The 144,179-nt window shown below is 38.7% G+C and overlaps 2 protein-coding genes across 11 annotated transcripts; one reads left to right on the top strand and one right to left on the bottom strand.

Annotated features, from left to right (window-relative positions):
• Nucleotides 1-24,354: 24,354 nt before the first annotated feature.
• WAC (WW domain containing adaptor with coiled-coil) lies at nucleotides 24,355-131,503 on the bottom strand. 8 transcript variants are annotated; one of them, XR_010321962.1, is made up of 14 exons: nucleotides 130,809-130,916; nucleotides 130,416-130,452; nucleotides 128,717-128,912; nucleotides 69,552-69,658; nucleotides 62,417-62,532; nucleotides 61,735-61,847; nucleotides 56,776-57,084; nucleotides 42,636-42,881; nucleotides 40,986-41,108; nucleotides 39,882-40,030; nucleotides 37,115-37,248; nucleotides 35,394-35,621; nucleotides 33,779-33,906; nucleotides 24,362-32,067 (listed from the first exon to the last, which is right to left on the bottom strand). XR_010321962.1 is itself a non-coding variant. In XM_010590647.3 (14 exons), exons 1-14 carry the CDS (start codon nucleotides 130,847-130,849, stop codon nucleotides 31,998-32,000), a joined length of 1,953 nt encoding a protein of 650 aa, XP_010588949.1. In that variant the 5' UTR covers nucleotides 130,850-130,916; the 3' UTR covers nucleotides 24,363-31,997. The 8 variants fall into 8 exon arrangements, 7 of the variants coding, with proteins under 7 accessions (XP_064141034.1, XP_010588952.1, XP_003410577.1 ...); XM_010590647.3 differs by having other exon boundaries at nucleotides 24,363-32,067; nucleotides 35,435-35,618; XM_010590648.3 differs by lacking the exon at nucleotides 130,809-130,916 and adding an exon at nucleotides 131,390-131,497 and having other exon boundaries at nucleotides 24,368-32,067; nucleotides 35,435-35,621.
• LOC135231277 (uncharacterized) lies at nucleotides 130,398-142,421 on the top strand. 3 transcript variants are annotated; one of them, XM_064284967.1, is made up of 3 exons: nucleotides 130,398-131,961; nucleotides 134,391-134,539; nucleotides 134,806-142,421. In XM_064284967.1, the coding sequence occupies exon 1, from the start codon at nucleotides 130,706-130,708 to the stop codon at nucleotides 131,744-131,746; it is 1,041 nt and encodes a 346-aa protein (XP_064141037.1). In that variant the 5' UTR covers nucleotides 130,398-130,705; the 3' UTR covers nucleotides 131,747-131,961; nucleotides 134,391-134,539; nucleotides 134,806-142,421. The 3 variants fall into 3 exon arrangements, with proteins under 3 accessions (XP_064141037.1, XP_064141036.1, XP_064141035.1); XM_064284966.1 differs by lacking the exon at nucleotides 134,391-134,539; XM_064284965.1 differs by having other exon boundaries at nucleotides 130,398-134,539.
• The last annotated feature ends 1,758 nt before the right edge of the window (nucleotides 142,422-144,179 follow it).

Genomic DNA, 144,179 nt, shown 5'->3' with positions numbered 1-144,179 from the left:
TTACATTAAGTCAGGGCTGTGACCTGAGTAAGGATGTTACATCCCACCCTAATCGTCTTTAACATGTTCTAATCTTGCCTCATTAACCGCAGGCAGAGATTAGGATTTACAACACATAGGATAATCACATCAGATCACAAAATAGTGGATAACCACATGATACTGGAAATCGTGGCTTTGCCAAGCTGATACATATTTTGGGGGGACACAATTCAATCCATAACACCTGGTAAGGGTAAAACTTTGGAATGTGAGGTTCTTGACCAGGACCTATCTGTTATCCAGGTTATATGATCTGAGAAATTGTGTCAAAGTGTTTTCCCTACCCATCGTGGTGATGGTTGCAGAACAAGACGAATGTAATCAACGTCACTAAATTGTACATGTAAAAAATGTGTTGAATGGGCAAATGCTTTGTCATATATGTTTTTACCACAATAAAACAATTTTTAAAAGATAGAAACAATTTTTTTTCCCTACCCAAATGTATTCTCCACCCTCTTAGTTTTCTTATCTGTCAAGGAGACATGATGATAACTCCTACCTCCCAGGAATGTTGTGATAATTCAATAAAATATCACATGAGAACTGTTGTTACAAGCTGTAAAGATTAGTATTAGTATTCTGAGGGACTGATACCTGAGGAGGGACTAAGGACACAAGAATGAGTACAAAGGAAGAAAAACTAGGAAGGCGCTGAGTATGGACTTTTATTTCTTGTGCTCAGAGGCTACCACAGCTGTCTTTGGGAAGTCTACCCAAGTCTAGCTCCACTAAATACAGAGATATAGTTCTGGCGCTTGGTTTGTTCTACAGGCAAAGTTTTAATATTACTTCCTCTTCTTGTGGTGTGTGTTTGGCAAATTATATATAAGAAAATATTTGCCATTTTAACCATTTTTATGTGTACCATTCAGTGACATTAATTCCATTCACCATGCTGTGCAACCATCACCACTATCTATTTTCAAATGCTTTTCCTCACCCCAAACACAAACTCAATACCCCTTAAGTGATAACTTCCTTTTTCTCCCTCCCCCCCCAGCCCCTGGTAACCACTAATAAACTTTTGTCTTTAATAATACTCTCATAAGGACTGATTAAGTAAATGTATGTAAAAGCGTTTGGAACAGTCATATTGTTAGTTGCCGTCAGATGGATTACAACTCATGGCGACCCTGTGTGTGCAGAGTAGAACTGCTCCATAGAGTTTTCAGGGCTATGGCCTCTTGGAAGCAGATCGCTAGTCCTATTTTCTGAGGTGCCTCTGGGTGAGTTCGAACTGCCAACCTTTCGGACTGTGGTCAAGTGCCTAACCATTTGAATAACTAGGGACTCCTCTATTACTTACACTTTAATTTGAGATGTTGTAGACTCACTGCTCATGTTCCCTGGCTTGCTGAAAAACAGTATGCAGCTAATGATAAATGCTATCAGCATCTAGATGCAAGGTCACCAGGCTACAAGGCCCCCACCCCTGCTAGAGGACAGTCCATTCCACCCTTAGCCCATCAGCCCTGGAGAGATGGGAAGGGGTAATGATCCTCCCTAAGGCACTTCTGTTCCAGGGGACGAGGCCTCACCATCTGGCAAAATATATATGGGCATTTGCTATCCTATCCAGAACTGACCCTTACTCACACAACAAAATGAATCAACTCAAAGGAATTAGGTTATCACAAGGTTCATTTTCATTTAAAGTGACAAAAGTCACAACCTGTGTGTTGAAGTCTGATACCTTTTCCATTTCTTCCTCCTGCTGGGTAGAATGTCAACTTCAACCAACTCTAACTCATTTTAAGCATACCGTTTTTATTTAATTGAGTGTTCCAATTTACTATGCACTTCCTGAGGCCCTTGGGTTAAAACAACATGATCTAATGCAATGAAAACCAGCAAAAAAAAAAAAAAAAAAATTCTTTACTTTCAGTGGCACAAGGCCAATTGAATCTACCCAAAGCGTACTTACACAGTGTTGGTCAGCCTGACTATTAAATGGTTTTGTCCTCTTATTTCTGTCTACACACTCAACTGAGAAGCCCCTCAGTCTTCCAACGGTGAACAAATGTCCACAATTTCAGGAATAACCAAGTGTGTCTGAGAGTTAAAGATAGTGTTAACAGTAAGTGCCTATGGATAGTTAAGGCTGGAAAGCCCAAGGAGGAAAGAAATTTCATCTTCAATAATTAATTCTAATTCTATAACTCCTGTCAGGGGTGTGGGATATAAGAACTTTACAATATTACTGAAGACATAAAAACCAGGAAAGTGTGCAGGTACTTGACTTGGCCTTAAAGGAAGGACAGGATTTAGTGGCTAAGAAGGAGAAAAGAGGACAGGTAGGCAAATGGAGCCATGTGAGTGAAGGAGGGTATAGGGAACCAGTATAGCACTCATGCACTCATCAAACATGAAGAGAGCATTTACTGTGTGCCAGAAACTGGGCTAGATGCAGGGGCTATATCAGTGAACACAAATATCTCCTAGAACTTATATTCTCATAGAGAGAGAAAGACAATAAAGAAATAGATGTGTGCACACCAGATGCACACAGTAATAACTGCTATGTCTGCACTAAAAATAAAGGAGCCCTGGTGGTGCAACGGGCTCGGCTGCTAACCAAAAGGTGGTTGGAACCCACCCAGGAGCTCCACAGGAGAAAGAACTGGCCATCTACTTCTGTAAAGATCACAACCAGGAAAACCTTATGGGGCAGGTCTATTCTGTCACATGGGGTTGTGATGAGTCAAAAATCGACTCTACAGCACACAGCAGTAATCTTTTAATTTAGAATCTAGATACCCAGCATAGCTCACCCTACTGTATACTCTATTCAAGTATTCCCAATCTCAACAAGGCTGAAGAGCTTACTGAATGAATGAAGCCCCACAAACTTACTGCAGATCCCTACACCAAACTCTGAGGAGCCAAAGTTTCTCAAGGCAAAGTTAGAACCTTGGGCTACAACAGAACACAGAGCGAAAGGCAACCCTATGACACAAAAGATGCAGACTTGATTTGATACAGATTTCTGACAGGTTGGCAAATAAAGACTATGAAATAAATTAGGCGGAACCAGACATACATGTATGAGTGTCTGCAGAGTCCAAGAGCCTTAAACATCACCATCCTAAATAAACCCTAAATGAGGAAACACTGTAAAAAGGTTCAGAAAATAGGAAGGCTTTTTCCCCCAGCTATGGTCTTGTTATGGTCTAGATACGTCACAATTTTTTGGTTTTAGATCCAACCCAGGTTCAGTTTTCTAGATAAATAAATCATCCCAAGACCTGATCCGCGGCTTTCCCTGGGCTAACCTCCTCGTGACGTCAATGGAGGGTATGGACTTCACAACCGAGCACTGAGCTAGTGTTTGGTCAGGTGTCTCCAAGCCTCTGTGATGAGGTCGTGCTTCTGAAAGACAAACGGTGCCTCAACAGCGGTTCTGCTCAAGGGTCACTGGTAAAAACCATTTCCAAGGCACAAATCATTTCTAGTAAGAGTATCATTTCAAAAATAGTATTTTTCACTTCTCCCTGGAGTGACAGAAGGTGCCAAGAGTTGAAACTCATTTTTTTAAATACATATTTTATTGTGGTGAAACTATATATAACAAAGCCTATGCCGTCTCAACAGTTTCTACCTGTACAACTCAGTGACATTGATGACATTCTTCAAGTTGCGCTGAAACTCGCTTTGCTGCCTCCCACACCTTTCACATCTCTCAGCTGCCTGCTGGGCTCCGCATGCTCTGCTTTCCCTGAGCCCCTTTCTCTGTTAATTCAGAGCATAGGCTCCCCGAGCTAGAGGGAGGCCCCTTCACTCAACAGGCCACATTCAAACAAGCCTGACCCGTGGGGCCGCCCCAAGGAGGCCCCACTTCCCTCTGTGTCCGCTCTTGGACTTAATGACCTTCAAGCCCTAAAAAGTCTTCCTTTTGTCTAACGCACCCATTTTACAGGCTTTTAAAATTTCACTGCCCCTTGGGTAACCCTTAGTTGAGGTGAAGAACAGTTGACTACCATCCCTTAATGTATTTGAAAACCACTGTAAGACATGGCCTGGCCCCCTTTTCATTTCATTCTTCATTCCAGGTCTTTCACACTTGTAGCTGTCCTGTGATCTCTCCTCCAGCTCTGAGTTTCTCTCCCAGAGGTTTTGTACCTCTCAGAAATGATAGACCTGGAACCTCATCTGGGCCTCTGGACCAGCCTGCCTCATCAGGGCACCAGAGAGTGTGTCTTTATCTGCTCCATCACCTGGGGAGCAGGCGAGATGGTGTGAAGATGCACCAGGTCTAATCCTGCAGCCACGCCTGCTTGCAGTGGGTGGAAGAAGGCACCTGTCCACACAAGTGCTCTAGGTTTTTCTGAGTGGTTAGAAGAGGGTATGGGATCCCTGGGTGGTGCAAACAGTTAACACACTCGGCTGTTACCCAAAAAATTGGAGGTTCAAGTCCACCCAGAGGCACCTCAGAAGAAAGGTCTGATGACCTACATCCAAAAATTAGCCATTAAAAGCGCTGTGTAGCACCGTTCTCCTCTGACACGCATGGGGTACCTGCTGGAAGAAGGTGCACAGAGTCCTGCAGCAGCCCAGCACATCCTCTCTGCAGGCTCCATACTGCTCAAAAAGCCATTTACCTTGTTTTAATTGACTATGTCCCAAGCACTGCCCGAGACTGCGCCCACCACACACCTCTGCAGGTACCATGTGCGGAGGCCCATCAGATAGGGACCTCTTTTTCCAGCTCTGGCACACTATGATTTAAACATTGGATGGCAACCTGCAGGCAAAGGAATAGCCAACAGTCACCAAGGAACAGCTATGCACAAGGCAGGCACCTCAAAAGATAAGAATTTGAGAGTGGTCATGGACACTCTTTACCATATAGGACTCGAAACAGGACAGCCACTATCAGTTCAGCTAGAACAATCAGGGAGGCTCAGATAAAGAAATGAGGGAGTGGGCCTGCCTGGGAGTATGACTGCTTCCAGTCTGAGAGTAGAGAGACTTACTCAATCAACAATATTTACTGAGCACTTACTAGGTTTTTTTTTTGTTTTTGGTTTTACTATGTGCCAAAGGAGCCCTGGTAGTTCAGAGGTTAAGCACTTGCCTGCTAGCCAAATGATCAGCAGTTCCAACCCATCGGCCTCTCCAAGGGAGAAAGACATGGCAGTCTGCTTCCGTACAGATCACAGCCTTAGAGACCCTATGGGGCAGTTCTACTCTGTTCTATGGTGACTCTCTCCTATAGGGTCGCCATGAGTCAGAATCGATTCGATGGTAGTGGGCTTGAGTTTTTTGGTACTGTGTGCCACGTCCCGTTCTAGTTGCTGGGGATATAAAAAAAAAAAAAAAAGCCCAGACCCATTGCCATCGAGTCAATTCTGACTCATAGCGACCCTATAGGACAGAGTAGAGCTGCCCCATAGAGTTTCCAAGGAGCCCCAGGTGGATTTGAACTGCCAACCTTTTGGATCGCAGCCGTAGCACTTAACCACTAAGCCACCAGGGTTTCCACTAGGGATGTAGCAGTAAACAAACAAGACAGGTACAGTCCGTCCCCTTGTGGAGCCTATAACTCAAGGAGTGGGGGGCATGGGGGCACTGGTAGTTCGGTGGTAGAATTCTCACTTTCCATGAGGGAGATCTGGGTTCGATTCCTGACCAATGAACCTCATGGCAACCACCACCCAACTGTCAGCGGAGGCTTGGGTGTTGCTATGATGCTGAACAGGTTTCAGCGGAGCTTCCAGACTGAAACAGACTAGAAAGAAAGGCCTGGCTATCCACTTCTGAAAATCAGTCAGTGAAAACACTATGGATCACAATCGTCTGATCTGCCATCGATCTTGCGGGTGGCACAGGCCCAGGCAGCATTTTGTTCCATTGTGCATGGTTTTGCCATAAGTCAGCAGCCGACTCGACGGCAGCTAGCAATAATAACAACAGTGAGAGAGGAAACCATAAATACATTTAAGAGAATAAAATTACCTTATGTAATGCTCTAAGATAAATGCACATTTAGAGTGATAAATGACATGAAGAGAGTGTCTAGAATGATAAGATAATGAGTGGCACGGAAGGAGACAGCATGAGCCAGGATGGCCTTGGAAGGACTCCCCAGGAAGGGACCATTTAAGCTGAGACCTGGATGGTGAAAAGAACCAGCCATATGAGAACCTGGGGTAAGAGAATTCCAGGCAGAGGGACCAGTCAGAGAGAGCAGAGTAGAAGCGGGGGGGGGGGGGGGGGGGGAGGGTGTTGGTATAGCTATTGAAGGCCTGAGGAGAAAAGGGTGTTCCCAGTAGAAAGCCTGAGGGTAAGTGGTGAGGTCTGGCAGCTGGATCATGTCTCCGGTGACCAGCAGGTAGAGTAAATTGACTGGGCTGAGGTGGGCAGTAGTGAAAGCTGTCAGGGAGGGCTTTGGGAGGGCTTGCGGGCTGGATAAGCCCCCTTGTGACACTCCAGTCCTCTCCATTCCACAGCTCAGAAGGAGGTTGACACTACCCGGAGGCAATGTGGCTGGTGAGGATGCTCAGGAGAACGCTTGGAGAAGCAAGTAGAGGTCTTGAATGTTTCCAGCCACTGTTAATTCTTGGGTGCCTTTTGTGCCAATATTTTCTGAACCAAAAATCAGGACCCCTCACCCATCAAATATAAGCACACTTATACACCAGGACAGACGTCCTGAGACCTGCGTTGAGGTGGGAGCCTCAGGATTTACAGCTTATAAATTCAGCCTCCTCTTGAACTCATGGGGGCGTCCACTGACCTTGCTTTGCCAAAGAATTCACTGTCCACCCGACACACAGGCAGCTCCGGAAAACAGGGTGGCTAGAGCAGAGACAGAAGAGGTTTTCAAGAGGATAAAGCCCACAGAGAGAAATGAATACTCCTAACAAGAGCCAACATTTGGTGTGCCCCGGTTGTGGCAGAGACTATGGCACTGCCTCAGGTGTCCCTCTCAGCAGTCCTACTTATGATAAAACTAAAGGAAGTCTTCTCAGGGTTAAGTAGATTGTGTGTGGAAAGACAAGTGTGAGTTGAGTAGGTCACACTGCTGAAACAGTGTTCTATATATCCCCAAGAAGTTTGTTCATTAAAATAAGATCTCTGTCACGTTCCTCCCTTCCTGTCTCTTCAGAGGTGTGCTCATAGCTCTGGCATTTACTCCAAAAGCTTAACCCTCCTCTGGCCCGGTCTCTAGCGCCTCAAGTCTCTTGGGGCCTTCTCGTCTGTCTGAATCAGGTGGCTGAATGTAGCTCAACACTGCCCCCTTGCGTCAGCAGGGGGAATGATTCAGGCTGGTGAACAGCCAGGTGTCTGCGTGCAATGCTGAGACCCAGGGGTCCTGCGGCAGCTTCAAAAACATTGTGTATCTTTTCTGACTGCAAAAGAACATGCTCCCTGTGAAACTTTCTAGGATGTCTGTAAAGAGAGATTTTAAAAGTCCAGTTATACAGCGGAAATCCAAATCATCCCTGCTTTGGCCTCTGTGTTGATTAGTCTCTAATTTTTCTTACCCCCAATTTCATAAAATGTTACCTGTTCTTGTGATAGCAGTATTGTGGCTATGTTGGGCAATGTCATTATTCTTAAGAGAATCATGCTGATGTATGTATGTATGTAAAAGGCCATGGCCTCTGCAACTTGCTTTCAGGTGGTTCAGAAAAAAGAGCACGGAGAGAGAACAAGAGAATGCACACAGATGGCAGAACGTTCATTGTTGGATCTGTTTGTAGTTGCTGTCAAGTCAGCTCTGACTCATGATGACCCCAGGAACAGAAGGAAACATTGCCCAGTCCTGGACCATCTTCACAAGCATTAGTATGCTTGAGTCCATTGTTGCAGCCACTGTGTATTTTCAGTGCCTTCCGACATAGCAGGCTTATCTTCCAGCACTATGTCAGACAGTTATTTTGTTGTGATTCACAGGGCTTTCATTGGCTGATTTTCAGAAGTAGATCTCTAGACCTTTCTTCCCAGTCTTTCATAGTCTGGAAGCTCTGCCGAAACCTGTCCATCTTGGGTGACCCTACTGGTATTTGAAATACTGGTGGCATAGCTTCCAGAATCATAACATGCAAATCGCCACAGCACACAACAAACCGACAAACCACCGGTGGCTGTTGAGTTTAGAAGGATGGTACACTGGTGTTCATTGTATAATTCTTGCAACTTTGTATATGCTTGATATTTTTCAAAATAAAAAGGAACATCACTGAGATATGCAAGGAGAGAAGAGATATCCTAGTTACCTAGTGAGTAGCCTCCACAAACACAACTTATTCTTTCACAGTTTAGAAGGCTGAAAGTCCAAATTCAGAGCACTGGCTCTAGGGGTAGGCTTTCTCTCTCTGTCCACTTTGAGGGAAGGTCCTTCTCTCCTTTCAGCTTCTGAGCCTCAGTTCCTTGGCAATCTTCATGGGGCATGACATCTTTCTCCATCTGTGCCTGCTTGCTTCTTTGCCTAATTTTCTCCTTTTGTATCTTAAAAATGATTAGCTGGAACAATGCTAGGAGTCCTAATACATGGCATAAACAGTATACAAAACATTACTAGAACTGCACAAACAGCAAAAGAGAAATTAGATAACTGGGAGCTCCGAAAAGTCAAACACTTATGCTCATCCAAAGACTTCACCAAAAGAGTAAAAAGATTACCTACAGACTGGAAAAGTTTTTAGCTATGACATTTCCGATCAGCAGCTCATCTCTAAAATCTACATGATACTGCAAAAACTCAACTACAAAAAGACAAATAACCCTATTAAAAAATGGGCCAAGGGTATGAACAGGCACTTCACTAAAGAAGACATTCGGGTGACTAACAGATAACGTGAAGAAATGTTCATGATCATTAGCCATTAGAGGAATGCAAATCAAAACTACAATGAGATTCCATCTCACTCCAACAAGGCTGGCATTAACCCAAAAAACACAAAACAATCAATCTTGGAGAGGTTGTGGAGAGACTGGAACACTTACACACTGCTGGTGGGAATGTAAAATGGTACAACCACTTTGGAAATAGATACAGCACTTCCTTAAAAAGCTAGAAATAGAACTACCACATGATCCAGCAATTCCACTCCTTGGGATATATCCTACAGAAGTAAAAGCTGTCACAGAACAGATATATGCATACCCATGTTCATTGCAGCACGGTTTACAATAGCAAAAAGATGGAAGTAACCAAGGTGCCCATCAATGGATGAATGGATAAATTATGGTATATTCACACAATGGAATACTATGCATCGATAAAGAACAACGATGAATCTGTGAAACATTTCATAACATGTAGAAATCTGGAAGGCATTATGCTGAGTGAAATTAGTCAGTTGAAAAAGGACAAATATTGTATGAGGCCACTATTGTAAGAACTGGAGAAATAGTCTAAACAGAGAAGAAAATATTCTTTGAAGGTTACGAGAGGGGCAAGGGAGGGAAGGAGGGAGAGGCGGATTCACTTAGATAGTAGAAAAGAACTAATTTAGGTGAAGGGAGGGACAACACACAATATAGGAGAGGTCAGCACAACTGGGCTAAACCAGATGCAAAGAAGTTTCCTGAATAATCTGAACATTTTGAAGGCCAGTGTAGCAGGGGCGAGGGTTTGGGGACCATGGTTTCAGGGGACATCTAGGTCAACTGGCATAATAAAAACTATTAAGAAACCATTCTGCATCCCATTTTGGAGAGTGGTGTCTGGGGTCTTAAATGTTAGCAAGCAGCCAACTAAGATGCAACAATTGGTCTCATCCCACCTGGGGCAAAGGAGAATGAAGAAAACCAAAGACACAAGGTAATTATGAGCCCAAGAGTCAGAACGGGCCACATAAAGCAGAGACTACATCAGCCTGAGACCAGAAGAACTAGATGGTGCCCGGCTACAACCGAAGACTGCCATGACAGGGAGCACAACAGAGAATCCCTGAAGAAGCAGGAGAGCAGTGGGATGCAGACTCCAAATTCTTGTAAAAAGACCAGACTTAATGGTCTGACTGAGACTAGAGGGACCCCGGAGGTCATGGTCCCCAGGCCCAAGAGAGGAACCCATTCCCGAAGCCAACTCTTCAGACAGGGATTGGACTGGACTATGGGATAGAAAATGATACTACTGAGGAGTGAGCTTCTTGGCTCAACTAGACACATGAGACTATGTGGGTAGCTCCTGTCTGGAGGGGAGATATGAAGGCTGAGGGGGACAGAAGCTGGCTGAACGGACACGGAAACACGTGGTGGAGAGAAGGAATGTGCTGTCTCATTAGGGGGAGAGCAACTAGGAGTATACAGCAAGGTGTGCATAAGGTTTTATGAGACTGACTTGACTTGTAAACTTTCACTTAAAGCATAATAAAAATACAAAGAGAAAAAAATGCTAATGTTTCAAAAGAGAATCTACTAATAGTGATGGTTGAACAGCATGATGGATGTAATTAATGTTGCTGAATTGTACGTGTAAAAAAGTGTTGAAATGGCAAATGTTTTGTTGTATGTGCCCTTACCATAATAATAATAAAAAAAAGTGATTAAACAGCTTAGGTCAAAATACTAGTAAAGTAAGTCTGCCTTGAGAACTGTGCTCTTTCAAAGGTTTATCTATGTGAGATCAAGTTGACAACAGCACCTAGAAAGGTTAGATAAAAAGCTTAGTGAGTTTATGTTAATGGTGGTGGATGAATTTGGAAAATGATAGTGAGAACGGTTACATAACATGAAGAATGTAAACACTGTCACTGAATTGTACATGTAAAATTTGTTGAAACGGCATATACTTTGCTGTGTATATTTTCACACCAAAAAAAATTAAATTAAAATTTTAAAAAGTGATTGTCTTAAGACACACCCTACATCGAAATGGCCTCATAAATATAATAAAGAAAATTCTATACCCATATGGGATTCCATCCATATGTAGGGGCTAGGATTTACAACATATATTTTTTGGGGGGGGTGCACAATTCATTCCATACCAGCAGGGATGGACAGAATCCAAAAGCCAAATATCCAAACTCAGGAATCTAGACAGTATGTGCCTTTCCATGTGAGTAGGACTTCTAGGAGCTGTATATAACTAGAAGGCAATTTAAATGAGGTGGGACTGGATTCAAGCCAACAACCTTGAGGGTAGCATTAAACTTTCTTAGAGATAACAAAACTTTTTCCCTGCCTGATAAACTCAGTGGCTCTAAACAAATTATAATAAATTTTCAAAAAACAAACAAACTAATTAAAAACCAGTTGTCATTTGCTGAACTCCAACTCAAGGTGACCCCATGTGTGTCAGAATAGGACTGTGCTCCATACAGTTTTCAATGGCTGATTTTTTTGGAAGTAGATTGCCATCCTTTCTCCTGAGGTACCTCTTGGTAGACTCTAACCTCCAACCTTTTAATTAGCAGTTGAGCACCTTAACTGTCTGTACCACCCAGGAACCCCATAGTAAACATTACCACTGCTGCTGAGTCCATTCTGACTCACAGATACCCTATAGGACAGAGTAGAACTGCCCATAGGATTTCCAAAGTTGTAAATCTTTACGGAAGCAGACTTTCACATCTTTCTCCTGAGGGGCGGCTGGTGGGTTTGAACTGCCAGACCTTCAGTCAGCAGCCGAGTGCTTAACCACTGTGCCACCAGGGCTGCTTATAGTAAACTTTGCATAGCATTAAACTTCCTGATGAAGGAGAACAGGGATGGAGGAAATCATAGAAGACTGTGAATATGGGGCCTCTCCTCAGATGTACCCCTTTTCACCTGGCATGGCAACTGCCTGTTTTCTGGTTTTTCTTTACAGGCATTGTAAGCAACTAGAAGATAAAGACTGGTTCACATTTACGTTGTAATCTTAAACTAAAAAAAAGGCAAACCCATTGCCGTGTAGTCAATTCTGACTCATAACAACCGCATAGGACAGAGTAGAACTGCCTCATAGGGTTTGCAAGGCTATAATCTTTACTGAATAATAGTTACACAGAGTCACTGTACTAAAAAGAATTGGTCAGTGTTCAACCATTTCAGGAGGTAGCATATGATCAAGAAATGATGGTATTGAAAGAGGAAGTCCAAGCTGCTCTGAAGGCATTGGCAAAAAACAAGGCTCCAGGAATTGACCGAACACGAACTGAGATGTTTCCACAAAGAGATGCAATGCTGGAGGTGCTCACTCATCTGTGCCATGAAATTTGGAAGACAGCTACCTGGCCAACCAACTGGAAGAGATCCATATCTGTGTCCATTCCAAAGAAAGGTGATCCAACAGGATACAGAAATTATCAAACAATATTATTAGTACCCATGCAAGTAAAATTTTGCTGAAGATAATTAAAAAATGGTTGCAGCAGTATATCAACAGGGAACTGCCAGAAATTCAAGCTGGCTTCAGAGAGGACTTGGAACAAGGTATATCATTGCTGATGTCAGCTGAATCTTGGCTTAAAGCCGAGAATACCAGGAAGATGTTTGTTGTTGGTGTTGTTGTTGTTGTTAGGTGCCCTCGAGTTGGTTCCGACTCATAGTGACCCTATGCACAACGGAACAAAACACTGCCCGGTCCTGCGCCATCCTTACAATTGTTGTTATGCTTGGGCTCATTGTTGCAGCCACTGTGTCAATCCACCTTGTTGAGGGTCTTCCTCTTTCCCGCTGACTCTGTACTCTGCCAAGCATGATGTCCTTCTCCAGGGACTGATCCCTCCTGACAACATGTCCAAAGTATGTAAGACGCAGTCTTGCCATCCTTGCCTCTAAGGAGCATTCTGGCCCCACTTCTTCCAAGACAGATTTGTTCATTCTTTTGGCAGTCCATGGTATAGTCAATATTCTTCGCCAACACCACAATTCAAAGGCGTCAACTCTTCTTCGGTCTTCCTTATTCGTTGTCCAGCTTTCACATGCATATGATGTGATTGAAAATACCATGGCTTGGGTCAGGTGCACCTTTGTCTTCAGGGTGACATCCTGCTCTTCAACACTTTGAAGAGGCCCTTTGCAGCCGATTTACCCAGTGCAATGTGTCTTTTGATTTCTTGACTGCTGCTTCCATGGCTGTGGATTGTGGATCCAAGTAAAATGAAATCCTTGACAACTTCAATCTTTTCTCTGTTTATCATGATGTTGCTCATTGGTGCAGTTGTGAGGATTTTTGTTTTCTTTATGTTGAGGTGTAATCCATACTGAAGGCTGTGGTCTTTGATCTTCATTAGTAAGTGCTTCAAGTCCTCTTCACTTTGAGCAAACAACGTTGTGTCATCTGCATAACGCAGGTTGTTAATGAGTCTTCCTCCAATCCTGATGCCACGTTCTTCTTCATATAGTCCAGCTTCTTGTATTATTTGTTCAGCATACAGGTTAAATATAGATATGGTGAAAGAATACAACCTTGATGCACACCTTTCCTGACTTTAAACCAATCAGTATCCCCTTGTTCTGTCCGAACAACTGCCTTTTTATCTATGTAAAGGTTCCTCATGAGCGTAATTAAGTGTTGTGGAATTCCCATTCTTCGCAGTGTTATCCATAGTTTGTTATGATCTACGCAGTCGAATGCCCTTGCATAGTCAATAAAACACAGGTAAACATCCTTCTGGTATTCTCTACTTTCATCTAGGATCCGTCTGACATCAGCAATGATATCCCTGGTTCCACATCCTCTTCTGAGACCAGCCTGAATTTCTGGCAGTTCCCTGTTGATATACTGCTGCAGCTGTTTTTGAATGATCTTCAGCAAAATTTTGCTTGCATGTAATATTAATGATATTGTTCTATAATTTCCACATTTGGTTGGATCACCTTTCTTGGGAATAGGCATAAATATGCATCTCTTCCAGTCAGTTGGCCAGGCAGCTGTCTTCCATATTTCTTGGCATAGACGAGCGAGCACCTCCAGCGCTGCATCTGTTTGTTGAAACATCTCAATTGATATTCCATCAATCCATGGAGCCTTGTTTTTCGCCAATGCCTTCAGAGCAGCTCGGACTTCTTCCTTCAGTACCATCGGTTCCTGATCATATGCCACCTCTTGAAATGGTTGAATATAGACTAATTCTTTTTGGTATAATGACTCTGTGTATTCCTTCCATTTTCTTTTGATGCTTCCTGCGTCGTTTAATATTTTCCCCATGGAATCCTTCACTATTGCAACTGGAGGCTTGTATTTTTTCTTCAGTTCTTTCAGCTTGAGAAATGCCGAGCGTGTTCTTCTCTTTCGGTCTCCGTCTCCAGCTCTTTGCACATGTCATTATAATACTTTGTCTTCTCGAGCTGCCCTTTGAAATCTTCTGTTCACTTCTTTTACCTCATCAATTCTTCCTTTTGCTTTAGCTGCTCGACGCTCAAGAGCAAGTTTCAGAGTCTCCTCTGACATCCATCTTGGTCTTTTCTTTCTTTCTTGTCTTTTCAATGACCTTTTGCTTGCTTTATGGATGACGTCCTTGATGTCATTCTGCAACTCGTCTGGTCTTCGGTCACTAGTGTTCAGTGTGTCAAACCTATTCTTCAGATGGTCTCTAAATTCAGGTGGGATATACTCAAGGTCATATTTTGGCTCTCATGGACTTGCTCTGATTTTCTTCAGTTACAGCTTGAACTTGCATATGAGCAATTGATGGTCTGTTCCACAGTCGGCCCCTGGCCTTGTTCTGACTGATGATATTGAGCTTTTCCATGGTCTCTGTCCACAGATGTAGTCAATTTGATTTCTGTGTGTTCCATCTGGTGAGGTCCATGTGTATAGTCGCCGTTTATGTTGGTGAAAGAAGGTATTTGCAATGAAGAAGTCGTTGTTCTTGCAAAATTCTATCATTCAATCTCCGGCATTGTTTCTATCACCAAGGCCATATTTTACAACCACTGATCCTTCTCTGGAAACCCTGGTGGCATAGTGGTTAAGTCCTACGGTTGCTAACCAAAGAGTCAGCAGTTTGAATCTGCCAGGCGCTCCTTGGAAACTCTGTGGGGCAGTTCTACTCTGTCCTATAGGGTCGCTATGAGTTGGAATCGACTCAACGGCACTGGGTTTGGTTTGTTTGGTGGATCCTCCTTCTTTGTTTCCAACTTTCGCATTATGATCACCAGTAATTATCAATGCATCTTGATTGCATGTTCAATCAATTTCAGACTGCAGCAGCTGATAAAAATTTTCTATTTCTTAATCTTTGGCCCTAGTAGTTGGTGCATAAATTTGAATAATAGTCGTATTAACTGGTCTTCCTTGTAGGCATATGGATATTATTCTATCACTGACAGCATTGTACTTCAGGGTAGATCTTGAAACATTCTTTTTGATGATGAATGCAACACCATTCCTCTTTAAGTTGTCATTCGCAGCATAGTAGACTATACGATTGTCTGATTCAAAATGGCCAATACCAGTCCATTTCAGCTCACTAATGCCTAGGATATCGATGTTTATGCATTCCATTTCATTTTTGAGGATTTCCAGTTTTCCTAGATTCATGCTTTGTACATTCCAAGTTCTGATTATTAATGGATGTTTGCCACTGTTTCTTCTCATTTTGAGTCGTGCCACATCAGCAAATGAAGGTCCCGAAAGCTTTACTCCATCCACGTCATTAAGGTTGACTCTACTTTGAGGAGGCAGCTCTTCCCCAGTCATCTTTTGGGTTCCTTCCAACCTGGGGGGCTCATCTTCCAGCACTGTATCAGACAATGCTCCACTGCTATTCATAAGGTTTTCACTGGCTAATGCTTTTCAGAAGTACACTGTTGGGCCCTTCTTTCTAGCCTGTCTTAGTCTAGAAGCTCAGCTGAAACCTGTCCTCCATGGGTGACACACACGTCTGTCAGTTTGTCGTACTGTGGGGGCTTGTGTATTGCTGTGATGATGGAAGCTATGCCACTGGTATTCACATACCAGCACAGTCACTCATCGAAGATGTTTACCTATGTTTTATTGATTATTCAAAGGCATTCTACTGTGCGGATCATAACAAATTATGGATAACATTGCAAAGAATGGGGATTCCAGAACACTTAATTGTGCTCATGGGGATCCTGTACGTAGACCAAGAGATAATGGTTCAAACAGAAGAAAAGGATACTGTGTGGTTTAAGATCAAGAAAGGTGTGCGTCAGGGTTGTATCCTTTGACCATACGTATTCAATCTGCATGGTGAACAAATAATCCTAGAAACTGGACTATATGAAGAAGAACATGGCATCAGGATGGGAGGAAGACTTATTGACAACCTGCAATATGCAGATGGCACCACATTGCTTGCTGAAAGGGAAGAGGACTTGAAACACTTACTGATGAAGATCAAAGACCACAGCCTTCAGTATGGGTTGCGCCTCAACATAAAGCAAACATCCTCACAACTAGACCAATAAGCAATGTCATGATAAACGGAGAAAAGATTGAAGTTGTCAAGGATTTCATTTTAGTCGGATCCACAATCAACACCCATGGAAGCAGCAGTCAAGAAAACAATGTATTGCATTGGGTCAATTTGCATCAAAAGACCTCTTCAAAGTGTTAACAAACAAAGATGTGATTTTGAGGACTAAGGTGTGCCTGACCCAAGCCATGGTATTTTCAATCATTTCATATGTGAAAGCTGGACAATGAATAAGGAAGAACAAAGAAGAATTGGGGCCTTTGAATTATGGTGTTGGCAAAGAATACTGGACTGCCAGAAGAATGAATAAATCTGTCTTGGAAGAAGTATAGCCAGAATGCTCCTTAGAAGCGAGGATGGCGAGACTTCATCTCATGTACTTTGGACATGTAGTCAGGAGGGACCAGTCCCTGGAGAAGGACATCATGCTTGGTAAAGTAAAGGGTCAGTGAAAGAGAAGAAGACCCTCAACGAGATGGATTGACACAGTGACTGCAAAGATCGGCTCAAGCATAGCTACAATTGTGAGGATGGCACAGTTCTGTTGTTCATGGGGTCACTATGGAACTGACTCAACGGCACCTAACAACAACAAACAACGATCTTTACTGGAACAGACTGCCATGTCTTTCTCCTGTGGAGCAGCTAGTGGGTTCAAACTACCGACCTTTTGGTTGGCAGCCAATCACTTCAGTGCTATGCCACCAGGGCTCTCAGGTTGTATCCCTGGCACTTGGCAAAGATGTGATGCTCCGTAATAATTGGTTGAATGAATGAATCTTCTATGGTGAGTTAACATCACTGTGACACCTGGCACCTTAGGAGGGATGGAAAAGTTGGCATTAGGAATGGTAATAAAAGAATTCACAGAAGTGATTTGCAGCGAGAGTGTCATACTATGACCAACAGAAGCAATTCTTTGGAATTAGAGAAGATTGCAGGGAAAGGAGTCCTCATGATGAGTGGCTGCCCAAGACATCACCACTGGCCTTCAGCAAAGGGTTGGAGTTTCAGTCGGCCTTGTCTATTGAGCACTGAGTTTCTCTCTTTTCTAGCTCCATTATACAGGAGCTCCTCTAAATGCGGGACACATTTCTCTTTATAAGCTCTCACTTTTCATTCCTCAGTACAAAACCTGTTGCCATCAAGTCAATTCAGACTCATAACGACCCTACAGGACAGAGTAGAACTCCCCTATAGGGTTTCCAAGGAGTGGCTGGTGGATTTGAACTGCCAACTTTCTGGTTAGCAGCCGTAGCTCACCATGGCTCTCAACTGCTGTGCCACCAGGGCTCCAAAAGCAGCTTATATTACTTTTCTATTCATGCTAAGAGCCCTGTTGGCGCAGTGGCTAAGCACTTGGCTGCTAACCCAAAGGTTAGTGGTTCAAACCCACCAGTGGCTGTGCAGGACAAAAATGTGGCAGCCCTGGAAACCCTATGGGGCAGGTCTACTCTGTCCACAGGGTTACTATGAGTTGGAATTGACTTGACAGCAATGGGTTTTTATTTATGCAAAGCAGGAAATGCTATCTCCTAGCAAGGAAATAAAAAACAAAATGAAAACATCAGTGTGTTAAGAAACACCAGAGTGTAAGTTGCTAGCCTTTCCTTTGGGGTTGAGGTTGAAGGGGAATGTGTATGTGTGGAAACGGTAGAACGAAAAGAGCCTGACCAATCTGACAGGACTATGCCAACCAGAAATTGGCACCATTTCTGAAGTTAATCACTCCAGTCACCTCAAGACATCTTACTGTGGACATCTATTTAACATCTATTTAAAGCAATGTTTTTTTAAAAAAAAAAAAAACCACAATTTCTCCACATGATTGGGAACACCGTAGAGGGACACAAAGGCAGGAGTAGGATGTTTTCTAATTAAGCCTCTCCCTGCCCTGTTTCCACCACTGTCAGTTTGTTGTGCCATAGTGGCTTGCTTGTGTGTTCCCATGATGCTAGAAGCTATGCTATCCGTATTTCAGATACTCACAGGGTCATCCATGGTGGACAGGTTTCAGTGGCGCTTTCAGACTACGACAGGCTGAGAAGACAGGCTTGGTGATCTCCTTAGGAAAAACAGCCAGTGAAAACCCTATAGATCATAACAGAATACTGTCTGATATAATGCTGGAAGGTGGGCCCCCTGTGTTGGAAGGCACTGAAAATACAAAGAGGCGGCAACAATGGACTTGAGTATACAAACGATTGTGAAGATGGCACAGGACCAGGCAATGTTGTGCTTTTTTGTACAAAGGGTGACCATGAGTCGGAGACAACTTAATGGCAACTAACCAACAGTTCCCCTGTTCCACACCCTTTTTACCCAGGCCTGCCTGCAGTGCTTCCTGTGAAATTTCTCTAAAAGGTCATTCACGTTGTGTTCAAACCTGGATAAGTTTTTACATTTTACAAGAGGCCCCCAGGAAGGGTATTTGGGAGCTATACAAGAGTCCATAGTCTTCTGGAATCATATTTTGCAGAGCACAGGCTCTTCACCTCCTCCTGAGGTTGGTCTTGGTTGAAAAAAGCTCTGGCAGAGCTTGCTTACCTGGCTCCCTTCCAGGAGTTATGTTCACTGCGATGCAATGGATCACTTTCGTGTGGGCTTTCTTGCCGTGGTCTTCTAACTCCCACCCAAGTGATGGGCAGGACTGTGCAAATAGGGTAGTTGTGGCCTACCAAAGGGATTGGTCAGTTTTGCCATCCTGCTGGGCTTGAAATGAACCACTCCAGATGTAGGAAATAGAGGATCCCAGCACCCCCCAAGAAAGAACAGCCAGGAGAGGAGAGCACATTCCTTGGACCCAGGATCCCTGTGCTGAGAAGCTCCTGGGCCCAGGAGACAGGCATCAAGCTGTAACCCTGAAGAAGGCAAAAAGTGGCGGCAGGGAAGTGGTGGCAGAGAAGCGGTGGCAGGAGAGACTGGCAGGAGAGACCTTGAATGGGCTTCCTGGCCCATGGAGTGAGAAAGCTGAGTGCCTTTGGGCAGAGGCAGAGGGCCAGGGAGAGGAATGCATGCAAGCACGGATGGGAACAAGGTGTCCTGATGGAAGAACTATATTCTGAGCATTCCTGAACCTGAGTTATAACCTGTTACCTCCCTAATAAACCCCATGATCGTGAGTATCATCTGTGAGTTGTGTGGCCATTGCAATAAATTATTGAACCCAACAGAGAAGGAGAGAGTGCCATGGGATGGACAGTTGGTGTCAGAATTGGTAAAGATGTCAGAGAAAGGAGGCGTGGTCTGACCTGCACCTCATGGGAATCAGCCTTAGGCTGTTGATCTTGATTCTCCTTCCCCCTCGTGAAGTCACAGGAGGTCAAACACCACCCCCCACCTCGCCGCTTTTACATCCACCTTCGGTATGGCGTAGGGCAGGTTGTGGCCTGAGTATTTGCCCATGTTTTATTAATTTATTATTCTATTGTGATAAATGTTGGTGGGTTGGATATTGTGATAATACTAGCAGTATATGCAGTGGTGTGCTGATAAATATTTAACAACAGGTTCTGGGGAATGAAGCCCTGGTTTGAGTGAGGGTTAGCCCATTTCCGTGGTGTAATATTCCCACCATGGCCAGTTTCAATCTACCACCATGAGGTGAGCAAACACAAAGTTGGGAATAAATGTGCAGCTGGCTCTAACACACCACTGAAGGCATACAGTAGAAAATGCAGACCAGACAGAATCATATCAAATGAAAAAGACCACCCGCATTATAAAACAACCTGCGCATTATACATTTTTGCTAACTGCACAACACCCTCGTGCATTACTTTCCTAGGCACCCTATGTATGTTATATGTGTGGGTGCGTTACTTGTGGAAAAATATGCTAAGTCTCTCTTCCTTCACCATTAGTCATTCTCCTCGAAGTAGCCACCGGTTCCTTGTGTATAAATTCAAAAGATAATTTACGCCTTTATATATGTGTGTATATCTCTGTATGTCTGCTCTTAAAATAACTGCCTACAAGAAATCATACTCTACTTACTGTTTTGCATCTTTCACTTAATAAAAAGCTAGGAGATCTTTCTTTATTAGCACACACAGATCTACAATATTTCATCTAAGGTCTGCATAGGATTGCATTGTAAATTTGTAACAAAGTTAATTTAGATAGTCCCTTGTTAATGGGCATATTCTCATAGATTTCATTAGCTACTTGTATTTTTTCTTCTGGGGACTGGCTATTCATAGCCTGTCACATGTGTCTATTCATTTGTTCATATTCCTTTTTCAGATTTGTAGGTATTCTTTTTGAAGACTTCTCCCATTTTTCATGCATTCCTACCACTTCATTTTTGGCATGTTGAATTTAAGATTTTTAAATTTTTGTTGTTTTTGATGGAGAAGTTTTTAGTTCCTATTAAGTAAAAATAATTTATCTTTACTTGATGGAGTCCAGGGTTTGTATCTGGCTTAGAAATGTATTCCCCACCCAAAATTATAAATAAGTTCACCCATGATTTTATTCTACTATTTTTATATCTAAATTTTTAACATTTAAATGTTGGATCTATCTAGAACTTACTATAACAAGGAAGATCAAGATCCAATTTTATAACTTTCAAAATTGCTGGCCAGTTGTCCGGATTTTGAATATTTACTTTTGCTCTACCAATTTGAAATGTTACCTTGATCACATCCTAAATTCATATTTACATTTTGAGTGTTTTCTCAACTGTTTTGTTCTGATACATTGTCTATTAATGATACATTTCGTAGATTTGATATAGTATCAGAGTATACAGTCCTTGTAACATGTTTTAATTTATGTTTATGATATCCCCATTACCTTCTTAAAGAGAATTTTCCTAACAAACTGCACATTGACTTTTCTAGATGAACATTACCATCAATTTTCCAAATCAATTCCCCAAGAACGGCTTGTTATTTTACTGGAATTACACTGAATACATTAATTTGAGAATTTTGATACTTTTAAAATTATCAAATCTTCCTACCAAGAATATGTATTTTCTAAATTTATTTTGTTGTTCTTGAGAATATACACAGGAAAACATAAAGCAGTTCAACAGTTTCTACATAGACCATTTCCGGACATTGATTACATTCTTCAAGTTGTGCAACCAGTCACACCCTCCTTTTTTGAGCTGTTCCTTCCTCATTAACATAAACTCACTGCCCCCTAATATTCCTATCTAATCTTCTCAGTTGCTGTTGTCACTTTCGTCCCACATAGATAGTTCTTAAAGAGTATAATGCTAAAGGTAGAACATTTTTGCTTGTTAAGTTGAACTATTGTTTGGTTTTAAGATGACTTCAGGGGATATTTTTGGTTTAAGTTTTAAAGATTATCTCAGGGCAATAGTTTCAGGGGTTCATCTAGCCTCAATGGCTCCAGAAAGTCTAGAGTCCATGAGAATTTGAAATTCTGTTCTACAGCTTCTCCCTTTTGATCAGGATTCTTTTATGGAATCTTAGATAAAAATGTTCAATAATGATAGCTAGGCACCATCCAGTTCTTCTGGTCTTATGGCAAAGGAGGCAGTTGTTCATGGAGGCAATTAGCCACGCGTTCCAAATCCTTTCCTTCTTCATCTGTTGCTCCAGATGAATACAGATCAATTGTTGTGCCTTCAATGGCCACTTGCAAGCTTTTAAGACTCCAGGGACTATGCAACAAACTAGGAGGTAGAACAGAAGCACTAAATATGTTATTAGGCCAATTAATTGGGATGTCCCATGAAACAATGACCCTGAGCCTCTAAACCAAGGAACCAAATCCCATGAGGGGTTTGGTTTTACATAAGCAGCCTCAGTAATTACTCTTTTTGTTGTTGTTGTAAATATATCACACAACTTTTGCCAATTCAACTTTTTACATTTGTACAACTTATTGACAGCAATTACAATTATCGGCTGTGCAACCCTACCCTTAATCAATGCAAATTTCTCATCACCTTTAACGCTCCCTTTTCCCCGTCGTTCCTGACCCTGGTAACCACTAATAAACTTTGGTATCTGTACATTTGTCTTTTCTTGTCTTTTCATATAAGTGAGGTCATACAACATTTGTCCTTTTGTGATTGCCTTATTTCACTCAGCATAATGTATTCAAGCTCCATCCATACTGAAGCATGTATCAAAACTTCATTTCTTCTGCTGCCTGAGTAGTATTCCATTCCATGTATGTACCACATTTTGTTTATCTGTTCATCTGTTGATGAGCAGTTAGGTTGTTTCCACCCTTTGACAACTGTGAATAGTGCTGCAATGAACATTGGTGTACAAGTCTGTGCTTGAGTCCCTGCTGTCAAGTCTTTTGGGTATATACCTAGGACTGGACTTGCTGGGTCATATAGTAGTCCACAGTGGTTAAGAGTTTGGCTGCTAACCAAAATGTCAGTAGTTCAAATCCACCAGCCATTCCTTGGAATCTTATGGGGTAGTTCTACTCTGTCCTATAGGGCTGTTATGAGTCAGAATCGACTTGACAGCAATGGGTTTGGTTTTTTGGTTTATGGTAGTTCTATTTTTAGTTTTTCGAGGAAACGCCACACTGTTTTCTACAACAGCTGTACCATTTTGCATTCCCACTAGCAATGGATAAGAGCTCCAATTTCCCCACATTCTCACCAACATTTGTTATTTTCAGTTTTTTTTTTTTTAAATCTTAGCCATCCTAGTGGGAGTGAAATGGTATCTCATTGTGGTTTTGATTTGTATGCCTCTAATGGCAAACGACATTGAGCATCTTTTCCTGTGTTTGGCGCCCATTTGAATGTCCTCTTTGATGAAATGTCTATTCAAGTCCTTTGCTCATTTTATAATTGGATTATTTGTCTTTTTGTTGTTGTCAAAGTTTATATATATTTTATTAGATCCTTGTTGGATATATGGTTTTTAAAGATATTCTTCCAGCGGTAGCCTGTCTTTTCACTTTTTTTGTAAAGTCTTTAATGAACAAAAGTTTTTAATTTTTATGAGGTCCCATTTGTCTTTCACTTCTTTAAAAAAAATTGTTATATTAGATAATCCATTGTTGAAAGCTAGCCCTGACAATGTCACCCCTGCTTGTTCTTCTAAGAGTTTTTTTGGTTTTAGTTTGCACATTTAGGTCTTTAATCTATTTGAATTTGTTTTTGTGTATGGTGTGAGGCATGGAGCCTGTTTCATTTTTCTGCATGTGGAAATTCAACTTTCCCAGCACCATTTATTGAAGAGATTCTTCTTTCCCCATTGAATGGACTTAGCACCCTTGTCAAAATCAGTTGCCCACAGAGGTGTGGGTTTATTTCTGGACTCTCAATTCTATTCCGTTGGTCTATGTGTCTATTGTTATACCAGTACCAGGCTGTTTTGCTTACGTTTTAAAATCAGGAAATGTAAGTCCTCCTACTTTGTTCTTCTCTTTCAATATTGCGTTACCTACTAGGGGCCTCTTGCCATTCCATATAAAGATTGGTTTTCCTATTTCTGTAAAGAAGCTTACTGGAATTCTGATCAGGATTGTGTTAATCCATAGATTGTTTTGGGTAGTATTGACATCTTAACAATATTAGGCCTTCCAATCCATGAACATGGAACACCTTTCCATTTATTTGTCTTCTTTAATCTCTTTTAACAGTGTTTTATAGTTTTCATTTTGTAAGTTCTTCATGTCCCTGGTTAGATTTATTCCTAGGTATTTTATTCTCTTAGATGCTATTGCAAATGGAATTGTTTCCCTAATTTCCTTTTCAGATTTCTCATTGCTACTGTATAGAAACTCAACTGATTTTGTTTTTTGGCCTTGTACCCTGCAACTTTGCTAAATTCCTCTATTAGCTCTAGAAGTTTTCTTGTGGACCCTTTGGGATTTTCTATATATAGGCTCACATGATCTGCAAATAGGGATTTTACTTCTCCACTCTGGATACAGAATGTGTATTTTTTAAAATTTAGGCCATATTTATATCCCACAGAAGAGTTTTAAGGTTTTTTTCCACATAGACCCTATGTATGTCTCATTAACTTCATTGCAGCTATATAAATTAAATCTTTACTTCTGTTGCATTTTCAATATAACAAAACTATTGATTTTTGCATATTAAACTTGTAATTAGGCCTCTTACTGAATTTACTGTAATAGCTTTCTATTTTTCAGATACACACATCACTGAAAATAATTTTTCCTCCTCCTTTCCAATATATATAGAAATAAATAGCCCTTCTTTTTCCCATATAATTGCATTGGTTTAGTATTTCCCAAGCAGTATTGAAAATAATAATGGTGATAGTAACTCTTTTATGTCCTTGAATTTTATGGGACTGCTTGTAATGTTTTGTCGTTAACTTTTGCATGGCTGTTTTGTTCTCATTTTTCAAGTATCACGTCCAAAGTCATGTCTTCAGAGATGCTTTCCCTGACTATGTGATCTAAAATTCCTCAACCTTGCCCTCTTAACAGTCTCAATTTTTCTTCACAGCAATTACTCATTATTTATTGTGCACATTATGTACTGATGTCTAATTTTGTGCATTTACTTTTAAAAATCATTTACTGTCTTTTTGCCTTCTCTTGACCGTAAGCTCCATTAGAGCAAGAACCTGTTCTGCTAGTAAAGAGTGCATTTCTATTCCTCGATTTATGAACATTAGACCTCCCTAGTAAGAAAAAAAAAATTGAACATCCTCATATTTTCTCCCAACTTCTCACTGCCTCCCATTTTATTTCAACATTTCCACATTTTACTACAATCCTGTATCATGTTCCCCACAGCTCTTCAGTATTAAAAACAAAACAAACTCATTGCCGTTGAGTGGATTCCGACTCATAGCGACCCTATAGGACAGAGTAGAACTGCTGCATAGAGCTTCCAAGGAGCGCCTGGTGGATTTGAACTGCTGGCCTTTTGGTTAGCAGCCATAGCTCTTAACTACTGAGCCACCAGGGTTTCCTCTTTAGTATTTGTTGTCTAAATCGCTTCCATAACACCAACAGTGCTTTTACACTATTCTCCGTTCATCTCTGGGTTAGATTTTGTTAGCAATTGTTTTCTCTAAGGTCTCCTGAGTACAATAATAGTCTCTTGCCCTTTCCTGTTTGGGAGTTTCTGTTGTCTATTTGAACATCTTACTAAGTATGATTTTGGGGTTCAATAGATTTTTTTAGACATTTCTTAGAATTTCGTAGACATTACTCCACTATCCTTTGTCAGGAAATGTTGCTCAAATTGGTATACTTTTTCTTCCTCTTATTAAGCTAGTGGTGGTCAGTGGTTGTGCTGGTTATTTGCCTGTTTCTTCGAAGATTCATTATTTTCCTTTCTCCTCCCTTCTCAGTATTGTAGGGGATTTCCCAGGTTCTGTGTCCTCTTGCTCCTGGGTAAATTCTGCCAATACGTGCACTCTCAGGAGGCTAGAGGGAGAAAGCCTGTGTTTTTCCCTCTCTACTTCAGCTGAAGGAGCCCTGGTGGCACAATGATTAAGCACTATAGTTCAAACCCACTCAGCAGCTCCACGGGGGTGGAGACCTGGTCATCTGCTCCTGTAAATACTAGTCTAGGAGACCCTGTGGGGCAGTTATACCGTCACATGGGGTCACTATGAGCCAGAATTGATTCAATGGCACCTAACAACTGCTCCAGGTGGTATCTTGCTTAGTAGCTGTCTTTTCCTTGGATCCAGACCCCTCCCCCCTGCCCATAGTCCCAGCTCTCTTTTTTGTCATTTCCTCCAGGTACACCTGCCTTGGTTTCATCCTTCAACCCCCCTCCTTTTGAGATACCTAGGGTGAGCTACCTTCTGACTGGACCCTGACAAATCCAGGGGTAATTAGATGTGCTAAACTAAGCCAAAAGTTTCTCTTTTCCTTTCTCTTTGGCGATCACTTTCCAAAGATTACAGAACAGGGTTGTGCTCCTTTCATTGTTTTACTGTCTGTAGAGGAATATTTGGGCTCTTTTAAAACCTTTGTTAGGCATTAGGGAGTATGTTACCTACTATCCTTTACTGAAATTCCATTATCAGTATTTTAAACAGTATCTTTGGAACTTTTGTGCTTGTGAAACAGCTAGAGAGATGCAGCCTGCAACTTTGTACTGGCATTTTAAATACCAGAGCTATCACCAACCATGGTCAACATCTTCTGTCCTTCGCCTTAACAGTTACAGCTCACAAAGATAAAATGTCAGGGTATCAAAGTGCTTTAATTTAAGCAATGGACTTGATTTTACATTTCGGATAGTGACTCTCTGCTCAAGTCCTTCTCCTTAATCATGATTAAAAAAAACATTGACTTAAATTTATTAAATAGCAAAGCTGAACATTCTTAGAGAGCAAACATTTAAAATGAGTATTTCACTCACTTGCTCATGCAGAAGTATTTACTGAAGGTCTAGGCAACGGAGATCCACACACAACGCACGGGACAAAAACCCTCGGCTTCACATTCTGCCTTTTCCGCCCAAGAAGACAGCACCAGGACTATCAAAAATGAGTAAGAAATCACTTATTCAGATCCTCACACACTCATCTACAATTGAAAATCTGTTGCTGTCAATTCTGACTCATAGTGACCCTATAGGATAGGGCAGAACTGCCCCCCGTAGGATTTTCAAGACTGCTTTTACGGAAATAGGCTACCACATCTTCCTCCCAAGAAGCGGCTGGTGGGTTTGTCCTGCTGACCTTTGAGCTAGCAGCTGAGTACTTTAACCACTGCACCCCCAGGGCTCCTACACACCCATATATGTTTAATCAGGCAGTCAACAAAAGGCACTTAAAAAAAAGATGCCTGTTTATAATGGCATCGGGTGTCCATTCCATCTTAATCTTCCCACCCATCCCAGAAGCAGAGAATTCTTATACCCCAGCCATTTTCTACAGGATGAGTATGTCCTAGGGCAGATGTTCTATTAATGACACATCTTAGAACATGACTTGAATACCAGATTGCCACCTACATCCGTGCCCTAGAAAGCCAGAATATCAGTGTGGTTGGGTGTCCAACATCTGAACTGAGGGATGGCCTATCACAGTAGTCCTGCCTTGCAAAACCAGGACTGTCTTCAACCCCCACGCCTCACTGGATCCTTGCCTTTGAGAAACAGGGCCAGTTCCTGCTGGTCCTTCTCCCCATGCTTGTTACATCAGAAGTAGCATCCCCCTTCTCATCAGCTTAATACTAAAATGCACTCATGTAAGTAAGCTCAAACTATCTTCGTTTATCTTGCTTAAAGAGTCCACACTAAAAACTATAATAGTCTAGGTTTTGGTAACCAACAGATTGTAAATTTTTGGTACCTAAAAAATTGTAATAATTAAAAAGAAAAAAACTCACTGCTAAGAAAAAAAGTTGTTAAACTTTTTATAAACATATTCTTAAATCCTGGTCTGGTCAAAGTCCTTTACTCAACATCCATAATTCATTTGACAAATATTTATGTAGTTCCTCCAGATCAGACACCGTTCTTTGGTCAGGAAAGGCCTCTTTGAAAGACTGCATGCGACTGGGCAAAAAACTGCAAAAATCTCTACAAAAACAGCTTTCCAGGCAGAAAAAGCAAATGCAAAAGCCCTGAGATGGGACTGCAGCGTGGTCGAAGTGCAGTGACCAAGAGACAAACTGGTAGATGAGAAGAGAACGTAGTGATATTCAGGGATTTGAAATACCTAAGTCACAGCAGTTGTTTTAGGTTTTATTTTTGAGTGTGAAATCATTATGAACACAATGACATAATCTAGTTTACATTTCACTTAGGCAGCTGTCTGGAGAACAGAGTGTGTGTGTGGCAAGGGGAGGGCGGCAGTGGGGTAAGAGCAGTGGCAGGGAGAAAGATCAGGAGATGGCTGCAGTGTTCCAAAAATGACTGATCCAGACCAGAACGGTAAACATGGAGGTAGGAGACCTTCTCAGAACCCAAAATACATTTTGAAGGCAGTTAGTGGGTCTTCATGACGGATGAAATATGGGACATAGGAAGCAAAAAAAAACAGGATTTTTAGTTTTGGGTCTCCAGCAACTGGGGAATAATAGTGTCAATTACAGGTAACGGGAACAATGGAGAATGGTCTAAGGCGCAAACTGAGAGCTCCCTTTTGGTCATGCTAAGTCTGAGAGACCTTTAGACATCCAGGTATCTCAACTGACTACCCGGAGCTCAGGGATAAAGATAATTTGAGTGTTATTACAAATTGTTAAGCCATGGACCTGAATAAGATCACCTAGGCAGACTGAATGTTAGGGTACTCCCAACGTGAGAAATCAGGGCAAGGGTCCAGCAAATTAGCAGAGCCTAAAGAACCCCAACTTTAAGCCAGAATTTAAAAATCGCAACTAAAAAATTCTATTTTGAGACTACTGAAACACATGACTGCTATTAAAATTTCAGCAGTAATCTGTTGTTTCCTTACTCAAATTATGCGTTCTAAGACTCTCAAAAACATTGTTCTGAAATAACTGCACAATACTGTCAAAACATATTTATTACTTTTTAGTGTCATTTGTACACTCCAGTACAGATACAAGAATACAGCCGTATTTACAGGTATTAAGGAAAAAAATCCATATATTCAAACTCCACATCTAAATACAGTAGCTTTAAGTCCCAAACTACAATCGTTCTGGTATGTAGAAGGAAATTACTCTGTCACTCCTGCCCCCTTTGAAATAGTTTCTTAAAGCTAGGGTTATGTTTAAACAGAACGAGAAACTGTTTTTGAAATGGGGCAATAATTTATTCTTTGCAAAGTTTTAAGCACCTCCTTCCCAAGATTTTACAAGTGTGAGACAGAAAAATGTCAATTTTTGTCAAATATAAATATCAAATGTATCAAAGTAAAATATGTCATGTGTGTCAGATTTAGAATTAAAAACAAAACCAATCATCTGGGCTATTAAAAGCAGCATGTATGTCTCAGAAAAGAACTGGGTGGAACATGGAGTTGAGTTTTCAGTGTTTAAAATCGGGGAGTTGTAGTCCAAGTTTTAAACTTCAATTCTGGCCTGACTTAACAGAAAAATAAAAGGTAGGGAAGCTGGTTCTTCAGGGGACTTTCTAACAAATCCATCTTCACTAAATACACTTTGTTACAATATCACAGTTTTCAGTGTTTGAATACAGACTATAAAGTCTTTTAAGAGACAAACAAAAAACACCTGAGGCTTCTTAGAGACTATTCAGTAATTTTATTTTCAAATTGTCTGAACCAAGTTGCCCACCAAAATGATACGTGTTCAAAGCTATGGCAACGGGTATAACTAGATAAAGAATATTCTAGGATATAATGTCTATTTTAATAGTACATAATCCCTGGTTACCTCAAAAGCTTAGTAGCTGAATACCATGTCTGTATTAAAGTGCAATATTTAAAATAATTTACTACAGAATAAGTGAATCAGATATTGTAAAAATATTTCCACAAAAGATTTCAATTTTTCTGTGTGTTTAAAAATTCACCACTAAGAAATTTCAAATTAGGCATCGTTTCCTACATATATATGCAACTCATTTATGGATGTAAACATTTTTTAAGCAAAGGAAGAAAAGTGATATAGATCAATAAATTCTATTAGCAAATCAAATCCAAATTTACCTTAAACCACAAGTCAAGTTGCCATCTGCTCAGGAAACACTGGCCTACTACATCACAAACTGTTTGCTTTTTTCCAGGAGGAAAGATCCAGGGCTGCACTAATAAGGGTTCTAGCTTAACACAGCTCTTCAAGGTTTCCTTTACATGCACTAATTAAATCCAACAAATGTTAACAATGCCACAGGTATGAACATTTCATGACATTTACCTTTTCTTACATTTAAGAGTATTCTCAAGTTACAGGGGGGAAAAAAAACAGCTTCCAGTTTAAGATTTTTATTCTTCTTAATTACACTGGAACATTTTTGTTATTTTAGAAAATACCATTCATACTGCTGCTTACACTTTACTTACGGAAAAATCTGAGCCTTACTCCTATATGCAAAATATGCTTAAGATATGCTTAGAGCGCGAGACCAATTTTCAAATTTAAGTTAATATCCCATAATGCAAATTACATTCATATCTAACATGACAAGATAAGCCCTTGGTGCTGGCAGTTCTGAAAGCACATGAATATATCTGTGCCAACGACAACAAAAAGAAGCTCTAAATTGGAAAAGATTGTGAAATTAAATGATTCTTCTACATACAGAAATCTTTGTGACTTAATACTGGCAGTGTCATGTTAAGGCCATGTGACTGATATTTTAAGGGAAAAAAAAAAAAAGCCAAAGTAATTTTATAGTAGCAATAGTTTCTTTTTTTATTTTAATATACTTTAGGAAACAATATACAAAGCTGAGCTTTCCCACCATTTCCAGATAACAGCAGGAAGCTCCAATTACACAAATTTAGCGTTTTGTGATGGCTAAGAACAGCAGTCAGCACCAGACTTGAACAGTTAGCTACAACACAAACATCCTTCAAAATGAAATGTCATAATAGCAAGACAGGTAAACCAGGGTTTAACAAATGACAACCACTTGGGAAGTGACTTAATCATTCTTGTTGAATTTCATATTTCATTATATATTTTATACACAATTTTCTGTTAATATGCTTTAAACGAAACTTCCCTTAAAGAATTATTTCAATCAAGTATAAATATTCAACAAGAATAGTTCTCATAAAGAATCCCCAGGTAGTTCAAATTCTAATAAGCATTGACCGAAGGAAAAGAAAAGTAACAATTTTTGTTTGTTTTAACATGTTTATTACAACAGATACAATTCACATCTGAGGAGCTTTGTTTCCTCTTTCCCCTCCCACGACCACGTTCATCGGGCTATTTCCTTATATCTGAGCAATCAGTGTACTTTCAGCACACATGCCCAGCAGTACTTTTAAGTCCACTCTTACAGGGTGCAAATGGATTTCAATAATTTATACAAACAAGTGGGTTATGCTCAATCACTGCAATTTTAAGCTACTGTACACAGGAATGAAAAGGTTATAGAAAAGTGCCATAGCAACAGTGCCTTAAGAAAGGAGAAAAAGAGGAGCCTTAAAAAAATGGATAAAATCAGATCAAGGATTTCAGAGGGAAATGGAACACACGGGAAATGAAAAACATTTCTCTGCAAAACAAATGGAGAAGCACTGCTCTTGATCAGGTGCAAGTGTGGAAGCAGTTGTTTCATGATATTTCGTACACTGCCCATATGGTTCAAAATCGTATCCTTGGACACAGATCGCCTGGCGCTTGCACTGAATTTTTGAAAATGCAAGATTTCTGAGTGATAAATTAACCCCCCCCAATTTTTTTTTTTTTTTTTTTTAAAAAAAAAGCTAATTTTGCAGACAGGTTTACATGTAAAAGGCTAGTTATTTAGCCACCTCAGCATTGATTAGTTTTGGATGTCTCAGCTCTGTTACACATGGCTTCCCATGGCTTCACTCTACAAAACATATTTACAACGTGAAGAATACATCTACAAGAAATCTACATTTCAAGGGTTTTACAAATCAATCTTGTATCTTTCCCCTGAATCGACTCTCACAGACCCATCCCCTTGTCATTTCTTTTGCCCAGCTTAACGGTCCAAAGTCTACTTAAATGCAGCTCAAAAATGTTAAGATTGGGCAATAGATTTACAGTTCCTGTACTCAAAACCATGTGCAATTATTCACATCTTCACACCATGAAGGAATTCTGATTTTTTAGCTTTTCGAGTTCCTTAATTTGTTGTCTCAAAAATAGTATCCTGAAAAATAAAATAAGGCATTAGAACCTGTGTGTTCATATAAATGTAACACAGAAAAAAGTGAACTTTTAAGTATAAAAGTATTTTTAAAACAAAATGATTACTAATTAAGACTAAATAACTGAAAATTTTCTTAGTGTACAGTTAAGGCAAAATAACCACTGAAGATATGCTGAATACATTAAATATCAGAATGATGAAATTTAAAATATTTCGTGGTTTTCTAACATTTTCTCAATAATTGAATATAAAAATTGACTTAAAATTGAGTTGTTCTATATACTGTATTAAAAAGGGGGGGGAGGCAGTAGATTATTATACACAAGAGCCACCCATAACTGCATGTTTCGAGGCCACGATATAGTAGGACTGTACGTAAGTATAAGAGGCTAATCATTTTAAAGAGCAAATGTCAATGCAGATATGGGTTTATAAAAAGGAAACTGAATCAAACTTCAGCTGATATGTTGTATATTTGAAACAAAAAATAAAACACAAACCCCACAGCTTACCAGGTTCTCATGTATTTCAGGAAATATTTTCTATCCTGACCCCTCTTTTCTGTGAACATTTATTGCCTGTACCAGGGAATTTGGTATAATCATATGCCAGGTTGATATCTGACTGTGTATACTATTCCCTATGATGCAATAAAGAACAGTGTAATTTCCTAAAAGTCAAATCGTCTGTCTAGCAAGCCAAAGTGAAGACAATTTTTAATGTACGTTAGAACTATGTTCAGAGCAATCTTAGAGTTAAAAAAAAAAAAAACAAACCTAGTGATATTCAAAAAATACTTCCAGGTATTTAAATAATTAAATGGGAAAAAGTCACTTTTCCAAGTTTACTATAAATCCCAACTAGTATTTAGTAAGCATCTGTTGTTGCATAGCAAGATTAACTCTACTTGTGACCCACTGACAGATATGAAACCACTGAAAATTTGTCCTCAGTTTTGTAACAAAAACCCAAAAACCAAACCCACTGCCATCGAGTCAATTCCAACTCATAGCGACACTACAGGACAGAGTAGAACTGCCCCATAGAGTTTCCAAGGAGTGCCTGGTGGATTCGAACTGCCGACCTCTTGGTGAGCAGTCATTGCATTTAAGAGCTACGCCACAGGTATTTAAAAAAATGTCTGACATTTATTGAGAAATAGATATCCTACTTAACAGAAATATTAGATTAAGAAATGTGAGATGAAAAGGGTATGGGTGAGGAAACCTAACATAAAAAACCCAACCCAGTGCCGTCGAGTCGATACTACATCATTAAACTTGTTGGGTAACTAATTTTTGCTATAATTTCCAACTATAATTTCAATGATATAAGGACAACATAGACTGATGTGAAATTTCAACTGAAAAAAGTACCCTCAGCAATAGAGCACTGCTCCCAATTCAAGAGAAGAGCCTTCATAACTGATGGCTATCGACATTCTACTTTTTAAATAATTAAAATATTACTGTAGCTACAGCAGTAACCTAAGGAAAAAGTCTGCTGAAGCACTTATCACGGGGTTAAGAGAAATGAAATCTAGGTGCCGTATCATTCACCAGGAATATTGTTAAATTATGAAAAAGCAGTTAAGAGTTATGGAACATAATAAATTAAAAAAGATTTTCACTTTCATAAATGAAATTTGATTTATGTTCTCCCATTTAACATACATAATTCTAAAACCTAGTTACTTCAGTGAAAAACTTACCTTTGCTCTCGCAAAGTTGCTTGAATTTCACATACTCGGACTAAAGATCTTAAATTTTTTAATTCAGTACATATTTCTGACATGTGAACGCTTCCCATGTTATGGGCTTCTTCACGCAATCTTGATGCCTATAAAGAAATAAAAGTTACATAAAAATTAAAATATTAAATATCTATGAGTAGATTTTAAATAAAGGTTACAAAATCATCTAGTAATATTTTCCTTTAAATTCACAAACATGGTAAATCTAAGCAGGGAAAATCATTTTCTCTTAAGAAGGTATCTCTAATGCTAGAAGGTACTCATCTTAAGATTTCCATTTCAAGTTTCTTAAGATAGTATACAGCACTAGAACAGAATAGCTTATAAATCTCCTTTTTATTATGGTTAATTAAAAATGCTGGATCAGCAAAAGGGAACGAACGTCATTCCTGCAATTTCAGGTATTATTGTTGTTGTTAGGTGCTATTGAGTCAATTCCAACTCAAAGCAACCCTACAGGACAAAGTAGAGCTGGCCCATAGGGTTTCCAAGGAGCGGATGGTGGATTTAAACTGCTGATCTTTTGGTTAGCAGCCAAGCTCTTAACCACTACGGCACCAGGGCTCCAGATACAGTATTGATAAATGAGCCTCACCATATTCCTTTATCATGAGATACATAAAGTATCTCTGTGAACTTTCAGAACATCTCAGAAGTCAGCTATCTTGTAAATAGGAGAGGCAACAAGCAGCACTCAGTGGACTGTCCTAAGGTCCCTCATAGCAAAGCAAAAATGTTTTCAGGCTGCTAGTCTAGCGGGATAGCATATCAGATTAACAGTTCTAACAGGATCTCAAACTACCAGAGTGGCAGAAAGGAAAAAGCACACTAGCTTTGAGTAACATCACGGCATTAACTGGGTGACGTGGGGATAATTTCTTTGGTCCTAAGAGCCTCACTGGGAGCAGTGGGATGCAGTCCCCAAATTCTCGTAAAAAGACCAGACTTAATGGTCTGACATGAGAATAGAAGGACCCCAGTGATCCTGGCCCGCAGACCTTCTGTTGGCCAAGAACAGGAACCATTCCCATAGCCAACTCTTCAGACAGGGATTGGACTGGACAATGGGTTGGAGAGGGATGCTGGTGAGGAGTGAGCTTCTTGATCACGTGGACACTTGAGACTATGTTGGCCTCTCCTGCCTGGAGGAGAGATGAGGATGAGAGGGTAGAAGGGGGACGGAAGCTGGCTGAATGGATACGGAAACACGTGGTGGAGAGAAGGAATGTGCTGTCTCATTAGGGGAAGAGCAACTAGAAGTATACAGGAAGGTGTGTATAAGGTTTTATATGAGGCTGACTTGATTTGTAAACTTTCACTTAAAGCACAATTAAAAAAAAAAAAAAAAAGAGCCTCATTGGAAAAATCATTATCTGAACTGCTTAGCAGTTTTAAGAGTGGAGAAAGTAACTGATTACAGAGCTAAATCAAATAAACTATATATAAGTACATATAAAAAATCATATGATTAAAGGCAATCTGATTAGAATTAGTTATTTTAAATACAGCTTGAATACAGTGGTCCAGGTTACAATTTTCTACAAGTAGAATGAACTTCTATCTTGCTAGTCACCCAAAGGTCTCTGTTGTCCATATTTTCTTCACGTAACACACCTGCTTCTCCGCATGATCTGCGGGCCAGCCTTGAACATGTTTTATGAGATTTTCACTGAAGTGTGCCGCTAGCGTAGGTGTTAACGAGCACGCAGGTCGGGCAGAGGCATTCTGTGCTACGACTGCTGCATTCGATGTGTTACTGCTAGACGTATGATTTGGACCAGGCGATGGACTTCTCTGGCTACTGAAAGAGAAAACAAAATCGAATATGTGGTATGTTTAAAAATAGTTTCAGGAGTCTTAAATTCTCTGTTAACACCTTCTATGAACTTAGAGATATCCAAACTTCTAAAAAACTGTTTATTTAAACTTCAAAAAAAAAAAAAAAAAAAAACAACCCCATAGTATGTTTATATCATGTATTTCTCAATACACTTTTGGAGGAAATAAACAGTCCTTTTAACACTAATGCCAGAGTCAAATTAAAAAAAAAGAAAAAGTATACTCTGCAAATTCGACAGCAGGACCTGCTGACCTTGTAAATACCACAAACACTAGGTGAGAATGCGACTAAGAAATGGCCACATTTTAACAGCTGCAGGTATGAGGCACATCTGAAGACTGAGTCTTATATACAGCTAAATAAGAAAGAAAGGGGAAAATTACTGCCTTTGTTCAGCAAATTACAGGCATCTTATTGGACAGCACTGAATGATCAAAGTGGCAAAATAAGACCAAAAAAGCAGTGCTCTGAGACTGATTACCTTCTTTTAAGATTGTATGGTTTGGGCCAGGGGATGAGGATATGGTGGTTAGAACCAAAAATTTAATAACCTAAGTTGATTTCCTACCTGCTTCACCAGACTTGGCTCTGAATGAATTTCAGTAATTTCCAAAAACTAAATCTCCCAAAGGATGAAGAGTTTTCATCACTGAGGATATTTAAAATAATACTGCAGCCTCTAAAGACAATTTAAAAGAAGAATTTCCCAAAAATGTTCTGAGCAATGGCAACATTGCTGGAGTAAGTAGACAGCTTCCCAAGGTGATTATTTTGAAGGGAACAACTCTCATTTGGATGTATAAGTTCTGAAATGGTTGTTTAGAAAACAACAACAAAAACAACAGTTGAATTATTTTGCCACCTCAGCATGAGATAAAAATAGGAAAATCAATTAAATGAAAACCATTCACTAAATTTCATTTAAAGTTTCACTGTTAATTATCAAAGATAAGTGATATCCACAATACAGCACTATACGCGTACCTGAAAAGCAATCTGTATCGGGTCAAAGCTAAAGCTATTAGGAAAGCCTGACGTGCACCAGTTGAAAGATACTGGTCCAAGTTTTAGATATAAGATTTTTGGTTTCACCAATAACACTCAAATCTAAAACTGCTATGAGAAGGGTGTATGTAATTCCAACAAAGTATTGTAAAAACACGTTCAGTCTTTGTACATAAGTATCACGTAAGTTTAGTCCCATAATACTCTACTAAGTAAAACTGTAGAGAAAAACAGCCACTTTCCTCAAAACACCCAGGTATCACTACTAGTGACAACAATCTATTTACGTAAGAATTGCCTTTTTAACATGAAACTAAGTTAGCCTATCTATGGATCCCTTCCACAATTCCATTCTATGACAGGTATGTATTTATAACATTCAGACAACGCACTATGCCATATTAAAGGAAAAAGTGAAACCTATAGTCTCAACACAAACACCAACTTACCTCGAGCGCTGAAGACTTCGAGGAGAAACGGGTTCATGACCTTGTGGCTTCTCAGCAGGTACAGGCTGCTGAGTGGCTGATTGTGAAACTGGTCCTTGCTTAACTACTGGAGTACTAACCTGTAATTTCAAAACCTAATAAGACATGCTTTATCACAAAGGAAAAGATCATGGAAACTAGATAAAAGCAGAAGTTGTATAATTACTGAAACTTTTCTATTATTTCTATTCTTCAGTTGTAAGGTAAGACAATGATCTTAATTCTGTTTCCTAACAATACTAACACCAGTGATACAAACTTATTGAAGTTACGCAGATTATTGTTATTTAGGACCTATAACCATCCATTCCCCCTCTTCCCAACCCAATCTAGTTAATCTTAAACGCTGTAAAGTCCAGAGTTTTTAAGAAGAAGTATCAAGTGCTTTACCAAAGGTCACAGAGCTAAATTTCTTAATCAAATGGCCCAAGGCCATGAAGTTACTTCAGTAATGCAACCAGCATAGGAAACCAGTTCTTGTGATTTTCAGCCTCGTGTTTTACAGCAATAAAAATACATGTTACCACATTATACAAATAACAGTTGCTCAGATTTGGAGGGAATGTAGATTGATTTATCAGAGAATATGCAATGGCCATACAAAATTCAACTCGAAAGGTTTTCAGAGAGAGGTTACTCTGTAGTGATACACCAAGAGGTCCATGACCACCAATGGGGATTCACACACTATTCATATTCACATCATACAGACAGAAAAAAAAAAAAAAAACAGGTTCAAATATAAGCCCCAATCTAAAGGTGTAAGAAAACCCTGGTGGTGTAGTTATGGTTAAGTGCTATGACTGCTAACCTAAAGGTCGGCAGTTTGAATCCACCAGGCGCTCCTTGGAAACCCTATGGTGCAGTTCTACTCTGTCCTAAAGGTCGCTGTGAGTTGGAACCCACTCGACGGCAAGGGGCTTGGTTTTTTGGTTTTAAAGGCATAAAGGCAGACCGAACCACTTCTGATGAAGTCACATTAGCAGATCTACGTTACATCTTGCAGCAGCAGATTTTTTAGGGGGGGATGGGAGACAAAGACGAGTCATAATTCTTCCAAACAAATCTGGATAATTCTCATAGTTCTGAACAGCACCTATCAGCTCTCCTCAAAAGGCCTTTTATAAAGGACATGTTTATTAACTTCTACAGAAGATCGCACACCCAATTATTTTGAAAAGCAACTTGGAAGTTTTTTTGAATGCAAAAAGCTGATGGTCATATGCTTAAGGGATCTGAAATGCTGACTGTAAAAACCACTAACCTTACCACTTATTTCATTTCTAGTCACCATTTATTGTACTCTTAAAATATCACCCTGAAGACAAGTTTTAAGCTCTAAGTAATCGCTTTTGCTGAAGTTTACATTTTAATTCTTCTTCCATCAAAACAAAGGCAAGCAATTAGAAATTCCATAATAAACAATTATAACTCAGAATTTTTCAATCCATCTAGATAAACACCACATTCAAGGTAGGGAACGGATGAGCCAATAGAAGACCTAAAAACTGACCTACTGCCAATTTCAAACTATGTTTCACTACATTTTTATATTTCCCATCAAGAGTCAAAAATCAACTTGTATATAGTAAATTTCAACCCTCTCAAAATGTTTCACTGCTAACATGTGAAAAGCAAAGAATGAGTACAACTTTTGAATTCTGGACAAGACTCATAAATAAGTGATACGGTATAACAAAATCTGACTGCAATAATAATATAAGGTTCTGTTGCCAGTTCAAGTAAGAAGAATTGAGCAAATTTTCAAACTGCTTCGAAGAGCCGTCTATGTACGCTTTTGCTTGGACAAACACAGGCAATATAGCTTAGTAAAATGGGTTCTAGGTTCAGAACAATCTAGGTTTCAAATTCTGACTCCACCACTAGAACTAGACAACCTATATGAAGTTTAATATTCTTATCTACTCAATAAGGTAAATTTTTCTCACGATGTGAAAGTTAAATTAACTGCACATAAAACTCAACATAGAAGCTAACTTACTTTTGAAACAGAAGTATGAAAAAAAAAAAAAGTCAGTGGAAAAGATGTTTCGCACCTCCCTTATGGTTTAAAAATTCTACAAATTTAAGACCCATCACACTCTTCACCACTCTCTCCATTATCACAGATCCCAGGCAAGCAAAGGGAATGGAATCAGAGCGTAGGAGCTGAGCACAGGTATAAACAACCCCTCTAACCTGCATCTATTACCATCCACCTATCCTGCATGTCAGGAGCCCTGGTAGTGCAGTGGTTAAGCACTCGACTGCTTACCAAAAGGTCAGCAGTTCGAACCCACCAGCTGCGCTGAGGAAGAAAGATATGACTGTCTGCTTTGGTAAAGATCATAGCTTTGGAAATCCTATCAGGCAGTTCTACCCTGTCTTCAAGGGCAATGGGTTTTTAGATATCCTTCACATCAACACTGCATCTCATTCTATAAGAGGGCTTTGTCTACAGTAAAACCAAATCAAACCAAAACCCACCGCTATCAAGTTGATTCCGACTCATGGTGACCCTACAGGACAGAGCAGAACCACCCCATAGGGTTTCCAAGGAGCAGCTGGTGGATTTGAACTGCCTATCTTTTGGTTAGCAGCCAAGGTCTTAATCACTATGCCACCAGGAATCCTTGTCTACAATACAGGTTCTAAAACATTATTAAACTCATGTTCCCAAAGTAAGGTAAGTGGTTTCTTTTCTCAATTTCCCTCAAAGGCAACATACCTTTGGCTGTGATGAAACAGGAGGAGTACTAATCAAAGGTTTGATAGGGACTGTGTTAGTCTGAGGTGTGCTTATTCTTGGAGACACGTAAGATCTTGGGGATGATGCATCAGATGTTAAAGACATTGGAGACTGATTAGATGGCTGGGCTGGAAGAGAGCACAACAACGTCGAATAAACCAAATAAGTGTGGAGAAAATCTCTGTATCTTTCCAGACACCCCTCACTCCTCAAAGAGAACACTGATTTGAATAAATCGGAATCTGCAATATTGCCTGGACAACTCTGACTAAACGAGCTGGATTCCCCATGTGTGTTAAAGATAAGCACATCCAGTGTAGCTCCCTTTCTTTCTGAGGCTGAAACAGGAAGCTAAGCCTGAAACTATGCTCATATGAAGGACTCCTCACCATCCGTATTTCTCCTTTCTTATTCTACATTTAGGCCCAGTTATCCCCTCAGTTTCCTACCTCATGAGGTGAGCCAGAAGGCAGTAACAGTCTTTTCACCATTATACTTCCCTTTTGGACCATTCCAGCTCAGTTTGCTTTCTGAACTGGGGACCAAATCCACCTAACAAACTGGCCCTTTTACTTGTCATTGCTCCTATGCATAGCTCTATTAGATACCTTCATGGAGAGGAAGGGCAGCTAATTCAAGGCAGGACTCTGGCAATTTTTGCATTTTCTAGCCAAAAGTCATTTTATACCAACCTGAACCAAATCTCAATTCCTAAAACATATGCGATGTTTCACAAAGATTTAGAGCATATCATAGGTTCGGTTTTAAAGTAAAATATGTCATTGAGAACTTAAATTCTGAATTAAAATAAATATAATGTAGTGTATATTTAATTCAAAATTTAAGCTCTTAATGACATATTTTACTCCAAAAGTGAAATTAAACTACATTACAGATTTAATGGCAGTATCTAAGATAAACGGCAAATTTTGTCATCTTAAAAAAAAAGGTAAAAATTCTACTGTATACGCTAGCGCTGTAAAATTATTGTAGCTAATCTCTTTAAAGATTAATAAAAACTTTGCTATTAATTCCAAGATAAAAACAAGATACAATTCTAGAGATACCTAAGAGCATAAATACCTTGTGTAGAGAGTTGAGCAGCTTGAGAAATCAGAGAAGTTATGTTGAAAGCAGATGGTCCAGCAGTAAGAAATTTATGAATTATAGACTGCAGTGAAGCTTGTGTCACAGCTGCTGTAAGAACTGAAAACACATTATTTCCTAAATTTAAGTAAAAACAGGGGCATATGTGGCATCAGTAACAACTTGAAAACTCAAAAGGATTTAAATACATATATATATATATATACACACACACACACACACACACACACCCCTGGATGTTTGAAACCAGAACTCTTGCAATAAAAAACTCAGAAAATAGGAGTAATATAATAGATCTAAGAATTTGAAATTACGTAGCTCTGAGGCAGAAAGAAACTTAATAGTTTTATAATAAAGGAAAACAAAGAGTTTTCATTACACTAATAAACGTAGACGTTCAGGTAAAGAAAACCCTTCACTGTAAGATTAAAAAAAAAAAAAAAAAACAAACAAACACTGAAGAGTGTTCATGAGAACTTCTGATTATGCCAGAAATCTATCCACATGTAAGGAGAGTGCTTAGTATATTACTTGGAATTAACTCAGTAAATGATAGCTACTTCATGTGACTGCTTTATTAAACAAGCTAACTACTCAAAGTCTTTATCAACACCCACCCCAAATATCTTTAAAAAAAAAAAAAAAAAAACCCAAAGAGCTGAGCACTTTGGAATAGCATGTATTTTTCTAGGCATAAGAAGACCTATGATTACTAACATTTTCCAATTATTTCCTCAAATTGTTTAAAAGCCCGATTTTGCCTAAATGAAATGTTTACCTATGAGTAAGAGGACGGTGGGTTATCTTAGAGAATAAAACCAAAACAGAGAAAAGCTGAGGCCAGTGAGAACAGAAGACTAATGACCAACTAGCCTGACAGAGCTCTATTTTTACAATAAAGGAAGAGCTTAACCACTTAACACTAGCGTTGAATATATTATGTGGAAAATGTAGATAAACAGAAATGAACTATTCTAAACTGAAAGCTTTGCAATACAAATGTGCTCTCAGGATCCAGAGGGTTTATGAATTAAAGCCACATTCACTCTTATTCAAATCTCTTCTCTGAGGTGGCTGCCCAACTACTTTCTTGGCACGTTAAAAAGCAGTGTTGGAATGAATCAATGTAATTAATCAGGAAAAATAGCAAAATTTGATCTAGCACCTCCCTTCCCAGAATTTTTTCCAAGTATTGTGAGAAGAAACTAGTTGAATTCCTACTCTTCAAGTAACAAGCATACTTTTACATTCCAAATAGTTATTTACCCATATACAGAATTTTAGAAATATGTTAGAAGCGAGAAACATTTTTGTATCAGTTTTAGCAAATGCTCTCTTGTTTTTACTTAAAAACAAAACACTACACACACTAAGCACACAGAATGGTTCATCCCCAGTTACACAGCAAGTCTGGAAAAATATACAAAAAAATTCATGTATCACTAGAGCTCAACTGATACTGCCAAGGGGCTTAAGCTATAGATGTAAATTCCATACTAAAAGAATGACGTGCAAACATGAAGTTCAAACTGAAATGAAGTCCATTCCTAAAGTGGAGATTTTACTAGTCACAAAATTTTGTACAATGCAAATAAATTTTTAAAAACTGTTACTACAAAATCTTACCTTCATTGATTTTGGATATATCCACATTAGAATTATTAAGCTGCAGCGTAGCCTGCAAAGCAGGAAGCAACTGTCTAAGAAGATTTGGGTCCTGAAGTAATGGAGGTATTGGTGACTGTGGAACAGGTGAAACAGGGACTGCTGAAGCAGATGTTGGAGGCGCAGATGTGGGATTTAGTCCAGAGGCAGAAGATGTAGAAGGAGTTGTGCAAGAATGTGATACAGATTTGTCTCCTGATGTAGATTCTAAATAAAAAGGAGATAATAAAGCTGAAAAAAATTACTTGAATAGAGGAAACGGGAACCATCAAATGAGCATGTCCCATGTGCCAGGTACCTAATCATTTAATCTTCACAAGGTGGCACACAGAAGGGGCTCGGTAAATGGCTGGCTAACTAGAAGGACAAGACAGGCATTTTTATCCCAACTTTCTAAGTGAGGAAACTGAACAAGAAAGATTATGTAACTTGTTTAAAGTCGAAAGCCCTGGCAAAGCAGTGATTTAATCATACCAAAAGTACCACGTTCTAGGTACTAGTAAGGCTGCCTCAAGCATAATTTAAGTATTAATCATACATTTAAATAAGCTCTTGCTCAGATAAAGAGGCAATACTAAACCAAACCCACTGCCGTTGAGTCGATTCTGATTCATTGTGACCCTGTAGGACAGAGTAGAACTGCCCCATAGAGTTTCCAAGTAGCGCCTGGCGGATCTGAACTGCCAACCTCTTGGTTAACAGCTGTAGCACTTAACCACTACACCACCAGGGTCTCTGGAGACAATATTACAGGGGCTTAATTTATGTCTGATGAAACAACTTAAAGTGAAAAATGTCTATGACCGCTGCAATAGCCCACCTAAATGTGACAATGGCCTTAATACAAGTACTGTGGTCGTTAATTACCCTTAGTGAGGTGAAGATGTGATGAATGAGGGGAGACTCCCATTTTAAAGTTTCACAATTACTATTTGAGTTTTAGAACTACATACTCCTCCTCTTTTGTAATTAAATATACAAAGCAATGAGTTAAAGTCCGTATTTCTATCATTTAAAAATTATGAGCATTAAAAAACAAAGGACACACACACACAAAACCCACCTAGACAAATAAACCTCAATACTATTTTTGTAGCATTTCACAAGCTGATTCGATTTATTTATTTGAAAGAGTTAAAGGCTTGTAAGAGCCAAGAAATTCCTGAAGAAAAACAAAAAAGAACACAGCTAGCAGGTAATGTCATGCTGGATCTCAAAGCTTACAGAAGAAAAAAAGAAAACAAAAAACCCCAATGATTTAAGGTGGATTAAGCTTTTGTATATACACTTTAAGTCTTTAAAAACTATTAAGGAAATCATAGGATGGTATCTTGACATCAGGAAGATTTCTAAAATTACAAAAAGCAAAACAATTAAATCCAAAGTATTAGTAACCAGAATATTTTCTATGACTCAAAAAAGAAAAGCATAGAAAACTGAACAAAAGGCATTTCACAGAAAAAGCTTAAATAGCTAAGAATCAATGCAAAAGATGCTCGACCTCATCACTAGTCAGGAAAATACAAATTAAAACCAACACGGTATTTCTCTTAAATTCACCAGATAGGCAAAAATTAAGGTGTCTCACAAAACCAAAAGTCAGCAAGGAGCGGAGTAATGGGAACATTTTTCTTAACATTTCTGGTGGTGACTAAATTGATATAACCACACAGGAAAACAATGTGACACCATCTAGAAAAGCTGACTATAAACATACCCCCTTACGCAGATACCCTCAAGAAACTCTAACATATGCAAATCGGGAGAAATATTAAAAAACTTTCATACAAGCATTGTGCTTGTTTTATTTTAGCACGAAACTAGGAACAAACCAAATAAATGTCCACCAATTAGAGAATGAAAAAGCAGTGATATTTTTACACCATGGAATTCTACTAATACAGTGGTTTTAATGGAAACAAAAAGAATTAAAACCAGAGACCTTAAGGGTAACAACGCTCAGATTGAACTATTCAAGATGGTCATACATATTCTCTTACAATATTGGTCTAAAGACTAAAATATGAAGATCTACTTAAGTATCTTTAATTTCCTATATATACCTATTTCTTGAAGATTTTCAAGCTCTTATATACACTGTATGGTTGAATTAAGCCTGTTGTTAAGAGCCGTGTATACGTCTTAGGAGCGCTGGATTTGATTATTTACTACACTGCTATCTACTAATTCTATTATCTTCATTGCCAATTCCAGAAACTAAATACCTCATTAACCTTCATGATTCCATAGAAGCCAGGAATTACTAATAAGGTTATTGAGAAGTGACTCCTTTATCAGCCTTTTTACAAGTCTTTCCACTATAATGGTCATACAAACTAGGGATAATAGCTCTCGAAACTACTGACCTCATAGATGGTTTAAATACATTTCAAGGATTTGACATTCTTATTTTGGTTTTTCTTGAGTAAGCATAATAACTCAAAGCCTAGGACATCTTAATTTTACATAAGGCACACATTTTTAAAGTAGAGCCCCCAAGTCTAGCAGACTATCACTTTCAGCTTTGTTGTTTTAGATTCACAGACAAGCATAAAGAAACTTGAATGAAATGAGATTTGCCATGAAAATCTGCCTTTGGTTATTACATTTATTTTATGGTGGAATTATAGACTATTAACAGTTTTTTATTTGGGAAGACTCCATATTATATCATTTAAGGCTTTTTATGTATAGCTTAGGGACATCAAATATAAAATGCTATTCTTAGAGGTAGTCTTAATTTTATGATTAAAATATTGCAAAAGAGGGAAGTTTTAAACTTAAGGTGGTTGCGGTGCCTCTCTGTTTTGAAAGTGCTCTAACACAGAGCCATCATATCACCCAGCATCCTCTATTATATGGTTTATTATCTCTCCCTTCTACTAGAACATGACCTCCTAGAAGAATTTGGCTGTACTTATGTCTGTAGCCCTGGTGTATAATGAGACTTCACATCACGATGGCACCAATACATATTTGACTGAATGACTGCACGTATATAAGCTGACTCTTGTTAACGTCTCTTCTAATTTTTTGGATTGGCCTAAAAACTGAAGATGTTGGGAAGAAAGTCCTAGATCTCCATAAATCATAAAGCAGACAAATAGCTCATTCTATGTTATATTTATAAAGCTGAGTAACATACAGTCTTAGAGGCAAATTAAACTTTAGGCCTATCTTGTAACAGTCAAGCTACTTTTTTCACACACAAAGGCAACAAACTACTATATACAGTCACTCAACGTCAGTGCTTATCATAGACCAATAAGACATCTGGATCTTAAAAAACAACTAAAGACGAGAATAAGAGAATTTTTAAACACAGTGTTTTGTGCTACAAAGCCATTGCAATGGGCTTTTCTGCTCTTTAAGCCTCTGGTCTCATTCCTTCCAATGTAAACTTTGATGAGCATTCAAGAAACCTAGTTTTCTTTAAACAGCCTTTCACAATCAGTCTTTGGCAATGAAATGGGATCTATTTTTAGCTCTACTGTTTTTTACCTTTTTGTTTGCCTACGATCTATTTGAGGATCTCTAGTGATCTCTTTCTAAGCTGCTTTATAAACTTAAGTGAACTATGTCATTTTCCCCATGACATTTCAATGTCTTATAGATCTCTAACCAATTCCTTCTGCCACTAGTCTGTCACTTTGTCACACTGTGCTGGCTTGCGTTTTGCTGTGATGCTGGAAACCATGCCACTGATATTTCAAATACCAGCAGGGTCATCCATGGTGGGAAGGTTTCAGCAGAGCTTTCCAGACTAAGACCTAGGAAGAAGGACCTGGCAGTCTACTTCTGAAAAAACTGGCCAGTGAAACCCTTAAAAACAGCAATGGAACACTGTCTGATTTAGTGCCGGAAGATGAGCCCCTCAGGTTTGGAAGGCACTAAAAATAACAAATGCAGAAGAGCTGCCTCCTCAAAATAAAGTAGACCTTAATGATGTGGATGGAGCGAAGATTTCAGGACCTTTATTTCTTGATGTGGCACTACATAAAGCCGAGAAGAAACAACTGCAAACATCTATTAATAATTGGAATGTGGAATATACAAAGCATGAATCTAGGAAAACCGGAAGTCGTCAAAAGTTAAAAGAAACCCAGAAAGATCGATATCCTAGACATTAGTGAGCTGTAATGGATTGACACTGGCCATTCTGAATTGGACAATCATACGGTCTACTATGGCGGGGATAACAAAGAGGAATGGCATTACATTTATCATTAAAAGGAGCATTTCAAGATCTGAAGTACAACACTGTCAGTGACAGGATAATATCCATACATCTACAAGGAGGCCCAGACAATATGATTATTATTCAAATTTATACACCAACCACTAATGCCAAAGATGAGGAAACTGCAGACTTTTATTAACTTCTGCAGTCCGAAATTGATCAAACATGCATTCAAGATGCACTGACAACTACTGGGGACTAGAATATGAAAGTTGGAAAACAAAGAAGGATTGGTAGTTGGAAAATGCGGCCTTTGTGATATAAACTACACCAGAGATTCCATGATAGAATTTTCAAAGACCAATGACTTCTTTGCAAATACCACTTTTCAGCAACATAAATGGTGACTACACCAAGTGGGAAAACCCTGGTGGTGTAGTGGTTTAAGTGCTACTGCTGCTAACCAAAAGGTCAGCAGTTTGAATCCACCAGGCACCCTTTGGGGACTCTACAGGGCAGTTCCACTCTGTCCTATAGGGTCACTGTGAGTTGGAATCAAGAGGACGGCAACAGGCTTGGTTTGGTCTGTTTTGTTATACACCAAGCGGAACTTGTCAGGTGGACTTCACAGCAATCAAACTGACTACATCTGTGGAAAGAGATGATGGAGAAGCTCAGAATCACTAGTCAGAACAAGGTAAAGGGGCCGACTGTGGAACAGACCATCAATTGCTCATATGCAAGTTCAAGCTGAAGAAAATTAAAACAAGTCCACGAGAGCCAAAACATAACCTTGAGGATATCCCATCCGTATTCTAGAGACCATCTCATGAATAGAATTTGATGCACTGAGCACTAACGACTGAAGACCAGACATGTTGTGGGATGACATAAAGACACCATACATGAAGAAAGCACAAAGTCATTAAAAAGACAGGAAACAAAGACGAAAATGGATGTCAGAAGAGACTCTGAAACTTGCTCTTGAACATGGAGTAGCTAAAGCAAACGGAAGAAATGATGAAGCAGAAGACCTGAAGAGAAGATTTCAAAGGGAAGCTTGAGAAGACAAGGTATTATGACATGTTACAAAGACCTGGAGTTGGAGAACCAAAAGGGAAGAACTAACTCAGTATTTCTCAAGCTGAAAGAACTGAAGGAAAAATTTAAGCCTCAAGTTGCAATACTGAAGGACTCTATGGGCAAAATATTGAATGAAGCAGAAAGCATCAAAAGAAGATGGAAGGAATACATAGAGTCACTATACCAAAAAAGAACTGGTTGACACTGCACCATTTCAGGAGGTAGCATATGATCAAGAAGTGATAGTACCGAAGGAAGGAATACAAGCTATGCTGAAGGCACTGGCGAAAAACAAAGCCAACGACAGAAGAATTCACAGAATACCAACTGAGATGTTTCAACAAATAGATGCAACACTGGAAGAGGTATCACTTGTCTATGCCATGAAATCTAGAAAACAGCTCCCTGGCCAACCAACTGGAAGAGATCTGTATTTGTGCCCATTCCAAAGAAAGGTGATCTAAAAGAACATGGAAATTATTAATACCACATGCAAAAACGACTGCAGTACGTCGACAGGGAACTGCCAGAAATTCAAGCTGGATTCAGAAGAGGATGTGGAACAAGGGCTATCACTGCTGATGTTAGATGGATCTTGGCTGAAAGCAGAGAATACCAGAAAGATGTTTACCTGTGTTTTTCTGAGATGCAAAGGCATTCTACTATGTGGATTATAACAAATTACGGATGACACTGCAAAGAATGGGAATTTCAGAACACTTAACTGTGCTCATAAGAATCCTAGACATAGATCAAGAGGCAGTCATTTGAAGAGAACAAGGGAACATTGCATGGTTTATTTAAAACAGGAAAAGTGTGCATGAGGGCTGTGTCCTTTCACCACACCTATTCAATCTGCATGCTGAGCAAGTAATTCAAGAAGCTGGACTATAGGAAGAATGCGGTATAGGGACTGGAGAAAGGCTATTAACAACCTGCGTTATGCAGATGACACAACCTTGCTTGCTGAAAGTGAAGAAGACTTGAAGCACATACTGATGATCAAAGATGACAACCTTTCGTATGGATTACACTTCTACATAAAGGAAACAAAAATCCTTACAACTGCACCAATAAGCAACATCATGATTAAAGAATCCTGAAGTTGTCATGGATTTCATTTTACCTGGATCCACAACCAACACCTGTGGAAGCAGCAGTCAACAAATCAAAGGATGTACTTACTGCATCGGGCAAATTTGCCGCCAAAGATGTCTTTAAATTGTTAAAAAGCAAAGATGTCACTTTGAGGTCTAAGGTGCACCTGACCCAAGCCATGGTATTTTCAGCCGCCTCATATGCATTGGAAAGATGGACAGTGAATACGGAAGACTGAAGAAAAATTGATGTCTTTGAATTATGGTGTTGTCAAAGAATACGGAATATACCACAGACTGCCAGGAGAATGAACAAATCTGTCTTGGAAGAGGTATAGCTAGAATGCTCCTTAGAAGCAAGGATGGCAAGGCTTTGTCTCTGGTACTTTGGACATGTTGTCAGAAGAGACCAGTACCTGGAGAAGGACATCATGCTTGGTAAAATAGAGGATCGGCAAAGAAAACACCGTCAACAAGATGTACTGACATGGTGGCTGCAACAATGGGCTCAAACACAGCAACAACTGTGAGGATGACACAGGACCAGGCAGTGTTTTGTTCCACTGTACACAGGTTATCCCTATGAGTTGGAACCAATTCCACAGCACCTAACAACCACCAGCACCAATTCTTTGATTCAAGCCATAAGTATGTGACCCTTGGCTTTGTTTTAATTTACTTCTTTTTTTATGCTTACTTTAGGAGACAAAACCTCTTAACTGTATGCTTGTAATTAATTATTAACTTATATTACCAGATTTTGTCAGCAGGGGGAGTAAGCTACCAAAGACTAGACTTCACATAGAAATCTGTTACTACAACCTAACTTTTTCAGAGTTAAATACCACTTAACTCTTCTAATTACAGGCACCCTTTCAAACCATCCTAGAAAGCACAAACTCAAGTCAAAATTTATTTCTGACCAATATTTTTCTGGTATGTTAAATTAACTTCTTATAGGTCCAAAAAAGAAAATGATACTATTTTAAGAGTAAGATGGTACCAATTGTATTCCTTATCGAGTAGGCATCATAATAGTTACTTTAGTGACAGTCAAAGAGAAATGAACAATATGAAATCCTGAAGACTAGAGCAGTGAAGTAAAATGAAACCAAAACCTCTACCATCTGATACCAACTCACAGAGACCCTATATGACAGAGCACAACTGCCCCATAGGGTTTCCAAGGCTTTAATCTTTCCGGAAGCAGACTGCCACATCGTTCTCCCATGGAGCGGCTTGTGTGTTCAAGCCTGACATTTCAGTAGGCAGCCAAGTGCTTAACCACCGCACCACTAGGGCAGTAAAATACCAAACACTTTTAGGGATAGGACTATTGGGCTAGTCAAGTTTTTCTCTGCTAATTTTCTATGATGTTTGATAGTTGCTATAATACTGAACAGGACATGTTGGAAGTACTGTTACATCAAGGGACGGCCTACTAGTTTTATTTTGTAGTACTGGTATTACGTGGGAGAGTACAAGTAGGAAAACAAGTACGCAAGGGTAGTAGAATTTACAAATGTACACAATTACGGTGTTAATGTCTTATAACAAAGAAGGTACTACATGCTTTGCAACGTGTTTTTTCTCATCTGAGAAAACCTTTATGTCAGTACTTTGTAATAATACTGCTTTGACTCTCTTTAATTGCCGCAGAGTATCCCATAGTATGGATGCATCGAAGTTTAACCATCTCCCTTTCAAAGGACATTTGGTTTGTTTCCAATTTTTCATAATGACAAATAAATGCTACAATGAGAATCCTTATGTCCATACTGCTTTAACTTTAACAGATTTCATTATGACTGACCTCCACACTAGCAGTACCAACTTACACACTCCCCACGACTACATTTCCCCACATTTAATCTTTGTTGCTAATCTTAAGGGTAAAAAATGATCTCATTTAATCTGGATTTTCAGTATGTACTCACCAGTTTTAATTTCTCTTCTAAAACTGCCTATATCCCTTGCTCCTTTTTATGCTGGACTGCCTTTTTGTACTGATTTGTATGAATTTTTAATGTATTCTTAATATAATCTACCCTCTCTTCTATTTCTAATAATCTTTTTACCATTTAGTCGGTCACCCTGCCCACTGTTCAAAATGCCATCTTTATTACAGATTAAATTCTTCCACTAATGCCTTCAGTTATTCAACAAATACCTGAATAACTCTATGGTCAGTCATTCTAATTTTTCATGAATATTAAAATAAAGACACTGGTCGCATGTTGCCCACTATAGCCAATTACTGACATGTGTAATCTATAAAAGGATATTGCCTGAACATATACTTAACAGTCTTCAGGTTTATTCGAATTTCAATTAGTCTACAAATACCATCAAAACACAAAAGCGAAGTTTATTCCAAGTGGCTGACTCACACGTCCTAGTCCTGAAGGCCTAATCCTGCTCCTCTCGGCTCCCCCAGACTGCAGAACCGCCATGTCATTACTGAGCAGTTCAGACATGCTAATCCCCTGCTAGCTAGAGCCTGCAGTCACTGAACAGGTCTGCTGCTGTGGCACTCTGTTTCCAAATTTATGTATTCTAATAAATTCTAACTATAAATTACCAAATGAGGAACTTACTGATTAGGCTTATTAATAAAAACTCTGCTGACTATCATCCATTTGGGCAAAGCCAACAAGGACCTACTTTTCCTGCCTATTTTGTCATTTCACAAAAATGGATGGCAGAGCTACAGTTTAGAATTATCACTGGGGTGTACAGTCCCAAATGATAAAAAGGTTTTAGTTTTTTTTAGTGTGTAAGAGTTTCTCTATTAATTTGTTACATGGCTGTCCAATAATGTGATCTTACAACAGATGTTTCAGTGTTAGCGTAACTAACAAGTAGAGATCTAAGAGGAGATATCCGATCGTCCTGTTTTACCCCAACACCAGGATCATTCTCTGCAAAATCCAAAAGCTTCACAGCTTCTCCACACTTCTTTCTACCCCTCAAGCAAGGACAGTTTATCTTATGTGCTTTCCTCTAATGACACACTAGAATTAAATCTAAATTTACTGATGGTATCCCTTCATTAGATGTACAACACATACACACCCATCTTTTCCCCCAAACACAACTTTTTAAAAACCGCAACTAACGCGGGTCCTTCCTCAACCCTGAACACACTAATTACCATTCTTTGAGTTATTCATCTACAACAAATATTTACTGACTGCCTGCTACATGCCAAGGCTTAGGGATACAGCAGTGGAATATACAGGGTAGACAAAGATCCTGCTCTTTATATAATTTAAGATAGCAGCCTACCCTTGATATCCTTAGATAGTTTAGCTATACCATCGGCACTTAAGACCAACATATCAACCTGATTTGAACTATCGATTCCTAATATAAATTCTTTAATTGTTAAGGGAAATCCAAACAAGAAAAAAAATCACTCTGCTGACGAGAAGAGTCAATAGAAAGGTAATTTAAACATGGCTATCTCCTTTGAGAAACAAAAAACTCAAATTAACTGATTATTCACAAATTTAGATGAACTGGAGAACAATCTGAAAAGCTGAAAATGGTTATATATTTAAGGAAATAAACTGTTTGCAATTCACATGTAAGAAGTACTCCCACAGATAGTAAAATTTTCCCTATTTAAGTAGGCAATTCCAAGGTAATCAAGTTTCTTCCCTGTAAGTTTAAAATGACCACATATAAAATCTTGTATATGTATATGATTACCAAATACGTGTCACAGAATGTAAACTTGAATTACCCCTAATCTGCCAGGAATTTTGAATTTTAGAGTCCAAATTAATAAAGATTTATTGGATCTTTCATTACATATGATATTGTGTAAAGAACATGGATTTTGGAGTAGAAGCTGCCTCTAACAATCACCATGTGTTTGAACTTAACAATTTTCGGGTTCCTCATATCTATAATAGAGATACCTTCCTCCATAGAGTTGTTTTAAGGATTAACCTAAAATGTACGTAAAATACTTGCACCAAGCCTGGTACATTATATTTTTAATTATGTTAAAGTTTGGCAGGACAGGTGCCTGAAGCATAAAGAAAGTATACAATGCAATAAAGCTTAATAACAAAGTCCGAGCAGAAGACAGTCTAACTGAAGAAACTAAAGTGCCAGAATAAATACATAAAAGTACAAAATGTTTGATAAATACAGATTTGGAGACCTTAACTGACAAAAACCAAGTTCATTAGGAAAAAAACCAAAACTGATCGCCATCAAGTCAATTCCAACTCACAGCGACCCTACTGGACAGAGCAGAACTGCTCTACAGCGTTTCCAAGGCTAAAATCTTTCTGAAAGCACACTGTCAACATCATTCTCCTGCACAGTGGCTGGTGGATTCCAACTGTCCACCTTACTGGTTAGCACCATGCCACCAGGGCTTCTGAGAACACAGTATATTCTAAAAAATGTAACCAGGTATGCAGCAGGTGAATTATAGAGAATGAAAGAGTGGAACAGTTGGAGATCAAGCTAGTGAAACAGACTATCAAGTACTTGTTATAATCTTACTAAACTATGGATTTTATTTCTGGATAGCGGAAAACCACTGAAAAGTTTTTAAGCAAGACAGTACCATAACGCAATCTAAATTTCATAATGATGCGACCATCAGTAGACAGACTAAGTAGGATGAAGAGTAATAATCAGAAGGTTATTTCAAGACAGATGACCCGAGTGTCCATTATGGCAGTGGCAGTAATATGACAAAGGATCTACATAAAAATGATATTTAGGAGACAGTTCAAAATTTATACATGGGTGGGAAGGAGCTGGGGGGCAAGAAAGTCAAAGAACAAAAAAAAAGTTGATAAGAAATTTCAAAATCAGAGAACTCTGGTTGAGTGGATAGTGCTGTTACTTACTGAAAGCCTAAAAATAAAAGATAGGAAACAGAGCAATTTGGACACATCATATCTAAAGAGATATAGCAAATAAAAAGAGGTTTAAAAAAAACAAAACCCAGGCCGTCCAGTTGATTCTGACTCCAAGTGACCCTATGGCGGACACAGTAGAACTGCCCCCACACGGTTTCCAACGAGCAGCTAGCTGGTGGATTCGAACTGCCCATCTTTTGGTTAGCAGTCAAGCTCTTAACCACTATGCCACCCAGAAGAAAACCCAGTGCTGCTGAGTCGATTCCGACTCACAGCGACCCTACAGGGCTCCACAAAGAGCTTATGTAAGGTAAATACATGGGTTTAAGCTGATTTGGGCGTCACGGTAGTTCCAAGAATGGCTGCCCAAGGGGGCGGGGGGAGGAAACAAGGCTGAATGATACTGATATTTAAGTGTCAGGAAGAGAAGAACCAAGAAATTGGAGAAGAGTATCACAGAGGAGTCTCTGTGTGGTGCAAAATGGTTAACGCACTAAGCTGCTAACCAAAAGGTTGGCAGTTCGTGTCCACTCAGAGGTGTCTCAGAAGAAAGGCCTGGTGATCCACTTCTTAAAAAAAAAAAAAAAAAGCAGCCATTAAAATCCCTATGAAGTCCTTTTCAAAATTACCTACATGAGACCCAGTGGTTAACAATCATTTTAAAAACAAAGGTGAGAATGTAAGGGAGCAGGGAAGCTACAATAATGGAATCAGAACAGAAATCATGAGATTAAAGCATCCTAGGCACTGATAATTTGTGGTGCCCCATGATGTAAAAAAGTTCTTCTTAAATTCGACTGTTAAATATTAGCAATTGAATGCAGAAGTGGCATATACCATTTTAGTGGAATGAGATGAACTGGATTACAAATTTTTTGGTGGGTGAATGCAGCAAGAGCTAGACTCGACAGCCCACCCCCACCTCTTGTTTATTAGAAATAGTATACTTCCAAGAGACCTGCTGAGATAAGGAGTTTCAACTAAACCAGAGGGTACCGTGGAAGACAGGTATCAACGAAGGCATTAAAGCGGGAGTGGCCTCAAAAGCTTAAATGACCTTTCCCATGGGCACCCTCATGACCTTGCCCAAACATTTTTTCTGGCCAGCACATTCTCAACACACTGGAGCTGGTATCAATTTCATTTAGGGCCCCACCAGTTTCCTTCCACTGCAGCACTCGATTTTCCTTCGTATCTTCATGTGTTTGCTTTGGACAACTGGTGCTCCTATTTTGTTGATGCCCTAAGCATGTGCTTACCTTGCTTACTGGATATGTCCCTGATGAGAATCTTCACACACTGTGAAGAATGTAACCAATGTCACCGAACAATTTGCGTAGAAACTGTTGAATGAGAACCCAAACTACTCTGTAAACCTTCACTGAAAACACAATACTTTTTTAAGAAACAAAACAAAAAAAAAAACAACCCTATGGAGTAAAATTCTACTTGACACACATAGGGTTGCCATGAGCTGGCTCAATGGCAACTGGTTTTAGTATTACAAGAGCCAGAAGAGAGTTTCAGAAAGTGTTAAATGAACAAGAGGTGAAATGGGATAAAGACCATGGGATTTTAAAATAAATTCTTCTGTGACCAAATATTCAAATAAAATTCTAAAAGCTGGAACAGCTGGAACATCCTTTAGAAAGTAGTACCATGTTAACAACACTGCATTAATTGAAACTTAATTACCTTTCTAAATTTAATTCTGCATCAAGGAAAATCTGAGATATACATGTGGATTTTGGTATAAACCATCTTAAAGGAATTGACACCATTTGGAACAACCACAAGTCTATTTAATACATTACGTACTACATGATAAAAGTATACTGTTTAGTTATACATAATGCAACCTGCTATAGTACAAGGAAAATTGAAATAGGATGTATAGACAGAAAGAGAAAACCAGAAGCAAAATGAAGCCAATTATTTGGAACTGTATTCAACAAATTAAATCAGTGTGAAATAATGGATCAAGTAAGCAATTACAGACGTTAAGCATCATGAGATTCATGTAGCATTTCCTCAATCCACAGGACACTGAAAAGCTCCTCAGCACTTACTCATGGTCTCCTTGGTCCACACATGATAGTTTGTTTACTTACTGCCTTTTAATTTCCTCTTCAAACATAAAATGAAGCCTGTTTGGCACTGTGAGTAGTCTATGCATATATATCGTTAACCTGCTATGTTATGTGTCATCTCCCAAGTACCTGTTAAGTGTTACAATTTTTCTCTAACCTTTCTGAACATGCTATTTTATGGTTATAAACACTGAGTTGGATAAGCACAATTTGGGTTGCAATGTCTAACTTCTACTCTTCAAGCTTAAGTTCTTATTCAGACATTAACACTCCTCAGAGCTAGAGAGAAGCCTGAGCCTTTTACCAGGACTTAGTTTTCAAATTCACAAGTTGAAACCAATTAGCTGCATGTTATGTAGAAATCACAGATTTCAAAATGTCTCTATTCAATAAAGAGAAAACAGACAATTTCTAAACTAAACCATCAAGACAATTATCACAAAAACAGAAGGTTATTTTACACAAACATGAAGGGACCATCATTTGACTGTGACAAGTTATTTAAACCACTGTTAACTGTTATAATCTAAGCATTTGACTTCAAAGTGTCAAAAAACAAAAACAAAAATTTCTGAATCTCAATAATTACAAAGTGAAAGGAAAAGCTAGATATGGCTAGCTTTAGGCCTAAATCTGTACAGTAACATTCTAAAATACTTTTAAAAAATTTTAAATTTAAGAGACTTACTTAAGCTAAAAGAAATAATGTAATATAATCAGAAACTCTAGTTCAACGTGCAGCATCTAGTAATAATGGCATACCTTTTCTTTCTGTTTTCTGTGCAGGGACAGAAGATGTGGGTGTAGGCAGTTTTGATAAAGTAGATGCTCCATTAGCATCAAATGATTTCTTTGGCTGGTGATCAGACTGTAGCGTAAATGGACTAGAAGGAACAGTGCTTGGGGCAGCAGTTGGATGAACCACTGGTTTGATGGGGTGCTGTACTGGCGTAGAACTACTGTGAGTCTCTGCTCTTGGCAGTCTGTAGTCTCTGTCATTGTGTCTGCTTGTTTGAGACAAAATATTCTGTGGGAGCAAACTACTGGCATCACTGGAATGCTTGTCTTCCACTTTAGTTCACAGTTCGTAAAAAGAGATGTTGGAGTGACGGAAGGAGGAAGAAAAAAGATTACGTTAGAATTCTGTCTTTAACAACAGCTAATGTAGCAACATACTTGTAATTAGATATCTTTTTATAAAACTGCAAGCTCAGTTAGCGTCTGCAGTTATACCACTAGCATATAAATATCCAAATACTGGAAGAGGCATTTTAGCTCAATTATAAATATTAAATATATACTCAGATTTCACTGGGCTTTCAAATGGGAGCTAGTTTTTTTGGATTCTTTAGAATCACACCTGAGTTCAAACAAAAATATATATATATTTTTAAATCAATATATGGAATAACATTTTATTCAAAAAAAAATTTAAATATTTTAAAAACAAAAAAAGTAAATGGTCCATCCTTTTAAAATCTGGGCCACGGGTTCTGATAAATGACTGAATTAGCCACAGTGGTTCAACTGCAAAGGAGTATCTGTTTTACTAACCTGATTTTTCTGGATACTAAGGTAGATAATTAGTGGGCTCTGAAGTGGTTTATGCCAAGGATTAAATGACCTCATTTGAGGCTGGATGAATTTATGATGAACTGTGCATTTAATAAGTAAGTCAATTCACATTTTCTTTAATAATGCAAACAAACACCAGAGTTTGTTATAAGATCTTGATACAAAATGTTATCTGAAATTCAAGTTCTATATTCACAGTATCGTCATAAAAAAATCTACTTGCTATCCTTTTCTAACTTAAAGCCACAAAGATATTAACTCAGAAATAAGTACTAAAAACCACTTAAGCTCTATCATAAGCACTACGCTTCTGTAAAAGGGCAAAAAAAAAAAAAAAAAAAACCCAATCACACATTAACAGATTCTGTATTTACAAAAAATTTCTAGCCTAAGCTACAACACAGTTCAATCAGTAATGAAATAATTAAAATATCTCTCCAAGTAGATAAACACCTTTGTACTAAAAAATATGGTATGTAATGATAGTATGAGAAACCCGGGTGGCGCACTGGTTAAGTGCTACAGCTGCTAACCAAGAGGTCAGCAGTTTGAATCTGAAAGGCGCTCCCTGGAAACTCTATGGGGCACTTCTACTCTGCTCTATAGGGTCGCTATGAGTCGGAATCGACTTGATGGCAATGGGTTTGGTTTGGTTTGGTTTTAATGGTCGTATTACCAAAGGATGCTCTCTCTGTTGAATACAGTATTGTTTTTACCAAATTCATGGCTCCTCCAGTTCTAGAGACCATGATAGCACCAACAAGGAAATATACTCAAACTACAAGTCAGTTTTAAGTTTTCAGTATCCAACTACCACACGCCTATGCTATACCAAAACAAGGTACTGGAGTATTGCTAACAAACTCCCATACATATGAAAACACAAGGTCTTTTGATTTAGTAATGATTTAAAAGTAAAATTTAGTATTAGTAATTACATATTCACTACATTATCAGAAAAATAAAAAATAAACAAAATGAATGCAAGAATGCTGAGCTATTACAGTATTTGTTGTTGCATTATTAGTCAATAAGCTATAAATCTGCATGCACGTGTAGCCTTCTCAGTTTTATTCTAGGTTTCTTCCTGCAAAAAATGTTACAACAACAGAAACCTTTAGGAACAGATATAACAAGAATAATTCACATCCAATGCCCACCAGTCATTCTGTCACCTGACTGCCTGACAAAGACAATCCCCTTCTAGTTCTGTCTGGCTACAGTTAGAGAGAATACAGTATCAAGGAGCTGTATTTAGATGAAAATGAAAGAATTCATAACATGTATAAGTTTAAAAAAAAGCAAAATGGTGAGAACTGGGGAAGCTTTAGCTGCACCAGCTTACAATTCTAGACAGAACACAGTCACGGAGGTGGCTTTCGAGTGGGGCTGTTATGTGCCAGTCCTCAGGGGGTGCTCTGCCATGTCTGGAGACACTTCTGTTGTCATGACTGGGGAGAGGGACGCGCACGACTGGCATCTAGTGCAGAGAGGCAGAGGCGGTGCTCAATATCCTTCAGTCTATAAGACAGTCTCCCGCAAGAAACAATTATCAGGTCCAGAATCTCATTCATGCCACTGGTGAGAAACCCCATTAAGGTTTCTCTAACCATAGACTACTCCTCACCCGAGGAGAGATTAGAGATGATAAAAATAATCTAGTAGAGGCAGTATCAAATAAAAAAATTTATCCATACAATTTTAAATATCCAATTATAGATACTATTACCATTGCTTAAAAATCTCAATACTACACTGCAAGAAGAAAACTCACTAACATTTTTCTACCTCTTTATCTCTTTACATGTAAAATCTTCCTAGTCCCGCCCCCCCCCCCCCCCCCTTATTGGCAGTTTGGAACTACAAGCTTTAAGCCTTACACTACATCAATACCAATGTACTGAATACGTGGGAAAACTCTGCCAACATTTTTGGGTGGACAGTTAAAACACTCAGATGGCTTACTGATTTTATGAGTACCACACCAAATGTAGCTTAGCTGACACATACATACATAGATAAAACAAAGTCAGCAAGGCTTAGTCCCTTTCGGACATTACTTAAAATACCCAACCTTCCCCCAAAAGGTGTAATATATGACTACATTTCAATACAAACACACAAATGCACTGATTCATCATTTGCACATCCAGGAATTTATTTTGAGAAAATCATCAAGTTTAAGTGGGGAAAGGTGTGAACCACAGCACTGTTTATAGGAGGAAGACTGGAAATCACCCAAGTATTCGTGGATAGGGAATTGTTTTTAAACAATGGCACATTCTAAACGACGGAATACTGAGGTCAATTAGACAAACTGACATGGAAATACAGCCCTGAAATACTGATCAAAAAGCAGGCTAGAAGCAGTAATATATAATCTTAGTTTCTGGCATAAAATACATGCACATTATTTCTAGATACATTTATATGCATATGGAAACAAGTATATAACCCCAAAACATTCCTGAGTCATGGGATTAAAAAATCTTCACTCTCTTTAGTTTTGTTAATAATGAACATGCCTTACTTTTAACATCTTGGAAAAAACTTCCATTTTTGAAAGAAAAAATGCAAACAGATAATTAAAAAACACATGACTCTTGACTTTATTTCCTTTATTAAGAAGACAAAAATAGTATTTTCACTTGCCATAAATTTTTCTATCATATCTCTAATCCCTCCCTTCATTTACTCTACCCGACATGAGAAGTAATTTAAATGACTGGTTATTTTGGAAAAAGTAAAGCAGACCTGCTCAGCTCTGCCTTTTCTTCTTCTGGAGCCCCTATTCGGAGATGCCTAGCCCAATCCCAAACCAGTGCTACCTAATTCTGGGGTCTAGTCTAGCAGGCCCACAGGTTCTTTAACAATGTTGCATTCGCCAACTCAAGTCTTTATTTACTAAAAAAGGGTACTATTTTAGTCTCCATTTGCCACTCCTCTCAAATACCCCCAATTTATGCAAGAGGCTCACAAGCTGAGTACCATTTTCCTCAAAAGACAACCTCTGTCTTATTTTTAATTGTTTGCCAAAAAGTCAATTACTTAAAATATTAAATGAAATGGGTATTAGAGTCCAGGTCCTCTGCCTCAAAATACAGTGTTCTTAACTTTACAACTCCAACACTTTAAATCATTTTCCTAAGAATTACTTCGAATTTCAGCAGTAGTTTTTTAAAAAACTAAGTGTTCCAAAAAACATATTTTAAACATTCAGGCTTGCAGAACTGTTACTATTTGTTTCAGTTTAAAATAATTTTTTTTTAAATCAAAGAATCAACATCCCTTACAATGATCAGTGTCAAATACACTCCTCATTTTTTTTTTTTTGAAGTTCCAGAAGGATTCGAAGCATTAAAATTAATAATTATGAACACATCTTAAAATTCTTTCAAAATGTACTAAAGAACCCATGAACTCTTACATAGCATTTAGTTTTTATTCAGGGCAAGGGAAGCCACCAGGAATAGAGTATGTTTAAATTAAAAACCAAATGGTGTATTACCCAAGCTCTCCCAGGTGGGCAAAATTTGATCTCAAAAGAACATTAAAGTGTGCCCACGGTTTGAGCTGTAAATGAAGACCAACTTGGAACAACACCAGTAGGTATTTTACTAATTTTGAGGAAATTCAGTATGGAGAAGATGCTGCATTCTTCCGTGACAGTGGTAAAATCAGTTTCCAAATACAAGGATAAACGAGTTCCTGCCTAATAACAGAAAACCCCAATTGGTACTCTCATGTCATTGTGTTATGGCTAGGGTTCAACTGCTAGACTGAAACCCAGTGAGTCTTGGAAAGGATTTCAGTTCTAGTTTAACAGGATACAATTCAAGAAAAGATGATCCTGTTTAAAAAAGTCAATCCAATACATGCAATTTATTTTATTTGTTTACCAATTTGACAACATTACATTTAATATAGGTAGTGATACATACCTGTACAATTCCACTGTGTGCCCTTCTTTCCTTTTCAGGAAACAAAATGGCAGAGAGGCTAGGGGAGTGATCCAATGTTAAAAGAAACCCTGTATGGTTGTATTAATTTCATAGTTTACATATGTAGGTGGCTATGTATAAAGTAAATTAATTATAAGGCTGAATCAAACATTATATTGTTTCAAAGAAAAAAATTAATACTTACTTCCACCGGCAAACCCACTGGTGGCTGTTGCTTGCATCACCTCTCTTCTGTAATCCCTATCTTTTGGGAAGCTATTAACTGCCATCTTGTTTGCTTCTTTTTGTCTCTGTTCTCTGAAATTAAAAAATAAATGAACCCATAAATATCATATCAATAATATGAGTCTCCATATGGCACTTCTGGCCAAATGCTCATTGAAATGGTTTATGGCAAATAAAAGAATGGAACAAGGCCACAATACAGTTTAAATGATGTGGGGAAACGGGGTGTAGCAAACAGAATGCTAATGTTTATCACTGATGGCAAAATTATACCAATTATTTATACCACTAACAGCCCAACAAAAAGGCTGCAATATTAATTCTACATATATAAAGAAAACACCTTATTATTGCCCCATAAAAATTATAAGGACTCCTATGAAGAATTTTAAGGAAGGTTCATCTATGCAAATTAACAATATGTATTTTTTATTTACAAGGCCCATGCAGACAGCTGCTTATCAGTCCTAGATTTTATTAAAAAAAGCTGTGGAAATCAAATGATGGATTAGCCACTACAGTTAAAAAGGGGAATAAGGGATGTCACTACAGAGAACCTAAAACGAGAACTTTAATGCCATAAGACGTTAAACCGTAGAATCAAGAAATGAGAAATACTATTTTAGATTAAGAGCAAATACCTTTCAAGCCACTCTTTTGGTTTTTCCCATTGTGAAACTTCTGTTCGACAATTGTAGTAGTACTTTTTCCCAGAAGAGCTAATATGCTCAGACCAGTCATCTGCAGAATCATAAGGCTTAAAAATACATTTTTAAAAATTAGAAAAGGTTAACACTATTTAACCTTGATAATGAAATATCCAAGAATGTCAATGGTTTTCAAAGCATCATATGGGAAAAGAATGTAATTATCTACATATATATTTTAGAAAGCTTTACTCTGAGGAGAACCTTCAAAGATAATAGAAAAACTCTAAAAAAAGTTTAAAATTAAACAGATTAATAAATATCAGCTCTGTTACATACAGGAAGCAAAACGTAAAATGAACACTGCCCTGACTTTATAAAGCATTATTAAAAGCTCCTGATTATCATAATTTTAATTGCTGAAATCTAGTGGGTTTTTTTTTTTAGTGGTGGTGGTGCTGGGGGGAGACACTCTCAACTTAGTTCTTATTTTATGCCATAAGATTACATTGGTTCTACAATCTTTAAGGCACAACTGAGAACAACCTGCCTGCATTTACTGTTACTTAGTAAAGAAAGGCACCAAAAAACTAAAATGTATAAAGAATTTTTATGTAACATTATTTCTCTTACAATATTTTTTAAAGAAAAAATTGTCTAAAAATCCAGGGAAAGGAATAGTGAAATGTAGTAACATTTCATTTTCTTAAAATGTCAACTGTGAAATATGAAAAATAACATGTCAAATATGGATAAAGATATTAACTACTTAAGGTAATATTTTTCTTGTATTTTTTCTCATCAAAAACACAAGGCTAATTGAATCAATTTGCTTCACCTTCCAAATCTATGAGATTAGTCAAGCATTAACTAGAACCCTGCTTCATACAATATGGCATCAGCATCATCACTCATTTTCCAATAACTAAAACTGGTCTTTCAAAAATTCTCAGATACTTTTATAGGCACTGTAAAATTACAATGAATTTAGAAAAATCTAAAATGCTCAGTTGGAATTGATTTTAAAAAGTGAAAAGTTTAAGTGCCTGCACTGACCCTAGGAATTTTGACAGAATCTCAAGTATTCTTCTAGTTGGATTGCTTAAATATTTTTTCAAAGGAGCTTTGAGATTAAAATTAAATAATGTTACACCCTGGCAGCCTGTCCTTCTGGGTTCACTGCAGCTCTATGTAGAGTGACATTACTTTACAGCTTGAGGGAAGGAAGGCTTACTCCTTTCCCCTACTTCCCTGCCTTAATTTTACCAATCAGGAAACAACGTGAGAGAACTTAAGAGCTGTCCACTGATCACAAAATTAGTGGTAGAAAAAGGACCAAAACTCAAGTTTCCTGATGCCCATTATTTCCACTAAATCAATACCAATTCTGGAAATGCTCTAATAATTTTGAGGGTGGTTGGGAGATATATCCCATACTCTACCATATGCTCTTAGGTTTATGTCTCAAAATAATGAGGGTATCAGAATCAGCCCTTTGCCTCCAAACTCTAAAAGCAGTGATGAGTCAATTTTCAGACCCTGGCTTCCCAAAGAAGGCTTCACTCAAGCTGCAGGAACACAACTGCAGAAGGCCAAATTCACAAAGTTCTTCTCTACCATCCACCCCTTCTCTATACCACCATGTTACTACGCAAACTGAGCTCTGGTTTGCCTAGAAAGTGGTTATATGGGATTCCTAGTTTGTTCTGAGAGTGAGAATGAGATTTAAGGCTAGTGGGCAGAGGACACTGAAGTAGATCAGTGTGGTCTAGACCAGCACTTTTCAAAGTGATGGTTTGTGAACTGTCACCTATTCTGAAGGAGATAAGGAGCTTGCATCAACACTCACTTCCTTCACCACAAGTCTAGCTTTATGGGGGAAAAATCAGTAGAACTAAACAACATACTTTATGAGAGCTGATTTACATGCTGGCACAACTTCCAGAACAGTTCTGAACCTTAAAGAACACTGGTCTACCACACCATACTGATCCTCCTACCTAGCCTATCAAATCCCAGGTAGCAGGAATTAATGTCTTACTTAAAATGTTCCAGAGTGCCATATTATAACCACATACCAAGAATTTTAGCTTCTCTTCTTCACCCCACTTTTATCCCCAAAAAAGATGGTAAAGAGGGGAAGAAAGGAAATCAAACAATGGAGTAACTACTTTAAAAAATAATGATATACAGCTTTAGATAGTAATTTTTTTTTTTTTTTAATTAAGAACTAAACTTAGGCTTTCAAAGTTTTCTGTATCATCATATGCTCTAAAACAGTAGTTTTCCAACTGTTCAGGACCCCTTGGGGGACCCTTAGATCCTTCAACGGGTTTGAAAAGATCTAAACTAATTTCATAATACTAAAGATGATCTTTTAAGACCGGAAGCTGATCTTGCCTTTTTCATTGCCATTACACCCACCACAGGAACACAGAGGCGTTTTCTCATGAGGCTACAGGACGTTTGATATCACAACTGAATGCAGAAGTCGATACGAAAATCCAGGGGTCTTCTAAGAAGCCAAGCATTAAAGAGGTGTACAATGTCTAATATTTGTTTTAGAAAATAGTTATGTTCATAAACATGTTATGTATATTAACACGTAATGAATTTATGACTGGTATTTTTAAGTGAATTAAGTATTTTTTCCATTTCTCAGTTTTTAATTTTTGTATGGTAAATATTGATGATATGGTCCTCAAAAACAAAAGCGCTCAATTTTCATGAGTGCAGAGAAGTGTTGAGACCAAAAAGTTTGAGGACAGCTGCTCTAAAAGAATAGCACTCAGCAGTTACTGTGACACCCATCGGTCTCCCCTCAGAGTCGCTGCTTTTCTCCTCTTAAAAGCATATCCTTTTCCACTCTTTCCCCTAAATAGAATAACAATGCTTCTCCTCTAAATTAATCTCTGATAATCAAACAGTTCCTCTTCCAATTAACTTACGACTATTTTATCATTAAACACTAGCTCACTTAAAAAATAGTTCACTAAATACAACATCAAAGATGGTGTTTCCTGAGTGAGGATGAATAGGACAGGCCAAGATATTGACCTTTTCAAGGCTGACAGAGATGACACTATAAATCTAAATTATGGGCATTTAAGGGGGGAAAAAAAGGTGATAATGAGCAACTGGAATCGTTTAAAACAAAGGTATATTAGAGAATGCCTCGTTTTGTGCACATACCTTAGCAATATATTCTCTGCTCAGGTTTTACCTTACATGCTCTTCTTTAGCATTACTTCCCTTCCACTATGATCACAGAAGCTGTGGTGGCGTAGTGGTTAAGAGCTATGTCTGCTAGCCAAAAAGGTCAGCAGTTTGGGTACACCAGGCGCTCCCTGGAAACCCTATGAGGCAGTTCTACTCTGTCCTACAGGGTTCGCTACGAGTTGGAACCGACTCAACAGCAATGGATTTGGTGTTTTTGGTTACTATGATCATATAACAAAAAGCTGTATATACGATTTTCAGCAAGTCCGGGAATTTCTTTAGTTCAAAACAAACTGGTACAGTTTAACAACGCATTTCATGGAGTTCTAAGAAGTCTTCTGATAAACTTCTATTCATTATTTACTAAACAGAGATTGGTTATAGAGAGTAAACCTCAGGAGACTTTGAGGATACTTAGTCGATAATGAGAGGAACTTGAATATGAATGCAAAGTCATAGCGCAGTAAATGTAAAGAGCCTCCTAGCAAATCAAAAGTAACAAGAGGATACTTAGAAGTGAGGACTCCCATTACACAGTATCTTTAAATAAGAAAAACCAACTCTTCTCTAAACAAAAAACTTCAGAGCCCCTTTTAAGAAATCACAAATACGCACAACTAAACTAAAACCATCTACATGTCTGTAAGTCTTATAATGATTTAGATTAGAAAGAAGGCGGCATTCAACAAGCTTTTCTAAACAGTCACTGTGAGTCACACTGTGTTAAACACCACAATAAATGCTAGTCATTGGACTCTGTGAAGAATTACACATTAATATCAAAATCTAATACTGGAAAAAAATTTTCAACTTGGCTTTCAGCATTAAAACTTGATCAAAAACTACCCACAAATTCAAATGTCTGTGTAGATGATAACTCTAAATGATGTTAGATTTTCAAAAACATTTAAAACTTGAAAAGCTTCAAGGGTAAAAAACACCATTTAAAAAAAAAAAGCCTATTCCAGAGCAGCGGAATGCAGACCTCAAATTCTCGTTAAGACCAGACTTAATGGCCTGACTGAGGCTAGAAGGACCCCGGAGGTCATGGTCCCCAGACCTTCTGTTAGGCCAAGACAGAATCCATTCCCAAAGCCAACTCTTCAGACGGGAATTGGACTGGACTATGGGACAGAAAATGATACTGATGAGGAGTGAGCTTCTTGGATCAAGTAGACACATGGGACTAGGCGGGCAGCTCCTGTCTTGATGGGAGATGAAAGGGCAGAGGGGGTCAGATGCTGGCAGAATGGACACGAAAATAGAGAGTGGAAACGAGTGTGCTGTCTCATTAGGGGGAGAGTAACTAGGAGTACATAACAAAGGTGTATATAAATTTTTGTATGAGAGACTGACTTGATTTGTACACTTCCACTTAAAGCACAATAAAAATTTTTAAAAAAGCAATTCCATATATTAACCTACCTCATCCTGAGTTACCATCTAATATTTGCAGTTCATTTACTCTTTCGTTATGAAAATATTAGATGAAAGGTAATTTCATGTCTTACTAATTGCTTAAAAACTTCCGTTAAAAGTGATTTTAAAACATAAAAAGAAAATGCCTGTTGACAACCTTTAGAAATATTCAAACACCACTTTTCAGGTAAGACTGAGTTTGTAAAATATGCATGGTATGCATCAGGCCTACTGGATATGTTATACTGCAAAAGACCACTGCTTGGAGGTACTACAGGACCCTGTTTCTACAAATTTCAACTCTATGTATGTACGTTTATTCTGAAAACATATAGCATTCTGGTTAACAGTTTTCAGTTTCTACTCACAAAATGAAATTCCCTGACATTCTACCAATTTGGGACTTTCAAGCTTATGTGATGTCCACTATTTATTCTAATTTCACAAGATTAATTTATTTCTTGAAAACCCCAAAAATCACAATCTGTTTTCTCTAAATAAGGATTAAAAAAAAAAGAAAAAAAACAATGTCTATACGGGCTGCCAACGTGCCAACACCAAATACCAAATTTGAACTGTCAGCGATAACTGGAAGACAGTGATCACTAACGAATGAAACTCTAGATTAGTGTCACCCTTGTAAACTATAGGGCCATTTTCCAGGCAGGGAGAGAAATCATTCTAAATTCTATAATATGTTTTAAGTATATATCATACTGATAAGTAACTAATCATGGCATCTGCAGGTTTATCAAGATGTAGTTCCAGCTTCAAACCCTACCTTGTAGTTCTGTGATGCTACTGTTGGGACAATGCAAATTAAAATCCTGTTTGCTTCTGCCAATAAAAGGCATGAGAGGATAACTGAAAGGCAGCCTGTTTACCTGCTGCTTCTGTTACTGTGATACTAGCGACAGTCCCTTGCGCCAGCAGCCAAAAATGGTTCCAGTTTCCAGCTCTCCCCTACCTCCCACTAGAACCAGCTTCATCCTACTCCTCAGAGGTATTATCACCAGCTCTGTGAGGCTCCTCTTCTAAGCTTTTAAGTTCTGAAAATTCAACCTCTTATTCTTCCCCAGCCCCAAAAGGTGATTATCATGTATGTTACCTCATGTTACTTTTTTTTTCTTTTTGCTTTTTTTCGGTCCTCAATACCTGCAATGTCTGCCTATTTAACCATTCCCCTATATTAAATTGGGTTAAAATAACTAGTGTGATTTCTGCTTTTCCGAATTCTGACTGATACAATATATAAAGCTATTCAAAACCTACTTTGCCCAAATATTATCATTAATGTTCCAACTTCTATGGAAGTGTATTATCTACACTGTTTCAACAAACTCGGAAACTCTTTCAATGCTGACCAAGGTATGATGATCACCCAAATATTCAATGCAAAAAATCTGCTGGAGTCAACTTACACTTCCACAGCAAGACCATTTTTTTAAACTGCACATCAGTTGTTACATTCCTGACTATATCCTTCAAAAGCTCTCTGCTACCTTCATATAAAATTCATATTCCTTAGCAAGATATAAAACCCTTTATGACTTATGCCCCACTTGTCTCTATAACCTTAGCTCCTGTCATTCTTCCACGTTATCAAAATCCTTACGGTCCTTCCAACGTGCTATGCTGTATCACATTTCTGTCTTTGTAAGTGCTGTTCCCCCTATATGCTACGCACAAATGCCAGGCCTCTTTAGCTAAGTTGTATCCAATCTGTTGGGAAGCATTAATCGTATCTCAATGCCTTCTTCACCCCAACTGAGATTCCCCCTCTTGAGTGTTCCCAAAGCAGCATGCACTGTTGTAACTGTTTACTTTTCTGTCTCCAACGCAGCCCAAACTCCTATGAAAGAGGTCATTTTTAAAAAATTCTACAACCTACCATATGCCTGGCATATAGGTGAAAACGTTTTAACTTTTTGCTGAAATGAATGTTTTAGAACGTCCATTTCAATCTGTGACCATGAAAACTTCATATTGTGTTAACAGTTTACTTAAACTTTTGAAAACATTTGAAATTCCTCACTGGGTTTCATGCCCTTGAGGATAGGGACATTTATATCCCTACTGTCTAGTAGAGTATATAGTACACAGGAGGTAATAAATACATGCTCTAAGAAATTTATATATTATGGAAAGATGGCAAAGCTCAGGTTTAACCACTTTAAATAAACTACAGAAGTTTCACAGCTCTAAGCTTTTTATACTGTAGATATAGCAAAGCTAAAATTCTGCTCTATAAAGGGAATACTGATGAAATAACCAAAATGACTATCATCTCACTACCCTCAGTTGCACTAAAATAAAGCTAGCTCATTAGTGAGACATCGGGACGCTATGGTATCAAATGAAAACATCACATAAGATCAACTTTAATTAAAATATTTCAAAACAATAAAAGACATTATTTAACGAGATTTGCTGTGGGATATTTCTGCAATAGATTCCAAAAAATAAAATTGGGCATGCTGATAATACTTACTGCATCTGAAGTTTTGCTTGGATTATTGCTTGGATTAGAAGAATGTGAATTTGAACTATGAAGAGCACTGTGGTTGTGTGAATTTTCTTGTGGAGAATAACTGGTCCCTAAAAAAAAAAAAAAAAGTAAATTAAAAAAGTTACAAACCAAATCCAGTGCTGTCGAGTCAATTCTGACTCACAGCAACCCTACAGGACAGAGCAGAACTGCCCCATAGAGTTTCCAAGGAGTGCCTGGCGGATTCAAACTGCCGACCCTTTGGTTAGCAGACGTAGCACTTAACCACTACGCCACCCGGGTTTCCAAAAAAGTTATTACAGTTCATGTTTAATTTAAACTGGTTTCTTTCACACTATATACACGGGTCATCTGTACATCTCTAAATCATCATTTTACATAGCATCAAGAAAATAAACATATTCACATTTTTTATAACATATAAAGTATGTCAGCCTATTAAAGATGTGGCTTAAAGAACACATACACTCCTACCATGCCAAACAAACCAAACCCACTGCCGTTGAGTCGATTCTGGCTCATAGCAACCCTATAGGACAGAGTAGAACTGCCCCACGGAGTTTCCAAGGAGCGTCTGGCAGATCTGAACTTCTGACCTCTTGGGTAGCAGGCGTAGCGCTTAACCACTACACCACCCCCAGGGTTTCCACTACTACCATGACTGATGGAAACCCTGGTGGCATAGCAGTTAAGAGCTATGTCTGCTAACCAAAAGGCTGGCAGTTCAAATCCACCTGGCACTCCTTGGAAACTCTATGGGGCAGTTCTACGAAGGTCGCTATGAGTTGGAATCGACTTGACGGCAATGGGTATACCATGGCTGATATCCTATGGAACAATGTTCTTTGTAATTAGACAAGCAAAACCTCATCTACGTCATTGCTAGCAACTTCTAGTTTTTGTTATTTTTTTTTTTAAATAAAACTTTTATTGGGAAAAAAACATAACCATCATGTATACAGAGAAAAATGGCACAAAAATTCAACTGATATGGAACTAGTAAGTCACAATTATCCAATGTTTTTGCAATTACTTTTCACTTTCTTAAATATTTCTCCTAACTTTTTTAGTAGTCTGGCCAATTTTTCAGCTGGAACAGCATCAAGTTTTCAAAAAGTTCAGCATCTCAGGGAAGTGATCTACATTCAAGATGGTGAAGATGACATCTAGAGTTTGCTAACAGAACAAAACAAGACTAAACGGGTGCACCAGCCCTGGGGCAGGGACTGGAAGGCATGAGGGAACAGGAAAGCCAGTAATAGGGAACCCTGGGTTGAGAAGGGAGAGTGTTGACATGTCATGGGGTTGGTAACCAATGTCATAGAGCAATGTATATACTGACTCTTTGATGAGAAAGAAACTAGTTTGTACTGTAAACCTTCACCTTAAGTACAATTAAAAAAAAAGTCTCCTAACAGGACCAACTCTATCTAAAAATTCCTAAGAGTAACTGTTAAGTCTTATGAGTGATCTACACAACTCAGAGGCCATTAGGGAAGATAGTTTTTATTGTTTTAAGAAAAGCCAAGGTATAAAAATCCAAACTTGCAAGAACACTCTGATTACAGATACAAAAAGATGCTGATTCTAGTATTTCCATTTCATTCCACATATTCAAGGATTTTTCAGCAACAAAGTGACATAACTTAAACATACTGACAACGGAATGTAGGCCTAACCATAAAGAAAAAGTGAAGTGTGGAGCATTTAAATGGTTCAGTGGTCTGTGAATTAATCAGCAGTCAAAGTGGTTAAAAGTAGAAATGAAAAAGAACTATTTCAATCAACAGGAAAAACTAAATGGGTAAGAAGGAAGGTGAGCTGGAACTGGCAGATGACTGTAAGGTTTTAGATATCCAAGTGGAAATGGTCAGCAGATCTACGTAGAACTAATTGAGAAGAAAATGAAGATGTAGATTTGAAAGTCTCTTCCATTAGAGGTGAAAGGCAGAAGACTCTCCAACATGCTTTATATATAATAAACAAGCACTAAGCATTCCGGAAAGAAGACATAGGACCCACTTACAAGGGAAACTAGAAGCAGATTGACTAAAGACCCAAAAAAACTAGTGATGTCACAAAAGAGTGGGTTACTTATATTAAACAGATCTGACAAGAATATTCCAGAAGAAGGTTGCTGCTTGAGATGTTTCTAATTTTATTTTGCTGTACGGTATGTTTTTATGTAAAACGCTAAATCTCTTTTTTAATACATTAGGTAATAAGCAAATTATTCCCTAAATGTTGTAAGAATGAATATGATCAAGAAGCAATCAATCAAGAATACGCTCAGTGTAAAGAAGAGTTTAACACAGGAGATCTGAGAATGCTATCCTCAGAAAAGCCTGCTGGCATGATTGGCTTGTGGTAAGTTGGATTATAGGAGTTTCTACAATCTTAACTGGTAAGAGTTGCTCACTGTGCTTAAACTTGTTTGTGCAAACAATATATTTATGCTGATCACCTCCTTTCCTTCTGGGAATCAGGAATTTTTTTAAAGCACTAGGCAGAGGGTACCTATATAACCAGTCAAGCCCGATGAAAACCTTAGGCACTGAATCTCTAGTAAGCTTCCCTGGGAAAAGACATTTACAGGTGTCACAATTCATTGCTGAAGGCACTAAGCATGTCCTATACAACTCCGCTGGGAGAGAGAACTCTCAGAAGCTTGCAACTAGTTTCCTCAGGACTTTACTCCATATGCGCCTTTTCCTTTTGCTGATTTTGCTTGGAATCCTTCACTGTAGTAAATTATAGCTGTATGATTCTATGCGGAACCCTTTGAGTCACTGAGAATCACCAAACCTGGAGGCAGCCTGGAGGCCCCAATACACTCAACAACAAAAAGTGACACTTTCAAGTTTTTAAGAAAATCTTAGATGTACGCTGAAATTTCCATTTTCCAGTTTTAACTCGTAATTTTTTTAAAATTCAGATTTACAGCCAAGTACAAATTAAAAACTTATAATAGCAGACTACTAGAACACCATGTTTATATACTACCTCTTGCCCTCCAGTCAGTTCTGACTCCTAGCAAACCTACAGGACAGAGCAGAACTGCCCCATAGGGCTTCCAAGGCTGTAAACCATTACAGAAGCAGACTACCGCATCTTTCTCCTGTGGAGCAGCTGGTGGGATGGAGCCTCAACCTTTCAAAGTTAGTAGCCGAGTGCTTTAACCACTGTGCCACCAGGGTTCCCTCTTTACACATTAAATAGGTGAGATTTCCATCGAAATTTCCATTAAAATGTTGACAACAGAGGGAAGGCCAAACTTACCGAAATGAAGCAATACAGATACATTAAGAGGCCTGTGTTAAATGCCCTATTCTGACATTCATTTGCATACATTAAGCAACTTGGTCTATGCTCAAATCTTCTCAGAGGCTTGTTAAAAAAAGCTATAAGCAGAGTACTCCATGAACATGAGGTATAATACTGATAAGAACTACTGATCTCTCCTTAGGATCCAAGAATTCATTCCACATTAGCAGTTAGTCTTATCACCAATGAAAATTCAAATACTGATGAGCATCCCAATTAACAAAGCTCTTAACTCTAAATAAATGATATCTCTTCAAACAGCCTAAGAGATGTTACTAGTTTTTAGGTCTACTATATGGGTTTTCAAAGGGCATGACATAATAATCAAGAAACACTGGCAACAAGGCACACCAGTCTAAGACTTTAAGAGTCAAGAGAAAACTGAATCAGCTGTTAAGAAAGAACTCACTTTTTAGCGGACTTTTTTCGCATAGGACTAGACTCCACATTCTATGGAATAGATTTATCTGGACCACTTAGCAAATATCAACAACAAAAAAGGCAACTTTCAGATGAAGATACTTTAATTCAGTAAAAGACTAAGAATAAACTGAGACTCTTAAATAGAACCCAAATGCAAGTAAAACAGGTTTCATAGAAAGTACAGGAAACAGACCTTCAGAGTCTGGTCATAAGAATGCTGTTCCCTAAGAACTGAAGCCAAAGCAGCAGATTTGCTCCTGAATCACATGATTTTAACGGCAACATGGAGTTAACTCTCCAGTAATAAAAATCTCAACTTACATTATGGTTTACAAAGCATTTTTCTGAGTGGGTATCTCACTTGAGACTTGTAACCTCTTCAGTTTACTTTCCAAACTGAAGTAACACAGAGAAAGAATAGCAATGTGATTCACCACACCCTCTCTCAAGGATCAGAGTGCTGATGGTAGTGCGGTTATGGCTTTCCAATGCCATACCTAAAAAAAGTGCTACAGCACAAAATTTCTTTGAAAATTTCCATTTTATCTTAAAAACTCACATGAATTTTGTGTTCTACCCCATGATAAATCTGTGTGTGTCAGGGTAAGAACACAAGATATATTTTTCTCTTCATATAAATGCAGAGTCTAAGACTGAAAGAAAGAATAAGTCATTTGTGGATGGTTAACGAATCAAGAGTAGAGCCATACATAAAACTTGAATGCAGGATTTCAATGCTAAATCTGATGATAAAATGCACAAAGGAAGGTAATATACATGCCAGTGAGAGTCTCATGGATACCATTTGACCCAAAGAAGTAATGGGAGCAGAAGCTGTTCATGTGGTCCAGTGCCCTTTATGCTCTGTGAATTACCAAGGCTCACCACTTTCAAAGAAAATTATCTCCCCAGGAAAAGTAGGATTAGTGAGTAAGTGGGATAAACTTGGGTTTGAATGATACACATTTTAAAACCAACTTTACCATTCCCAAAGCCAACTCTTCAGACAGGCATTGGACTGGACTATAAGATAGAAAATAACACTGGTGAGGAGTGAGCTTCTTGGATCAAGTAGACACATGAGACTGTGCAGGCAGTTCTTGTCTGGAGGGGAGATGAAAGGGCAAAGGGGGTCAGAAAGTGGCCAGATGGACACAAAAATGGAAAGTGAAGGGAGGGAGTGTGCTGTCTCATTGGGGGAGAGCAACCAGAAGTATATAGCAAGGTGAATATAAATTTTTGTACGAGAGACTAACTTGATTTGTAAACTTTCACTTAAAGCACAATACAAATTAAAAAAGAAAAATCAACTTTAAGGAATTAAAGTTAGGATGGATAAATCAAGTTGTAAAGGCTTTTAAGAAAGAGACACTTGTGAGAATTACCTGATTTGATGTGGGAGAGAGGGGGATAAAAGAGGTTGAAGTACGTCAAGGAGGAGCCAAGTTCTCCCTTCCAGTGCTTAGCCAAAGAGAGATGAAACAGAAATGTGTAACATGATTGGACACTGGTGTCAGACTACAGTCCAAGGGTCAGCTAACTACAACCTGCCAGGTGCGTGGTCTTATAAGTTTTATGGGTGCACCAAAAAACCCACTGTCGTTGTGGCGATTCCAACTCATAGCGATCCTACAGGACAGAGGAGAAATCCCCCGTAAGGCTTCCAAGGAGTGGCTAGTGGATTCAAACTGCTGACTTTTCGGTTAGCAGCTCAATTGTTTAAATTTTGTCCACGGCTACTTTCACTCTACTAGTTACCACAGAGACTGTACCGTCTGCAAGTCTAAAATATTTACTATCTAGCCCTTTAAGAAAAAGTTTGCCAACTCTTGGGCTACATAATGCTCATCAAAGGTAAGTAGTTAATGTACTAGAAGAATGCCAAGATATTATTTCCCTGATAGAATTTGCAACATTTAGAAGGTCTGAATAACACCTTTTGGCATCCTCTAGAACTTCAGAAGCTGGATCTTATAGGAAAGAATGATATAACCTACAGTCTGAGAAACACAGGGCCCCAGAAAAGTACTCTGGGAAACAGAACAAAATACGCAATAAAATATACCTGACTCAGCAAGAAATTGGCATTAGGCAATTAGACTGCCCTCCCATGAAAAAAAAAAAAAGGGAGGGCGGGGACTTGGATATTAGAGGGAAAGGAAGAGGAAGTATATACAATTCTGTATAATCTAACAAGGCTGGAAAATGCAACCAGTTTTTTTTTTTAAAGGTAGAACAACAGTTTTTACTTTACTCAGGGTTAAGACATTATGGCATTTGTGTTTTTATTCAGAACATTTTGATTATTCTAATTCACTACCAGATCCTTATATTTAGAAGTCTTAATGCCTTCATCAAAGAACTGGAAGAAACAAGTATACCCGTAACACTAAATGGAAAATTTCAAGAACTACTACCACCTCAAACTGCTTTTTAAATTAGCAGATAACAGGAAGAATAACTGAGTAAGGGTCAGCAATGATTCTCAAACTTTAATGTCCTTAAAAATGTAGATTTCAAGGTTGCATCTCACAGAGATTCTGATTTACAGTGTATGGAATGGAACCTTAAGACTGGAATTTTCAACAAGCAGTCTACAGATGGTCCTAGTGTGGTCTGCATCTGGGCAACACTTAGTGAAAAATTGGTTTATGAGGTTAAATGGCCGAGGACACTCAACTAATCTCTTTTGAAAATATGGCAATATGCTAAAATACACTGGTGACCGTGCCTCCTTTATTTACAGATGCTCAAACCCTACAATTCTCCTAAGTCCTTTCCAGTCTTTCCAAGGATCTGCTTCCTCTATTATTCCCTAAATATTATACTGCCTTCCACTGTCTTTGTGACTCCTCTCATCACTCTAAGCCAGAAGTCATAAGCATTTAAAAACAACTCAACAAAAAGACAAATTAACATAAAAATGGGGAAAGGACTTGAATAAACTTTTCTCCAAAGAAGATACACAGATGGCCAATAAGACACAAGAAAAGATGCTCATTATTATTAGCCATTAGGGAAATACAGCTCAAAACCACAACGTGATACCACTTCACTCCCACTAAGGTGGCTATTATTAAAAAAACTGGAAAATAACAAGTGCTCAATTTCTCCAGGATGTGGAGAAACTGAAACCCTTGTGCACTGCTGGTGGGAAGGTAAAATGGTATAGCTGATTTGGAACAGTTTGGTGGTTTCTTAAAAAAGTTGAACACAAAACGATCATATGACTCACCAATTCCACTCCTAGGTATATACCCAAAGACGTGAGAAAGCAGGGACTCAAACGGATACAGGCAGTCCCCGACTTACAACATATTCGAGTTAAGACGAATCACACTTACGATGGTCCATTTTTTTTTAGACATCTTATTGCTTGTTAGGGGTTTGGGAAACCCTGGTGGTGTAGTGGTTAAGTGCTACAGCTGCCAACCAAAGGGTTGGCAGTTCAAATCCGCCAGGCGCTCCTTGGAAACTCTACAGGGCAGTTCTACTCTGTCCTATAGAGTCGCTATGAGTCGGAATCGACTCGAACGGCACTGGGTTCTCTGGGATTGTTTGTTAATGTGTACTACATTCAATGTTGCAGTGTGTAGTCTGCCGATGTCATCGTATCTCTAAGTTTAAATGTAATGTTTCCAACCCCCAAAGACAAAGATCAGATTTAGAAAGATACTGATAATAAAAGGTAGTAATAACGAAAACTAAATAACAAAAAAAAAAAAAAAGAGGTATTTGACTTAAGTCAGAACCGACTTAAGATGGAGTAATTGGAACGGAACCCTGTCCCCTAAGTGGGGGACTCCCTGTACTTGTATACCAATGTTCACTGTAGCGTTATTCACAATAACCAAAAGGTGCAAACAACCTAAGTATCATTAACAGACGAAGATACACAAAATGTGGTATATACATATAATGGGATATTATTCAGACACAAAGAAGGAATAAAATTCTGATACATGGTAAGATACTGAGGAACCATGAAAACACTATGCAAAGCGAAATAAGCCAGTTCTGGAAGGGCAACTATTACATGATTACGCTTATATAAAGTATCTAAAAAATCAGTTTCCATCAAGTAGATTCTGACTCCTGGCAACACCATGTGTGTCGTAAGAGAACTGTGCTCCACGGGGTTTGTTTCAAGGGATAATTTTTCAGAAGCAGATTGCCAGGCCTTCTTCCAATGGTGCCTTTGCATGGACTCAAACCTCTATAACCTTTCGGTTAGCAGCTGAGCATGTTAACCAATTGAGCCACCCAGGGATTCCATGAAATATCCAGAATAGGCAAACTCAGAGACAGACTGTAGATTAAAGGTTACCAGGGGATTAAGAGAAAGGAAGAGGGGGACTTATTGCTTAATAAGTACAGAGCTTCTGTTTGGGGAGATGAAAAAGTTTTGGAAATAGATGGTGGCAATGGTCTGTAATGAATACCACTGAACTGTACACTTAAAAATGATTAAAGTGGCAAATTTTATTTTTTTCTACAACAAAACTAAAAAAAATTTTTTTTTGAAGAGAAAACATTTTCTTTGAAGGAAATCCGAATCTCTGTAATGGGTATTTTTGCTATAACATGATAAATGTTTTCTTGAAAAATCCTGAATTTTGCGAAATTGCATACTAGAAATACAAGGCTTAAGGGAAAAACCGAGTAGGGACAGCCTACTCAAAACTACGCGATTTTGAACTGCAACACTTAAAAAACTTGAAAAGAACAGGCAAGCCCCTCAGCATAGCTGTAGGTTGCTTCGAGTGATGTTAAAAACGCCAACAACATTAGAAATGTGGCTTGCTGGGGCTGATAAAATGGAAATAAACATGCAGTTCTGAGCACTGAAGCTCCAAGTTAAGATGGACATAGGAGAAAAGTGAAACTTGACACAGAAAGAGCCATGCAAGGCTAAGGAAGCAGCCTTGAAATTTTCTTTAGGGATCCGGGCTGTGCAGAAGCTGGCTGAGGGGTTCTCCTTTCTCGTTCCACCCAGGTTATAAACTATTCCTGCTATTCTCATTCTCCTTTCCTAAAAAAAAAAAAAAAAAAATTGATGCATGAACCAATACAACTTCAGCTGATACAGATTTCTTTCTTCAGCTTGTCAACTGCTCATCACATAAATGATGGTGAAAAGGCAAAACTTGTAGCCAACCAGATGATGTCTGGGGGGGGGGTGGGGGCGGTGAGAATGGGCTTGCATTGGACAGTGTGCTTTAGTTGAGTCACTCCTTCTAGATCTGTTCTAATATGATAGTCTCTAGCCACAAATTGCTATTGAGCACTTGAAATGTGGCTAGTTCAAATTGAGATTTGCTGTTTGTGTAAAATACACACCAGACTGCAAGGACTTAGTACAGAGAAATACAGTATATCAAATTAATAATTTTTATATTATTTACACCTAAGTATTTTGGATATACTGGGTCACAAAAAAACCCAGTGCTGTCGACTTGATTCCGACTCATAGCAACCCTATAGGACAGAGTAGAACTGCCCCATAGTAGAACTGCCCCATAGTATATATTAAAATTAATTCCCGATGTTTCATTTTTTTTATTATTTGGCTACTAGAAAATTTAAAATTACAGACATGGCTTATTTGACATCACTCGCGCAGATGAGGGTATACACTGACATTTAGAGGGCAGAGGGCTATGGATGGGCTACGGATGCCTACCGTACATAGGACTTTTCACAAAGAACTGCCCCATGTCTAAAAATAGTTCTTTGTAATTAATTACCTGAGCCTAGAACTTAGCTCTGTTTAACACAATTTTTAAAACTTTTTGGGAAACTTTTACAAAGATGTTCGCCACTTGGAAGAATCACTGACAACAGTACACCTGCAAATGTATCTGTCACAAATAAATTTTAAAGGGGGAGGAGGCACACATAAAACAATTAAGTTGAATAGGACTCCTTCCTCACACCATATACAAAAACTAACTAAAATGGATTGAGTCCTAAATTTTAGAGCTAAAACTGAACCTCAGAAGAAAATACAGGCATAAACCACGGTGGGGTTGGGCTAAGCAAAGCCTTCTTAGAAATCACACCAAAGAAAATGCAATAAAAGAAAAGAAACAGATAAACTGGATTTCATCAATATTAAAAATTTTTGTGCTTCAAAGGACACCATCAAGAAAATGAAGACAGTCCACAGAATGGGAGAATATATTTGCAAATCATATATCTGATAAAGGACTTATATGTAGGTTCTACTTCTACGAACTCTTACAAGTCAATAAAAAAAGACAACTCAACTAAAAAAATAAGCAAAGGATCTCTCTCAATAGACGTTTCTCAAAGAAGATATACAAATGGCCAAAAAGCACATAAGAAGATACTCAACAGTTATCAGCCATTAAGGAAATGCATTTCAAACCCCCAATGATATTACTACTTCATACCCATTAGGACAGCTACAGTCAAAAAGATGATAACCAGTGCTGGCCAGTTAGAACCCTTATACATTGCTGGTGGAAATGGTGCAGCTGCTTTGAAAAACAGTCTGGCAGTTCCTCAAAAGGTTAAACAGAGTTCCCACATGCGCAAGCAATTCTACCCCTAGGTATATACCCAAGGGAAATGAAGTCTATGTGTACTTGTACATGAATGTTTACAGAAGCATTTTTCTTAACAGCCAAAAGCTATAGGCAAAAAAAAAAAAATTTTTTTTTAAAACCAAATGGATAAATCAAATGTGATATATACATACATGGAATATTATGTAGCAATAAAAAGGAATGAAGTACTATTGTTTGCTATAACCCTGATGAACCCTGAAATCCTTATGTTGAGTGAGAGAAGGCAGTCACAGAAGTCCGCAGATTATATAAAATGTTCAGAACAGGCAAAATCTATAGACAGAAAATAAGTCAGTGGTTGCACAGGGCTGGGGGAAGGGTTTTGGGGAGAAATAGAAATAACTGCTAGTGAGCATGGAGGTTTTTTTTTTTGAGGGGTGACAACTGTATCTTATGTGAATCCTATCTTGATTTGAAAAAATAGCCATTTAAAATATTACGTGGAAGAGGAGTAGGGAGAGGGTTTAGGCATAACCAGGTTGAGAAACACTCATTTAGTGAAAAGAACACCCAACTGGGCTTCAGTACAGACTTTGCCACAACCTTAGTAATAAAAATGACCAGGTCATCATCTAGCCTCTCTGGTCAAATTCCCTTGTCAGGTAAGGTACTGGGGGACAGTGTGCAGGATCACAAAGGTCACATCTATGTCTGAAATGCAATGCTTATGAATATTACTAACCTCTGTTAACCCCAACCATCTGACTTTCCAAGGGGTTAGTGAAGATTTTAGAGTGAGATTTTTATCTTCCTCCGCATTAGCTCTTAGTGAAGGCTTTATTAGTAAAGTAACAATAAAAGCCTCCTCTTCTAACTGCCTATGCCCTTAAGACTCATTGCCTTATGCTTCTATTTGCCTAAAAAATTTATCAGCACATGACTTGAATGCTCCAGTGATCAGAGGCACTTGATTTAGTACCACAAAGAGGACAGTCAGTCAGTCAGCATTAAATGGCTCTGTAGAATTAATCCTGGTAAGGATCTCCTGTTCCTCACTGGCGGCATTACAAAACTCAGTGGGTTCACACAATAGTCTTCAAGCTGTCCTTCCATTTTCATTCCTGTCTCCATTTCAAAATACTCTCAACAGTCAAAGTAATCTTTTAAACATGTATCTTAGGCCATGGCATGTCTTTTGAACTGTAATGAGTACAGGGGGGAGCCAAACCCCTCTGTACTATCTGCCCCCAAATTACCTTTCTAGCCTCATTCTCCAACACTCATCACATCACTCAATACTCATGAACTCACTTTATGCCAAGTTCTTTCCTGCCCTAGACTCTTCGCCTGTCTATTTCTTGGTCACTCATCAGGTCTCAGTTTAAATGACACATCTCAGAGAAGTCCTCCCTGACTCCCCAATTTAAAGTAAGCCCTCTATCACAGCACACATCTCTCCTTAATAGATAATTTTATGCAGTATAATTAAATTATACCCTACATTGCTCCCTATGTTTTCTTATTTTTAAATGAGCTAAATGGTTAGTCTAAGAAAAAAAAGCATTCCTTTGAGAGAAAAAAGTATGGGTTAGTACGAAAAATAATCAAGAAAACCAGTTTTAGGAAAATCTGTCAAATTATCCTATGACTCCAGAAGCGTGAGTGGGAGACAGTACAGTTGAAAAACTGAACATTATCTTCTCGCAAGCTGATGATGCCTTTGTAGTACAGCAAAGGAAGGAGTTAAGAGGCAGGTCCCAGCACACCTATGTCTCTCCAGGTAGTTTTAGTCCTGTCAAAAACGCTGGTGGCATAGTGGTTAAGAGTTACGGCTGCTAACCAAAAGGTCGGCAGTTCAAATCCACCAGGCACCCCCTGGAAACTATGGGGCAGTTCTACTCTGACCTGTAGGGTCACTGTGAGTCGGAATGGACTTGACGGCCACAGTTTGGTAATCAATTAAGCGAGCAGCAGCTGATTTCAAATCCACATGGTACTCAATCTGAAAAGGAATGAAAATGATCTAGAATGCAAAGAAATCTTCAAGTATGTATTATGCCTCCATGTCTTACAGACAAACTCTCCGTTACGTTAAAACAGTAACATAAAATACAAACAAGAAGAGAATTCACCTGGGCAAAATGGAGAGTAAATTTCAGTCAAGGGAACCAATATGAGCAATGGCATAAAGTGGAAAAGTACAAGGTGACAAGAGTTCAGAGGGCAGTGAGTAAAACCAGTTAGATAGAAACGTGAGGTTTCTGTACGTGAGACAATGGGAAGTAAAGCTAAAGACTACTCAAAGACGGTAGATGCCAAACTAAGGGAAAATAGATTTCATTTTTTAGACAATGAACTCTCAGAAGTATTAAAGGCTACTATGTATAACCAAACACCTAATGGGATTTGGTTTCTTGGTTTGGACGTTTAGGGTCATGGTTTCATGGGACATCCACTGAATTGGCTTAATATCATATTTAGTGCTTCTATCTCCCCTAGTTCTCTGTGTAGTACCTGGGGTCTTAAAATCTTGCAAGCGGCCATCCAAGGCACAACAACTGGTCTCTATTCACCTGGAGCAACAGAAAAAGAAGGAGAGTCAGGAATGGGAGAGAATGGAATGTGCAGCCAATTGCCTCCATGAACAACTGTCTCCTTTGCCAGAAGATCAGAAGAACTGGACGGTGCCCAGCTACCATTACTGAACACTTTGATCAAAAATACTATAGAAGAATCCTGATCAAAAGGGAGAAAATGCAGAACAGAACTTCAAATTCTCATGGACTCTAGACTTTATGGATCCATGGAGGCTGGATGAACACCTGAAACTATTGCCCCAAGATAATCTTTAAACCTTAAACCAAATATATCTCCTGTAAAGTCTTCTCAAAACCAAACAACAGTTTAACTAATAATGAAGTCTGTCTTGAGCACTATGCTCTTTTAAGATCTATCTATACAGGATCAAAGTGACAACAGCAACTAGAAAGATTACACACGAACCTCTGGGGGCAGTGAGTTTATGCTAACGGAGAGGAACAACTCAGAAAAGGAGGATAAGAATGTCTGCACAACTCCAAGAATGTAATCAGTCACTGAACTGTACAGGCAGAAATTGCTGAATTCGTGTATGTGCTGCTGTGCATATTCGCAACAAAAATCATCAAAAAAAAAAAAAATCACTATCATACGTCTCAGAAGAAAGAAAGTATTATTAAAGAAGCTATTTTCCTCTTTATGCTTATGATTAGTACTGTGGGCACGGCATCATAAGAAATACTAAAAGTAAATGTTTAAGGATTATACAAAAGACTAAATAAGAAGATTCTTTCTAAAGAAATGGTTTTCTATTTCCCAATTTTTTAACCCACAGAATTCTTTCCCTTGCTAGGGCTGTTCATCCTTCAGGTTACCCCCCTACCAACTACCTCCTACAAAAGTCCATTCCTGACCAAAGTAGATATTCTGCCCACCTCCCTACCATTACCATTTCACATCATGATTTATTTCTTTTACAGTACAAATCGCAGACCTGTTTCTCTAACTTCATATTTGCCTGTCTCTTCTACTAGGAGGGAAACACCTCAGGAACAGGGATCTTGCTTGTTCTGCCACGAATATTTTCCCTATAATTACAACAGTGCCTGGATATGAAGAGTGGACCCTAAAATAAAATAAATACATGGATGGAAGCCCCATATTTAAAGTGAGGGCTGTTCTGACTACAAGGTTAGTAGGAAGATTAAGGATCAACTCTTAGCCCAGTCACCTTCTTAGAACTTCTTTCTAACCGCCTCGACGACACCTAACAATAACAATCTTTACAGAAGCAGACTGCCACATCTTTCTCCTGTAAGCATCTGGTGGGTTCAAACCACTGATCTTTTGCTTAGCAGCCAGGCACTTAAGCACTGTGCTACTACAGATATCGAGAAGCTGTGTGGTGATGACAAATCACATCCTATGTATATATAAACTTACATAAATTTCAACTGTTGGATGTATAACAAGAAAATTTTAATAGATACTCATAACCTGTAACACCCACTAGAAATATATCACTTAATAGTATAAAAAGTTACTTTAGGCTTACTAATATAAATTGGAAAAGTGCTTTCCTCAAAAATAAGTCGTGTCATGGATTAAACTGTGTCCCCCCAAAATATATGTGTCAACTTGGCTAGGTCATGACTTCCGCATTAAGTGGCTGTCCTCTATTTTGTGATTGTAATTTTACGTTAAGAGGATCGCGGTGGGATTGTAACACCACCCTTACTCAGGTCACCTCCCTGAACCAATGTAAACGGAGTTTCTCTGGAGTGTGACCTGCACTACCTTTGATCTATCAAGAGATGAAAGGGAAGCAAGCAGAGTTGGGGACCTCATACCACCAAGAAACCAGCACCAGGAGCATGGCGTATTTTTTGGACATGGGGTCCCTGCCCCTGAGAAGTTCCTCGGCCATGGAAAGATTGAGGACAATGACCTTCCTCCAGAGCTGACAGAGAGAAAGAAAGACTTCCCCTGGAGCCGATGCCCTGAATTTGGACTTGTAACCTACTAGACTGTGAGAAAATAATTTCTCTTTGTTAAAGCCATCCATCTGTGGTATCTGTTACGGCAGCACTAGAGGACTAAGACATGTGGTATTAATGTTTTCTCTTACAGATGAAACATTTTCATATTGTTCATGTGTCTTAGTAAAGACATGTGCACATAAACAGCATTTATAAATCCATCTCTTCCTGCTACTTAGTCTTCCTGCTTTTGTACTGAGACATTCAGGGCTAAGTTTTCTGAGCACAGCTGTTGCTAATCTAACGTTGGACACTTTGTGTCTAGGTATTCTCAAACTGTGAAGTGGGTGTCTATTAAAGGGAAAGTAAACTTTGCCACCTTGTCTAAACCAATTTTATACACATTAAGAGAAAGAGGGAGTCCTCGTGGCACAGTGGTTTAACAGCTAGGCTGCCATCCAAAAGGTCGGCAGTTTGAATTCACCAGCTGCTCCTGGGAAACCCTACAAGGCAGTTCCACTCTGTCCTACAGGGTCACTGTGAATTGGAATTGACTCGACAACAACAAGTTTTTTGGTTTTGGTTTAAGAGACAGATACAAATGTTACCCAGTGTGAAGCATTTTAAAAGTAAAAAGAGAAGTTCAAAATGATTAGTGGGAGGAATTCCCAACAGCTCATATTTGCTGGTGATGTTTAATTACATACTAATTATAGGACAACATGCTTTGGACAAAAAATGTTACATATCTCTTCACTCTTTCTCAGTCCCCATCTTTCCATCCCCTACCACCCTCCTTGTCCAAATCACAGCTCTAGCTAGACTTTCAAACTTTCAAGAAATAAGTTAATTCTTGTGGTATATAACCCCGTCTGGGTGTTATAAATGTCAACCCATATAAAAAGAAATTAGTGATATGTAATACTGGAAAGGAGTTCTACTGGCAAAGTGGTTAAGAGCTTGGCTGTTAACCAAAAGGTCAGCAGTCTGAATCCACCAGGTGCTCCTTGGAAACCCTATGGGGCAGCCCTACTCTGTTCTATAGGGTTGCTATGAGTCCGAATCTACTCAACGGCAATGGGTTTTTTTTTTTTCTGGAAAGATTAATAAAAGTTATCTTAAGAGGTAACTTCAAAACTGACCAAAAAAACCCATTAGTTTAACACAATGGAACACATTTTAAAAAATACTAAATGAGCCAGAGCAGAAAAATTGATACTGAATATTGTGTTAAAAGACTTTCAGAAAGATGACAGCATGAGAACATGTTTCTGTATTTGCCCTCTATAAACCGTATCAAAATTAACTAAAAGAACCAAAAGTGAAATTAAATCAAATGAAACAAGGGAATAATCACCGGTGTAGAAAAACAGTTTTCAGAGCCAACAAAATCCATACTAAAGTACAGGAAAATATTAAAAGTCAAATACCAGTTCCTCTAAAGTCTACAAACCAGCTATATTCAAGTTGATTCTGACTCATGGTGAACCCACGTGTGTCACAGCAGACCTGTGCACCACAGGGTTTTTAACAATGACTTTTAGGAAGTAGGTCACCAGGCCTTTCTTCTGAGGTGCCTCTAGGTGGACACAAACCTCAGATCTTTCAGTTAGCAGCTGTGTGTTAATCGTATGTATCACCCAGGGCCTCCTTAAGTCTATAAGGATACGTATTTTGAAAATCTAAGGCAGGGAGAAGAGGTGGGAGAGAAGGATCACTTGCCCCATTAAGTAGAGAATTGCTTGAATCAGAGGATAGGCCTGCCACTGTTAACCTGGGTCTGGACCCCCAGATGTGATCCCTAAGAAGAGAATTATCAGATACAGTAGAAGTTCGGAGGAAACATGACCAACTGCTACGTGCCCACCTTATCACTCCCCTCCACACTCCTCTTAAACCTCTTTCTGTGATCTGACCTCAGATTATAAATCATTAAACTTTTAGGATACAATTAAAATAGTGTCCAGGAGAATAGGAAACTGAATCAAGGAGACAACCTGTAACATACTTGCATATTTTTTAAAGGATTAATAGAATAAACTCTTTGAAGACAAGTACAAAGAAAGCACCCAACACAGTCTATGTAGAGAGTTAAGTAGGGGTGTGTAACATAAGGTGAAATACACTTTGAAAGAAATCTCAAAGACCATCAAGAACTTTTTAAATTCTATTCTATCTCAACGAATAAAGAGAACATAAACTCTCTAGATTTGGAGGAGGGGAGATGAGACAAGACAATGCAAAAAAAGGGAGGGGGGCTGAAAGAAATAAGAAAGGAACATAGAAAAAAGGTGAAATCATTAAAGAAACAAAACCACACTGAAAAGTATGAGAAGAATCAACATAGCTAAAAACTATCAACCATAAGGAACAAAGAACTATCACGAAGAATACAGGAAAAAAGGACAAAGATCAAACAGCATTTAAGAGTAAGATGCCACATGTAAGATAAAGCCAAAATACGTAAAACCCGAGGTCCTGAGGAAGAATGGAAAGCAGAGGGGACAATTAAAGGTATAATAAAACAGAGGCAGGACCAAGACGGTAGAATAGCCAGCCGCTTCCTGTGAACCCTCTTACAACAAAGACCCGAAAAAACAAGTGAAACGATTATGTTTATGACATGCTAGAAGCTCTGAAAACCAAAGGCAAAGTCAGAAAACGGACTGAGCAGCACGGGGGGAAAGAGACGGTTCAGAAGCAGAGAGGAGTTGCCCGACCTGAATTGCTGGGATTCCTCAGGCACCATTCCCCAGAGCGGCTGTGGTGGACCCGTATGGGCCTATTTCAGGAGAATAACCCCTTGTTGGCAGACTAAAACTGTTTCAGCTGTGCGGTGGAGAGGTGGGTATTTGATGTTTGACATTGCTTTGCCTAATTAACAGAGTCCTTTTTTTTCACCTACCCATACAAGGGGTCTAAGGACTGGTGGCTCCACTCAGGCCACCCAGCCACCCGCAACAGGGGTACCAGGATAACTGGTACCTCCCAATTCCCACAACAAAAAACTTTGGGTGCCCATGGTCCGTCTATGGAACCCACCTATCTGTAGGCTCTAGGAAACCGGGACACTCTTTCCTCAGAGACACTTGGCAGATGATTCTCAGCCCCCTGTCTTGTTCAGAGTGTGACCTGCTAAAACCAGATACCAGTACTTACACCAACCACTCCTGCCCATCTAAGGCTGTAGGACAGAGCCTATACCACATACTTGATGATAAGCTACTTGGACACCTGAGGTGAATTCATACAGGAAAAGTGAATGGAATCCTAGAATGATACACCTGATAACAGCTCTAGTCATCTGGGGACAGGATGTCTGAGCTCCAAAGGTGAAAATAATCAAGCTAGCTCACTCAAGCAACCCATTTTGGCATATCAAAACAAAACAAAGCAAGAAGCTACGATACAGTAAGCAAACATAAACTAATACAATAACTTATAAATGGCTCGGAGACAACAGTCAATATCAAGTCACATAAAGAAACAGACCATGATTGCCTCAACAAGCTCTCAAAACAAAGAGTCAAGGGATGTTCTGGATGAAGATGCCCTCCTGAAATTACCAGATGCACAATTCAAAAGATTAATATACAGAATTCTTCAAGACATCAGGAACAAAATTACAAAGGAGATCAGGCAATATGCAGAACAAGCCTAGGAACACACAAAGTAGTTGAAGAAATTAAAAAGGTTACTCAAGAACATAATGAAAAATTTAATAAGCTGCAAGAATCCATAGAGAGACAGCAACCAGAAATTCAGAAGATTAACAAAATTACAGAAGTAGACAACTCGATAGAAAGTCAAGGGAGCAGAACTGAGCAAGTGGAAGGCAGAATTTCTGAACCTGAAGATGAATCACTTGGCACCAACAGATTTGAAGAAAAATCAGATAAAAGAATTAAAAAAAAAAGAAAAATCCTAAGAATTATGTGGAACTCTATCAAGAGAAATAACCTATGAGTGACTGGAGTACCAGAACAGGGAGGATAACAGAAAATACACAGAGAATTGCTGAAGATTTGTTGCCAGAAAACTTCCCTGATGTCATAAAAGACGAGACAATATGAACCCAAGGTGCGCATCAACTCCACATAAGGTAGATTTTAAAGGAAAGTCACCAAGACATATTATAATCAAACTTGCCAAAACCAAAGATAAAGAGAGAATTGTAAGAGCAGTGGGGGACAAACAAAAAGTCACCTACAAAAGAGAGCCAAGAATAAGCTCAGAACGCTCGACAGAAACCATGCAGGCAAGAACGCAATGGGATGACTTATATAAATCACTGAGGGAAAAAACTTGCCAGCCAAGAATCATAGATCCAGCAAAAATGTCTCTCAATTATGAAGGTGAAATTAGGACATTTCCACAAAAACAATACTTTAGAGAATTTGTAAAAACCAAACCAAACCAAAACTACAAGAAATACTAAAAGGAGTTCTCTGGCTATAAATCAATAATATCAGGTATCAATCCAAGACTACAACACTGGACAGAACAATCAGATGTCAACCCAGACAGGGAAACCACAAAAAATAAATCAAGATTAAAAAAAAAAAAATGCTCAAAACAGGGCAATGGTGATGATATTATGTAAAAGAAGACATTAAAACAATAAAGAGGGATTAAGAAATGTAGTCACAGATCTTTCATATGGAGAAAAAGACAAGGCGATACAAAAAAAATAAAAGTTAGGCTTAAATTCAGAAAAAACAGGTAAATATTAAGGTAACCACAAATGAGGCAAACTATCCTACACATTGAAACAAAATACAAGGAAAAAAGACTCAGCAGAATCAAAATCAACAACAATGAATATGAAAAAAAGACAACAAACTACTCAGCACAAAAATTAACTGGGAAAAAAAAAATGTCAACACACAAAAAAAGACATCAAAATGATAGCACTAAATTCATACCTACCCATAATTACAGTGAATGTTAATGGACTAACTGCACCAGTAAAGAGACAGAGTGGCAGAATGGATTAAAGACACAGTCCATGTGTATGTTGCCTACAAGAGACACACCTTAGACTTAGAGACACAAACTAAAACTCAAAGGATGGAAAAAAAAATGTATCAAGCAAACAACAATCAAAAATAAGCAGAAGTGGCAATATTAATTTCTGACAAAATAGACTTTAAAGTTAAATCCACCAAAAAGGATGAGGACTATATATAATGATTAAAGGGACAATATACCAGGAGAATATAACCATATTAAATATTTATGCACCCAGTGACAGGGCTCCAAGATACATAAAACCATCAGCGTTGAAAAGTGAGATAGACAGCTCCACGATTACAGTAGGAGACTTCAACACACCACTTTCCGTGAAGGACAGAACATCCAAAAAGAAGCTCAGTAAAGACACAAAAGATCTAAATGCCACAACCAACCAACTTGACCTTAGACATATACAGAACACTCCATCCAAGAGCAGTCAGGTATACTTTCTTTCTAGTGCACATGGAACATTCTCTAGAATAGACCACATATTAGGTCATAAACCAAGCCGGAGCAGAACCCAAAACACTGAAATATTACACAGCATCTTCTCTGACCATAAGGCCATAAAAGTAGAAATCAGTAACAGAAAAAGCAGGGAAGAGAAATCAAACACTTGGAAACTGAACAATACCCTGCTCAAAAAAGACTGGGTTATAGTAGACATTAAGGATGGAATAAAGAAATTCATAAAATCCAATGAGAATGAAAACACTTCCTATCACCACCTTTGGGACACAACTAAAGCAGTGTCCAGAGGTCATTTTACATGAATAAATGCAGATACAAAAAGAAGAAAGAACCCAAATCAAAGACTTATCCCTACAACTTGAACAAATAAAATGAGAGCAACAAAAGAAAACTTCAGGCTCCAGAAGAAAGCAAATACTGAAAATTAGAGCAGAATTAAATGCAACAGAAAACAGAAATAAAATTGAAAGAATTAACAAGACCAAAAGCTGGTTCTTTGAAAAAATTAACAAAACTGATAAACCACTGGCCGAACTGAAAAAAGAAAAACAGGAGAGGAAGCAAATAACCCAAATAAGAAATAAGATGGGTGATATTACAACAGACCCAACTGAAATTAAAAGAATCATATCAGATTACTATGAAAAACCGTACCCTAACAAATTTGAAAACCTAGAAGAAATGGATGAATTCCTGGAAGCACGCTACTGTACCTAAACTAGCAGAAACAGACGTAGAACAACTAAACAGACCCATAACACTAAAGAAGAGACTGAAAAGGTAATCAAAAAACTTCCAACAAAAAAAAGCCCTGGTCTGGACAGCTTCACTGCAGAGTTCTACCAAACTTCCAGAGAAAAGCTAACACCACTACTACTAAAAGTATTTCAGAGCATAGAATAGGATGAAATACTCCCAAACTCATTCCATGAGGCCAGCATGTCCCTGATACCAAAACCAGGTAAAGACATCACAAAAAAAGAAAATTACAGACCTATATCCCTCATGAACTTACACGCAAAAATCCTCAACAAAATTCTACCCATAGAATTCAACATCAAAAAAATAATTCACCACAACCAAGTGGGATTCATACCAGCTATGAAGGGATGGTTCAACATTAGAAAAAAAATTAATGTAAGCCACCATATAGATAAAACAGAAGACAGGAATCACATTATTTTATCAATTGCAGGAAAAGCATGTGACAAAGTTCAACACTCATTCATGATAAAAAAAACTCTCAGCAAAATAGAAACAGAAGGAAAATTCCTCAACATAATAAAGGGCATTTATACAAAGTCAACAGCCAACATCATCCTAAAAGGAGAGAGCCTGAAAACATTCCCTTTGAGATCTGGAACTAGACGAGGATGCCCTTTACCACCACTCTCATTCAACACTGTGCTGGAGGTCCTAGCCAGAGCAACTAGGCTAGATAAAGAAATAAAGGGCATCCAGATTTGTTAAGAAGTAGTAGAAGTATCTCTATTTACAGATGACATGATCTTATACACAGAAAACCCTAAAGAATCCTCAAGAAACCTACTGAAACTAATAGAAGAGTTCAACAGAACGTCAGGATACAAGAAAGCATACAAAAATCAGTTGGATTCCTATACACCAGCAAAAAGAACATCGAAGAGGAAATCACCAAATCAATACCATTTACAGTAGCCCCCAAGAAGATAAAATACTTAGGAAGAAATCTTATCAGACATGTAAAAGACTTACACAAAGAAAACTGCAAACGCTACCGCAAGAAACCTACATTAAGTGGAAAAACATACCTTGCTCGTGATTGGAAGACTTAACACTGTAAAAATGTCTATTCTACCAAAAGCAATCTATAGATACAATGCAATTCTGATCCAAATTCCAACAACATTTTTTAATGAGAAGGAGAAACAAATCACCAACTTCATATGGAAGGGAATGAGGCCCCAGATAAGTAAAACATTACTGAAAAAGAAGAACAAAGTGGGAGGCCTCACTCTATGTTAGAGATGTTAGAGCCTATTATACCGCCACAGTAGTCAAAACAGCCTGGTACTTGTACAACAACATAGAGCAATGGAACAGAATTGAGAGTCCAGACATAAATCTATCCACATATGGCAGTTAATATTTGACAAAGGCCAAAATGAATTAAATGGGAGAAAGACAGTCTCTTTAACGAATGGTGCTGGCATAACTGGATATCCATCTGCAAAAAAAAAAAAATGAAACAAGGCCCATACCTCACACCATACACAAAAACAAGCTCAAAATGGATCAAAGACCTAAATATAAAATCTAAAATGATAAAGATCATGGAAGAAAAAACAGAGACAACCCTAACACACACACACACAAAAAAACCCAGATGACACACTAGGAGCCCTAATACATGGCATAAACAGTATACAGAACATTACTAATAATGCAGAAGAAAAACTAGATAATTGGGAGCTCCTAAAATTCAAACACCTAAGCTCAACCAAAGACTTCACCAAAAGATTAAAAAGACTACCTACAGACTGGAACAAGTTTTTAGCTATGACATTTGCAATCAGCACCTGATCTCTGAAATCTACATGATACTGCAAAAACTCAACTACAAAAAGACAAATGGCCCAGTTTAAAAATGGGCAAAGGATATGAACAGACACTTCACTAAAGAAGACATCTGGGTAACTAACAGATACATGAGAAAATGCTCAACGATCATTAGCCATTAGAAAAATGCAAATCAAACTACAGTGAGATTCCATCTCACTCCAACAAGGCTGGCATTAAATCCAAAAGACAAAAAATAACAAATGTTGGAGAGGTTGTGGAGAGACTGAACACTTATACACTGCCGGTGGGAATGTAAAAGGGTACAACCACTTCAGAAATAGACTTGGCGCTTCTTTAAAAAGCTAGAAATAGAACTACCATACAATCCAGTAATCCCACTCCTTAGAATATACCCTAGAGAAATAAGAGCCTTTACACAAACAGATATATGCACACCCATGTTCATTGCAGCACTGTTTACAATAACAAAAAGATGAAAGCAACCAAGGTGCCCATCAACGAATGAACGGATAAATAAATTATGGTATTATTTACACAATGGAATAGTACACATCGATAAAGAACAGTGATGGATCTGTGAAAGAGTTCATAACATGGAGGAATCTGGAAGGCATGTTGAGTGAAATTAGTTAGTTGCAAAAGGACAAATATTGTATAAGACCACTATTACAACGACTCGAGAAATAGTTTAAACAGAGAAGAAAATACTCTTTGATGGTTCCAAGAGGGGAGAGGGAGGGAGGTGGGGGTATTCACAATCACATAATAGATAACTATTTTAGGTGACTGCAAAGACAAGATGCAATACAGGAAAGGTCAGCACAACCGGACTAAATCAAAAGCAAAGAAGTTTCCTGAATAAACTGAAGGCTTCGGAAGGCCAGTGTAGCAGGGGTGCAGGTTTGGGGATCATGGTTTCAGGGAGACATCTATGTCAACTGACATAATTAAATCTATTAAAAAAAAAAACAAAACAAAACAATGTGCATCCCAGTTTGGAGAGCGGCATCTGGGGTCTGAAATGCTAGCAACCAGCCATCTAAGATCCATCAGTTGGTCTCTCAACCCACCTGGACCAAAGGAGAATGAAGAACACCAAAGACAAGGTAATCATGAGCCCAAGAGACAGTAATGGCCACATAAATCAGAGGCTACATCAGCCTGAGACCAGAAGAACTAGATGGTGCCCGGCTACAACCGATGACTGCCCTAACAGGGAACTCAACAGAGATCCCCTGAGGGAACAGGAGAGCAGTGGGATACAGACCCCAAGTTCTCATAAAAAGACCATAGTTAATGGTCTGCCTGAGACTAGAAGGACCCCTGTAGTCATGGTCCCCAGACCTTCTGTTAGCCCAAGACATGAACCATTCCCAAAGCCAACTCTTCAGACAGGATTGGACTGGACAATGGGACAGAAAATGATACTGGTGAAAAACGAGCTTCTTGGATCAAGCAGACAGATGAGACTATGTGTCTGGAGGGGAGATGAGAGGGCAGAGGAAGTCAGAAGTTGGCCAAAGGGACAGGAAAGGAGAGAGTGGAGGGAAGGAGTATGCTGTCTCATCAGGGGGAGAACAATGAGGAGTACATAGCAAGGTGTACATAAATTTTTGTATGAGACTGACTTGATATGTAAACTTTCACTTAAACTAAAAAACTAAACCCAGTGCCGTCGAGTCGATTCCGACTCATACTTAAAGCAGAATAAAATTTTTTTTAAAAAGGTATTAATAAAAGAAAACTTTCCTGCAATAAAGGAACATGCAGATCTGCATACTGAAAGTTCTTACCATGTACCAGGAAAAAGTAATAAAGAACCAATAAAAACCAACACACATATCCTCATATAGTGTTGAAGTTACAGAATTTTAAGCAGGAAGAAATTATGCTTTTACAGTATCCTAAAGGCATCCAGGAATTAGAAGTATCGCATAACAACAACAACAAAAAGCCAAACACATAAAACACAGGCTAACCTCAGGCTTCGCCTCAGGAACATTAAACGCTAGCATATACAGTAATGTCTAAAGCTAAGGCAAAATACAAGATATGATCCAGAGAATTCTTTTCCCAGCCAGGATGTCATTCATGAGTAATAACAATAGACAGACATTCTCAAGTATTAAAAGCTTTCATAATGGGGGCAGAAGGTGGAGGGCTACAGAACACAATCAAAATAAAAATCAAAGTAACAAACTCACAAAGAAAGAAGCTTCATTTTGAAGACAGACAGAATACACTCAATCCACCTAAACTCATCTCTATTAATATCTGGGATCAACAACGGCTTTATGATTATCAACTGTTTATTTCGATAACTGCTACTTTGTTTTGTGCAAAATGACTGATACTATACAGTAAATATTAATTTACTCAAAACATACTCTTTAAGCTTTCCTTCACTGTAATTTTATTTTACAAAAACACTAAACATCAGCCCCCCTCCACAACATAATAAATATTTAATTTCTTGAACATTTACCATATACCAAAGCTAGTGTTAGGGACAGAGTAAAACAGAACTCATCCTTTTGTGGAGCTTAGTCTAATGTGCCAAACGTAAGTATCCTATCAAAAGAAAGTGAGGTGCTTTTTTAAAAAAATAAAGATGCCTAGTGCCACAACACCATATTTACTAACCTAAGGATTTTTTTTTTTTTAACTTCCCAGGTGATTCTGATAGCCAGGTTTAGCAATGTCTCCAATAGCTACAGCATGAGCTGCAACCTCTTCAAATTTCCTGGAGTTTTCAAAGGCAGATATAACAACATCCAGTAATTTCACTGTTGTCTATCTTTTATTGGGTTCTAAGGTTTTTGGAAATAGGCAGTATAGGTCTAGAATTTTACTATAAATTCTACACTGTGTCATTGCTTTTTGAACACTCCTCAGTAAATTTTAAATGTCTTCAAAAACAGAGTAGCAGCAAAATGCAACTCTGTGAAAGCAATCATTCAAGTGTTTGATGGATTAAAAAACCTACTTTAATTACACTGAACGGTGTATCTGTTCCACCGTGTGTGTGTATGTATATATGTATACATAGAAATCGTTAATTAAACGTAATTAAGCTATTATGTTATCCAGGAAATGCTGCTTATTTTATGAGCAAAACAAAAGGCAAATCTGGTACATTTACTGGCAATCCACATCAGATACATGTATTAAACTGTTAACTTGTTGTTAGCTGCTGTTGAGTCAGCTTCAACTCACGGCAATCTTATGTATAAAGAAGGGTCCATCTTTATGATCCTTGGTATGTCTGAGTCCATTGCTGTGGCTATTGTGTTAAACTGACACCCAGTAACTGAACTCCTTAAAAAAAAAAAAAAAAAGCTGATATTTGTGTAATGATCTACAGAAGAATGTGATTAGCTGAAGATTAAATGCTGGCAAGTCATTTACAACAACCTAGTTTGATGATTAATGACAATAAGTAAAGACTTCCCTACCTGTAATTGTTATTAAAAAGTTAAGCAACTTACTTACTATATGGCTCCACAATCTTACTCATGGGCATTCATTCCAGAGAAATGAAAGCTTATGTTCACACAAAAATCTGTACACAAATGGTCATAGTACTTATATTGGTAATAGCTGAAAACCAGAAACAACTAAGTGTCCTTTAATGAGGAAATGATTAAACAACCTGTGATACACCCATATTGTGACATATTAGCAATTAAAAACAAATTATTAATACACACGAGTTTGATATCTCAAACTGTTCTGTCTTGACTGTGGTGGTGGTCACAGTAATCTACTCCTGTGATAAAACTGCACTGAACACATACACACACACGAGTGCATTTAAACTGGTGAGATTTGAACAGGGTTAGTAGATTTTATAACTGTCAATTCCCTGGTTGTTACGAAGTACTATAATTATATACAAGAAGTTACCACTGGGGGGGACTGGGTAAAGGTTATATGGTTCTGTCTGCATTATTATTATTATTTTACAACTGCAAGCAAATTACCTGGAAATAAAAATTTTAAAAGTTAACCAGTTGGGATTTTATTCTAAACGAAACTAAAGTGGAATCACGTTGCCTCTAGTCTCTTATTAACAAAACATATGTGGTTTTGTTCTCTGAGTGCTTGGAATGAGAAAGACAATCTTGCTAGTGATATGCTTGCAGATTGCTCCTCGCCATCCCCACTTTTAATTACTCCTGCTACCTCATCTAACCTCCATGGCTTTTCTCACATTCTCCTTACTCTTCTGTCTCCATGACTTTCAGTCAGTACTAGAGCTTTCTCCAAAAAACCATCTTTGCCTTCTACAGGCAACATCAATATGTCAGCCAATTTCCCTTCCCACTATCTTGTTTCTCAATTTCGTTTTCTCTAACTTCTGGACTTGATGCCATTTTAGAAAGCAAGTTTCTATTTAAATAAGGTTTTACTGCAATTCCCCTTAAACATACAGTATACTGAGACTATCTTGTATTGCTATCATTAATGGCCATAAATTTTAAAAATGAAAAAAGAACCAAAGACTTTACGTACTTCATGCAAAGACTTATCGTATAATTCCCAAATTTGACTAATTAGTACCATGAAATACAGCATTTTTAAGAGTATTAAATTCTAACAAATACTTTCAAAAATAGGAAACTATTAGGTAACAGAAAACTTTGCTGTAGCCAACATGGAGCACCACATTTAACATTCCCTCTTTTCTCATTTAAAGTTGAAAACCTCACTTGTTCTACCTCCTAGAAAACAATCACTAAGACTATCTGTGGTTAAAACCAAAGTTAAGGACAGGCAGAAATACCAGGTATTACTAGAAAAGCTAAGCATATCAGAGAATCCAATTACGTTGAGAAGATTAATATGGTTACTTCTATCTAATCTGAATAGATTTTTTACCCAAACTGACACTATCATGAAATGGGAGAAAAAAGAGGAAATAACGTTCACTGATCACCCTCTATGTGGCTAAACCAAACCCAGTGCCGTCGAGTCAATTCTGACTCATAGTGACCCTATAGGACAGAGTAGTACTGCCCCACAGAGTTTCCAAGGAGCGCCTGGCGGATTCTATGTGGCTAGGGACTGTTAAAGATTTCAGCCACGTTAGTTCATTTAATCAAGGAAATCTTTGAGCGGGTAGTAAAAATACTTTACAACTCAAAAAACAGAGGAGAAAAAACCTTCCCTCCCCCGAAAGATTCTGATTCCATAGTCTGGAAAACAAAACCTTACTCGTCATTCCCACCTAGTGAAAAAAAAGTATCTTCATTCCCCCCCCGCCCCCCCCGTCTTTGTGTCAAATCCCACTAAAACATACACATACATATCTCCCCTAATGTTAATTTTTTTAACCCACTTTTATTTTTTAAAAAATCAACATTTAAAAGTGAACTTTTCATTTCTTGGTAATTTTTTTAAAAAAAAGGAAAAATTTAAATCCATAAAAGTACATTTCTGAAAAACACAAAATAAACACAAAACAAGCCAAATCCATGGAAATGATAAACACCTGCACATCAGAACAATAACCGGAAGGAGGAGGTAGAGGGTAGTATGACTGAGGAAGCGTAGCACACAAGGGGCTTCCTTTATTTGTTATGTTTTATTTCCTGAACTAGGGGTAAGTATACAACTTCTGGAGAGCTACAACAGATCACCACTCTACAATACTGTTAACTTTGGAATCTACCATTCGTATTAAAAAAGAGAATACAAACTAAAATATTCAAGTGGTTTTCAAAATCTTAAAAAAAAAAAAAAACTGTCTAAAATTAATTCTTACCCAAAATATATAGATAAAACAAAGAAAAGTGGAGCAGATCTCTCTTCCCTTGCTCCTAACATTTGCCTGCAAAAGGCAACATCTGAAGAACACCCATGACACCAAAGGCTGCAGTTTGAAAACACGAAGGAAACATCCATTTAGCAACCAGAGCCTCAAATTAAACAATCTTCCCATATATAACTTTTAAAATGGTCCTACAGTGATCTCTCCAGCTATAATTAATCGGCAAATAACCACACTGTAGCAGTAACACGTTGCCTTATTATTATCATCAATGAACTGTTAATGCTTTTATTTAAAAAAAAAAAAAAAAAAAATCAAATCCATTGCCGTTGAATCAACTCAGACTCATGGCGACCCTACAGGACAGGTCCCACAGAGTTGGTTTCCAAGGAGCGCCTGGTGGATTTGAACTGCAGACCTTTTGGTTAGCAGCTGAACTCTTTACCACTACGCCACCAGGGTTTCCAAAGCCAACCCTTTAGTTTGTACACTAAATCTCAAGACGACTTTGCTTCAGCAACTGCTCATTCTGCAATCAATTTTTTCCTCTGTATTGGATTGTTTCCACCTGCACATCAACAGGCTGCAGTCACTCCCATCTTTAAAGTAAAAAAAGAAAAGGACCTTTTCCTTTAGCCCACGTCCTACTCCATCAAAGCCTTTTTATAGCAAAACTGCTCAAAAGAGTTTGCTACATATACTCACTGTCACCTCCTCTCCTCTCAGTCTCTCAAACCCACTCCAATTAGGCTTTCCTTCATTCCCCCAAATCCACTGAAACCGCTCTTTTATCAAGGCCAGTGACCTCTGGGTTGCCAATTCTCAGTTCTCATGTAATCCAACCTATTAGCAGACTCAGACACAAAGGATCAGTCTCCCATTCTTGAAACACTTTTTTTCACTTGGCTTCCAGGATACATGCTTTCTCGATCCTCTTCCTATTCCACTGGCTGCTCCTTTGCATTCTCCTTTGCTATTCCCGCCTCATAATCTTGATTTCTAAACATCATAGTAGCACAGGGAGAATTCACAGCCTTCACCTTCTTTTCTCCATCTACAGTCAACCAGTTGCCACCAAGTTGATTCTGACTCCTGACGACTCCATGTGTGTCACAGTATAACTGAGCTCCGTAAGGTTTTCAAAGGCTGATCTTTTCAGCAGCAGACCACCAGGCCTTTCTTCTGAGGTGCCTCTGAGTAGACTCAAACCTCCAACCTTTGGATTAGCAGCCAAGCCCTTTAACTGTACACCCAGGGATTCCGTTATCTATAGCAGCGGTGGGCAAACTTCCGAGCAGTCATATCTGGTCACACCCATTAGTTCACAAACTGTCTACTAGGCTGCATCTGCACTATGATGGTACAGCAGAGTATTTGCAAGAATTTCTATGGCTGCAAATCCAGAAATATGTATTTACTACCTGGCCCTTTACAGAAAGTCTGGGGACCTCTGATCTTTGCTCACTTTTTACAGAATCTAGTTGATATCTAGTCTCACGGTTTTAAATTCTATCTATACACTTAGTTCAGCCCAAATCTCTCCCTTAATACTCCAGACTCATAGCCACCTGCTACATGGGTGTCTAAACCAGATTCTCAAATCTTAGATCATCTAAAAAACAAACTCCTGATTCTCCTCATCTCAATAAATGACAGCTCTAGCTTGTAACTGCTTAGGACAAGAGTCTTGGAATCACGCTTAACTTCCAGTCCATCGGCTGACTCTTTCAAAATATATCCAGAATCACACCACTTCTATTGCTAACCACTGATCTCCAAACCACCACTTTGTTCAGAGTAAAAGCCAAAATCCCTTCCAAAGCCTACAAAGCCCTACATGATCTGGCTCCTGCTACCTCCTCTGACTTTCCCCACTCTAAAAACACTGGTGGCTACCTTGTTGTTTAGACGCACCAAACATCCTCTCACCACAAACCAAACCCAACCCACTGCTGTTGAGTCAATTCCAATTCACAGCGACCCCATAGGGTTTCCAAGGCTGTAAATCTCTAGTGAAGCAGACTACCACATCTTTCTCCCACGGAGCTGCTGGTAGTTTCAAATTGCCGACCTCTCAGTTCACAGTCGATCACTTCTTCTCACAAGGCCTTGTGCCTGTGCCTGGAACACTCTTCCCCCAAGCATATCCTATTTCCCCTTGACCAACTTCATTTTTCTACAAGGCCCCCTTTGTTTATTGTCTATCTCTCCCACAAAAATGTCAGTTCCTGGAGAGCAGTTTTAACTATCTCATTGTCTGCATATTCATAGTGAGTGGTGCACAGGTGCTCAGTATACCTGTTGAAAGAATACATGTCTGTATTCTTCATCAGTGCTATATCAGTATCTCATGGAAAATGTCACTCTTCCCCCCAATACTTCACCTTATACATTCCACTCATTCTATCAACAAATTCAGCTTGGTTGATTTGTATCAAATGCACTGCTACAGTCTTCATTCTAGGATTTTCTGATTTCTTCCAATTTTTCAATAGTATCCGAAGCAGTACTTGACTTCGAGATGCCTCCTAATCATATCAACTAAAAAACTCTCTTTAATCCAGGATACCCCCCCAACCCTGGGAGTCCTTGAACTTCTGGAGTACATGAGGTTTCACTGACTCTGAAACACACTCAGCTTTATTTTACTTGCTTTCATTCATATCAACAATTTCAGTCTTTGACACTATGAAGTGCAATCATGAGGAACGAAGTTAAAAATGGAAAATTCTGAACATACGCAGGTTGGTTCATATACATACAACTTTTTAAAAAATTTATACAAGTAGATTGTTGTACACAACATTAGAGAAAAAAGTGGCAGTGGGAAAAAAGTTCAGCAAATAATTTCATAGGAATACAGTTTTATCTCTAAAGATTGATTTTGCTTATAGAAATTTCACAAGGAAAAGAGGGAGGCCAAACAATGACCCACCAAGGAGGAGTTTCTCAGAAGTGATACAAGTGACCCTAAAAATATTTTCTTAACATATGTCAAAAATCTACTCAAAGAAATTTTTCTGAATTCACATTTTAAGGCAACTCCTTTACTTTCTGACTCTGGTTGTTAAAGAAAATCTTATGTAATTTACATGTTGTTCTTGTTGTTAGGTGCCATTGAATTGACTTCAATTTATAGTGACCTCGTGTGACAAAGGAGAACCGCCTCATAGAGGTTTTTAGGCTGTAATCTTTATGGGAGCAGATAGATCTTTCTCCTGCAGAGCCTTTGAGTGGGTTCTAACTACCAACCTTTCAGTTAGGGGCCGAGTGCTTAGCCTCTGCACCACAAGGGCTTCTTATGCTTTATATTCTTATGCTAATACAGTGAAAACTGTGAGAGGTGGAACTCTCGATGGGGCTGCCTTGTTTTTCCAGGTCCCACAAGTTTTCGGCTTTTGACGGGGTGCAACCAAAACACCAAACCAAACCCAGTACCACTGAGTCGATTCTGACTCACAGTGACCCTAGAGAACAGAGTAGAACTGCCCCACAGAGTTTCCAAGGAGCACGTGGCAGATTCGAACTGCTGACCCTTTGGTTAGCAGCCATGGCACTTAACCACTACACCACGAGGGTTTCCCGACGGGTTGCAGTCACCACTTTCCTATTGCTCTCTTTTTAGTGGAAAATATTTGAGTCTCTCTTTGACAAGTTTCCACCTACAAAAGTTCCGGCTTTTGCAGGTTTCGCTGTAGTAACACTGTAGCATATTAACATAGCTTTGTGATACATGAGTTATATGAAAATGCGATTTGTAACAGCATTAAAAATGCAGTGAACTATGCCTCAAAGAGCTCATTACGCGATTACACAAGGTACTCAACTTCATTTCTAAATCCTGGTACTGGAGCCCCAGTCAGGGATTAACCACTCATTACCTGTTTGTATTACAAAAAGAGTTTTAACATAATCAATCTTGACTTAGCAGACTTTTCAGGAATGCAACCAGAGCATGCAATTACTGTATCATATGTTTAGGACAAATCCCAACTTAAAATTGTTGGATTAAAGTGTCAAGTTTTCCTTTAACAACACTATTTCTAGAAAGAAAAACCTTCCTCAGCTCAAAATAACCCATTCACATTCAGGCCAAAAACTGAGTGCCAATGTAAAACAGTTCACAATCACTGTCAGAACCCCCTGAAAAATTCAGATGCAACCAAGCACTAGAATAAAAAAGATACATCTCCGCAGAAGGGAGAGGTTCAGAGACCTATTTATAATATTGTATGCATGTATGTATCAATGGGTATTTCCAAAGTTCTCTAGTAAAATCCCAAGTGACTTAAGTGTCACCAAGAATAAGAAGGCACAAGAACACTGGCAACTCCAAGGCAACTCTACCCAGTCCCAAAACACGCAGTACTTGCTTCCAGGAAAAATGAAGGATACTTCTCTAGACTTAAATGGTCCATGTTCTCCTGGCAACAAAATTTTAAAAGATTTTTTTTTTTTTTTTTTTTTTTTAATTTTTAAATTTTCTAGTTCTACTCTAGACTTCCTGCCACTAATCATACCAGGAGATTCTAGTTCCTCTATTCCGTTATATCTCCATTAGGCTTACGACACAAAGCTGTAATATTCATCAAAATGAAAGTTGGGAGCATGTTAAATCCAGGTCCCACCAATTCTGAACCAGTTGGTCTTGAATGGGATTGACTGGCATTTTTAAACACCCCCAAATGATTCTGGGGCAAGTGGTTTATGAGCCACACTTTCACAAACAACAGAACAATGTTTTTGACCAAGCAAAACCCAGAATACTTCTCTGAAATACACTGAGCTTACAGTATGTTCTGAAGAACATTGAAAAATTGACAGGACTCAGTAAGACCACTGCCAGTATATTTATAGCATGTATTTACTTTTTGCCCAAAAAATAAGGAAAAAAAAAAACAGCTTTATAGACCCTAAATAACTGATAAATGCCACTTGCACTGATCAAGCCTTTAAGAACTAGACATGTAAGTCCTCTGGGAGGGAAAAATTCTTGAGAATCCAAGTATTTGAACAATCTGTTGTTCCCTTGCTTAAGAACCACAGTATCACAAATGTCACTTGCAATCCTTTTGATTATTCCATTTCAATGTACTCAGTGTGTTAGCACTAACTACTAATTAGTAATTCTTAACCACACATTTTAAATACCATTTTCAAATTGCTGTAAAATGAAATGTCAAGGACAAAGGCAGGAATCTGCCTGAAATGCTCAAAAAACTGCAAAGAGGTCAGTGTGACTAAAGCTCAGCAAATGAAGAGCAGATCTAGAGATACAAGGTCAAACAGGTAACATGGGGGAAAGGAACAGATCTTAAAAGGGCCTTCTGGGCCATCATAAAAGGACATTTTAAAGGGTTTTGAGATTATTAACACGATCTCACTGCTACATTGAGAACAGACTGAAGAGGAAGGGTTAGAAGATAGGAAAGCAGAAGACTAGTTAAGGAAGCGCAAGTGTGTGGCCTGAGCAATTGGGAAGCTGCCGTTTCTATTTAATAAAACACAGAAGCTAGTAGCTCTGTAGGAGAAGAGACCTGGCAATCTATCTGCTCCCATAAAGATTTCAGCCTAGGAAACCCTAATGGACAGTTCTACTCTATTCTATAGGGTTGCTGTGAGATGGAATCGACTCAATGGCTCACGACAACATAATGCACACATGCATAAAACACCAAACCCAGTGCCGTCGAGTCGATTCCGACTCACAGCAACCCCACAGGACGGAGTAGAACTGCTCCATAGGATTTCCAAGGAGCATCTGGAGGATTCGAACTGCTGACCCTTTGGTTAGAAGCCACAGCACTTAACCGCTACGCCACCGGGGTGTCCACATACATACATATATCCATGCATATATATAATTTTTAATTGCTAATATTTTTTGAGTATTTATTATTTGCCCAACACTACTGAATTTTCCACTTATCTATAATTTGAAAATTCAAGCCTACAGGAAAGTTTAAAGAACAGTACAGTCAGCACCCACATGTCCTTTACCTAGATACAGCAATCAAGAATTGAATTTTCCAATGTTCACTGCAGCATTATTTATAATAGTCAAAGGGTGGAAACAACCCAAGTGTCCCTCCACAGATGAGTGGATAAACAAAATGTGATATATACATACAATGGAATATTATTCTCCCATAAAGAGAAATGAAGTTCTGATGCATGCTACAACATGGATGAACCTTGAGAACATTAAGTGAAATAAGTCAGATGCAAAAGGACAAATATTGTATAACTCCAAGTATATGGAATATCTAGACCAGGCAAATGCATAGAGACCATAGTTTCCTGGTGGTTACCAGGGACTGGGGGAGGGGGAAAATAGAGTTATTGGTTAGGGGGCACTGAGTTCTATTTGGAGGATGAAAAACTTCTGGAAACAGTGGTACACACATGGTGAATACAACTAGTGTCACTAAAATGTACATTTATAAATGATCAAAATGCCATATTTTTTGGTATATATATTTCACTACAACAAAAAATTCTTAGTGAAAAAAATGGAGAGGCTGAGAGAAAAGCAAGTTTGGGAGGAAAAAATGAGAAGTTCAGTTCTGAACATTATAATACAATCACTGTAAGAGTTGTATGGGATAAAGAATGTGCTAACTAACCTAGGTTGGGGGTTAAAGGGCTTGAGGAAGTAACATTTAAGTTAAAAGCCTGAAAAATAGGAAGTTGATCAGGCTAATGCGGCTAAAGGATAGAAAAGTATTCCAGAAAAAACACATGTGAAGGATGCAAGGTAAAAGAGAATTCTACCTTCAAAAGAACTGAAGCATTTAGGAAAGCTGGAGAAGCAGAAAAGAGATGCAGCTCCTCAAAGAAATGTTTGTTCTTTATCTTAAAACAGAGATTTTTACACAAAGAATGAGGAAATGTGCTTTTCTTAAAAAGTGATCCTGGCTGCACTGTGGAGAAGGACTTGGAGGCAGTGTGTCACTGCTTTAATTCAGGCAAAAGAGGATCTTGAGCTGAGCTAGAAAAAGTGAACAGATTCAAGAGATATTTCAGAGGTAAGAACTAAGACACTCTAAGTGAATATTGGGTATGAGAAAGATAATGACACTAACAGAGTCAAGAGTAAAAGACACCACCATAAAGAGAATTTAAGCTCATACAACAAGTAAATGGCACAACCAGGACTCTTGATCTGAACCTCAGCACTCGTTCCATTCCATCACACAACTACAGAAGCCTACAACTTTGCAAATAACTTGACTCATTCCAGGTATTTTCACTTTTGAAAAATCCATTTCCACCAAAATAAACTGCAAAACTACACATTAACATGTGCATTCTACTTACTTTCAATTTAAGAACAAGAATGACTCTTCCGTTCCGGGAAGATGGAGGCATGAGGAGATCTAAGATCCCAACTCTTGCCACAAGAACACCAGTAGGGGCAGTCAGCACCTGTATGCCGCCCTATAGGAACTCTGAAACAGTGGACAACGAATGGCAGCAAGAAACAGTATCATCCAGTAGGAAAAGCACGTCTTCCGCTGTCTCCATCCTCGCCATCCAGGCATGACAGATGGACTGCTCCAGAAATGCTGCAGCCATGCCACACCACAAACCAACACAGACCTCTCCTATGCACTGGACAGGACTCCGACCTCTAGCTCTGAAACTAACGGCACGGATCTCCCAGGCAAACTATTCAGGGTGACGGCAGAAGGGAGGCAGCAGCCATACAACGCCAGCGCAGCCCTAGTAGACCCATGGCTCTCCTGTGCACAGAGCAGAACCCAGATCTCTGTCTTTGAAATAAACAGATCTTCCTAAAAGACTGCTCAGAAAATACTGTCTTCCCTCGGTATCCGCAGGAGATTGGCACGGGGACTCCTGTGGATACCAAATCCATGAATGTTCAAGTCCCTTACAGAAAAAGGCATTGTATTTTTTTTTTTTTTTTTAACACTGTACAGAAAAGAACAATGTTTTGCTTTGAAGTAGACCAGCGATGGCTGAGCCAGGTTAGGGTGGACACGTGAGGCGCTGTATCAAAGCAGGCACGTCGAAGGACAGCCGCATCTGGGCCCTCTTGCCACAGGCAAAAGCTCTGGGTGACTTTGGATGCCAGCATATACACGGTGCAGAGTGCAAGGTCCTGGGCCTGTCAATTTTGCTCTCTCCTTCTGGACCCGAGACCTGTGCCACAAACATGCTCGGCCAGACCCTCCGTCACATGGCCCCATTCCTAGTGTCCTCACTTGTCCAAATTGTGTTGGGATGCAGTTACCTCTGTCCCCCTGGCAGCTTCTTCCTTCACAGCCTCATACCACTCCTTGGGCAAACCCTGTCTTGCCCTTACTTGCAACTACCACAGAGCAGGAAAGAGAGCAGTACTCAAAGTATAAAGATGGTGCCTCCTAAGAGTTTTCTGCAGAAATGTGCACCCATGAAAACACTATTTGGGGGAAATGAGAAAGCTAACATCTTGGAGAATTCGAAAGTCCCATCTTCAACAACAACAACAAAAAATCACAGGCACGTAAATTAACTGGAAATGATGACCCACTCAACTGAACAAGAAAGGAGAGAAATATTTACAAAAACATGAATAACAGATTAGAACTAAAACAAATGAGAAGAATTAACACAACATTAAAAAAAAAAAGCTCAAAGAAACAAAGAAAAACACAAAGAACTAAAAGAAATCAGGAAAATGATAGATGAACAAAATAAAACTATTAAAAAAAAAAGAGAGAGAGAGAGAACTGTAAAAAGAAACCAAACAGAAATACTAGAACTGAAAGACACGATAACTGAAATTAAAAAACTCATTGGAAGGAAATGAAAATAGATTTGAGCTGATGAAAGAATCAGCAAACTACAGGATAAGGAAATAAAAAATCAGGTAAGCACATTAAAAAGATTCAAAATAAATCACCTAACTCTGTAACCTGAGAACCAGAAAAAGAGCAAACTAAACCTAAAGCTGCCAGAATGAGAGAAATAGCAAAACTCAGAGCAGAGATAAATGAAATACAGAATAGAAAAACAAATGAGAGAATCAATGAAACCGGAGTTGGTTTTTCTGAAAAGACCAATAAAACTGACAAACTTCTAGCTAGACTAACAAAGAAAGACAGGAGGTGCAAATATCTAAAATAAAACACGGAAGTGGGGACATTACAATCAATCCTGCAAAAATAAAAAGGATCATAAATGAATACTATGAACAACGGCGTTGTTGTTTGGCGCCGTCAACCCGATTTCAACTCACGGCAATCAGGTGACAGAGCAGAGCTGCCCACAGGGTTTTCTAGGCTGTAATCTTTATGAGAGCTGATCACCAGGTCTTTCCACCTTGGGGAAGCTGAGGGGATTCAAACAGCCAGTCTCTCGGTTAGCAGCCAAGGGGTTAACCTTTGCTCCACCCGGGCTCCTTACCATACACTAAGAAATTAGATAACCTAGATGAAATTGACAAATGCTAGAAACAAATACACTTCCTACGCTGGATCAAGAAGAAATATAAGATCTCAACAAACCCAAGTGAAGAGACTGCATCAGTAGTATTTTGCTGTGGTTGGTAAGTGTCACTGAGTTGATTTTCAACTCAGAGCGACGCCATGTGCAAAGAACCTCTATGGAGGTCCAGTGAACCTCTCAAGGACCAGATGACTTCACTGAGGAATTCTACTGAACATTTATAGAAGTGACCCTGATCCTTAACTCTTCCAAACAACAGAGGAAGGAGGAAACACTTCCTAACTCATTCTAGGAGGTTAACATTGCTTTGATACCAAAGCTAGACAAAAACACCTCAAAAAAAGAAAACTACAGACCAATACCCCTTACGATTATAGACACAAAAATTCTCAAAGCAAACCAAATCGAAAAGCATACTAAAAAGGAATATACACCACAATCAAACAGAATTAATCTCAAGAAGCAAGAGTGGTTCAACATTAGAAAATCAATCAGTATAACACACCGCATTAATAGAACAAAGGAAAAGAACCACATGATCATCTCAGCTAATGCAGAAAAGGTATCTGACAAAACCCAACACCCTTTCACAATAAAAACACTCAACAAGCTAGAAATGGAAGGGAAATTTCTTAATCTGATAAAATGCATTCGTTAATACACGAATAGCTAACATCATACTAAGTAGAGAAAGACAGAGATCACGCAAAAGACAATGATGTCTGCCTTCCTTGCTACTCAACATTGTATTGCAAATCAGTCAGAGCAATTACACTAGAAAAAGAAAACCTATTCAAATTAGGGGGAAAAAAAATCCACTGTCATAGATTCTGACTCATAGTGACCCTACAGGACAGAGCAGAACTGCCCCTTAGGGCTTCCAAGAAATACCTGGTGGATTTGAACTGCTGACCTATTGGTTAACAGCCGCAGCTCTTAACCACTATGTCACCAGGGTTTGTAGATGACATGACCCTATATGTGGAAAATCCCAAGGAATCCACAAGAAAGCTACTAGAGCTAATAAACAATTTCAGCAAAGCAGCAGGATAAAAGGCCAACAACACATGTATCAGCAGGGTTTCTAAACAACAGCAACATTCTAAAAAACAAAACTAAGGAAATAATAGCATCCAAAAGGATAAAATATCTAGAATAATTTAAACCAAAGAAGTAAAAAGACTGTACACTGAATAAAGCACTACTGAAGTTAAAGACAACCAAAACAAATGAAAGGACACTCCATGTTCATCGATTAGAAGACTTAATAGTGCTGACATGTTAATATTACCCAAAGCAAACCACAGCATCAACGCTCTATCAAAATTCCAACAGCCTTCTTTACAGAAATGGAAAAGCTAATCCTCAAAGTTATATACAACTGCAAAGCTCCCTGAACAGACAAAACAGTCTTGGAAACGAATAAAGTAAGAGGATTCACATTTCCCAACCTGAAAACATACTATAAAGCTCCAGTAATCAAAACAAACTGGCACCGGTATAATGTCAGACATATTGCCCAATGGAATAGAACTGAGAGTCCAGAAACAAACCCACATATCTCTGGTCCATTTCTTTTTGATAAGCGTGGTTAAGCCCATTCACTGGGGGAAAGAAGAGTCTAACAAATGATGTTGAACAACTGTACTTCCACATGCAAAAAATGAAACTGGACTGATTCCTCACAAAACCATAAAACTCTTTAAGGGAAAACACAGGAGTGATGCTTCAGAACACAGTATTTGGCAATGGACTCAGATATGACACTGAAAGCACAAGCAACAAAAGAAAAAGTAGGTAAATGGGATTTCATCAAAATTAAAAACCTTTGTTCATCAAAGAACTTTATCAACAAAGTGAAGAGACAACCTACAAATGGGAAAAATGTTTTGTAAACTATGTATCTGATGAGGTTTTAATACCCAGAATATACAAGGAACTCCTATAACTTAACAGCAAAAGGACAAACAAATCAATTAAAACATAAGCAGAGGACTTAAATAGACAGTGTACCAAAAAACAAATACAAATGGCCAACAAGCACATGAAAAGATGCTCAGCGTCAAGACGCATTAAGGAAATGCAAATCAAACCCACAGTGAGATAATCATTTTACCCCTACTAAGATGGCTATGATTTAAAAAAAAAAAAAATCTGCTGCTGTGGAAAACAATTTGGTAGTTCCTCAAAAAGTTAATCATAGAATTACCACAGGATCCAGCAATTCCACTTTTTGGTATATACTCAAAAGACTGAAAGCAGAAACATAAAAAAGATACACATACACCAATGTTTGCTGCAGCGGCTACTCACAGTAGCCAAGATGGAAACAACCTAAATGTCCATCAACAGATGTATCAATAAACAAAATGTGGTACACACAATGGAGCATTACTCTGCCATGATACATGCTACAACACAGAGGAACCTTGAAAACATTAAGCTGAGTGAAGTCAGTCAGTCACAACAAGATAAATGTTGTATGATCCTACTTATGTTCTGTTGTATATACTTACCACAAAAAAAAAGAATGACTCCTCAATTTTAACTGACATTATAAAATTGCATTATGCCTTTGTTTTACAATACCATAAGTATCCTAAATAATTAAGTGAAAACCAGAAAAGGCTATACATTTAAAATACAAAGGATACACAAAAATTTCTGAAATATGAAATTAGTATTTCTCATTTTTCAAAAAGTAAACCTATCGTAATTACGTACCTACTGACGGATTAAATCTAAAATGATTAATACTCAATATTTCAAAAGCCATGATGATTATTTCCTGACAGAAAGCAGCAAATGGATACTGTATTTGATGGGCAACTTAAAACTTAATAAACTGGAAGCTGTATTGACAGTTACACACTAAACCGCTTTTTACATAAACAAAACGGATTTTACAGTACATACATTAAACCCACTGCTGTCAAGTCAATGAGGGCTCATAGTGACCCTACAGGGTAGAGGGGATCTGCCCCACAGGGTTTCCAAAGCTATAAACCTTTATGGAAGCAGACTGCCACATCCTTCTCCTGCAGAGCAGCTGGTGGGTTCGAACCGCCGACCTTTCGGTTAGCAGCCAAGTGCTTAACCAATGCGCCCCGAAGGCTCCTCAGTATATACATTACATACAGTAAAAACTGCAAGGGACTTCTGTTTATAATAGTCTTGAAATTTTTCAACCTTATTGCTCAAGTGAAACTCCATAAATACAGAGACAACTATTTTGCTCTTATACCCTTTTCTATATAGTGATGAAAATACTAAATGAATACCAGTGGGAAATATTCCAAATGTCCCCAAAGAAACAAAATTAAAAAAAAAAACAAAAAAAACCCAGTTGCTGTCGATTTTGACTCATAGTGGCCCTATAGGACACAGCAGAACTGCCCCATAGGGTTTCCAAGGAGTAGCTGGTGGATTCAAACTGCCGACCTTTTGGTTAGCACCTGTAGCTCTTAAACACTACAATGACAGGGTTTCCACACACATACAAAAGAAGCCATAAATACTACACTATACCTGTGGTGGTAGCAAGAAAGTTTTAGTTACTTTGTGTTGGGCAAGGAACAGCAAATATCTGAAAGCATAAACTATTAAGGCACAAAAATCAAGAGGTTCCCCTCTACATGTCACAATCTATTTGGAAAGGACCTTGGGGATTATCAAATTCAGCCCCATTTTTTAGCAGGGGGGAAAAAAGAGCAGCATCAGCCCAATGGTTATAGGATTTCCCCATGGTCAAAATGCTAATATCCAGATGTAACACCTGTTTAGTGCTCTTTCCACTTTATGATTTTCTTGCCTTAATTGTTATTAAGTTGACAAAGATCTATCTCAAGCAGCATGCCATCCTAAAAAATGGTATTGTTCCAAAATGAAACTTTCTTCAAGATATTAGAATCAAATCAGTATTCAGAGTTCTGGCTCCATGATTTAACATTTTCTTTTTCAAATTTTAAACTTTATTTGGTAGTAGGTTCCTTAACATAATGCTTTGACACATTCATTAAAAACCCAAAGGTCTTATTAAAAACAGAAGAGATACTTCAAGCAAAAAAAAAAAAGAACCAAAGGCCATCATTTAAAGTTCTTCTGAAATAACACTGCACAAAAAGAGAATACAGAAAAGCATATAAACCCTTCTATATGCTCTGATTCTTTCCTCCATCGTTAACATGTTAATGATACTAAAAGGACTAAGAGAAGTGACAGTTAATACGCTATAAAGAAAATCAGGGTCACAAAACCAAAACTTAAGTACCAGTCTGACCAACAAGTCTCAATTTCACCTTACTTCTATCATTTCTGAGCCGCAGTAGAGGAGAAACTGTAATATACTACACCAGCATCTGCAAAAAATAAACTAGTTCTTTTTTAAGCCAGAAGATGGCTTTTTCAAAACCACACGTATCTTTAAGAACATACACTGAGAAAGAATTGGAAAGGTGACAAATTTGATTTTTAAAAAGTAAACAGAATATTCATATTAAAAAAATAGGAACTTTCAAAACTGTCACCTTAAGGAAGCGCAAATAATGCCAATTCTCGAAACATTTATTACTCCTCTTTGAGAAACCATTTCAGAGCCCACAGCATATTCACTCAAATACTTTAAGCCAATTCTTTAATCCGTGAGACTGGGTTTGGCTATTAAAAACAACAGATAATTCAGTGAAAATATTGGTAAATAAAATAGAAAGCTGGCTAATATTATTTCAGATAAAAAATAAGATTAGACTAAAAAGAAAATGAGACTAATCTGCTACTGCGCTCTTAGCTTTTCAATAAGAGGTGAATTCAATCCCAGAGAGCATTCTATGAAGACTTCACAACTGAGCCATCACTGGACTAAAATAGCTTATACTCTTTCAAGGAATCTACATTCTAATGGGCTTACTTTTTCAAAGTCATAGTTTTACTGTCAAAATGCATAAGGCCAAGAGCTACAGTATGCCCATGTAAGAGTTATATTCTTTTGTTTTCCTGATACAAAATGTCTTCCATTAACATTACAGTCACTTCAGGAATAAAATCATAACATAATGAAGCACCAACTCAAAATAATTAGAGCAGTGATTCTCGAGGGCGAAGGAAATGGAGCACCACATATGAAGATTTCTCAGGATTTATAAGTGGCTTGAAAAAGCCTTTCAGTAGTCAAATACAGAGTTGGATTTGGAAAACACAAACATAAAACCCTATTACTGCACTTAATAATCTACAGAAAGCAAAAGCATAAAATCTCCTTAGCTGGAGGGGCATGAATTTAAGAGGTTTTGTGCAACAATGATTTAGGAAAGGAACAGTCAAAATGAGGAATCTGAACTGTAGAACTTTAAACATCATTTTATCATTAAAAATACATACGGCATTTTATAGGATTATAATAAAGCAACTGATACTAGACTAACAAGCAAACCTACTTAACGGATTGGTTAGTACTGGTTTGGAATCAACATATCAAATATATACGCAATTGTTTTCAAGTTCATAAGCTAATAGTTTACACGTTTTCCTGAAAGTGAAACTATTCACTTCCCTCATAAATAGTACAAAATCAACTTTAACTACTATAGGAACTCTAGAATAGTAAATTATTATTTTACTCTATCTCAAATGCTGTTTCAAAAATAACTTTTAACTGAAACCAATTAACTCTCTGGAAGTTACTACCATTCACCTGTTTTTGACACACACTACCCCCCCCAAAAAACTCAGTGCCCTCGAGTCGATTCCATATGTCAAATAGCATCTAAGATGTTAACACTGACTGAGCACCTACGTTTATATGTCAGGCCCTGACAATAAAAACCATCCTAGCCTCCTATGTGTTCGCAGTGTCAGCAGGCAAACCACACAGGAAACAGTTACAGTTCATTGGAAAAGAGCTGTAATATAGAAAAGCCTCAAGGAAGGCTTCAGACAATCAGGATCTAGAATTATGAAGATTAAAACGTATGCCAATGATAAAAAAAAGGGGGGGGCAGGAGAGGAGAGGAGACAGTTGGGGCTGTGAAAACACATACAATGGGAAAAAGGTGTTTGAGGCCTGGCTAAGGAGTCCTGGTTGCTAAGTGGTTAAGCACTCAGCTGCTAACTGACAGGTCAGCAGTTCAAATTCACCAGCCACTCCATGGGAGAAAGATGCAACGGTCTGCTCCCATAAAAATTACACTCTTGGAAACACTATGGGGCAGTTCTGCTGTCCTACAGGGTTGCTATGAGTCAGAATCAACTGTGGCATACAACAGGCCTGGTTAAGTGGTTTTATATGACTGGAGTATGCCAAGAGGAGAGGCTGGTTCAGAAAAGTGATGTCTGGACTCTCGGCAACCGTGACTCGGAAGATTTAAACTCTTCAAGTTTTCAAGCTGTACTTAGGAGCAGACAGTTTAGTCTGAGATGCCAGCTTCCTGGCATGACACTACAGTGCTATCATTTCACTGTCCTCAATATACAGTAGATGGGGAAGATTTCCCTGATAACAATTTGAGGAAGCGGGGTGGAAAACCCATATATTTGGACTAGAACACAGGGTTGGCAATACTACATAATGAACACCTATAAAATTGAAGCTTTAAGGGAATACATTTTTACCTGTAATCTAAAATTCTGAGGGTAGGAATGACACAGCAAACATGTTAAGAGGACAAGGCAATAGTTAGGACAAAGGCAATGAAGTCTGTGAAGTCCACTCCTGAACATAGGAGAAAAGAAAAGGACTCAAGAATGACTTTCAAGCATTAACTGGAACAGGCGAATGGTCAGAAGATTTAGAGCAACATCTCTAGAATATCAAGGTGGTAGCTGTCTAATAAACAAACAAACAAACAAAAAACCCTGAGCCTGGAAATCAAGGAGGTGCTAGTAGAAGCCTCAGGTATCAAAGGCTATACCCAGAAAGAGTTTGAAAAATGAGAAGCAGCAAGGACAGAACACCTCAGGGAACAATCACACTAAGATTTCAACGATAGGTAAATGAGATTTTGCACTTAGGAATAAAATTAAAACAGCAGCATGAAAGGAAAACCAACATCATGAAAAGTCAAAAACTATCAGTAACAAAGGATAAATCACTTTGAAGGATGTAAGTCAATTAAGATAAGAAATGAAAGATTTTCAGTGGACTTGGTAACCAGGAGATTATTAACAACTGAAAAAAAAAACTCTCAATAATAAGATGAGACGAAGCCTAATACTAATGAGCTAAATTTAAATTAAAACAAAATAACATTAAAATTTCAGTTTTTGAGTTTTTAGGTACACTAGCCACATTTCAAATATTCAACAGGCACATGTGGCTAGTGGCTACCTTACTGGTCAGCACAGACAATGAACATGTCCAATCATACAAAAAGTTCCAATGAGCAGTGGCTAGCCTAAAACTTCCCAAATATGAAGACAACTACAAAACTGCAAACATCTGAAGAATCCAATAACATGGAAGAGATGCACCAAACTCAAACAGAAGAGCTTATGAGGAAAAAGATTCGATACGAAAAACTAAAATATAATTTAAATTTTAAGAGTGATTCTAGTCAATCAGACTCATAAAATTACAAATGCTATAAAAAAAACTGAAAGTAGTGTCAGAATAAAATTTTCAATAGGTGGATGAAATAAACACAGCCTTAAACAGTAATGAAAAAGACCTGAGATTAGGGTGAAGGATAGAGGGGGGAAAAATCTTAAAGGCTCCCATGCTGGCAGTGAGAGAAAGGAGGAAACTGGGAGACATACATTCCAGTGGATAGCTACCAATAAACAAAAACTAGCTTGATATCAGACTTCTCATCTGCTATGTTTAACATTATCTTTAAAACCAAAAAAAAGATCCAAAGGAAAATAATTTTTGAATCTAGACAAAAGAGCATTCTTTAATGAAGAGGACAAAATGAAGACATTTCCTGGCATTCAAAGTCTCAGATTACCACCCACAAAAACATAATGAACCTTTAAGAAAAAAAAGAATACTAAAGCAAAAAAAAAAAAAAGAAAAAGTTTTAAGAAACTAAGAAATAAAATCATCAATCATTATGGAAAAGTCTTCCATCTGTCAGTGAACAGCAGATAAATTAAAAATCAATACAAAAAATCTGTAATTATACTGATTATTACTATACTACATAATTAAAACTCTTGACCCACTGACAGATCTTCATACCAAAGAGAACACGTATTTTCAAACATCCAGAAAATATTTTCAACAGCTAACCAGGTATTCAGAGATAAGGAAAACTCAATTCCAGAAGGTCGATAATTTAGAATTTAACAAAGAGAAGGCAGATAATAATGGTGATTTACAAAAATAACTCATTTATAAATTCTTAAACATCCTTTAAATATACCTGGGCTAAAAAAGAGGAAAATTAAAACAAAAATCATATTAGGCTTGAATAAATATGAGATCGCTATATAATTCTACATCAAAATCACATGCAACGTGAACAAAACACCAAACTTTAAAGAAAATTTACACATTTAAATGTCCTCTTTACAACAACTAAGATCGGAAATAAACTAAGCATTCAACTGAAAAAACTAGGGCCAAAGAATATTTCAATAAAAAATGAAATAGACTGGTTTCTTTGTAGCTTCTTTCAAAGTATCAAAACAAGCAGTGAGTCTTTGGTAAGTCTAATTTTTAAAAAGTGGGAGGAAAGAACATTAGTACAAAAAGTCATGACTACTGACATTAGAATTTAAATTTGAAACTTTATACCAATAAATTAGATATGGATGGAGCTGGGGGAACAATAATCATAGGAAAAAGGGGGAAAGGATCCAAAGTTCTATCCGTAAATAAGACAATAGTTTCCAAGCCACTGCAGGGTGTTTCTCATTTAAAGGCCAGCGACAGGGGAGGAGGGGAAAAAAAAAAACACTAACAAAATATCAGCACATCACAACCATGAAAAATATTATGACCAAGAAATCAACATTATGAATGATAACATTAAGAAACCCATTATAATAAACTGAAATTAAGCCATGGGGCCATCTCTCTTAACAGTTGTAGGAAAAGCATGAGGTTCAACATCCATTCCCTGTATTCTTGGCAAACTAGGGGGAAAAAAAGAAGTTGCTTTAACTTGACGAAATACCAAAAAAGTAAAGGAAGCACCCTTGATGGTTCACCCTAGGAGTGTACCCATTAAAGTCAGTACCAAGGATGCCCGTTATCAACACAACAAGCAACATTATTTGGATGCCCAGCTGAGGCAATGAACATAAATTAAAAAAAAGAATTATCCAGGTAAGAAAATACATAAATACATCCTAGAAGTTTCTGGGAAAAACAAGGAGACTCCCTTGCAAGCAGCAGTAGCTGATGTTGTTAGCTGCCACTGACTCATGCCCCTGACTCAAGGTGACCCCAAGACTGAAAGCAGAATACACTATAAATCTCTAGTAACGTCTTGAAATTGCTAATGTTTATAATTTTTTTACTTACAAAAACAGCAATTTTGCATGGTTTAATCTAATATAAATCTATTGTGAGGAACCATAGAAGAAACACACATTCTACCTTTTATAAATGCTGCCTTTCTAATTTTAATAAAAATAATATGCAATTAACATACTGCATGTAATGGCTGCCTTGAACATGCTTTCATTGTTGTAAAAGTTGTTTTCTTTGGATACTTTCTCACCAATCTTATTTACAAATTATTAGTAAACCTTTCTTTATAAAAATAGAAATCAGAATTATCCACACTAGTAAGGTTTTGATATGGTTCCTATACAGCAAAATTCAAAATAAGATTTTAACAGTAATGAAGAAGTCACCCAATGAAAAACAAAACATGCTCAAAATCTAACTATTCTAGTGCTGCCTTCCCGCCCCTCCCAATTCTTCTGGATTCTACTTGTACATCATCTTCGACATCTCTATTTTAACATCAGAGACTATGTTTTCCTCCCAAAATGTTCATATCAACTGTAATTCCATTTTCTACTTCCACCATCTTAATCCAAACCCTAATGACCTCTAATCTAGAATACAAAAGAAAGTGTCAATAACATACGGTGTTATATAACGAAAGGTTAGCTAATGTGTTCAATATCTAGCAGAGAAAAGGCGAATTCTCAAGGTCTAAACATATAAGTCAGAATCGACTTGATGGCAGCGGGTTTTTTTTTTTAAACATATAATGTACCAATGCACACGGACATAGGGAAAAAAAAAGTAGTGAACACATAATGTATAATACCTGTTTTAACATCATGCTTATAACACAAGTGTTGGAAAAAAATTAAGAAAATAAAGTTAAACAGCTAAAAGTAATAGCAAATACCTGGGTGCGGCAAACGGTTAAGCATTCAACTACTAGCCAAAAGACTGGTGGTTGGAATTCATCCAAAAGCACCTCAGAAGGCAGGCGTGACAATCTGCTTCCCAAGGGTCACAGCCTGGAAAACCCTATGGAGTGCAGTTCTACTCCGCACACATGGGTTTGCCACGAGGCAGAACTGACTTGATGGCAATTAGCAACAACAGGAGTAAAAGCACCTAGTAGCGCTCCTGGCTCTACACCAACTGTATTTTTAAGTCTTTGCATACACTATTTAGGAAACCCTGGTTGCACAGTGGTTAAGAGCTACAGCTGCTAATCAAAAGATCAGCAGTTCGAATCCACCAGGTGCTCCTCGGAAACCCTATGCGTCAGTTCTACTCTATCCTATAGGGTTGCTATGAGTCAAAATCACCTCGATGGCAACAGAATTGGTTTGGTTTTTTTAATGTACTATCTTACAATGAAAATCAGCTAATACACTAAGTTAACAGCAAAATAAATTTTATGACTCCCTATATCTACAATGAAAATAAAGGAGCCCTGAGGGTTCAACAGTTAAGTGCTCAGCTACTAACGGAAAGGTTGGCAGTTGGAACCCACCCAGGGGCTCCACAGGAAAAGACCTGGCTGTGAAGATTACAGCCTAGAAAACCCTGTGGGGCAATTTCGCTGTCACATGGGGTCGCTATGGGTCAGACGTCCACATGATGGCACCTAACAACACTTAAAATAAGAGATTATCATTTAAATACTAACATGAATGCTTCATTTTCTTCCCAAGGATTAAGAACATTCCAAATTATGAGTCAGTATCGGGCTCACTTCTTGCCAAAATAAAAAGTAAATACACAAAACTGACTCAAATCAAAGATTCTGAAGATCCAAGTGTTTTAGAAAATGCAATTCTGTACTTTACCCCTATTTTTTATAATTTAAACGTCTCATGGTAAGCTTGAAACTTGGATCGTTTGTACATGCCATACTAAATACGAATGCTTAAAAACACTAATAAGGAGCCAATAGTCAGCAGGAAGAAAAACGGACCAAAATCACAGAAAAGATAATAGAGAACCAACTTCTCACAGTCTTCCATGATGTGTTCCAACTTCACTGGCTTTTCCCCACTACTATGATCTTTTCATGATCAACAGGCATGCATTTCTGTTAAGCTGGAAAAACTCTCAAAATTATTCAATTATTAAATGCAGAAGTAATTTACCACGATTCTCTGCTCACCCTAGCCAAAATATTCCAAAATAACTTACTGGTATCGCTTTTTGGCTAGTTTAAAAAAAAAAAATTTTTTTTTCTTTTTTTTATGAGCACAGAACAGGTCAGAACCTTTCAGAAGATGTCAACCGTATGTGATGCTCTTCTGTCACATAGTTCAAAAGTAATCAAAGATTTTTATCAACCACACATATCGTAAGTTTCTTTTTGAAAATGCAGCTGCTCCTAACGGTCAATTTTAAGACAAGTGTTTGCTCACATCTGAAGTTAGCCTAAGTATATTATTTTTCAAATTGAGATAAAAAGACCTAAATGAAGTTCACTGCTGAACTGTCTCAAAACAGGTAGTGGGCACTTGCGGGAAAGGAGGGAGGCGATATGAGTGCCTAAGACAGTTTTATCTAAAGCAATAATGGTGGATCCAGATATTACCCAAGCATATCTCAGCTGCTAACGCAAGTTAGCAACTTCTCTATTGTCGGGCATTAGATGTCCTTACCATGGGATACCAAGTTAGCTACTTAACAGGTATTTAATGTGTAACTTGCATAAACATTATACTACTGTATGTGCATCTTGGAAGAAGCTGATACAATTACTTAAAACTCAAGAAACTCGTAATACACAAGCTGGCAAAAAACCACTCTAACTTCTAGATTTCTAATGATAAAATGAACATTCCTTAACATCCTGCTTAGAGTTCCTTCTCCTCCTTTTGCACGTACTCCCCCTAGACCTGTAGTTTATAAATACTTAATTAAACCAGTTTTTATTTAAAAATTCCATTTTCTAGGCTCCATCCCCTATTGCTCTGATTCAGAGTAATAGAATCAGGGAACCTACAACCTTAAAAGTTTCCTAAGTGATTCTAATAAGCAGCCAAATTTGAAAATTATTATGTTAAACCTGTGGAGTTCTGTAAAAATTTTAAACCTTCCACATCTACCCCAAAAATCTCTGTAATGCAAAGACCTATGTATGAGCAGATGCCAAGTTAGAATTGCCCTCCAGCCCCCTTCATTTAGCAATTACTTGGCAATTAAATTATCTGTTATTTTCCTTCCTAACCCCAAGGAAGAAGCTTTAGCTTGAGACCTAAGGCTGCTCATCTAAAACTAAATTTTATTCACAGAAATAAGAATAAATCTAATAATTTACTCTTAGTCCAGGCACTTAGATAAGCACATTAGTGGTGTTTTATATACGTAATACTGTTTAACCCTAATAATCCTAGGGGAGTAGACACAAACTCTCAGAGATTAAGTAATTTGCCTGAAGTCATTTACCTAGCAAGTAAGTACCACAGCCTGGACTTAAAATACAAATCTGAGAGAAGACTTTATTAGTTAAGTGATAAGAGAAACAGTGTGTAATTAGTATTCTCTGAGCACTAACTGAAAAGTACTCCCAGTCAGTCCTATCAGATTGGCATTATCAACACCAATCATCTGTTGACTCTACTATGCAAATATGAAATACGAGCAAGAAAAAAAATATATGGTACAATATGGAATCATTTTTATAAAAATTCTGAAAACACTATTATAGAAGCGCTGTATTATTTTACAGCTTAAGAATATGACCTATGAAAACTAGTGATAATCTCTAAGTGATAGGATTTGAGGCATTTTTATCTTTCCCCCTCTTTTTATTTTCTAGTATTTCTGTAATGAACTTGTATTAACAAAAAAAAATTTCATCTCCCTTAAATCATGACAATCCCAATATTCCTTTACCTGCTCATTTATAAATGCTACAAGGTGCAGGCACTTTCTAGGTTGACAGAGATAAAAGGATTAACAAAATAAACTCACTTCCTGTTCTGGTGGCGCTTATATTCCACAGCAGATAAGCAAATAAAAACTAGTCAGCTCTACTGTAAGTTTTGAAAACACAAGTTTGTTTCAACACTACTGATACATCAAAGAACAACTTGAGCATCATATAATTTCCCAGCTGCTTATCCACAATTTCCCCTGGGAGATACACTAGGTGCTGAAATGAGCCGCACAGGAATACAGAAAATGCAGACACGCACACCTCACACATCTGCCAGCTACCTTACATGTGGAGCTGAGTCACACCCATCCACATTCGGTGTTACAATTCTGTCTGATTTCAGACAACGCACCTTCCATCATTTCACAATAGCTCACATACTGCAACTCTTCCAACAGATGCCTACTTCCACATGCCGACTTCAGGTCTTTGCCAAGGTAAAGTGCCACATTTATTGTAGTATTTATAAATTTATTAACCACTTAATATGTATAAAACTATGGATTTTATCAGGTTTCTGTTTTTAGTGTGTCACCAACAAACTTTGAGTGCTGTCCCCAATTCCATTTTTCCTGTAAGTACTGTGGTTTTTTAATCATGCGATTTTGCACAGCATGGAGGTTTTTAGGAACACATGTCATTATACCATAATGACTATAAATAAACAATAACATCAGGTCACATTAAGTACAAGGAAAGAAAAACGCAGTGTTAAACGGATAGACAGTGATGAGGATGGCTGTTTCAGAGCGGTCAGGAAGGTCAGGGAGGGCCTCAGTGAGAGGCTGGCATTTAAGTAGATACATTACTGAAATAAGAGTTCAGCACAAGAACATATAGAAAGAACATCCCAGAAAGAAGAAACGTTAAGTGCAGAGCCCTTGAGACAAGAGCAAACTTCTTCCTGCAGGGCCAGTATGGACAGAGCTGTACAAACAAGGAGTATGAAAAGAGGCTGAAGAAACACCCAGAGACCATACTACATAGGCTCTTTTGCAAGGTATTAATAAGTAACCAGAAGTCACTTAAGGGCTGTGAGCAAAAGGGTGATGTGATCTGATTTGCATTTAACTAGATCAACTGGCAGCTGGAAGCTCTTGCAGAGTTCAGGTAAGACAATGTAGTACCAGTAACCAGTTGCTATCAAGTTGATTTCAACTATGGTAGTAGTTTAAGTATGAAGTAGTCTATCTGGAGGGGAGCTCTGGTGGTGCAGTGGTTAAGTGTTCAGCTGTTAACCAAAAGGTTGGCTGTTTGAATTCACCAGCTGCTGCTTAGAAACCCTATGGGGCATTCTACTCTGTCCTATAGGGTTGCTGTGAGTAGGAATTGACTTGATGGCAATGGGTTTGTTTGTATTTGGAGTATACTTTGAAGACAGAAATACGGTTCCATGTACAGTAAACAGACTTGCTTTCCAGTTTCAATTATTACTTAATAGTAAACTAATTACCTTAGTTGGATTTTAATTTTACCAGTAAAATATTAACCAGCCTTTTTCAGAGTTATTATGGAATCAGATGACAAACAATGCAAAAAGACTCTTAAAATTATAAAACAGCACATAAATCATAGACTGTTCATAAGATTTATTTTCAATTTTAAATAACTGGTTTTTTAAAGACTAAATTGACAATTAGTATCTTCAGTACAGAGCACAGGACTCCATATGCCCCAGCTCATTACTATCTTCACTCTTTCTAGCATTGTTAACACAATGATACATAACATCAAAACCATTCTGCCCAAGAGAATATGATACGAACAGATCCTTAACAGGGCGACCACCTAGAGTATGTTTTCTGTGAATTATGGACCAAAACCATAGGTTTGCTACACCAATGGCATTAAACACATCTTGCACGACTAGGGAACAGTTCAGTTGAGACTGCTTTAAAAGATCAAGACGAGCCATTCCAAAATAATGATGATTGTGAAATAGAAATACCATTAAATCATAACCAATACATAAAAACCTCTTTAAAAACATTAAAATGATGACTATAAGCCATAATACAAATGACTTGGTATTGCTGTTCAAATGTGACACCTTACATGCACAGATGTAAAGAGTTAACGTTTTAAGGAAGGAATACTAAAGAGATGAAACATTAAGACTGCTCATCTGTCAACCTTAATCTACTTCTCTTGAAACGGAACATGTGTTTCCTGTGGTCATTCTTTTAATTGACCTATAGAAATCCAATGCAAACGTTATCTGCCCAGTTTACTATCATACTATGAAGCACGGATCAATAAAAACAGATAAGATTTACGCCTATTATTTTCTTTAGAAAAATACTTAATGTTAGTCAATAGCATTGTTGACAAGTAAATATTAGTGAAGTTTAGATTCTGTATGAAATTTCCTGAATGAGGGCTTGTCTTGAGAAAAATGACTTCTAGTGAAATTTCTGACAAGCTTTCAGGTTAAAATTTATTTTAAAAAACAGAACACTTGACACATGTGATAACTTGGCATAGGATTATACACACACCTTGTACCAATGTCAATTTCCTAGTTTTGATATTGTGCTGTAATAGGCAAGATGTAGCCACCAGGGGAAACTGAGTGAAGGATACATGGAACCTCTTTACTATCTTTGCAACTTCCTGTAAATCTATAATTTCAAAATAAAAAGTAAGTAACACACAGCAGTCTCACTAACATTTTTTGGGCTCTTCTGGTCCTATGGAGCCCTGGTGGCACAGTGGTTAAGCATCTGGCTGCTAACTAAAAGGTCAGCAGTTCAAATCCGCCAACTGCTCCTTGGAAACCCTACGAGGCGCTTCTACTCTGTCCTACAGGGTTGCTATGAGTTGGAATTGACTCAACAGCAACAGGTTTTTTCTGGTTCTATAACTACAGTACAGTTACCATGAGGTCTTTCTATCTTGTAATGAAGAATAAAAGGATACAAGAGCAGTATTGCCTTTGAACTAGTTTATGCTACAGTCGTTAGCTGCCATGGAGTCAGCCCCTGACTCACCGCAACTCCATGAACAATGGGATCAGACCACTGTGATCCATCACGTTTTTACTGGTTGATTTATCTGAAATAGATCACCAAGCCTTTCTTTCTATGCTACGGTAAATATCATGAAATAAGTATTAAATATACCTAAATGTTTTATCTCCAACAAACCGACTGCCACTGAGTTGATTCCACCTCATAGCAACCCTATACACACACACCGCCGTCGATTCCGACTCGTACAGACCCTATAGGACAGCGTAGAACTGCCCCATAGAGTTTCCAAGGAGCACCTGGCATGTTCGAACTGCCGACCTTCTGGTTAGTCAGCCGTAGCACTTAACCACTACGCCACCAGGGTTTCCAGCGACCCTATAGGACAGAGTATAACTCCCCCATATGCTTTCCAAGGAGTGGCTGGTGGATTCAAACTTCTGATTTTTGGTTAGCAGCCAAGCTCTTAACCACTGCACCACCAGGACCCCCTCTGTAAAATAAAAGCAACTGATGGAGAGCCAAGGAACCCTCAAAGGATTCATTCAATATAAGCCGGACCCTCAAATGATTCAATATAAGTGCTTCTATGTCACATGTAACTAATAACACAATAAAGCATGTATTTAACCCCCAAACCAAAAAACCAAGGTGTATACAATCTACCAGAGTAGGAAGAACTAATTTCTAGACTTGGCTCTGTCACTATATGTTCAACCACACACAAGTACGCTTTCTATCAATTTTGTAAAACTGTGAAACAGGGATACACGAGTCCTATCTATCTTTCAGAGCCCTGGTGGTACAGTGGTTAAGAGCTCAGGCTGTTAATCAAAAGGTCAGCCGCTCCTTGGAAAACTAATAGGGCAGTTCTACTCTGTCCTACAGGATCGCTATGAGTTGAAATCGACTTGACAGCAACAGGTTTCCATCTTTCAGGGTCTATTATGGGCTTAAAGGGAAGTACTAATTTTTTACAGTACTTACTAAAATTACACACGCAACGCACACTTTATTTTACTCAAAACGTAAAGTTATTTGAGTAACCACAAGCCCACGTTGTACAACCAGTCTATTATCCAATGTGGAAAATATTAAACATCGCTAAATCGTATTTTTAAAAACTTTAAGACCAATAATCCCCAAATGGTCCCTATTCAACAACTCCCTCAAAATGTGATTAATAACCCATTGTTTGAATATGATCTAATAGGAGAAAATACATTTCCAAATTTCTCCACAGATATGGCTAAATGTCAATGCAAGATAAAAACTTCACTATGCAGCTATAAACTTTGAAATCTTCACTAAACCACTAACGGGAATTTTCCTTTATACTAATGAACAGGTACTAAAACGCTAACTAAAAAGCTATGCAAATTCATCAGGAAAAGTCCCTAAAACCACAGTACCTAGAGCCAATACAGGAATATTCTTTAATTAACGAAATGAGTTACAACTATCTTCCCAAAGAAGATGTTTCTAACAAGTATTATAAGCATATAAGAAAACAAGTCTGTTACCGTAAAAAAGAAACAATGAGGAAAAGAGAGATAACCCCCAAAAGGCTGAAGTTTTTGGAACAGCTTTTCAAAATACCCACAAACATACTCTTCATCCCTAAGCTTATCTGTGCTATCATTCTTAAAGTTACTTGGTAATCACTTAGAAATAGTTTTTAAGAAAAACAATATGAACCAGGAAATGTCTCAGGCTGATCACAGAATTAAAAAATATATATATACTTCACCAAGTTAAGGAACCTTTTAATAAGCTGCACCCTCATATAACGTCCCTTGATTTACAACAGATAATCTCCATTCCCGCTAATAAGTTCTAAGGGATAAAACCTCTCAGTCTTTGTAAACTGTACATACTATGTTGCAGAAAGTCTTACTTTAACCAATCTAAGGATTTTTATGGCAATACTCAATCTCTGCTTTCTTATTTTAAAAAATATATTTTGAAGTCCTTTTATAATGACTTCTAAAGTGATAGTTCTCAAGGAAACCCAGGGTCCCATGAAGCAAATCTATATGTAATTATTGGAGAAACACAACGTGTTGTGATGTTGATAGGTGCCACCAAAGCCCAATCCTGAGGAAATCAAACATTTGTTTAACTAGCTTTGTAAGTGAAAAGTTACAAATCGTAGGGTATAATCACTTAAATTAGATATTTACTAAAGAAAGGAAAGTCATTTGGTTTTTAAACAACGGTGTAAGTAAAAGGTAATAAATTTGCAACAAGTAGCTCAATAAACAAGATAGCAATCTGTTCTTACATTAAGCTAATTATACGTGCTGAGAGCACAAATAAACCAACTCACATGTGATTTTGGATAATGGTTTTGAATTCATACATATTTAAATGCATATTCATTTAAAGATAAAAATCTAAGGGAATTCATAATACCGCAAATAAAATCATACACAGACTTTAAAAAGTATATTGGCGATAAAAGAAAAAAGTATATGCCTGAAGTCAAACTATGATGGCTAAGTAAGTATCACATACCCTTTTTCTCAAAGAGGATAATTCCCTTAGAATGCAAAAATGAGGGAAGAATCCTTATTTTACAGCTCTAAGAAACTAGGGAACATCAAAGATGTACTCTGAAATCCAGAATGGAGATACCATTTTTTTATGGTATTGATTATTACTCATTCTCTTATAGTTTAAAGGAATATGGCAACCAGGCTTATTAAAGATACACACACGTACAGAGTTACGTTAATTAAAAAAGGAACTCAGGAAGACAGGCAAAAGAGCTGACAGACTTATATATAAAGTATCTTAGAAAGTAGAGAGTGGAGCCTAACCTAGAAAACGATCAGAAAATCATGCAACAAGTTTCTTATACATGAGGCTAAAAGAACATCAACTGAGTAAACAATGGAAGCAGATACAAATAAAAAGGAACCTAAAAACCAACAAGATATACCTAGAGTTCTCCCAGGAAGGAAAATTAAAATCAAAGTGAAAAGGGGTTCAGAAAGGACAAGCAGCTAAAATATGACTAACTCTCAAAAGTCAATGCCTTGACGGCCAGCCTCAAGACCAGGACCACATCCTATCGGTACTTCCAGGAGCACCGCACAGCTGGTGGCACACAGTCGATGCCCAATGTTTGCTGAATGAATAAGCCAACAGGATGCTCTTGGGCTTACTTCACCTGTGAAAGAATTTATCGGGTATGGTTCCCTGGAAAATGTATGGAAGCATTTACACAAGTTTCATTGTGTGCATCAATGGACTTCTTCCCTGGCTTTGGAAATAAATGGAACGTAAGAGCCTATCTACAAGGAGATGAGGTGCCACATCCTGTTTGTTTTTTTTTTTTTTTTTACAATCACCAAAACTATAAAAAATAAAGCTTTCTACCACAAAGGCAGTACCCACCCTCCAAGAGTTTACATTTGGTACGTAACCCACTACAGAAAAGTTCGATAATAGTACCATCTTGGTCTATACATAGCGCCGTGGAAAATTCACCCCCCAAAATGAAAATGTTAATAGTTTAATTTTGCCAAAGAACTTCAAACGTTTTTAATAATCAAGCCCCAACCAGTAGTACTACTGAAAAATATGGTTTACCTGCTTAAGTAGTACAAAGTTACAGCAATATTCAACAGAGAAGAAATGAACTTTATTTTCCTCCCATCCAATAATCATCCAAATTATTCCTTCCCAATGCAATCTATGACCATTACTAATTTCCCCAACCTAGTAATTATGTAGTACATAGGTGATCAAATGTTTCTCATTACCTGATTACGTTGAGTAAGGCTGATTTCTACACTAAAGAGGACCAGAAGGTGCAGGACATTAAAAAACAAAGTACTGAAAACTAGTTGCTAACAAGGAAGAAAGAAAGCCATATGGTACTGTTGAGTTTCCCTGGAAGTTTATAAAAGCACAATCTGTACATTTATCTCAAGCATTCTATCTATTAAGCAATGTAAGATCTAACTGTGGCGGAAGAGAACTGTCTTGATTATCTTAGTGAAAAATGGTTTGTTCTTTAATGTCTTTCTTAGACATGAAACCTGATTACTTTGGTAAATTTGGGGCAACTTAAGTCTGAAAATAGTTACCTAGAGTTGGATTTATTTACTTATTCTGTCTCCTACCACAAAGAACTTGAGGCATAGTAATAACTGAAGAGTGTTAGCAGCATGCAAAAGAAATAAGGCTAACCTAACCTTTAAAAAGTTGAATTGAAAGCTGTGTAAAAGTTAAATTAACAGGACCCTAGAAAATAAAATTTAAAATGTTTACAATAAAAACTCAGAAGATATTTTCTGAATCACAAATGGGCTTTTTAATCTATGAGCTGTTTTGAAAACATACTAAATTTTAAATTTTCTAACTTATCATTATAATTAGGAAACAGACTTGAACTCTTTAAAACAACTTCAAGCAGCAACAAGGGTCTCAAAATAAACTAAGCCAAATAAACTGAAATCTTTACTTAAAAGTAACTTACTTTCCTGGGAAAACGTTTTGTATTTCTCCCATTATTAATAAAGCATTTGGTAAACTATATATTCATAAATACACCCTCTTATTATCAGCCACTAAGAATCCAGTTTTTAGATACTCAAGTCAGCATCTTATTTCTACAATAACCTGTTAATGAATCATAATAGGTTAATAAAATTGAAATACTTCAATGACATAACCTCATGGCAATGTCCTCAAACTTGAAATACTACTACCGCCTATAGGCCTATACAGCCATTGTTATAAGATAAATATGTGACAGTTTCAACAGGAAAGCTACTCACCACCATCCCTCTCTCTAACTCTGTGAGCATGCACGTTTTTGGCCTTAGCGTGACCTGTGCTGTCACTAAATTTGTTTTCAGGACTATCAGATCTCCGCAACATTTTATTTGGTGGTGAAGGATCTGTGGCGTCTCGCATCTTTTCATGTCTGTGATCACCACTACTGGGGTGACTCTTCGATGAGTATTTAAGTGCCTGTAAAACATCACACCCCCCCCAAAAAAGAAAGAATTGAAACTTTAAACTTTACTATTTTGTTTAATTGACATCATTAAGTTTTAAAAATTTACATAGGCAAAATTAAATTTTCCATTATCAGTTATGCTCTTAAATTATTAACACAAGCCACAAATGCTTGTTATTACAAAGCTCCTAATAAATATCATAACGGGGAAAAATCCACTCCATTATATCAAACACCTCAGCACACTGATTCCATATACATTTTCCTGGGAATTAATATTTCAAATTTTTTTGAAACCTTAATCCAAGGAAAACTAGAACCTAAATACTACTGTATTCAATTTCTGCTCTGCAACTGATATGTTTAGACATGTACAAACCTACAAAAAAAAATTTTTTTTTAAAGGGGGGTAATAGTTCTCAGATGAAGTGTTTCAGGCCTAACTTACCTATTTCTGCAGGCTTGGAAAACAATTTCAAAGGGATAAAAATACTGGCCAAAATAAAACTGATACATGAGCAATATTTGTAAAAAAAAGTATAATAAAACTTCCCCACAATAATGGCTTAATTTCACTTGAACACATTTAAAGCATTGATATACGAGGTGTTTGCAATATTTAATATATAGAGGGCCAGATTCAATAGGGTTTAATCTTTGTCATATCAAAATGTTATGGACAATGTTTACACATCAGGGGACCTAGCGTTTCTAACTTGAGCTTTAACAACTCCTGTTTGCCAGTAACAGAACTTTCAGCTTAGAAAACTATTCTCTTATCCCTTAAGTGATCAGACTCAAAGTTATTTACAGAAGTTCTAGAGTTATGATAGTTGTCAGCCATGCATCAGATTTCTGCCCCAAACCTTGGGGCAATTCTATCATAATTTTTAAAAACTTTACTTATGTAACACCTGCAGTAACATAACAAAAAAGAAACTACTTAGCAAGAGCCATCCACATTAGAATGAAATATTCAAGCATCCAAAGATCACAAATCTTACAGTAATAAAAAAGCAGTACCTTTCACCAGTTAAGCAATTATTTGCAACAAAATTAGAATGGGCAGAGATAGTTGTTTACAAACAACTTAAGAGCTGAAAGGCAATTAGCTATCTCTTTCCAGGCCTTTCATCTAATTTTAACACCTTCCCATTAACTTTTAGTTCCTCAGTACAATAAATACAAATACTTCAAAAATCACCGAACTCCTCTTCACATCAATTCCTTTACACCCAAATAATCGAGCCAGGTCTTCCCGGTTGCAAATGATTTTTTTTTTTTTTTCCTAAAAACTTGTACTTCCTCCAGTCACCTGTCAAAATAAGTCAGTAAACCTTGCTGGAGAGCGCTAATATAACTAAACACAAAATTTTTGGAGGGCCCGCGGTGCTAGTTTCGGGTTTGGTGCACTGAAGGGCCTGTAGCGACTTCAGAAGCCTGCGCTCGAGTAGCAGCCTCTCCCCTCCCCCTCCGGCCCCCTCCCACCCTTCCACCCCGGCCACGGCTGGTACCTGGTAAGGCTGCGAGTCCCCCCTCCGGTCGTGACAGCTGAAAAACAGGAAGAGACACAGCGACATGAGACATCGCGGGAGGAGGAAGAAAAAACGGGTCCCCCCTCCACCCCTCCCGCGGCAGACCTAACAAGTGTACCCCGCGAGCAACACGCACACACACACTCACACCAGGACGGCGAAACGCTGCAACCCCGGCCCTCGGCTCCCCTCCACGCACACTCCCTCCTCGCTGCTCCCGCGGCTGCTCCTCCTCCCCAGCCCGATCCGGATCAGGGTTAACAACAAAAATGGCGGCCTGGCCAGCACCAGATAAGGAGGAACAGCCCCCCCTCCGCCGCCGCCGCCGCCCCCCGCTGCGGCCCGGCCCGAAAAGAAGAAAACACAATTTACCCATCACTGAGTCTCTGCTGTTTCCTCGCATACATTACCATCAATGCCCGGCCTGTGAGTGTGTGTCGGGGAGGGGGGAGAGCGGCCGCGAGAGGCGGGCGGGCGGGCGGGCGGCAGTACCGGCACCACGGCCCGGCGCGCCCTCGGCGAGTCTCAGCACCTCCCCGTTACTGGCGCCGGCGCTCCCGGGCCATCTCCCTCCGCCGACACCACACTCACTCTTGGCCGGGGCAACGGCGCCAACTACACGGCGGCAGCGGCGAACCGGGGGGAGGGGGGCAAGAAGACGCGTCTGGCTCAGCGCCGCGGAAAGCGAATGCCTTCCCCGCCTTCTCCTCCTCCTGCTCCGCCGCCTCCTCCCCTCCTCCCCCCGCCGCCGCCGCTGCCTGGTCCTTCGCCTCTCCTCCTCCCGCCGCCGCCACCGCCGCTGGTGCCGCCGATACCGCTCCACCAACTACATCCGGGCAACTCGGATGCTGCCGCCTTCGGAAAACATCGGCAGTTTCCGCCGCGCCCGTCCTCTCCCACCCTCGGTCTTCCTCCCCGCCCAGCGCAGCTCCAGAACGGCGCCTTCGGCAAACCTCGGCTTGTGCCGGCCTTCCTCTTCCTCTGAGGCCTGCTTCGCCTCTTCACGGCCCGTCAGCTCTTTCCGGTTGCCGCTTCTTTTCCTCACGCGCGCGTCCGGCCACCCCTATTCCTGTTCAGGGCTAGCCCCGCTCAGGGACTTGCTCGAGGCCGGTCCCAGTGGCTCTGGGGTACGCAGGGGCCGCCTTCGGGAGGAGGACGGTGGGGCGCGAAGGAAGCCATCGCGGACTAAAGGAAGGCGGTTGCGCGTGCGCCCAGAAGCGAGGGGGTGGTGGGTGCCCTCCGGCGAGCTCTCGGGCCGCCCGCCCCCTCCCCTGCGGGCTCTGATCGCCGGGTCGTCTACAAGCCCCTAGTTAGGCGACAGGCGAGCGGTTACCGAGTAGCTCTCTGGTTGTAGTTCGCGGATCCTGCCCTCGGGAAAGCGGGGCGCCTGACCCGGCTCCGTCAGGGCTTCCCTGTGGGGGCCAGATGCTGGGCCTGCGCACCTGGCCCAGATGAGACGCTGAGCACGCTACCGGCCGTCAGCCGGGCAGGGGCTTCTCCGCGCGCGCCCGGCGGCGTTTTAGAAGTAAGTCACGCTCTCTTAACGAGAACTGCCGAATACAGAGGCGTTAGGGGATTTGTACCGAATGCGAGAAAGCTGTGTTCCTAGGATTCCTGAATTGAGGAGGGAGCGCCGCTCAGGGCAGTAAATTAAGAAATCGGATTAGGCTGGAGATTTATAAGGATGGGCTACTTGGGAAAAGCGTTCAGCTGTCGCATCCTCTTTCGATATTTTCCTTTCTCAGCATGGGGAATTCACCGTGCACGCCCCACCCTCTCCTTATTTGCCATTTTTTCGCTCTTCGAGTTCCTCGCTGAAATATTGGTGAAGTAAAATTCATTTGGAGGCTCTAGATGTGAGGCTTTGCATGTGAAGTATTAACAGGCCTGTTGCTGTCGAGTCCGACTGATAGCCGGCCCTCTAGCACAGACTAGAACTGCCCCATAGAGATTCCAAGGCTGTAAATCTTTAAGAAAGCGGACTGCCCCATCTTTCTCCCTCAGAGCGCCTGGTGGGCTTTTTGATTAGCAACCAAATGCTTAACCGCTGTGCCACCAGGGCCCCTTTATGTCGGCATTTAAAAAAAAAAGTTGCTTTGGAGTCCACTCTGACTCATAGCCACCCTGTAGGCAGAGTAGAACCGCCCCATAGGGTTTCCGAGGAGCAGCTGGTGGATTGGAACTGTCCACCTTTTTCTTAGCAGCCTGAGCTCTTAACCACCCAAACCAAAACCCACTGCTGTCAAGTGTATTGACTTATAGCGACCCTATAGGACAGAGTAGAACTGCCCCATAGAGTTTCCGAGGAGTGCCAGGTGGATTTGAACTGCCAACCTCTTGGTTAGCAGCCATAGCACTTAACCACTATGCCACCAGGGTTTCCCTCTTAACCACAGGGCTACTTTATGTCAGATATTAGGGTATGCGAAATTAAATTGCTACAAATTTAATTTTGTGGGCTGCTGCAGTCCAGGAAGATCAAAGACTGCAGCCTTCAGTATGGACTGCATTTCGCCAAAAAGGAGACAAAAATCCTCACAACTCGACCAATAAGAAACAGGATAAACGAGGAAAATATTGAAGTTGTCAAGGATTACATTTTACTTGGATCCACAATCAACAGCCATGGAGGCAGCAGTCAAGAAATCAAAAGATGTATTGCATTGAGCAAATCTGCTGCAAAAGACCTCTTTAAAGTATTTAAAAGTAAAGATGTTACTTTGAAGACTAAGATGTGCCTAACCCAAGTCATGGTGTGTTCAATGGCCTCATATGCCTACAAAAGCTAGACAAAGCCAGAGAAGAATTGATACCTTTGAATTATGGTGTTGGCAAAGAATATTGAATATACCATGAACTGCCAGAACAACTAACCAATCTGTCTTGGAAGAAGTATGGCTAGAATGTTCCTTAGAAGTGAGGATGGGCAAGACTTTGTCTCATGTACTTTGGACATGTTGTTAGGAGGGACCATTCCCTGTAGAAGGACATCACGCTTGGGAAAATAGGGAAAAAGAGGAAGACCCTCAACGAGATGGATTGAAAAAATGGGCTGAAACAGCAGTGATTGTAAGGATGATATGGGACCAGGCATTGTTTCATTCTGTTTTACATAGGGTCACTATGAGTTGGAACCAACTTGTCCACACTTAACAACCCAGGCACAATAGCAACATTGGCATATGGTGGGAGGGGACATTAGGTATTTCAAAAAATTAAATTTTACTTTGGTGGTAGTGTTTTTTTTTCTTTTCTAAATTTTTCTGTTCTAAATTTCTTCTAAGGAAGTTGATTATACGGCATTAGTTTAATGAAAAACATTGTAATAAAGTAAATGTATAAACTAGGCATCATTAGGGGAAAAAAAGGCAAAGTAGGAAATCAATCAAAAGAAAGTAGACCTCTCCAAAAAACAATATCAAAAAATAAATGATTTGTTTAGGCATGTGTATCTGACAGGTTGTTATTCCTAAGCCTAGTTAAAAGGTGGAATTATGGAGGGGAAAAGGGCCCCTGAAATCACAACCAGTTGAAAAAAATTAGTCTTATTTACCACAAGGTGCTCTCATAGCACACCGGTTAAGTGCTAGGCTGCTAAGGTTGGTGGCTGAACCCTCCACAGGAGAAAGGTGTGGCAAGTTCTCCTTGGAAACCCTATGGGGATAATTCCCAACCTTATAAGGTAGCGATGAGTCGGAATCCATTCAACAGCAAAGGTTATTTACCACATCCACTTGCTAAATGTAAAGATTGTACCAGTTTATAAGGACCAGTGAAAACCTATTTAATGCCCACTTAAGCTGTCAGCAATTAAGAAAACAAGTCAGTCTAAAATAACGCAAAAGGGGTAAAAAAAAAAAAAAAAGAGTCTTAGTGCAACTTTCAGCACTTTTGTAACAAACTGAAGACAGGAGACATTAGAGTAAAAAATGGTAATATGTAAATCTTACGCAGGAGGCAGCGAAGTTACCTGATTTTTACATGATAAGCAAATGTCTATGCTGAAATTGAATTACACTGCTGGAGCAAGAGCAGCAAACTGGACTAAGCTATGGGGAGAAACAGTCCCAGGCAGTGTTTATCCTAAAGGACACTTCTAAATGGTACATCCATTTTTTAAAAGTTCATCTTGTTGCCCATTTTATTTAATTTTGGATTTTTTAAATAAGTTTTTTAATAATTTATATTGTGCTTTAAGTGAAAGTTTACAAATCCAGTCTGTCTCTCACATAAAAACTTATATACACCTTGCTGCATACTCCCAATTACTCTCCCCCTGATGAGATAGCCCGCTCCCTCCCTCTGCTCTCTCTTTTCCTGTCCATTTCGCCAGCTTCTAACCAACTCTACTCTCTTATCTCCCCTCCAGGCAGGAGAAGCCAACATAGTCTCAAGTGTCCACCTGATCCAAGAAGCTCATGCCTCACCAGCATCCCTCTCCAACCCACTGTCCAATCCAATCCCTGTCTGAAGAGTTGGCTTTGGGAATGGTTCCTGTCCTGGGCCAACAGAAGGCCTGGGGGCCATGACCACCAGGGTCCTTCTAGTCTCAGTCAGACCGTTAACTCTGGTCTTTTTATGAGAATTTGGGGTCTGCATCCCACTGCACTCTTCCTCCCTCAGGGGTTCTCTGTCAGGTCAGTCATTGGTTGTAGCTGGGCACCATCTAGTTCTTCTGGTCTCAGGATGATGCAGTCGCTGGTTCATGTGGCCTTTTCTGTCCCTTGGGCTCGTAATTACCTTGTGTCCTTGGTGTTCTTCATTCTCCTTTGATCCAGGTAGGTTGAGACCCATTGATGTATCTTAGATGGCCACTTGCTAGTGTTTAAGACCCCAGACGCCACTCTTCAAAGTGGAACGCAGAATGTTTTCTTAGTAGGTATTATTAAGCCAACTGACTTAGATGTCCCCTGAAACCATGCTCCCCAAACCCCTGCCCCTGCTACTCTGGCCTATGAAGCATTCAGTTTATTCAGGAAACTTCTTTGCTTTTGGTTTATTCCAGTTGTGCTGACTTCCCCTGTATTCTGTGTTGTCTTTCCCTACACCTAAAGTAGTTCTTATCTACTATCTAATTAGTGAATATCCCTCTCCCACCCTCCCTCCCTCCCCCCTCAATAACCACAAAAGAATGTTTTTTTCTCAGTTTAAACTGTTTCTCAAGTTCTTATAATAGTGGTCTTATACAATATTTGTCCTTTTGCAACTGACTAATTTCACTCAGCATAATGCCTTCCAGGTTCCTCCATGTTATAAAATGTTTCACAGATTCCTCACTGTTCTTTATCGATGCATAGTATTCCATTGTGTGAATAAACCATAATTTATCCATACATCCGTTGATGGGCACCTTGGTTGCTCCTATCTTTTTGCTATTGTAAACAGTACTGCAATAAACATGGGTGTCCATATATCTGTTTGTGTAAAGGCTCTTATTTCTCTAGGATACATTCCGAGGAATGGGATTGCTGGATCGTATGGTAGTTCTATTACTAGCTTTTTAAGGGAGTGCCAAATCTATTTCCAAAGTGGTTGTACCATTTTACATTCCCACCAGCAGTGTATAAGTGTTGCAGTCTCTCCACAACCTCTCCGACATTGATTATTTTGTGTTTTTTGGATTAATGTCAGTCTTGGAGTGAGATGAAATCTCATTGTACTTTTGATCTGCATTTCTCTAATGGCTAATGATCGTGAACATTTCCTCATGTATCTGTTAGCTACCTGCATCTCTTTAGTGAAGTGTCTCTTCATATCTTTTGCCCATTTTTTAATTGGGTTATTTATCTTTTTGTAGTTGAGTTTTTGCAGTATCATGTAGATTTTAGGGATCAGGCGCTGATCGGAAATGTCATAGCTAAAAACTTTTTCCCAGACTGTAGGTAGTCCTTTTACTCTTTTGGTGAAGTCTTTGGATGACCATAGGTGTTTGATTTTTAGGAGGTCCCAGTTATCTAGTTTTTCTTCTGCACTGTTAATAAAGTTCTGTATACTGTTCATGCCATGTATTAGGGCTCCTAGCATTGTCCCTATTTTTTCCTCCATGATCTTTATAGTTTTAGATTTTATATTTAGGTCTTTGATCCATTTTGAGCTAGTTTTTGTACATGGAATGAGGTATGGGTCTTGTTTCATTTCTTTTTTGCAGATGGATATCCAGTTATGCCAGCACCATTTGTTAAACAGACTGTCTTTTCCCCAGTTAACTGACTTTGGGCCTTTGTCAAATATCAGCTGCTCATATGTGGATGGATTTATGTCTGAATTCTCAATTCTGTTCCATTGGTCTATGTATCTGTTGTACCAGTATCAGGCTCTATTTACTACTGTGGCAGTATAATAGGTTCTAAAATCAGGTAGAGTAAGGCCTCCCACTTTGCTCTTCTTTTTCAGTAAAGCTTTACTTATCTGGGGTCTCTTGCTCTTCCATATGAAGTTGGTGATTTGGTTCTCCATCTCATTAAAAAATGTCATTGGGATTTGGATCGAAATTGCATTGTATCTATAGATGGCTTTTGGTAGAACAGACATTTTTACAATATTAAGTCTTCTTATCCATGAGCAAGGTGTTTTTCCACTTACGTAAGTCTCATGTTTCTTGCAGTAATGTCTTATAGTTTTCTTTGTATAAGTCTTTTACATGTCTGGTAAGATTTATTCCTAAGTATTTTATCTTCTTGGGGGTTACTGTAAATAGCTTTGATTTTGGTGATTTCCTCTTCGATGTTCTTTTTGTCGGTGTACAGGAATCCAACTGATTTTTGTATGTTTATCTTGTATCCCGATACACTGCTGAACTCTTCTACTAGTTTCAGTAGTTTTCTTGAGGATTCCTTAGGGTTTTCTGTGTATAAGATCATGACATCTGCAGATAGAGATACTTTTACTCCTTCCTTGCCAATATGGATGCCCTTTATTTCTTTATCTAGCCTAATTGCTCTGGATAGGACCTCCAACACAATGTTGAGTAAGAGTGGTGATTAAGGGCATCCTTGTCTGGTTCCCAGCCTCAGTGGGAATGCTTTCAGGCTCTCTCCATTTAGGGTGATGTTGGCTTTGTATAAATGCCCTGTATTATGTTGAGGAATTTTCCTTCTATTCCTATTTTGCTGAGAGTTTTTATCATGAATGGGTGTTGAACTTTGTCAAATGCCTTTTCTTCATCAATTGATAAAATCACGTGATTCTTTTGTTTTATTTGTGGTGGATTACATTGATTGTTTTCCTAATGTTGAACCATCCCTGCATACCTGGTATAAATCCCACTTGGTTATGGTGAATTATTTTTTTGATATGTTGTTGAATTCTATTGGCTAGAATTTTGTTGACAATTTTTGCATCTATGTTCATGAGGGATATAGGTGTTTAATTTTCTTCTGGTGTCTTTACCTGGTTTTGGCATCAGGGGTATGGTGGCTTCATAGATTGAGTTTGGTAGTATTCTGTCCTTTTCTATGCTCTGAAATACCTTAGTAGTAGTGGTATTAACTCTTCTCTGGAAGTATGGTAGAACTCTGCAGTGAAGCCGTCTTGGACCAAGCCTTTTTTTTGTTCGGAGTTTTTTTTATTACCTTTTCTATCTCTTTTGTTATGGATTTATTTAGTTGTTCTACCTCTGTTTGTGTTAGTTTAGGTAGGTAGTGTATTCCTAGGAATTCATCCATTTCTTCTAGGTTTTCTGATTTGTTAGAGTATAATTTTTCATAGTAATCTGATATGATTCTTTTAATTTCAGTTGAGTCTGTTGTAATATAACCCATCTTATTTCTTATTCCGGTTATTTGCTTCCTCTCCTGTTTTTCTTTTGTCAGTTTGGGCAGTGGTTTTTCAATTTTGTTGACTTTTTTCAAAAAACCAGCTTTTGGTCTTGTTAATTCTTTCAATTGTTTTTCTATTTTCTGTTTCATTTAGTTCTGCTCTAATTTTTATTATTTGTTTTCTTCTGGTGCCTGAGGGTTTCTTTTGTTGCTCTCTTTCTATTTGTTCAAGTTGTAGGGATAATTCTTTGATTTTGGCCCTTTCTTCTTTTTGGATGTGTGCATTTATTGATATAAATTGGCCTCTGAGCACCGCTTTTGCTGTGTCCCAAAGATTCCGATAGGAGGTGTTTTCATTCTCATTGGATTCTATGAATTTCTTTATTCCATCCGTATTGTCTTCTATAACCCAGTCTTTTTTGAGCAGGGTATCGTTCAGTTTCCAAGTGTTTGATTTCTTTTCCCTGCTTTTCCTGTTATTGATTCTCACTTTTATGGCCTTATGGTCGGAGTAGATGCTTTGTAATATTTCAGTGTTTTGCATTCTGCTAAGCCTTGCTTTATGACCTAATATGTGGCCTATTCTAAAGAATGTTCCACGCGTACTAGAAAAGGAAGTATACTTGGTTGCTTTTGGGCGGAGTGTTCTGTATATGTCTGTGAGGTCAAGTTGGTTGATTGTGGCTTTTAGATCTTCCGTGTCTTTATTGAGCTTCTTTCTGGATGTCCTGTCCTTCACTGAAAATGGTCTGTTGAAGTCTCCTGCTATTATTGTGGAGCTGTCTATCTCACTTTTCAATGCCGATAGTTTGTTTTATGTATCTTGCAGCTCTGTCATTGTGTGCATTAATATTTAATATGGCTATATCTTCTTGGTGTATTGTCCCTTTAATCATTGTATAGTGTCCTTCCTTATGATAGATTTAACTTTAAAGTCTGTTTTGTCAGAAATTAGTATTGCCACTCCTGCTCTTTTTTGATTGTTGTTTGCTTGATATATTCTCTTCCATCCTTTGAGTTTTAGTTTGTTTGTGTCTCTGAGTCTAGGGCGTGTCTTCTGTAGGCAGCATATAGACGGATCTTGTTTTTTAATCCATTCTGCCACTTTCTGTTTCTCTATTGGTGCATTTAGTCCATTTACATTCAGGGTAATTATGGATAGGTATGAATTTAGTGCTATCATTTTGATGTCTTTTTTTGTGTGTTGTAGACAGTTTCTTTTTCCCACTTAATTTCATGTGCTGAATAGATTATATATTATCTTTTCCTCATATTCATTGTTGTTGATTTTGTTTCTGCTGAGTCTCTGTTTTTTTCTTGTATTTTATTTTGATGAGTAGGATAGTTTGTCTCCTTTGTGGTTACCTTATTATTTACCCCTATTTTTCTAAATTTAAACTTAACTTTTATTTTTTTGTATTGCCACATCTTCCTCTCCATATGGAAGGTGTATGATTACATTTCTTAGTCCCTCTTTATTATTTTAATGTTGTTTTCTTTTATAAAATAACATCACTGTTACCCTGTTTTGAGCTTTTTGCGGGGGGGGGAATTTCCCTGTCTGGGTTGACTTCTGGTTGCTCTGCCCAGTGTTCTGGTCATGGGTTCATACCTGATATTATTGATTTTCTAACCAAATAACTCCCTTTAGTGTTTCTTGTAGTTTTGGTTTGGTTTTTACGAATTGCCTAAACTTGTGTTTATCTGGAAATGTCTTAATTTCATCTTCATATTTAAGAGACAGTTTTGCTGGATATATGATTCTTGGCAGGCAGTTTTTTTCCTTCAGTTTATTAAATATGTCATCCCATTGCCTTCTTGCCTGCATGGTTTCTGCCGAGTAGTCCAAGCTTATTCTTATTGGCTCTCCTTTGCAGGTGACTTTTTGTTTATCCCTTGCTGTTCTTACAATTCTCTCTTTATCTTTGGTTTTGGCAAGTTTGATTATAATATGTCTTGGTGACTTTCTTTTAACATCTAACTTATGTTAAGGTTTATGTTAAACTTATGTGGAGTTTGATGAGCATCTTGGATAGATATCTTCTCATCTTTCATGATATCACAGAAGTTTTCTGCCAACAAATCTTGAACAATTCTTTCTATATTTTCTGTTATCCCTCCCTGTTCTGGCAGTCCAATCACTCATAGGTTATTTCTCTTGATAGAGTCCCATATAATTCTTAAGGTTTCTTCATTTTTTTTAATTCTTTTTTCTGATTTTTCTTCAAATATATTAGTGCCAAGTGATACATCTTCGAGTTCAGAAATTCTGGCTTCTACTTGCTCAATTCTGCTCCTCTGACTTTCTATTGAGTTGCCTGCTTCTGTAATTTTATTGTTAATCTGAATTTCTGATTGCTGTCTGTCTATGGATTTTTCCAGCTTATTAAACTTTTCATTATGTTCCTGAATAACCTTTCTGATTTCTTCTACTGCTTTGTGTGTTCCTTGGCTTGTTCTGCATATTGCCCCATTTCCTTCCTGATGTCTTGAAGGGTTCCGTGTATTAAAATTTTGTATTCTGGTTCTGGTAATTCCAGGAATGCACTTTCATCTAGAAGATCCCTGGGTTCTTTGTTTTGAGAGCCTGTTAAGGTGATCATGGTCTGTTTCTTTATGTGACTTGATATTGACTGTTGTCTCCGAGCCATCTATAAGTTTTTGTATTAGTTTATGCCTGCTTACTGTGTCGTGACTTCTTGCTTTGTTTTGTTTTGGTATAGCCCAATGGGTTGCTTGAGTGAGCTAGCTTGATTATTTTCACCTTTGGAGATCTGATGTCCTGTCACCAGATAGCTAGAGCTGTTATCTGGTAAATCAGTCTAGGAGTCCATTCAGTTTTCTTGTATGAATTCAGCTCAGGTTTCCAGGTAGCTGGTCATCAAGTGTGTGGTACAGGCTCTGTCCTACAGTCTTAGAGGGGCAGGGGTGTTTGGTGTATATACTGGTATCTGATTGCATCAGGCGGTCACGCTCTGAACAAGGCAGGGGGCTGAGAACCGACCCCCGAGTGTCTCTGAGGAAAGCACGTCCCTGTTCCTAGAACGTGCAGGTGAGTGGGTTCTGCAGATGGACCATGGGCACCCAAAGTTTTTGGTTGTAAGGACTGGGAGGTACCAATTATCTTTGGACCCCATCATGGGTGGTTGGATGACCTGAGTGGAGCTACCAGTCCTTAGGTCTCTGATGTGGTAGGTGAGGACCTTGTTTAATAGGCAAAGCAATGTCAAACATCAAACACCCACGTCTCCACTGCACAGCTAAAGCTGTTGAAGTCTGCCAACAAGGGCCTATTCTCCTGAAATAGGCCCCCACAGGTCCATCCAGAAGGGAAAGGTGCTCAAAGTCCACAGACTGCTTATGCCTGGACAGGAGCCGCTTCTGTCCTGAGCTCCCCCGGTTAGTGGAGCTAGCAAATTATCTTTTCCCCCAATTGCAAATTTTTTCCCTTCCCCAAGGCTGGGAGGATAGCTCTAGGTGCTCAACAGTGCCTATCTCAGGCCCAAGGAATTCAGCCGCTGGAGCCGGCTTGGGGGTGGGGGGGTGATGTAAAATATACGCAAGTACTTAGCTTTTGCCGAGAGCGCCATTCTTCTCAGGTTCTGGAGGTGTGAGTAGGCTGTGTGGCTGGCTGCTTCTTCCTGAGGAAACTGAGGCCAAATGCTAGTACCAGCCCTCCAGTGCCACTCCAGGAATGGTGCCTGAGGGTTCCCCGTGATTCAGGTCTGGTAACTCCTCTCCGCTTCTGAATAGTCTCTTCCTCCCTCTGCTCCTCAGTTCGTTTTCTAAGCTTGCCTTTGAAGCTCAGGGCTTCCAGCTTGTCATAAATATACTCGTTTCACTTGTTTTTTCAGGTCTTTGTTGTAAAGAGGGCTCACCGGAAGCATCTGTCTATTCTGCTCTCTTGGCTTCGCCTCCTCATTGCCCATTTTAGATTCCATTGTTCATCATTATGCAGTCTCCTGGTGGTGCAAACAGCTTATGTGCTTGGCTGTTAACCGAAAGATTGGAGATTCCAGTCCACCCAGAGACACCTCTGAAAAAAGGCCTGGTGATCTTCTTCTGAAAGATTAGCCGTTGAAAACCCTGTGGTGCACCGTTCTAATCTGATACATTTGGGGTCCCCATGAATTGGAAAAAGCCAGTCAGCAACTGTTCTTATGTTTTTGTTTTTTAATTCATCATTATAAATCCTCCCACAGATACCCTCAACTTTCCTCCCCCCCCCCCCCCCATCTTAACCTGGCTAAACCACAACTGTTGTTAAAAGTCTTCACTACATACCTTCAGCAGAACAGTTGAACTTGGCTGGAGAAAAACAGAGCCATGCTGACCTCATCGGGCTATATTTCCATAATCTTTTCACCCTGCCCCTTAAACAACTGTTTCATGTCTTCTAAAACCACCCTACTCCTTGCTCATAGGTAATTATCTTGCTTTTTACTTCTCTAAGAAAGTAGAAATCAGAAAGCAATAATAGCTCCCTCCTGCTCTCGCTGTTATATATACCAGCTTTCCTATATGTGAATCCTAACGCACTACTACAGCCTCCCTTCCGTGACCGTGGATGTGCTGTCAGAGTTCTTAGCTAAGACCAGACTTGCCTCTTTTGCATTGAGTTATGTTTACTGTTTTAATCATTTGCTCTCCTTTTAATTTTTTTCCCTGTCAACTGGATCACTTCCATCAACTTATACACATGCTATAATAGCTTCCACTTTAAAACAACAAAAAATCACTTTTGACTCGTATGTCCCTCCAAATACTAGCCTATTTCTCTGCTCTGCTCGCCTTTACAGAAAAACTTTGTCAACTGCTTCTACTGCTCTTGAACTCGCACCAGTAAAAATTTCTCCCCACGCTCCACTGAAAATGCTCAAGATCATCAGTAGCCTCTGTTATGGATTAAATCCTGTCCCCCCAAAAAAATATGTGTTGTAACCTCTGTGCCTGTGGTTATAATCCCTGTGGCTGTCTTTGTTATGTTAATGGGGCAGGATTAGTGTTGTGTCTTCAGTCAATGTCTTTGAAATGTAAAAGAGACTTAACAAGCAGGCAGAGGAGAGATGGGGTAAGACAGATGCCAGGACACTTGGAGATCTCCAAGGAACCGGGAAGCAGAAGCTGAAGAGACAAGGACCTTCCTCCAGAGCTGACAGAAAGCCTTCCCCTAGAGTCAGCACTCTGAATTCGGACTTCTAGCCTCCTAAACTCTGAGAAAATAAATTTCTGGTTGCTAAAGCCATTCACTTCTGGTATTTCTATTATAGCGCACTAGATGACTAAAACAGCCTCCATGTTTTCAAACCCAGTTTTAATCTCTATCAACCCGCTTGACCTGTCAGCAGCATTTGACACAGCTGATGAATTACCTCTTTCTTCCAGAAACTCATTATCTTGCCAATCAAGATACAATTTTCTCTCTCGTCTCTCTTCCTTCTTAAATAACTGTTCCATAGTCTCCTGACCCCAAAATGTTGGAATATCCCAGGGTTCAGTTCTCACACCTTGTACGCTCATTTGTGTACTCATTCCCTAGGCCATTAAGATCTATGCTTGGATGAAACCGACATTTGACCCTCTAGTCCAGCCCTTTCTCCTAAACACTAGTCCCACAACTAACTGCCTACTCTACAGTACTGCTTTAATACCTAACAGGAGTCCTGGTGGCACAAATCATTAGGTGCTCAGCTACTAACCGTTTGGCAGTTTGAAACTATTCAGCGATCACAGAAGAAAGACCTGGTGATCTGTTCCCGTAAAGATGGTTGTGTTATTAGGTGCTGTCGAGTCAGGTCTGACTCACAGAAACCCTATGTAAAACAACGAAACACCGCCTAGTCCTGCGCCATCCTCACAATCGTTGCTATGTTTGAACCCATTCTCACAGCCACTGTGTCATTCTATCTCGTTGAGGGTCATCCTCTTTTTCACTGACCCTCTGCGTTATCAAGCGTGATGTCCTCCAGGAACTGGTCCCTCCTGA

Source organism: Loxodonta africana, chromosome 4, assembly GCF_030014295.1.
Source record: "Loxodonta africana isolate mLoxAfr1 chromosome 4, mLoxAfr1.hap2, whole genome shotgun sequence".
Lineage (NCBI taxonomy): Eukaryota > Metazoa > Chordata > Mammalia > Proboscidea > Elephantidae > Loxodonta > Loxodonta africana.
Note: the sequence above shows the minus strand (reverse complement) of the source record. Positions and strands in the feature narration are given on the sequence as shown.

Excerpts from the sequence above, each read along its gene's own strand:
- WAC (XM_010590645.3), bottom strand. The coding sequence starts at position 130,849 with ATGGTAATGTATGCGAGGAAACAGCAGAGACTCAGTGATGG. Across the intron at positions 130,453-130,808 it reads CAGCAGAGACTCAGTGATGG|CTGTCACGACCGGAGGGGGG; the intron begins GTAAATTGTGTT and ends CCTGTTTTTCAG. Across the intron at positions 41,109-42,635 it reads TATATCCAAAATCAATGAAG|TTCTTACAGCAGCTGTGACA; the intron begins GTAAGATTTTGT and ends ATGTGTTTTCAG.
- LOC135231277 (XM_064284966.1), top strand. The coding sequence starts at position 130,706 with ATGGCGGCCTGGCCAGCACCAGATAAGGAGGAACAGCCCCCCCTCCGC.